General features: G+C 31.9%; 1 protein-coding gene and 1 long non-coding RNA gene across 2 annotated transcripts; one reads left to right on the forward strand and one right to left on the reverse strand.

Moving 5' to 3' along the window:
- Positions 1 to 22902: 22902 nt before the first annotated feature.
- LOC143063807 (uncharacterized) lies at positions 22903 to 115864 on the forward strand. The gene is made up of 11 exons (XM_076236185.1): positions 22903 to 23123; positions 24838 to 25116; positions 33009 to 33266; positions 34360 to 34602; positions 43425 to 43676; positions 49988 to 50197; positions 51751 to 51875; positions 67194 to 68423; positions 83348 to 83375; positions 86756 to 86774; positions 114221 to 115864. The coding sequence occupies exons 3-11, from the start codon at positions 33011 to 33013 to the stop codon at positions 115137 to 115139; spliced, it is 3282 nt and encodes a 1093-aa protein (XP_076092300.1). The 5' UTR covers positions 22903 to 23123; positions 24838 to 25116; positions 33009 to 33010; the 3' UTR covers positions 115140 to 115864.
- On the reverse strand, positions 107801 to 109046 carry LOC143062288 (uncharacterized). Its single transcript, XR_012974663.1, has 2 exons — positions 108942 to 109046; positions 107801 to 108165 (listed from the first exon to the last, which is right to left on the reverse strand). It is a non-coding gene; the product is annotated as an uncharacterized LOC143062288 (long non-coding RNA).
- Positions 115865 to 134805: the final 18941 nt, after the last annotated feature.

Genomic DNA, 134805 nt, shown 5'->3' on the forward strand with positions numbered 1-134805 from the left:
AATGATGGAAGGTTATTATGACTGAGGAACAATATCAGATATGATTTCTGACACACTTTTGTCTAAATGGCCAATCAGCTCATGATGGCGACCGTAAAATTTCTTGAGTGATGACCTTAATTTGATTGATTCATAGCCCTGTCTTAGCAACTTTGAGAAAGCAGTATTCCACGTTCAACAAAATCAACGTACTTTGAGCTACACATATACTCCATATGCTGGTGCCGCTTGGATGTTGCTACACAGAAATGGAAAGCTGACTATAGGAAAATTAAAATCCTTGCGTTTGTCATACATTTTGGTATTTAACCTACCATCGATCAGTAGTCATTTCGAGAAAAAGGTCTAAATATGAAGCAAATTTATCTGTGTTGGTAGTATCAATATTAATATTGACATTTCCTGGTCTTGTTGATCTGTTCATGCTTTTTAAGTATTTATCTGCATATCGAAATAAGAAGATCTGAATTGATTTCATTTGGGACTCAACTACTTTTTGTCGGCCTTATATTCGAAACAAATATGGTTGCACCACAACAAGTTTGTAGTATATTCCCTCCCCTTTCCTCTAATTAATTTTAACAGCCAATAATGTTCCACACATTGGTGACCAAATAATTGTAGGTTTGAGTAAAACTATATCTTAACAGTTCTGATTGTTGCAAATGTTCTGATCTGATTTTATGTTTTTGTACTTACAAAAGACACATTATTGAAGTTCAAAAATAGGTCAAATAATGCAAGTTTTGTTTACGATGGTTTTAATTTGTTTTTACTTAAACATGTTTAACCCGACATGCTGAAACTATTATGCAATCAACTAAAATAGTTAATTAAATTCAATATATTATGATATTATGTTATTGAGAAACCTTTGACTTTGATGACGAATTCATTATGTACACTCCTAGAACGATCTGGTTCCACGAACGTATTATATGTCTATACCGTTTTGATTTAGATAAACGCACTTAATCCAATGAAACTGTACACCATCGTTTTTAGTCAAATGGTGATTCTTACTCGTTTTATGTTCATGTCAAAATATGTTTACGCCAAAAAATTACATAAATAGACTATTAGAGCGTCTGTGTTTTATAATAACTTTACAATTTGCATTAAAATGGAAGTATTTGATGTCACAAGTAAATAAAGGCAACAGAAATATAACGCTTTTTGAAGTTCAATTCAATTCCTGACTCGGTACAGGACATTTTAAGAAAAAAATAATGGGTTGAACCTGATTTTTGATGCTAGCAAAACCTCCCGCTTTAATGGAAATGTTAAATATAACACTTAAATGACAAAATTACATGACAGGTGTACAATACATATAAATGCAGGACAGAACAAACACACAAATAAACAATTCAATAGAACATTACGACAATCTAATAGCTATTAAAGGTATGAGGCTTATAATTTAATACGTCAGGCGTATGTTTCGTCTACATAAGACTAAAAAGTGACGCTAAGGTCAAAGCCCAACAAAGATGAAAAGTATTAATGACTAAAACAAGAATGTGTCCAAAGTACACAAATGCCCGACTCGCATTATCATTTTCCATGTTCAATGTACCATGGAATTTGGTAAAAAATCTAATTTGGCCTTAAAAGTAAAAAGATCAACCAATGGGGAACATGTGTAAGTTTCCAGTTGATTGGACTTTAACTTCATCAAAAACTACCTGACCAAAATTTTTAACCTGAAACTCACACTTTTAATTTCTATGTTCAGTGGACCATGAAAATGTGATCAAAAATCTAATTTGGTGTTAAAATAAGAAAGATCATGTGATAAGGAACATGTGTACTAAGTTTCAAGTTAATTAGACTTCAGCTTCATCAAAAACTACCTTGACCAAAAACTTAAACATGAAACTCACAATTTTAATTTCTATGTTCATTGGACCATAAAAATAGGGCCAAGCGTCTAATTTTGTTTTAATATAAGAAAGATCATATCATAAGAAATATGTGTACTAAGTTCAATTTTCATCAAAAACTACCTTGACCAAAAACTTTAATCTGAAGTGGGACGAACGGACGGACAGACGAACGAACGAACGAACAAACAGACAGACGGACGAACGTACAGACGGACGAACAAACAGACGGAAGGACGCACAGACCAGAAAACATAATGCCCCTCTACTATCGTAGGTGGGGCATAAAAAGTAAAAGGACTTACTGTCAATCTGAAATTTGAACAAAATGTTTCGTGGTAGCATAGCCGATTGTATTATCAGGTTTTACTGTAAGTGAATTTTTAATTATCGAATATGCTTGTCGATTTTATGATTTTGTGTCTACAAAGGATCCTTTTTGACTAATATATACACATGGAAAAAAGTATTGCAACACCAAATTGAAATTGAAATTAAAAAGACACTTTTTTATTTTTTTGTGATATAATTTGGTAAAATAGAACTAATTAAACATTATTTAAGTATCACCTGAGTTTAATCAATAAATATCGACTCGATAAGTTTTTATCTGCACATGCAGCTACTGTACCCGTAAACAGCAAAACAGATGTTTTCATCCTCATTGTTTTCAACACTTTAAATAACCAAGTTTTTAAAGTTATGTGATTGACACCTTGTAATGGGTCCTCGACAACTCTAAACTGCAGCAAGATGGCAGATTATCAGCATGAGAGAAGCAGGGATGTCGCTGAAACAACTGCACGTATTTTTGGTCATCACCATTCCACTATAAGTCGTTTTGAGAATAAAAATAAGGCACTAAACAATGTTAAAGACCTTCCGAGATAAAGAAGACCCCCTATACCATTTGCTAGGGAAAATCAAGCATAATGAAGGTTGCTTAGAAGGAAACCCACTGCATACAATGCAATTCTAAAAAGAGAGTGGTGGGCATACAGGAGCGTTTTAACAAGAACTGTTCGAGATCGACTCATCGCTACTGGTTATCGTGTGATAAGACCATTTCGGATACATTTGCTGTCGAACAGACACGCAGTTTTCCGTATCCAATGTAGTGCAGAGCTCGCTAAAGTTGAAAATTAGCATCGTGGAGGAAGATCCATTGTTCCAATGGAATTGGGTTCATCTTCCTTGGACGGATCGTAGCCCGGATTTGAACCATATCGAGCATATATGGGACACTATTGGGCGGAACGTGCACGAAAGGACACCCCAGTTCAAACACATCATGAAATAAACAATGCCCTTCATCTGAAATGGTTGCTGCTACCTTAGCAACAAATAAGTCGATTTTTGGCAAGAATCAGGAGTCGTTTAGATGCGGTTATCCGTTTGAAAGGAGGCTGCGCACAAAGTACTAATTCTTTGGCGTATAACGATCAACCATGATGTGAACAGTCATCTGAAGATTAATTTTGAAATGTCTGACATTGTAAAGTTCGACTACAGTAAAAGTTGTACAAAAAACACTTCATTTTGTTATTAAAATTGTGGTTATACAAATCATTTTTTTTCAAACAATTTTTGTTCGTTTCAATACCAATGTTATCATAAACTATGTTTCAATAATATTATACAATTATTTTATTATATTTCATCCCAAAAAAGAGGCTGATTTTTTAAATTTTTAAAAATCAAGGTGTTGCAATACTTTTTTCCATGTGTATATTATGTTTTAAACTAATAATAAGCTTAAATTGTATCACAACTTGAATGACAAGTTATGTTTTAGAAGATAATCGCTATAGCAACCGAACTTATTTGATAATGTCAACAACATGTTAAATTATAAAGCCCACAATTACTTTAGCTCACAAAACGCTGATGAGGGGTAGGGAAATTCAGCCAATTTGTATTTCTAGTAAAGAAAAAGGCTATTGTGTCGTCCGATCTTAAGTGTTATGATGACCCCCTTTTTAATGGTCACCCCATGAAAACAATTAAATAAATTTCACTTGAGGAGATGATATATATCTTTCTGTTTTGCAGTTCTGGCCTGAATGGTAACATACAACACTTGGTACACTACAGAGTCTTTTCATACATCGTTTCTTGTATGCATTTCGAAATTCATGTACGTGTGAAGAACAAATGTTCTTAAACAATAAAAACCCAGTTCCTGGTGAAATACCACATGAAGTCAAAAAAATAGATTTATCCTCGGTATTGAAAGTGTCAATAGTAAACAGTTCAGATGAACATTCCAAATGGGGAAAATCTGGCAGGGAAGATTACAAGTTCTGCACTCATTCAACCCTGCCATCATACATGGCAAATCATACAAGGGCTGTTATAAGTTATACCACAGTTTTTAAATACTACATGATCATCATCATCAACAGTTTTCTCTGTAAAATTAAATTAACTGGATCTATCATCTGCTGGAACTTTGTTTATGTTTTCCCGCCTATTTGTACTTCCAACAGGAGAGTTCCAAAATTGTTAAAGGGAGACAACTGAAACATAATTTAGAGCAAATTTGACAGAAAACAGATTATTTTAAAACCAGTTTTCTCGAAATGTCTTGATGATCCCATTCTAATTTTTTTACAGAAATAAAACCATATTTTTAGAGAACAATTTCATATAACTGATATAGGCAAAAGCCCTCTGCTTTTTTAAATATACTTTCATATTTCAAGATGGCAACATGACCTATACTGATATAAATTATCTTTATTCCTTTCATGCAGACAAATCTTTTGAAAATCTTATTACTTTTTTCATTCAATATGCAAGGCAATTAAATAGGAAAAAAACATGTGCCTTAAATTTTTTCCTAAAAACAGAAAATATAAATTTTATTGTACCTGTACTTTTCAGGTACGCACATTTATAATGATTGGTAGCCATAGCAACAAAACATAACAAGAACCAAAAAATAAAAAAAAAGTGATTTAATGGTTCATGAATTATTCCTGCAAATTTTTACGCAGTTTGCTGTTATACCCTGGCATGGGTTTTTTGGTGGTTACAGATAACTGGTCTTAATCAGTTAAACAGAAATACGTAATTTTTTCTCTCTCCAAATTCTTGATATATTTTGCCAACTCTTTGTCACATAGAGAATATTTACATGATCAGATTTGATGTGATAGGAAAATAAATTGAACCATACTACGGTAAGCTGAAGTCCATTGATTTGTGATGAAAAATTCATTTTTATTCTGATCGAAAAGAAAATATGAGATCTTTAGACCAAGAACAGCACGACATAAAGGATTAAAAGAAAGTTTTGTCTAAATTTATGCTGTGGTTTAGAAACAAATTGGTCCGAACTGACGAACACATGTTCACAACATACCACCACAAATATAAACAAATATATGAATACTAGATGAATAATGACATTGTGTCATGGAAATATGCAAAAATGTCTACCATATAGCATCACAAGTCCATTTCTCTAGGTAATCTTTTTTAAAAACACTAAATCATTCAACTCAAGAAAGAAACTAAGTGGTGCATAAGGAAATTATTATGAAGACTCCGTGGCAGTTTGACTGAAATCGATTCACTAGATTCAATACAATTCCTCTTAAACTATAAAAATAAGGTTGAAAAGGACTGATACAAAATGTTTGGGTAATTGATGGGAAGCAATAGGACATTTGGTCCAACTCTAATTGGTGACAACTCATATGAGTTAGTGTCGTTAAATTAAATTGTAAATTTTAAATTTATTTGATTATCATTTCATACTGGAACATAATAAAGTCATGGGATCTTTTGAAAAATATTTGAAAAACATATGACCTAAAGAAATATTAATCGAAAGTGACCTTGAGCACTACGGAGAAGTCCAGGGAATAAAAACCAAATATATATATATACAATCGGCATACAGTAACATTACATTGACACAGAAGATGACCTTTCGTTAACAAGAAATCGCTAATTATCACATTTTCTAAAAGAAAAGGACCCATAAAGAACATATTTTTCAAATCTGTGTTACGTAATCTATCTTAAGGAACTGTAGGTTGCACTTTGTAAATACAGCTGTTTCTCAAACCACGCCTCTTTTGGGGAGATTTATAATATTCATAGAAAATTAATTTTCTTTACATACTGGTTCCCAGTTATGCTCTTTGTGTTCCATCTCATATAGACACAAGAGAATGTTACCAGTAAATATACATGTGCATATTGCTTACATTAAAATCTATGGTAACCCTTCATTCGAGGTAGGGGTAGTTAAGAAAATTAGTGTTAGTTTAAACTCTGAAAAGTTCAGGGCATATAAACTTTGAAAATATGCCGCACAGCACTATATTTTGACCCTTGAAAAAAATTGTGGTGCATATGAACTTTCAATTCTAGGATAAGATTTTTTTCAAAACTTCATAGTAAAAGTGGTACAGTTTTAGCCGTAAAAGGAGTTCCTATGGGAAATTGCATTGTCAAAATTTACAGAAATGCAACCTGTATGTGATCTCTGTAAACTGGAAGTGGCTGAATATTTCCCTTTTAACAAGTGAAAGAACACATGACCAAATATTTTGGAATCAGTGTCAAAATATATGATAAAAGACGAGACGTGACGTTTTCCAAACAGGAGGTAGCTATTTTTGTCCATTATTTGATACAAAAATATGGAATAACAATATATTTTTGAAATCATTGTAAAGTAAGCTATTGCATGACACCGGTAGTGATTTTCGGAACGCTCGTAACAGCAGATTAACTTCTTTTTTTCACAGAAAAGTTCCTAGCAACCATACATCTGGAAATAAATTCAAAATATCCTGCTAAATATGACATTAGAAATCTTAAAGCAAGAGTAGTAATTTATATCCCCATTAAATCGTATGATTTTCGAACTTATTGGCCATCTAATTTCTCACCTTCAGTTTTCATTAACCATTTTCACAATTTTTTTTTAATTCTTAGTCTAATATCATATCATGTTGACCGACCTTCAATTGTTCTATAAGCAATTGGTTTTGGAATTATGTCTTTCCACTCTTCCGTGGAAGATCTGTTTGATTTTGTTCTGATAGATATCAATAATTTATTTTCTTCAACCAGAATTTGTTCTTGCGTCAGAATTTTGTTACTCAATTTTCATTTACATATTCTTATACTATACCGTGAAGTATTAACCGTACTGCTACTTAAATTCCATTTTCGAATTACTTTCCTTTTGTATTTTGCATTGTCAATACTAAAAGTTTGTCCCTTTCTATCATTCTGCAGCATGTCAAGTACTCTGTTCTATATAACAGAACTGATAACACACATTAATCATGTTAATAGTATAGTCTAATGTTGGTGTTTCTAATGATGTTGCTAGACATCAAGGTGCTACGTAGATTTAAAAATGCAGTTCTTGGTTTTCCTATTCTTGCTTGACTGTCTTTGTCTTCTCCTCCTTCAGATGATACTATGCGGCTAAGGTCACTAAATGATGATGTGCTTTCCAGATGCGTCTCGATTAAATAAGCAACTTTGTAATCTGATAACATCACACGTTCTTTGTTCTGAGCAGCCTTTTTCAAGCCTCTATCGCCAGTTCTTGGTTCACCAAAAAATAAAATGTGTCAGGATCGAGGTAAACTACCAAATTTTTACCTTTGCTCCTGCATGCATCATATCTTCAAAAATATTAACTCCCTATATTAAATAAAGGCAACAGTAGTATACCCCTGTTCAAAACTCATAAATCCATGAACAAAAAACAAAATCGGCGTAAAAAACTAAAACTGAGGGAAACGCATTAAATATATTAAAGAGCTGGTGCTTGATGCCTCGGTTTTTGAGCCGATAAAATGGTACATTCAAGCTGAAGCCATCAGACGATAACTGAAACTAGTTTATGTCCTTGAAATGTTAAACTTTTATCTTTTGCATAAGGATGGGGTAACACATGACCGTAGAAAATATTAACAAGAAAAGACCCTTTGATGTTTAAGAATCAGTGTAAATTAAGCTATCATATGAGGACAGAAGCGACATTTTCTAAACAGTATAAAGAACATAATGATTTGACACCAACAGTAACTTTAAGTTAAACGGATGTAGCTTATTATCAATTATTTAGTGTTATGTGAAATGCCTTCAATTGTTCCATGAACATTGTGTTTTTAAAATATAATAATTGATCATTATTGACACAAAGGTACAATCCTGCAGTTGTATACGATGCTGTAAACACTTTCCAGTTTTAGACTCTGATATATTTGACAATAAAACAGCGGTCAGTCTCCGTCATTTTCCAGTCAATCATTACTTTAGATGAAACCGAAAATAGCGAAGGAAAAATAATAGGTTTGTGTTTACCTTAACTTTGCAACATAATGACACATTTGATTTTTTGTTTTTTTTTAGTTTTTTTTTTACCCTAAAAAAACAGATATTAAAAATATATCCAAATATATAACAATGTTTTACATCGATATATTACAGAGATAGCAGTAGAAGAAGTCAAAATACTAAAGCTGATAATACTGTGGAAAACAATATCTCTATTCTTGGTGTGTAATGTATAATTGTTTTTCGTTCTGTATCTATAGTTCATCGATATACACAAATCTAGACCTACTTATAAATTTATACAAGAAATAGCCTCGAATATTCTATCATACTGAGCTTACCATTGAAGTATGATTTGCGGAGTGATTGTTTATGAGATAACCATCTCCAAAAGTTCAACTATAGTAGACATAATCAAGTGTAGGCAACCATGCATACGGGCTTCAACAATGAGAAAAAAATCTATTTTTTTTTTAAATCGGCTATTAAACGATTTACAAGAAACAAGTATGACAGATGTTAGCCACTGAACTACAGGATCCTCACTTGGGACAGTCACATAAAGACTTAAAATGTTTGTGGGCGCTCGAATTCCCTAACCTTCAAAAAAGTTATCAAAAGTACCAGGATTATAATTTAGTACACCAGACGCGTGTTTTGTCTACATAAGACTCATCAGTGACGCTCATATCAAAATATTATTAAGCCAAACATGTACAAAGTTGAAGAGCATTGAGGATCTAAAATTCTAATAAGTTGTACTAAATACGGCTATGGGTATCCATGCCTGGGATTAGAAAATCCTTAGTTTTTCGAAAAATTCAAATTTTTGTAAACGGGAAATTTATAAAAATGACCAAATAATTGATATTCATGTCAACACCGAAGATCTGACTACTGGGCTGGTGATACCCTCAGGGACGAAACGTCCACCAGCATTGGCATCGACCCAGTTGTGTAAAAAGTTATCAAAGGTACCAGGATTATAATTTAGTACGCCAGACGCGCGTTTCGTCTACATAAGACTCATCAATGACGCTCATATCAAAATATTATTAAGCCAAGCAAGTACAAAGTTGAAGAGCATTGAGGATCTAAAATTCTAATAAGTTGTACTTAATACGGCTAAGGTTATCCATGCCTGGGATTAGAAAATCCTTAGTTTTTCGAAAAATTCAAAGTTTTGTAAACGGGAAATTTATAAAAATGACCAAATAATTGATATTCATGTCAACACCGAAGTGCTGACTACTGGGCATGTGATGCCCTCGGGGACGAAACGTCCACCAGTAGTGGCATCGACCAAATGGTGTAAAAAGTTATCAAAGGTACCAGGATTATAATTTAGTACACCAGACGCGTGTTTCGTCTACATAAGACTCATCAGTGACGCTCATATCAAAATATTATTAAGCCAAACAAGTACAAAGTTGAAGAGCATTGAGGATCTAAATTCCAATAAGTTGTGCCAAATACGGCTAAGGTTATCCATGCCTGGGATTAGAAAATCCTTAGTTTTTCGAAAAACTCAAAGTTTTGTAAACGGGAAATTTATAAAAATGACCAAATTATTGATATTAATGTCAACACCGAAGTGCTGACTACTGGGCATGTGATGCCCTCGGGGACGAAACGTCCACCAGCAGTGGCATCGACCAAATGGTGTAAAAAGTTATCAAAGGTACCAGGATTATAATTTAGTACACCAGACGCGCGATTCGTCTACATAAGACTCATCAGTGACGCTCATATCAAAATATTATTAAGCCAAACAAGTACAAAGTTGAAGAGCATTGAGGATCTAAAATTCCAATAAGTTGTACTTAATACGGCTAAGGTTATCCATGCCTGGGATAAGAAAATCCTTAGTTTTTCGAAAAATTCAAAGTTTTGTAAACGGGAAATTTATAAAAATGACCAAATAATTGATATTCATGTCAACACCGAAGTGCTGACTACTGGGCATGTGATGCCCTCGGGGACGAAACGTCCACCAGTAGTGGCATCGACCAAATGGTGTAAAAAGTTATCAAAGGTACCAGGATTATGATTTAGTACACCAGACGCGTGTTTCGTCTACATAAGACTCATCAGTGACGCTCATATCAAAATATTATTAAGCCAAACAAGTACAAAGTTGAAGAGCATTGAGGATCTAAAATTCCAATAAGTTGTACTAAATACGGCTAAGGTTATCCATGCCTGGGATTAGAAAATCCTTAGTTTTTCGAAAAATTCAAAGTTTTGTAAACGGGAAATTTATAAAAATGACCAAATAATTGATATTCATGTCAACACCGAAGTGCTGACTACTGCGCATGTGATGCCCTCGGGGTCGAAACGTCCACCAGCAGTGGCATCGACACAATGGTGTAAAAAGTTATCAAAGGTACCAGGATTATAATTTAGTACACCAGACGCGTGTTTTGTCTACAAAAGACTCATCAGTGACGCTCATATCAAAATATTATTAAGCCAAGCAAGTACAAGTTGAAGAGCATTGAGGATCCAAAATTCTAATAAGTTGTGCCAAATACGGCTAGGGTTATCCATGCCTGGGATTAGAAAATCCTTAGTTTTTCGAAAAATTCAAAGTTTTGTAAACGGGAAATTTATAAAAATGACCAAATTATTGATATTGATGTCAACACCGAAATGCTGACTACTGGGCATGTGATGCCCTCGGGGACGAAACGTCCACCAGCAGTGGCATCGACCAAATGGTGTAAAAAGTTATCAAGGTACCAGGATTATAATTTAGTACACCAGACGCGCGTTTCGTCTATAGTCGCCGTCAGTTGAAATTCGTAGCGGTTATCGGTAAAAATAATCTAAACTTTCAATCGCGTTCACTCGAGATATAGTTTTTCACATTCCATTCATAAATCGCATAAAGAAAAACCACTACTGACCTACTTTTAAGTGATCACACTGTAATAATCCTGACCTTCACTTTTTCATAGACGATTTTGAATGGTGGAATCAGCCATTGTTTTTACCGGAAGTGTTTCCGTGGAGTTCAATTTCATAAAATTTGCATAAAGCGCGGGAAACCTTATCACATCAATGAAAGGAACATTTCAGGAATATGCGTACAGTGACGAATGTCATATGTAAACAAATGATCCTCATAGAAACGAAGATGGCGGAATTACAATGGAAAATATTCTGGAAAATGTGAAGGTCAGGATTATTACAGTGTGATCACTTAAAAGGTAGGTCAGTAGTGGTTTTTCTTTATACGATTTTGATGGAATATGAAAAACTATATCTTGAGTGAACGCGATTGATAGTTTAGATTATTTTTACCGATAACCGCTACGAATTTCAGCTGACGGCGACTATACATAAGACTCATCAGTGACGCTCATATCAAAATATTATTAAGCCAAACAAGTACAAAGTTGAAGAGCATTGAGGATCTAAAATTCTAATAAGTTGTACTAAATACGGCTAAGGTTATCCATGCCTGGGATTAGAAAATCCTTAATTTTTTCGAAAAATTCAAAGTTTTGTAAACGGGAAATTTATAAAAATGACCAAATAATTGATATTCATGTCAACACCGAAGTGCTGACTACTGGGCATGTGATGCCCTCGGGGACGAAACGTCCACCAGTAGTGGCATCGACCAAATGGTGTAAAAAGTTATCAAAGGTACCAGGATTATAATTTAGTACACCAGACGCGTGTTTCGTCTACATAAGACTCATCAGTGACGCTCATATCAAAATATTATAAAGCCAAACAGGTACAAAGTTGAAGTACATTGAGGATCTAAAATTCTAATAAGTTGTACTAAATACGGCTAAGGTTATCCATGCCTGGGATTAGAAAATCCTTAGTTTTTCGAAAAATTCAAAGTTTTGTAAACGGGAAATTTATAAAAATGACCAAATAATTGATATTCATGTCAACACCGAAGTGCTGACTACTGGGCATGTGATGCCCCCGGGGACGAAACGTCCACCAGCAGTGGCATCGACCAAATGGTGTAAAAAGTTATCAAAGGTACCAGGATTATAATTTAGTACACCAGACGCGTGTTTCGTCTACATAAGACTCATCAGTGACGCTCATATCAAAATATTATTTAGCCAAACAAGTACAAAGTTGAAGAGCATTGAGGATCTAAAATTCTAATAAGTTGTACTAAATACGGCTAAGGTTATCCATGCCTGGGATTAGAAAATCCTTAGTTTTTCGAAAAATTCAAAGTTTTGTAAACGGGAAATTTATAAAAATGACCAAATAATTGATATTCATGTCAACACCGAAGTGCTGACTACTGGGCATGTGATGCCCCCGGGGACGAAACGTCCACCAGCAGTGGCATCGACCAAATGGTGTAAAAAGTTATCAAAGGTACCAGGATTATAATTTAGTACACCAGACGCGTGTTTCGTCTACATAAGACTCATCAGTGACGCTCATATCAAAATATTATTTAGCCAAACAAGTACAAAGTTGAAGAGCATTGAGGATCTAAAATTCTAATAAGTTGTACTAAATACGGCTAAGGTTATCCATGCCTGGGATTAGAAAATCCTTAGTTTTTCGAAAAATTCAAAGTTTTGTAAACGGGAAATTTATAAAAATGACCAAATAATTGATATTCATGTCAACACCGAAGTGCTGACTACTGGGCATGTGATGCCCCCGGGGACGAAACGTCCACCAGCAGTGGCATCGACCAAATGGTGTAAAAAGTTATCAAAGGTACCAGGATTATAATTTAGTACACCAGACGCGTGTTTCGTCTACATAAGACTCATCAGTGACGCTCATATCAAAATATTATTTAGCCAAACAAGTACAAAGTTGAAGAGCATTGAGGATCTAAAATTCTAATAAGTTGTACTAAATACGGCTAAGGTTATCCATGCCTGGGATTAGAAAATCCTTAGTTTTTCGAAAAATTCAAAGTTTTGTAAACGGGAAATTTATAAAAATGACCAAATAATTGATATTCATGTCAACACCGAAGTGCTGACTACTGGGCATGTGATGCCCCCGGGGACGAAACGTCCACCAGCAGTGGCATCGACCAAATGGTGTAAAAAGTTATCAAAGGTACCAGGATTATAATTTAGTACACCAGACGCGTGTTTCGTCTACATAAGACTCATCAGTGACGCTCATATCAAAATATTATTTAGCCAAACAAGTACAAAGTTGAAGAGCATTGAGGATCTAAAATTCTAATAAGTTGTACTAAATACGGCTAAGGTTATCCATGCCTGGGATTAGAAAATCCTTAGTTTTTCGAAAAATTCAAAGTTTTGTAAACGGGAAATTTATAAAAATGACCAAATAATTGATATTCATGTCAACACCGAAGAGCTGACTACTGGGCTGGTGATACCCTCGGGGACGAAACGTCCACCAGCATTGGCATTGAACCAGTGGTGTAAAAAGTTATCAAAGGTACCAGGATTATAATTTAGTACGCCAGACGCGCGTTTCGTCTACATAAGACTCACCAGTGACGCTCATATTAAAATATTATTTAGCCAAACAAGTACAAAGTTGAAGAGCATTGAGGATCTAAAATTCCAATAAGTTGTGCCCAATACGGCTAAGGTTATCCATAAATAAAGGCAACAGTAGTATACCGCTGTTCAAAACTCATAAATCCATGGACAAAAAACAAAATTGGGGTAACATTCTTAAACTGAGGGAAACGCATTAAATATAAGAGGAGAACAACGACTAAACATTAAAATTTAACACACACAGAAACGGACTAAGCATTAGACAAAATCCTATGAGAATAACAAATATAACATCAAAACCAAATACGTGAACTTGGGATAGATAAGTACTGTGACACGTCTTAAAGTAATGTGAATTCACACTCATAAATTAGAGAAAACAAACGACACAACGGAAACACAACGTTAAAATGTAACACACACAGAAACGAAATATAATATAACAATGGCCATATTCCTGACTTGGTACAGGACATTTTTAAAGGAATAAATGGTGGGTGGAACCTGGTTTTTTGGCATGCCAAACCTCCCTCTTTTATGCAATGTGAAATATAACATTAAAATGACAACACAACATTACAGGACTACAATATAAATAAATAGGAGAACACAATTGACAAAGAAACACACGAATAATAGCTAACAAAAAGCAACAAGTTTAAAATTTTAATACGCCAGAAGTGAATTTTGTCCACACAAAACTTACTAGTGACGCCCAGCTACAAACGTTTGAAAGCCGAAACAAGTACAAAGTTTGAACAGCATCGAGGACCAAAAGTTAAAAAAAGTTGTGCCAAAAACGGTCAGGGTTTTCTGTTAGGTACCAGAACATCCCTATTATTTAGAATAATTTATACTTTTGCAAACAGTTAATTTTATAAAATGACTATACAAAAGATATGCATGATAAAATTGAAGTATTAACTAATTACAGGAAACAATCGAAATACATTACATAGCCCGACAAAATGCAACACAAAAATAGACACATTCGAATAAGTCAAAACCTCAACGCCAAGTGACGTCATATTTGAAATTGTAAAAATTACAAAAAAATGATGTCACATTTGAATTTATAAAACAGATCATCAAAAAATGAAAAATGACGTCACATTTGAATGAATAAGATAGAATTAGGATTGATTTAAGATTATATTTGAACTAAATACTGATATTACATTTAATAACAATGCACATTTTAATACTTATTAATAGCAAACTAAGGTAGCAATTAACTATATTATATAGCAATGTCCGGTTTGTTTTGAATCTAACTTCAAACGTAAAACATCGTACAGTTACGTTGAACAAAATCAAATCTAATAAATGAAGGCGTTGATTAATTTTCTTTACCATAACACATGAATATAATAGAAAAGACGTCAACACATTTGACAAAATCCGATGAGAATTACAAATATAACATTAAACATTTAAACTAAATACATGAATTCGGGATAGATAAGTATCGTAACACGTCTTATAGTAACGCGAATTCACACTCAGGAAAACAGTCACAATCGGGAATAAGTCACGTTTGGTAATTAAAAGATTAGACGACGTAATGACAAACCACAACCTACCATGTGGTAAAAATATCATTAGCTAGTTTGGTCAAAGACACATCGTATGGATCAACCAATTCGTTATGGTGTCCATAACATTTACGGAGTGTCAATTTTAATCTGTCCTCCTCGTAACTTTGTTGGAGCAGTTTCTGCGTAGGGAGCACACTCCTGTATATGAAGTCCGTATAGTATGAACAAGCACGAGAATAACGTACCAATTGTGATATATAAACACCATACGAAGGGGCAGAGGGTATGTTTCTGCTGAGAAATGGGAAATTGATAATAGGAAAGTGGAAATGCCCATGCCTGGGATCAGAAAATCCTAAGTTTTTCGAAAAATTCTAAGTTTTGTAAACGGGAAATTTAAAAAAATGACCATATAATTGATATTCAGGTCAACACCGAAGTGCTGACTACTGTGCTTGTGATACCCTCGGGGACGAAACGTTCACAAGCAGTGGCATCGACCCAGTTGTGTAAAAAGTTATCAAAGGTACCAGGATTATAATTAAGTATGCCAGACGCGCGTTTCGTCGACATAAGACTCATATCAAAATATTATTTAGCCAACTAAGTACAAAGTTGAAGAGCATTGAGGATCTAAAATTCCAAAAAATTGTGCCAAATACGGCTAAGGTTATCCATGTCTGGGATAAGAAAAATTCTTAGTTTTTCGAAAAATTCAAAGTTTTGTAAACGGGAAATTTATAAAAATGACCACATAATTGATATTCATGTCAACACCGAAGTGCTGACTACTGGGCTGGGCTGCTAGGCAGTGGTGTTACAGCTCAACATAAAAAACCTATACAAATCAGAAGAAAATGGCTTAACTAATTAGATCGATACAAAGAAGAAAAACATCAAGCATGAACAAAGACTTAACGTGGCAAGGTACTTCTACCTCCATAACAACAACATCAAATTAAACACAATGTACAGACCTGAGAGTACCATCAGTTACAACAAATAAACAATAAAACGTAGCTTAGACTAAAATATTAATCAGTACACATTGAAAATCCAATGGCTTAAGCATTAAAGACCAACATCAAAATGATTTTTTTTAAGTTTACAGTAGGTCTTACAGATATCTCGACAAAAAAATCTTTTGTTATAAATGAGGTTTTTTTCTTGATGTATTTTTAGCCCATTGGAACAAACATGCAGCAACCATTGTAACACTGTTTCTACTGTTCATATCTGGTATGTAATTCAAAAGTCTTCATACTGTCAGCAAACTGGTATGTCAATTATAGTGGTCTACTGATATTTTTTGCTTGGTAATCTCTTGTGACGATTTACCAAAATTTGATCTGAGAAGTGTCTTTTGTACGCTCTTTTAACGTAATAGATTAATAGATATCGTAATGGTTTGTCAATCAAACTATAGTAATTAGCTATTGATCATAGAAAAAAATATTCAGCACAAAGGGCCAACCCGTGGTAAAATTAACAGCAATTCAATCTACCATTTTTTCGATAGCAAGGAGCAACTAGATACAAGTATATATTTCTTTGAGACACGTAAACTATACATATATATATATATATAAAGATCACTATAATAAATGTTCTTGTGTATAGAAATATATATAGATTACTAAGTGTAATACGATTTATCTCCCTTTATATACTCAACGACAACTATGACGTTACATACCTACCGTTACATAGTTACGTTAATCATGTATAGTTTCACCTGAAGATTGTTATTTAAACATGAAAGTACTAGTGAATTAAAACTATTCATACCGGAAATGTTGAATTTTTAGTAATCTATATATATATATATATATATATATATATATATATAAACGAGTCTAAATTGAAAACTACGTTCAAACCTTTGATTGCGTTGGACAAAAACCGCAATTTTTATACGTGTGCATGTAAAACAAATTTCGTTGTAGAAGGGTCTAAAAACAGCACAAACAACATTTTCCAAAAGACCAAAAAAGTGAAAAAGTATACTTAAACTAAACGCAGTTGACTAACAGGTCGAACAACTGATGTTCTTTAACCCTGCTGACTGCCATTGGCGATTGCCAAATAAAATTGATCACAAGATGTGACAAAACGGATCTTTATATAAATTTAATACTAAACAGAAAAAAAAATAACTTGTGGCCACGATGTTATGCCACAAACATACGGTGTTAATATTGTTTTAGTACACCAGATCCGGATTTCGACAATAAATGTCTCTTCAGTGATGTTAGGGATCGAAACGGTATTTGGAAGGCCATATAAAAAGTACCCTCATTTTTAGATAGACTATGGATCGAAACGGTATTTGGAAGTCCATACAAAAAGTACCCTCATTTTTAGATAGACTCTATATACGAGTCTAAATTGAAAACTACGTTCAAACCTATGATTGCGTTGGATAAAAACCGCAATGTTTATACGTATGCATGTAAAACAAATTTCGTTGTAGAAGGGTCTAAAAACAGCACAAACAACATTTTCCAAAAGACCAAAAAAGTGAAAAAGTATATTTAAACAAAACGCATTTGACTAATAGGTCGAACAACTGATGTTCTTTAACCCTGCTGACTGCCATGATATATATATATACAACTCGTCTAAACATCTACCCAACAATGTTAGATCTGTAAATTTGCTTTCGCCAATTATTTGTTCTTCCCTCGCCGGGATTCGAACCCATGCTATTGTGATATCGTCACACCAAATCGCCTGCACTGCAGCCGTCCCGCTAGACCACTTGACCACCTGGGCTCTAAAATAAAGCTTTCAATGGCCGTGTGTTACCTTTCCTCGTCAGTTTTAATCCAGCGGCGTACTACAGTACATGATATATAAGGCATGGAGATGTTATCGTTACAGATCAGCTCAATTATCTATAGTAAAGGATCCTACAAATGAATGTAAGATATAGCCACAGAAAATAATTATATTTATAAGTACGTCTGAGTCAGTGACAACCCTACAACAGATGTATCCATCGGATCGCCATCAATGATGGTGATACATGGCTGTGTACATAATGTATATACAACTCATCTAAACATCAACCCAACAATGTTAGATCTGTAAATTTGCTTTCGCAAATTTTTGGTTCTTCCCTCACCGGGATTCGAACCCATGCTACTGTGATATCGTGACACCAAATCGCCTGCACTGCAGCCGTCCCGCTAGACCACACGACCACCTGGGCTCTTAAAAATAGAGCTTTCGCTGGCCGTGTGTTACCTTTCCACGTCAGTTTTAATCTAGCGGCGTACTGCAGTACACGATATATAAGGCATGAAGATGTTATTGTTACAGATCAGCTAAATTATCTATAGTAAAGGATCCTACAAATTAATGTAAGATACAGTCACAGAAAATAATCATATTTATAAGTACGTCTGAGTCAGTGACAACCCTACAACAGATGTATCCATCGGATCGCCATCAATGATGGTGATACATGGCTGTGTACATAATGTATATACAACTCGTCTAAACATCAAACCAACAATGTTAGATCTGTAAATTTGCTTTCGCAAATTTTTGGTTCTTCCCTTACCGGGATTTGTATATACAACTCGTCTTAAACATCAACCCAATATATATATATATATATATATATAATTCGTCTAAACATCAGCCCAACAATGTTAGATCTGTAAATTTGATTTCGCAAATTTTTAGTTCTTCCCTCTCCGGGATTCGAACTCATGCTATTGAGATATTGCCGTTCACAGTATCTGACACTTCTGACCACTCGGCCACCTGGGTTTCACGATAATAAAGCTTTCGGTGGCTGGGTGTTACCTTTCCTCGACAGTTTTAATCTAGCGTCGTAATACATGGTGGTTTAGTGGTTAACGGCGCTGGACACGGCGAATGCAGTGTAAGCAGTGGTTATTTTCCTTTAGACATTGTTGGATTTGCAAGCAAAACAAACCAGGTACTTATGGGCTATTCTCAACCAATGTATCCAAACTTTAATTTTATAATAAGTTACTTCGTTTTAACAAGTTCTTTTTAGGTTTCTTGAATCGTATTTTCAACAATATAAAATTTTAACTGCCTATTTGTTTTCATTGTTGTGTAATTGTAATGCTTGAAATAAGAATTGATGAATGTCTTTTGAACAGGGTATACTACTGTTGCCTTTATTTACATCCAGAAAAACCATATCTTTTTTGTTTGTTTTTGATATTGTTCTGTACAGAGTTAACAGATGATAATTGAAATCATGTGTGGATTTATCTGATCTTCTCAAAGATGAGAGTAATATTACACATCCAGACATGTTTTAAACGCAAAAAAATTAGTGCCCTATATGGCAACACCTTATTTCAATAAATGATAACGAGCAATGTATTTTTAGCTCACCTGGCCCGAAGGTTCAAGTGAGCTTTTACCATAACTTTGCGTCCGGCGTCCGTCGGCGTCGTCGTCCGTCGGCGTCGTCGTCCATCGTCGTCCGTCGTCGTTAACTTTTACAAAAATCTTCTCCTCTGAAACTGCTGGGCCAAATTAAACCAGACTTGGCCACAATCATCATTGGGGTATCTAGTTTAAAAAATGTGTGGCGTGACCCTGCCTACCAACCAAGATGGCCGCCATGGCTAAAAATAGAACATAGGGGTAAAATGCAGTTTTTGGCTTATAACTCAAAAACCAAAACATTTAGAGCAAATCTGACATGGACTAAAATTGTTTATCAGGTCAAGATCTATCTACCCTGAAATTTTCAGATGAATCAGACAACCCATTGTTTGGTTGCTGCCCCTTAATATGTAATTTTAAGGAAATTTTGCTGTTTTTGGTTATTATCTTGAATATTATTATAGATAAAGATAAACTGTAAACAGCAATAATGTTCAGCAAAGTAAGATTCACAAATAAGTCAACATGACCGAAATGGTCAGTTGACCCCTTTAGGAGTTATTGCCCTTTATAGTCAATGTTTAACCATTTTTCGTAAATCTTAGTAATCTATTACAAAAATCTTCTCCTCTGAAACTACTGGGCCAAATTAATCCAAACTTGGCCCCAATCATCTTTGGGGTATTTAGTTTAAAAACGTGTGGCGTGATCCGGCCAACCAACCAAGATGGCCGCCATGGCTAAAAATAGAACATATGGGTGAAATGTAGATTTTGGCTTATAACTCTGAAACCAAAGCATTTAGAGCAAATCTGACATGGGGTAAAATTGTTCATCCAGTGAAAATCTATCAGCCCTGAAATTTTCAAATGAATAGGACAACTGGTTATTGGGTTGCTGCCCCGAAATAAGTAATTTAAAGGAAATTTTGCAGATTTTGGTTATTATCTTGAATATTATTATAGAAAGAGATAAACTGTAAACAGCAATAATGTTGATCAAAGTAAGATCTACAAATAAGTCAACATGACCAAAATTATCAGTTGACCCCTAAAGGAGTTATTGCCCTTTATAGTCCATTTTGACCAATTTTTCGTAAATTTTTGTAATCTTTTACAAAAATCTTCTCCACTGAAACTCCTGGGCCAAATTTAACCAAACTTGACCACAATCATTATTGGGGTATTTAGTTTAAAAATTGTGTGGCGTGACCCGTCCAACCAATGGCTGCCATGGCTAAAAAAAGAACATAGAGGGGAAATGTAGATTTTGGCTTATATCTCTGACAACAAAGCATTTAGAGCAAATCTGACTAGGTTAAATTGTTTATCAGATCAAGATCTATCTGCCCTGAAATTTTCAGATGAATCGTACAACCCATTGTTGATTTGCTGCCCCTGAATCAGCAATTTTAAGGAAATTTTGCTGTTTTTGGTTATTATCTTGAATATTATTATAGACAGAGATAAACTGCAAACAGCAATAATGTTCAGCAAAGTAAGATTTTCAAATAAGTCATATGACCGAAATGGTCAATTGACCCCCTAAGGAGTTATTGTCCTTTAAAGTTAATTTTTAACAATTTTCATAAAATTTGTAAATTTTTATTAACATTTTCCAAAGAAACTACTGGGCCAAGTTAATTATAGATAGAGATAATTGTAAGCAGCAAGACTGTTTAGTAAAGTAAGATGTACAAACACATCACCATCACCAAAACACAATTTTGTCATGAATCCATCTGCTTCCTTTGTTTAATATTCACATAGACCAAGGTGAGCGACACAGGCTCTTTAGAGCCTCTAGTTGTATTTAGTTGTACTGTTTGTATTTAGTTATCATTATGCACTGTTTGTATTTAGTTATCATTATGTACTGTTTGTATTCATGAATCAATAAATAAGAGGATGATATTACGTTACGTACCATTTAAGAGGAAACATGTACACAAACTGCTGTTATTTTGATTAGAGTATGAATAATTTTCTATCTTATATTTATAGCGACACTAAGTTCAATACCATTGTCAAAGGAACGGAAATGGTTAACTGTATGTCATTTTATTTCTTTTTCTTTTGTTCAGGTATATTGCTGGTCTTGTTCGTTTCATTTAGAACTACAATCGAAAGATTCTTATGTAGCCACTGCTGTAAAGGTAGGTTCACATCTTAGCATTTAAAAATTGAATGATGCAGTTATTCAAAGACAAATGGTTATAGAGGGGTACATTATACTAGGGGTTTTGGACCTTGCTAAGTACAACAAAGAGTTCGTTATATTTTATTTTTAAAATATCTGAAACTAAATATTATGTATTTAATTTATTGCAGTTTTGTTTTTATATATTATTATTTTTCAAACGTTAAATTGAATTCAACGATTTTTGTTTGATAACCTCCTTGAGACAATAATACATGTACAAAGTGAATAATTAGAGTTAACTGCACGGCCTTCAACTAATACGAAACTAAGTCGCTTGTTGGCAAAAACAAAAAAAAGCAACCCTTAATTCCGTCGTCTCTATAACTTTCACACACCGCGATGGTCCATGATTAAAGATTTTTCATGTTTTCTTGTTGAAAATTTTCATTTAATCTTAGAAAAAAAACATCGATAAATTCTTCAAAAATTACTGTTATTAGAAAATAGCACGATCTTTAATACCGCTGATTCATTGGCCAGGTTCCGTTTAACTTTTTTCCGTATCGGTTATATCAGATCTTTCAAAGATTTAATTTAGATTGATATTTTGGGTTTTCAAATAGTTTGTCTCGAGCATCACTAATTTGCAATTGATTATCGTATCTGGTTCAGTACAATCGAGCCGTTAATCGTAGTTTAGAATGGGTGTGAGCATAATTTAACACATATACTCTAAATGCCATCTATAAGAGAAGAATTGTTGTGCTATGAATATACATTGATCAATTATGTAAAATTTGAAAGATCCGTATGATTGCTTTTGAGATACAAACATTGGGTAATAAATGGTTACACATGTTGAATGAATGTAATGCTTAAACGTTAAACATTTAGTAAAACGAACAAAATATTAAAAACTTTATTGGAGGTATATATCTGATGTATGATTATAAAATTGTATAAAAAGCTTGGTAAAAAAAATAATTGCATGGCTATGCAAAACAGACTGGTTTGTGACATAAAAATACCAGAAAAGAAATAGTGTAAGCTCAGTGAGATTGAGATGAAAATACCTTATTCAATTGATGACAAACGCTATAATGCAGTAATCCTAAAAATTATCTTTTTTACAGTGCACTTTACTAATGAAAACGCAGAGACAATTACATTATTCGAAGGAGGCCCATTCGCGTTAAACTATGAAACATCTCATCAACTATCTGGTGTTAAAATCTACAAAGATGGCACTCTTATCAAATCTGCTAAAACGTTCCTTATTTTAAATGTAAAACCTGAGAATGAAGGAGTATATTATGCAGAGTGCCATTGTGTTAGAAGTGAATATACTTCATTGACCATTCTACGTAAGTATGTTATGCATATATGCCTTTCTCAATCATCGAAAATATTACCACATCTCCTTGTTTGAAACTAACAATGTAAAATTTCGACTGTTTTTAAGCCGGTAATGAATTTAAATTTAAATTTGATTTGTTCCACGGTGCAAATATGTTTCTGAATTTAAAGAAATTAGAAAAAAAGTTTTTGGGAAAACTCTTTATAGTTATTTTTACAATTCCCATCTTCTGATTTGAGTAAACCTGAAGCATGCATACTATAATTTTGCCATTTCGCCTAAAATATCCTCAGTTGACAGTTTGTACATGTATGTCAGCTCTTTTATATTTAATGGGCACTCGCTTCAAGATACATAAAAAGATAAAATTATGATTTTTTTTTATCATTAATGAAAGTTTAATAATACGCCATTAGCAGCCAGTATGGTCCATCTTTTGTCGAAATAAGATAGGAAACATCGATGATGAATTATTTCCTTTTTTTACCTTACAATTGAAATCAAACAGACATAGATAAATCCATTTGAACGTTGTCCATATATCTATATATATTTTATTTTTATGTTGATATCGTGTTATGTGACCGTTGGTTGTTTTCGATGTCATCTCGATAGTTAATTATATGGCTTTAGACTTACATACATACATATCATCGAGCCAATGCCCTGTAAATTGTTTATTTTAGACTTTTTCTTATTTGGATAAATAGTTTACATTGTTATTAATCTAATATGAGAATTAGAGTCGAATCGGTGAACATGAATTTTACCGTTAGTGCCCCTTTAAGGCATTACTGCATAACGAGTATTTGTTTATTTACTCTTACAGCGTTAGTATTCGAAGCTCTATAAAGCTATTCAAATTCTACCAGTAACTCTCAACTCTCTTACTTAACACATATCACGTTTACATTCTAACGTCATACATGCGATTCTACACCAGAGTTGATATGAACTTAGCCCTTTAGTCACATTTCAATACTTTAAGGGGTTGATTTAAATACAAAGATAAGTAAACAATGAACGTGGTTGTTAATTTTGATATATGCTTTTTTTTAAATCTTTGTTGGTTTTTGTTCTGATTGAGATGGTGACACGGTGATGACTACTGTGACCCTATTTTGGCAATTTCATCTTTTATGTCTGTTTTGTTCAAGCATCGTTGTAAATATTATGGAATTTGATGCGACTGTCTTATAAGTGAGAGGTTTAGCGCAATAAAACCAGGTTCAATCCACCATTTTTCTACATTTGAAAATGCCTGTACCAAGTCAGGAATATTGCAGTTATTGTCCATTCGTTTCATGTGTTTTATCATTTGATTTTGCCATTTGATAAGGGACTTTTCGTTTTAAATTTTCCTCGGAATTCAGTATTTTTGTGAGTTTATACTAATTGTAAGTTTGTCTAGGACTTAATTCAACTGAAGACTCTGTCTGTATTTTAGTTGAGTTGGAGTAGTTTGACATACTTTATGTTGCTACTTTTTCAACTGGTAAAATTATACGTTCTCTTCATTGTTTTTTTGTGACTGACGTTTACAGCAATATTGTCAATTTATTGTTTTATTGTTGTGTTTTTAAAGTGAGGTAAACGATAAAAAAGCAACTTTGTATATGACCATTACTTTTGTTGATTGAAACAATATCCCTAAAAAAGCATTCACCTTAAGTCTACACGAGTAAACATTCGATAAAAAAAGTGTTGGTTTTCTATTGCAGCTGTAACATGTATAGGTCCACCTGAAGAAATCATAGCAGTCGAGGGAGAACAAGTCGTGTTAGTATATAGGCTCCCAGCAGATGGAATTCTTTATCGTATAGAAAAACTAAATTTTTACAAAAATGAAAGTATTGTTGAAAAACCAGAAAACATAGTCCGACACAATGATGGTGTGTCATTTTCGTTAACAATCCATAGCGTTAAACAGGACGACGAGGGAAATTATTTCGCACAAGTAAACACCTTCAAAACCAATACAACCAAGTTGTTTGTACAAGGTAAGTTCCTATTCCTACTATATTGCACAAAACACTGAACTACAAAGTGTATAATGTAGAAGATAAGCGTTTTATGATATCATTTTTAATATAAACTTATCTTTTATTGTAAGCATGAAGGTTATTAGATAATAATGCTAGAGTCATTGCACTCAACGATAAACAAGTATAGATGTTTTCCTTTTCAGTTACTGTATAATGTCAATCTGTCTTTATTAAAAAAATATTGGAACAATCTAGAACATATCTAATAGTTTTCACAAAACAATCATTACACAAATTAGACACCAATTGAACTATTTGCAAAAAAGGATATACCGAGTGCTTGCAACTGAGACAAACAATCAATCAGGTAACACATGTCGTACATTATCGTATGTTTATGTGTTACATATTTGTTTTTCGTTCATTTTTTTTTTATGTAAATAAGACCGTTAGTTTTCTCGTTTGAATTGTTTTACATTGTCATTTCGGGGCCGTTTATAGCTGACTATGCGGTATGGACTTTGCTCATTGTTGAAGTCCGTACAGTAACCTTAAGTTGTTAATTTTTGTCATTTTGGTCTCTTGTGGAGAGATGTCTCATTGGCAATCATACCACTTCTTCTTTTTAATATGTATGTTAACTCCATGTTTCTATGTTTATTAGTGAACACTCTCTTAAATGAAATTCTGCTGTCTACTAATGTAAGAAAATACAACCAATCAATCATTTTTCTTTATTCTAAAGCATTCATAGCTATTTTGCTATAATTCTAGTAAAGTGGCCATTATTTTATGACTACATTAAAATAATCCTTACTAAAAAAAATCTAAAAAATTAACGAAGTCTTAAATTTCATATTAGAATGGATTGGTGATTGGAAGTTTCGTAATAAAAAAAACAGGACTAGTACGTTTGTTCTTCGCAAAATAGCAAATATTTCCTATCAGTCTTGTTTCATAAAATTAGTACTATACAACTAAAGTTTTAACAATAGATAAACTTCCAACAGGGGTTTCTACAGTGTTACGAATTCTGTGAGCTTCCAGCTGATACCAATATTACTTAAATGTTCAAATTTTTGACAAAGTTAAAGCCAGGCATGGGAAACTATCTTGTTTAAAGTATTATTGATTGTTTGCAAGTTTTTTGATAGTTTTAACAAAGACGATTTTTTTATTTTTTTATTTATCTAAACAGTACAATAAGAAAAAATACCGAACTCTGAGAAAAATCAAAGCGGAAATTCCAAAATTAAATGCAAAATCAAAAGCTCCAACACATCAAACGAATCGATAACAACTGTCATATTCCTCAGTTGGTACCGGCATTTACTTATGTAGGTTAACATAGTGTTCGCTAGTCTGAAGAAGTCGTTACTAAGTTGTAAAACTTGACGTGTCTAATCCATTTGTCATTTTTAACAATAAAAATTGTTTAAACTAAACTAGTCTGAAGTAAACGATAATTTACAACACACATGTATGTCATATTTAACTGATGTCTTTTCTTTTCTATTCATATCCAGAAATCAACGCCACTTTGCTTATTTGAATATTATACTAAAGAAATCGGATACGGGTCACGGAAATTACATTAAAATGATAGGGAATTTTGAAAAAATATCTGTTTTAAATTTAATTTAAGTGATAGACAGGTTGCCGGGGCAGAAAATGAATATACACAACAATATACACCATTTAAAAGAAACATAATGACTGTTGTTGCAAAAATACAGGTTCCTGAGATATTTTAAAAATCGAAGCGAGAGGCCTTTAACATTGCAGTGTAAAATACAGGCTAAAATGGCTGAAACGTCAAATTTGCAAACTTCGTGTTGAAAATTGGCTTACTATGTCTTTACAAAAACAGGTTGCCGGGGTGAAATTTGAAACTTGAATTTCCAAAGAATAAGTAAGTCCAAACCTTGTATGTGTAGTCGTTGAACTTTAGGTTCCCACGTAAAATTAAAATGTCACTATTTCAAGAAGAATAAACTCACGAAAGCACGGAAAATTCACTAAATTCGCGTTCAATGTTTTGATTTTGACCGCCTGACAACTTTACGGAAATATCAAAGTGATTGTAAATAAGGACTCTGTGACGGGCAACTTATAATATCCGTGTTTTAAAGATTTTAATGATATCAAGCCCATCAAGCCAGTCCAGTTCAAACTACTATCACGTGGTACAATTCTCATTTACATATTATGAATATTAATTAGCAAAACCACTACTAATTTCTAGCTATTTGATTTGTTTTTCCAAGGTGACCCTCTCAATTATATTGTACTTAGTTTTCAGAATCCTGGCTGATTTATTTCTCTCAAAGATTTGCCCCTATTAACGAGGCATGAGCTACGAAAATAAAACAAAATAGAAAAGAAATGTATTTATTCAATCCTTAACGAAAGTTTCCCCGTTTGAATGGATTTACAGTGATTTACGGGGGCCCTTTATATGTTGTACTTGTGTAAAACCAGTAATGCAATTTTCCATAGGAACTGCTTAAATTGCATATGCAGTCACTCTTCATTCAGGAAGTTTTGAGGAGAATATTATATTTAACTTTGCATCCATGGCAACAACTATGTAAACAGTAGCAGTATTTAATACGAATTCAATTTCTCCCCAAAAGAGGCGTGACTTGCAAATCACACGTGATTTACAAAGTGCAACCTATAGCTTGCTGTTCGGTGTGAGCCAAGAATCCTCGTTTAAGGCCTATCTTGACCTATAATTGTTTATTTTTATAAAGTGTTAATGAACTTGGATGGAGAGTTGTCTCATTTGCACTCATACCACATCTTCCTATATCTTATGTCATAATCAACTTTTTAGCAGCCAATTTGGTTCAATTTGGTCAACATAAGCTAAGAAACATCCCTAATGAAATATTTACATCCGATTCCTGTGACCACGCATTTAACCCCTAATGGCTGGAGATTCGTTACGTATGAACTAGTCGTGTTCAGGTAGGGATACAAGGGTAAAACATTTGCTTGACTGATTCGACTAATTCATTCATATACAGGTGAAAAGAATAATTTACATATTCTTTAACCTATAATATGAAATTAAACAGACATAGAGAAATCCAATATAAGTGTTCACTAAATATTTATGTCTGTACTTATGTTTAAAATCTAGTGCTTTACCGTCGGCTGTTTTTTAGAGGTTAACTAGATGGTTTATTAGATGATTAAATACACACAAATTGCCGATACAAAATATCAAGTACATACATTGTGAATTGTTTTGTTTTTGTTTTTACTTTTTATAGTATAGATAACGTCTCAGTGTGTCATAAATCAAATATGAGAATTTACGTCAAATCGTTGAACATGAAGTATTTAAGTTGATAGCTTATGCCTCTATAAAATCAGTCATGAGATTTGTATAATATGGAACGACTTTTAAGTTTCAATTGCTGAACCTAGCTTTTAAGTGTCAATACTATTCTCTGTAGAAATAAAATATAGTCTCTGATAGAGCGATGTGTTTTTTGTTTTGCTGAAAAATTTCAACGCTGTTATTTTATAACGGGGTCGTCTCCAAAATGACAAAATAAAACAATTACAATATTGCAAAATGTATAACACTGAAAATATAGATTGCAGTAGAAAGGTAAATTTGAAAGACCGTATTTTTAACAGTAACAGACGAACCAATTCATATAGGGACGGAAATAGAACGTTAATTTATTAAACAATTAATCTGCTGCTTAACGCCAATTGCAAGTACTACATACAGGACGACACACCGTATTCGAACCTCCTCAACAACGTTCAAAATAAACACATCGTACTTTTGACAAATCATGAAAGGTGGAAGAAAGCATCAGACACTAGAATCATTTCAAGTCAGCAAGTTCTTCTCATAAATATGTGAAAATTAGCATATAAATTTGATTTTAAACATTCTTCTGGGGATATACAAAATATCGAAGATGTGAAAATCTAATGAAGGAAGGAAAAATACAACTTACGCGTACAAAATACAGTTATAATTTGTGTATCTGTAAACCTGAAATCAATGATTACCGAGTTCGAGCATTACGAGGGCTGTAATGGACAATGGAAATTCTCGAAAAAAAAACCCAACCCGAAACAACCCACTATACAATAGAAAATCACATTAAAAAGTGACAAGTTAGTTGCACTGTCTAATTATTCACAACCGACTTTCCCCTTTGTGCAGTAAAGGAATATTACAAAGACTAAAATAACAAAAAGCAAATACAAAATTATGCAAGACAAACTTTAAATGAGTGACAAATGATGCACCGCCTAACCATAGGAAATTATAAACATAACACTATATGTATGATGATGTAACTGTGGAAGGAGATAGCCTGACAAATCATGATCTCTTTATGCAGCTAGTACCAAAAAAAAAATCTAAGTTTTACTGCTTGTCAATTCTAGAATATTTGAAGAAACAAGGACAATAACAATCAAAACCAAGGAGTAAACAAAGACTCACAAAACCAAAGGACATTTATAAATCAACAATTATAAATAAGAAACAACACGAACTCCACTGAAAACCGGGAGTAAAATAAGGTGCTCCGGAAGGGTAAGCATTTCCTGCACCGTATACGGCACCCGTCGTGTTATTTCTTTGTTCAGTTCGGTAATGATGGAAGGTTATTATGACTGAGGAAGAATATCAGATATAATATCTGACACACTTTTGTCATAATGGCCAATCAGGTCATGATGGCGACCATAAAATTTCTTGAGTGATGACCTTAATTTGATTGATTCATAGCCCTGTCTTAGCAACTTCATAATCCTGAGACTATGCACACTTCTATTATGTGTGTTAACATCCCACAAAATATGAAAGCTGTATCTTTAAAATGCCGGTGAACGCTATCCTACAAATACAAACACCGATATAAAGGCAAAGCTGTCAGGAATATAAGAAAGCTTAGGTGCAAAAGTACAAAAAAAAAAATCTACAGATTGTAGGATCAAGACACAAAAATCAACGAAATAATTGAAAAATGTATAGTCAGTCTGACTTGTATATATGTCTGGTCTGGTCAAGCTGACATATCCATAGGTCTGGTCTTATCTAGCGTTCAATTTAAAAAAAACATATCCTTTCGTATCAGATACTTTGACGTATAGTCCAGTCAATCTAGCATAAATTTGACCCTAGCATTGCAGTAATTGCAACAGAAGATTTTTAAGTTTTAATCGTTAGCATTATACCCCAAACATACACTAAAAAGTCCCATAAAATCTTACTTCAGGACGACTAAAAAAATTGCCATTTAAAATTACTATGGAGATTTGCATTAAAAAGAGAGAAATATTAATAAAAATTGATACAAATTATAACTTTACCTCTTCTATTCATCAGAATGTATTGGTTCTTGATATGTAAGCCGCCTTTAGGTTGCATCACTGTAAATATTGACAATGCAATTTCCCATAGGAACTCCTTTTACGGCTAAAACTGTACCACTTTTACTATGAAGTTTTGAAAAAAATCTTATCCTAGAATTGAAAGTTCATATGCACCACATTTTTTTTCAAAGGTCAAAATATAGGGCTGTGCGGCATATTTTCAACGTTTATATGCCCTGAACTTCTCAGAGTTTAAACTTACACTAATTTTCTTAACTTCCCCTACCTCGAATGAAAGGTTACCACAGATTTCAATGTTAACAATATGCACGTGTTTATTTACTGGTAACATTCCCAAGTTCTGTCTCTGCGATATGGAACACAGAGAGCATAACTGGGAACCAGTATGTAAACAAAATCAATTGTCTATGAATATTCAATTACTCCCCAAAAGAGGCGTGTTTTGAGAAACAGCTGTATTTACAAAGTGCAACCTATACAGGCGTTTATTCAAATAGAAAACTCTCTAAAATCAGTTTTTCTCACATTAATACTCATTTATCAGAATTAAAGTCTTAAAGAAATCACTGTGTATACTCTAAATTTTTCTTTACTATACATTTTATACCCCCTCCCCTGTTTCAATTTTTTAAAGAATTTGAAATCAAAACTTTAATTATTGCCAGCTTACCCTATTTGCATATTTTCTGATTAAAAATGCCTAGAACCTGTTAAAAACTGTTTTGATAACATATTGAAAGCATATCAGAATATCATAAATGTAATGTTTAGCAGTCAATCATTACAACATTCAAGATTATATAAAGTATCCAATCCAGCCTCTATCTCCAGTCCACATCTTACTGTATGCCTATTTGTCAATTGAAGGACACATTTTCTGCCTCAAATGGTCAATTTAGAATTCTTGTCACAACAGTATCATCTGTAACCATATATCTGACACAATTTAGCTACTATATATACTAGAAGTGTTCAAACAAAGCCATATTTGCAATAGTTGTATGTATGCAGATACCAGTCTGAGATATAAATTCACTTAAAATGTTGTAGAGATGACTGCTAACATCTGATTTTTGCATAACTTCCAAGCATAGTTATTGTTTTCTATATCAAGAACTTTAAAATCATAAAATCATAGCATTTACAAGTTAAATTATTTGTTTTATGACACAGGGGGTAGGCAATTTTCTATGTTTTTTGCCCCTGGGGCCTCAAATTTTCTAAATCATTCTGCTGTTTCTAGCAATTTGGAATATTTAGTACATATTCAGGATAGAACACACTATTGTTAGTTTTCTTGAGATATTTTTGTTTTTCTAGCTTGTATTTATTATGCCGTGGTGACAAAAAAGCAGATTTAGGTGTTGCGGCTTACTTTTGGGTTATCGAAAGGACACAAATACCCAATAAATAATATTCAGGAAGGATCTATGAGTTTCAATGACTGCGAAGAGTAAATATAAGCACTTCTTAACAATTTAACTTACAAATATGCAAATATTATGATTTAATTTTGTATCCAGGACTTTGAGTAAACTTTGCATACTGTAAACTGTGAATTTATGCTGAGTCATCATATTTAAGGCCCAGGATTCTATCAATCTTCATTAAATATTTATAAAACTTCTTATTTGAGTTAATTTCTTTAAAATCTGTGAAATAAAGCAAATTTGGTTAAATTCTGAATTGTTCCCCTTTTTCACCCTATATAGGTTGCATTTCTGTAAATATTGACAACGCAATTTCCCATAGGAACTCCTTTTACGGCTAAAACTGTACCACTTTTACTATGAAGTTTTGAAAAAAATCTTATCCTAGAATTGAAAGTTCATATGCACCACATTTTTTTTCAAAGTTCAAAATATAGGGCTGTGCGGCATATTTTCAACGTTTATATGCCCTGAACTTCTCAGAGTTTAAACTTACACTAATTTTCTTAACTAACCCTACCTCGAATGAAAGGTTACCACAGATTTCAATGTAAACAATATGCACGTGTTTATTTACTGGTAACATTCCCAAGTTCTGTCTCTGCGATATGGAACACAGAGAGCATAACTGGGAACCAGTATGTAAACAAAATCAATTTTCTATGAATATCCAATTACTCCCCAAAAGAGGCGTGTTTTGAGAAACAGCTGTATTTACAAAGTGCAACCTTTAGAGTATAACAAACATCTCTAAAGGTGTTTTCATATATTTTATCAAGCTGCAATCTGGATTTCGTAATTCATTAATTTACTATTTATTCAATTTTACAACATGTCAAGGTAAATAATCTCAAATTTAACTAGAATTGCCATTGCGAGCAATAGCGGATGGCACCCTGGTCCGCCAATTGCCACCAAGTGGCAACAATTTTGATTTTTTAACATTGAATTAACATATTTACTATTTACTATAAAAGAAATTTCAATTGTAGGACAGTTGCCAATGTTTGATAAAATCCTTTTAATGTTCTTTTGTGAAATTGTGATATCCATTTATTATTCATAATTACGATAAAGTGAAGTGGTTTTCTGTTTCAGCAATGTTTACGTCTGAATTTAATCTGGATAGTGTAATTGAAGGGGAGATGTTTGAGCTGAAATGTTCAGTGTATTCAGAAGACGTTGACGTAAAATGGTTGAAAAATGATATAGAAATCAAGCAAAATGGTAATATATCAATTGAACATTCTGGTAGATATCACCATTTGACAGTTCATAGTTCAAAATTGAATGATTCTGGTCAATACACTATTGTGGCTGGAAATGCGAAAAAGGAAATCACAGTACATGTAAAAGGTAACTCACTTAATTATCTATTGGATATTTATATTATAGCTGTATTTGCTTACGGAAATAAAGTATATTTATAATTGTATGGAATGTTTAAAGCAATTAGACCATGCAAAACTTTCAATGTAAAGTGATGAATCAATATAAATTAGCTACATGTCAGTTAACTGCTAGTAGTCTGTTGTTATTTATGTATTATTGTCATTTTGTTTATTTTCTTTGGTTACATCTTCTGACATCAGACTCGGACTTCTCTTGAACTGAATTTTAATGTGCGTATTGGTATGCGTTTACTTTTCTACATTGGCTAGAGGTATAGGGGAGGGTTGAATTCTCACAAACATGTTTAACCCCGCAGCTTTTTTGCGCCTGTCCCAAGTCAGGAGCCTCTGGCCTTTGTTAGTCTTTTATTATTTTAATTTTAGTTTCTTGTGTACAATTTGGAAATTAGTATGGCGTTCATTATCACTGAACTAGTATATATTTGTTTAGGGGCCAGCTGAAGGACGCCTCCGGGTGCGGGAATTTCTCGCTACATTGAAGACCTGTTAGTGACCTTCTGCTGTTGTTTTTTTCTATGGTCGCGATGTTGTCTCTGTGGCACATTCCCCATTTCCATTCTCAATTTTATTACCCTGAATATTGTGTACAACGTATGACAGATGTCAAGAAATAGTTAGAATTCTGTCATAAAGTATTACAATTACTGTTTTTATATCTACATGCAATGTTTCGTGATGGAGGTGCCTGTAAAATTTCCTAAAAATATGTCGGAGGCACAATAACCTTAGAGGATACCTTAAATAGTACATTTTCGACAATTGAATATTTGTGTGTTTGTTTGCTGTTTCTTTTTTTTTTTGGTTACGTATGATATATCATTAACTATAAAGCGTTATTTTGTAACGATATACTATAGAAATTAATGACAACATATATTTTATGAATTAACGACGAATTTCTTTCAAGGGTGTGTTGATGACGTTTTCGTCTTGATTGTGTGATCAATTGCAAAGATACGTTAGAATACGTACAAGTGAGCATTTGGGAAGAGGCATGTGACAATATAAATACGTTTCTATGTTGTTGTTTTTTAAAGATTTGTTCAAACTTCCAATAAAGGATGAAACGATAATGGAAGGCCTAGATATTAGTTTTGAATGTGAAACAGAAAAGACGTATCCTGCAGTATGGTATAAGGATGGTATTAAGGTGATACATTCGCCAAGAATTAAAATAGATAAATTAAAACTAACCATTTATAAGACGACACTTGCAGATAAAGGAAGATATGAGATCAGAATGAATAGTATATATAGTGGTGCAGTTCTTTACGTTAAAGGTAATATAACTTGTTTTCACTTGTAATTTGTATGAAACAAAAGCTACAAGATTACTGTATCAAATATGCATTAATACATACATAAAGAATTAAAATAACTCGTTACAAATTGTATACGAAATGGGTACCTTCATCAGGAACGCTGAATGCTGATGTTTGAAAGGCAAGAATGTTGTAGACCCAACACAGACGAATGGCTGTATGACTAAGAAGGACCTGCAATTATTCACCCAATCCATCAATGGTCAACTTTGCCTGATTGTGGGGGGGGGGGGTGTTCTTTATTTTCAGTTTTTAAAAGACAAATATAAAACAATATATTTTATAAACTATGTCATTACTAAAGCACTACTACTGAGCTGATGACACATATAAAGAATATTATGTCAAATAAACAATAAATTATATGCAATTTTAAAAACACTGTGACATTCATATTAATGGTCCGGATACATAACATGCATAAGTTATTTTTAAATATCAAAATGTAGTTTGATTGTATTGATTTCATTCATAAGCAAACAATCAGGTTTCTAGATGTTTTTATTCATGTCTGTATGTAATAATTTGATTTTAATAACGTTAGTATTATAATAGGATAAAAGTAAAATCACAAAAATAATGAACTCAGAGGAAAATTCAATCGGAAAGTCCATATAATGTATTTGTCGCAATTTAGGGACTGTTTGTCTCGAATTGCAATATTTTATGAAATTGTACTTTTTTTACCTTTACTTTATTAGTATGACTGAAGATATGAAGTTCATTTAGGAACACATGCATAATGATGTAGACCAAGTATGCTTGACTTTTCTTGATTATATAGTTTCGTGTTTTTTGGAAATTTTGATATAAATATGGTGATTTCCTAAAAGGTGTTTTTTTTTTTTTAAATGATGAGACTATGTAACGGAGACACAACAAAAAGCGTTGTTCAGTTATAAAGATTACTAAAGTACCAACATACATAGCTATTCATTATGTCATCTTTGTTTGAAGTGTGTGACGTCAGATTAGATTTAACTTTTGTTTGAATTTTAAGTCAGTTGTGTTGTATGTGTGCGATGTTACAATTTTTCTTTTAATTTAGTTTCATGAACCAGCTTTCTAAGTTTTGTTTTGGCTAACTTATGCGGATGGGTTCAGAGAGGCGATGTATACGCATGATGCTTTATCAGCCCTTGGTCATGATATCATCCCGAGAGAGAACCGGCTCGAGGGATGACCTTGACCATGGGCTGATAAGGGGTCTGATATTAAAAAAAGATGACATGCTAAGTTCTATTTATCATATACTTAAGGTAGCACAATACAAAGATTTTTCATCCCTAGTCAGACATCTTTAAACTGATGTAATTCCATTCTTCCTTCTTTAAATTTTATAAATGAGGTACCAAAAGAAAGAAGAATGATTAATCTTTCAAATTGTGATAATCTCATTATGACATAATTATTACATAATTAATTGTTATGTTATTAGTTGCTATATTGTGATGTCCACACTTGAATGAATTAAACTTCTTTGTTATTCATAGCATCTCAAAATATTTTATAGATTCTTACACAACACAGTTTGACCTCCACAACTGTGTCTCAGATTTTTCCTATTGTATTTCATTCTCTAATAAATCTTCAAAGAAGTTTGCAACATCATTTCATAAGAGATCACTAAATTCAATTTGGTATAAAATGTGTTCTATTGATGTTTTAGGAGGTCAAGCTGTGTTGTACAAGAATCTATAAAATATTTTGGGATTCTATGAAGAACAAAGACGCTAAATTCATTCAAGTGTGGACATCATAATATAGCAACTAATTACATAACTATTAATTATGTAATAATAATATGTCATAATGAAATTATCACAATTTGAAAGATTAATCATTCTTCTTTCTTTTCGTACCTCATTCATAAAACATAAAGAAGAATGAAACGAATTACATCAGTTTAAAGTTGTCTGATTGGGAGTGAAAAAATCTTTGTATTGTGTTACCTTAAACAGAAGACGTGCAGAGAAGAACTATTTTTTAAACTTTAAAAAAAATGCTGTTGTAATATTTGTTTTCCATTTCTTAATGATTTTTATGATCCCGCCAATGTAACACGGTTACAACAACGATATACGTGTACAGAGAGGCATACAGGAGCTTGTTCGCTCTAACTAAAACCCAACACAATTGTATGTCGAAAATGAGCATTTAATATAAAATGCCAATATCAAGCAAGAGAACACATTTACAAAATGATATCAAAAACAAATTTAATAAAATATAAAAATAAAAAAATTATTCATGTAACCAATATGGTTAAACCATGTAGATGACTAGACTGTAAATAGTGATTGGTTCATCTGATATATTTAGAGCGAAGGTGGGGCATAAAAATCACCCACAAACATAGAAATAAAAATAGCTATACTATCAACTACTGATTAATTCATATGATTACAAACGAGACAAAAAATCAACATAACACAAATTTGCACTTTAAATAAAAAGATTTGGTTTCAAAGGAGGGTGGTCGGAGAGGAAAGCGAAAAATCTACGAATTAAAATTTTTCGTGTGAATTTAGTTTCTTTGTCTCTCTAAACGAAGGTGTTGTCGAAAAGGAGACTTTCCATTGGTTGATCGGTCTAAACAAGAAACCTGCTAAGACAGTAGCAACAATCCCGGCAGTATTGGGGGACCATTAATTTATTTGTGCTTTACATAAATACCTTTAATAATATATTTTGCTTCCGGTTCATATCAACTGTTTCCGTTTCATATCAACTGCTTCTGGTTATAATCGCATACTTTGCTGTAACGTTATCGGATGACATTTCGATGTTATTCTGCAAATTCCGGAAAAATATACCTCACTTGTACGTTTCTTTGTGTAAACAAACATAATATAAGGAATCAGGAAAATATCTTATCAAAAATTGTAAAATATTACAGAAGCATTTTTTCAAAGTTTTAAAAATAGTTTTTGTCTGCATGTCTTCTGTTGAAGTAAATGATAAAAAGAACATAACATGTCATTTACCATATAAGCCCAGGATCAAAATCATTCCACGAACCTGTCGGCTCTGTGGCTGATATCATGACCTAGGGCTGGTATGAAAAATGCCATGTTAAAATCTTTATTTATTCCACTTTGTTATGTTTTATACAAAAACACGTACAATTGAGCTACATTTTAACGTCGAAATGTCATGCCATAACGTTACAGCAAACAAAGCATGCGATAATAACCGGAAGCAGTTAAAATGAAACGGAAGTCATATCACACGGCTCAGAAATTTCTTCAAATTTAATAAATAAATATATGAACAAATAAGTATTATCATGGGGTACAATTATACCATTATTTTCTATAAGTATATGATAAATATAATTACAACCGCATATTGGAATACTGTTCATTGTTATAAAACACATGTCACTATAATAATCTATTTGGTATTGGTATTGGTTTTGGTTTAAATTTAAAAGCATTTCCCTCCATCTTTATCATAGCAAATGCTCATCTATCAAGTTAAAAATTCGAAATGTTGCGAAAACCTAGATAACCGGGACAATACCATATACTTGGGTGTTTACTTGTAATTAGCAGGCAAAGTTTACCTTTGATGTTTTTGATTATTTTCGGGTATTTACGTTATTTACATTGCTCCTTATGGATTTATACGTAATATGATTTTTATTTACGTTCATTGATATCATTTAAAGTGCTTCGAATGCACTAAATCAATAAAAACAAGGTTTTTTTTTCTCATTTTTGATAATCAGTTAGTAGACTAAGTACAATATCTACAAACACTTTCAAAAGATATCCTAAAAACTAGCTGAGAAACATAAAAATTCCTATCTAGAAGGATAATAAAATAATCATGTTACAAAAAATACTCATAATGTTTTATAATTCAGAAATTGAATGCTGGCAGTGGACAGTCCGTGTCCTAAACTGTCAGTATTTATTAATGCCAATTGACATTGTCTTCTTTGATGTTTTCATTGTATAATTCATTTAACATTGTCCTTAAAAGTTTGAAAAAGTTGTGTTTTACTACCAATTGAATTTACAACTCAAAAATTCTTATATGATTTGCATATGAGAAAAAAAAGTTAATATGATTGATCGAGAGGACTTCCAGTAGTTGTTCTTAACGTTGTTTATTTTTCGACAGACGACGTTGACCGAACTTCTTTCCGTAACCAATGTAAACAAGATGGCGTCGATCATAAAACAATACCGTGTTCGACGTTATTTTTCACTTTAAATTAGATAATAAACATTTGTTTGAATGATAATAACAGTTTTTGTAGTTTATATATTATCAGAAATCAAATTTCATAGAGTACATATTTTTTGCGTTTACCAACAAACATATTCATGCGTCAGGTCTATTCGACGAGTCAAATAAATATTTTATGTGTGATAAAGTTACGTTTGTGGAAATATAAATTCCTTATCTCCAATTTTAAATAATTATAAGGATTAAACGCCTTTTTAAAGGAATTTATTGGTGTATAAACTGGACCAAGTCACTCATAAACATATCATATGTTTGTGGGTGAATTGGACGAGTTTATACACCAATAAATTCCTTTAAAAAGGCGTTTAATCCTATAACATTTGCAATGATATACTTCATAACAGAAACAAATGCAATGTTTTCAATCTGTACTTTCTGTCTTAGGATTTGTGTTTGTTATTTGTTGTGCTTTTTGTTGTGCTGATGTGCTGGACACTTTTCAACTGATGTAACTATTTTATTATGTTACACAGTTAAATTATAGACTCAGATAATTCCAAAACACCTTCCTCATTTAAAGATCATCTATACCTATAATTACTTACATCTGTACCATACTTACACGTTCACTTACAAACACGTAACATCTCAGTCTCCTGATTGCAACTAAGCTTGTTTCTTTTTCATATTAAAATCCGACTTTCCGTGTTAATACTGGTAACAACCTTAACATCGTCAAAAACACCTTTCCCTGAAATGCCTAAAATATCGTTAGCCTCAATCCATTATTTGTAAACTGATCCTCAAAATTCTGATAGATTAAGTCAGAGATTAAGCCAGACAAAAAATTGAACGCGAAAAAGAAGACGTTGATACTCTATTAGAATAGACTGAATATAAAAAAGGGAGATTGCTTGCCAATGAAATATTAACAATTATATGTCGTCGTAAGGCCTTCAATAATGAGCAAAGACCATACCACATAGTCAGATATAAAAGGATACTATATCGTTGATACAAATTAAAATTTAAAAAATTGGTTTATCAATGAATATCAATACAACATCAATTTCTAAGGATTAATTTTTTTTTTCAAAACACCTGTCTTATGTTTATCACACATATGTTGTTGTCCCCGCTGATAATGTCCCAAAAATTGTTTTTGTATGTAAATCACATTACATGAACTGATTAATAAACTAATCAAGTATTAACACTAGGAAAGTCAACATATACCGTTATGACACAAGGACAAAATCCAGGATCCTCTGGACTGATCTTTGTTTATTTTGAACTCATGACAAAGATGAAAATCTCCATTCACTGTACTGGAGACCTTCTACATAAGTATTACATTACTAAATATAACGTTATAATGCTGGTTCTTCCGAATTCCCCACGAAACCCTTTTCTTAATTTCATCATCAATTTTATCAGTTATCGAAGATATTTAGAGTATATGTGTTAGCGTCAATAAGTGAAATAAGGCATAAAGCTTTAAGTCTATTAGCTAAATGATGTTAGGCATTAGTCTTAAATCCTAGAATTTAAGATGAAATCCTGACAACTGTGTGCAGGCATTCAGAATAATGCCTAAACTATAAATGCGAGTAAATAAAACACATTTATTCATTTGAATAAAATTATATTTGTTTCATAATAACATTATGAGAACTGGGGCCTGTTTATCGAAACTGGCCTAAGATCGGTCCTATAAGATATTCTTATGACAGAAATTATGATAAAGTGAGAACCAAACTAAGACATGTCTCAACATGCACATCAAGCTATCTGAGGATTATCTTAACTTGGATGTCCTATCCGCTGTCCTAAATATTGGCGTAAAAGAAAATAGCAGATGCAAACATTGAAATATTGTTTCAAATTTAACCAATAACTATAATTTAAAAACCGATTAATTATAAGAAAATAATTATTAGTTTTAAATTAAAGGGTATAAATAATTAGGATATTATAATTGTATATTTAAACTCTTTTACACAAAACATAAGTCAAAAAATATAATTGCGTTTTATATTAGAATTGAACAAACTAATTGTAAATAATTAAAGTTAAATATATAATCGGTAAAATAATGTTATGCTTTGAGAACGCTGATTCGAAGTGTCACAATTTCATACTTAAAAGTTTGAAGGCAAATCTCGTGTATCTTTCATATAAATACTGAGTAATTCAACTATTTCATTTTATTACTGCAATTAACATACGTTTGAATATGAGCTAAAGTAAAAATCTAGATTTACCGATGCAGAACTACAGACCTCAGTTTCATCCTAAATATAAAAGAAGATGTGGTATAATTGCCAATGAGACAACTGTCCACAAGCGACAAGAAATCAAATCACTTATTAAATATGTCATATGCATCAAACAATAACTTAAAAATATGAAAATGCGATAGAAATTTGGGTTAAAATAATTTTGTTATCACAAGTTGTGGGACTGTTAACAAAGAAATTTAACTTATCCAATAAGAAAAATTGGAAAATGGGGTGAGCAAAAAAATATTTAATTTCGTCTTCTTTTGACCAGTTCAAACCAGCTCGACTAGTAAAGTGTACAAATTTTCAGATAAATATTTTAATTATTCTATAGAATCTCCCCCTTTTTAATTGGATGCAATCACTTTTTTCAAATCTTTTTAATATTTTGTAATACCATAAAAACATTAAAAAAGTATGAGGTAATTGTTATTTTTTAGCTGCTAAAATTACTGAATAAACTTACTTAATTTGAAGATCTGTCAAATGAATGTATATTTATATATGTAATATTAGAAATATAATTAAGAAACGACTTTATAGCAAGAATAAAGCACCAAATATACATAAGTTCGAGTTACTTATTACCTAAAATTATGTTCGGCAATAGGATGAATAATCATCATCCGATTTCAGGAAATAAGCTTAATGCCTGAAAATTCCAGGCAATAACTTAACGCCTAGGCGTTATCTTATTGTCTAGGATTTAAGCTTAATGCCCAATTTCACTTATTGCCGCTAACATATATACAATCTAAGACTATCAGTTTACACAAGTATTACACATTCACAACTACAAAGAAAATTGAAAGAGTTCATCATGCTTTGGTTCATAAATATAAATTGACAACGTGGTGACAAGCATCTGTGTTTGGGAGTGATAAATATACTTCGTGAAAACCACTCTAATTCAAACGAAAAAAATCTCTGCAACTGAAATTATCACATTGCTTTATTTCTTGATTGACAATAAAATTGTAACGTTTTGAGGACCTTTTTTTTAACAAACAATCGTCATTTCAATGGTGAAAAAATGTGCTACTCTTTTACATTTAAATTTTGTAAGGCTAACATTAAACAGAAATGTCGTAAGAAGAAAACAGTTACTTTACTAACCTATCCACGAATCTTACTTTCCGCTATATATACACCTCGCCAAAAGTTAAGCAACACGTGATCGTTTAACAGAATCGTGTTTCACTGAATTCATAACTAATCGAAATATCTGTATAATGAACTGAATTTGTGTTTTATAAGATAACATATAGAATGTTAATTGAAAAGTGAAATCTTGGATTGTTTCATAATTGAATTTTTGACTATTTCATTTTAGGCCAATGGTTGTAAAATGGTAAAATAAAAAACAAGATAAAGTTTTAACTTATACTAAAGTTTTTGAAAAATGTGCTCTGCATTTACACTTATTAAAATTCTTTTCAAAACTCGAGAGTGACAATTTGTGAATACTAGTACATTTAAGAACAATTTAGGTCAGCTGCTAGGTTATCCTCCACGCGTCGTGAAAAGTTCATCCAGACTTATGCTTTGAATTAATATTCTAACAGGAATTCTTTGCCATGCTTCAATCAAGGCTGCTCCTTATTCTTCCAAATTCTGACAAACATGAACCATGTCGATGATTGTTCGACCAATATAATCCCATACATGATCATTGGGATTCATATCCGATGACATGGTCGGCCAAGGAGAAGTTTCGATTGCCTCCTAGTGTAAATAATCTGAAACAATACGTGTTCTGTGTGGCCTCACATTATCGTCCATGAATATTGGTCCAGTTGCAAATTGTGATTGTCAAAATGTGGCACACCGATGTCCCGAATGATTTTATTGCGATATTTTTGACTCGTCATGGTCCCAGCCAGAATATAAAGGTCAATATTGCAGTAAAAAAAATTCCCCAAACTGTCAAACCCCCACCACCAAACGCTGTAGTTCCAAGAATGTGTTGTTTTCTGTATGCTGTATTAGGAGGACGTCATATGTGCATGCGCCCATCAATATGATGTAGGAGGAATTTTCATTTGTGAGACCACTGTCTCAACGTCCAATTGTTATGACCACGTGACCATTGATGTTGAGCTTGACGATGCCTACGAGTCAGCACTGGTCTATTTATTGGTCTACGGTCCGTAAATTGGCACAATTTAGTCTGCGGTTAACGAAATTTGCATGTAGCTGTAGAAAACCTGTTTTTAAGGTACCCAGAAATAAAATGTATACTCACGATGTTTTCACATTATCAAGAATGCTAAGGTATAATTACATTTTTTTTTACAGAAATGCCAACTGTAATAAAGGAAATGTCTGTTCATGACAGAGATATGTTTTTGAAAGCAGCCAGTACCGGTACCGCCGTACGGTATTACGTAAGAGTTATGATTGTCGGTGAAAGTGGGGTCGGAAAAACTTGTTTATTAAGGCGATTGATGAAAAAAGATATAAACGGTGTAAACAGTACGAATGGAATTAATATTGAAGTAAGAAAATGCAAAATAGATTTACAGAAAAAGGAATGGATTTCCGATTCAGGTAATTTCCATTTTTTACAAGTTCAACATCAAATATAATGTATGCCTTGTGATTGAAAAAGAGGTATGGTATGAATATCAAATCCGAACAAGAAAAGAATATAAACAAATAAAAGGTTAGCTTTGGTCATTAACATCAAGTAACAATCATACCCTTAACACTACACACTGCTCAGAGTCTATAAAGACCATATTTTGTGCTCGACCTAATACTACAGCTTTTACTTGATAAGACTCGACATTAACTGTACTTAACTGACTTTGGTTTCGACTTTACTTAATAAGTCTGATTTAGTGTTTGATAATCTTGGTGTAGTCTGAAATGGTCTCGACAAAGGATCGACCAATCTGGACATGTCCCGACCAGTCTTGACCTTCAAATTTAGTCTTGACTTGTCTAAATCTCCCCATTTAACTCAATTATAATTATATTGATCTTACAAAATTCCATGTTACTTGGTAGCTTGGTTCATGCTGTCAAGTAAAAGGGTTTAGTTGATAGGTAAAAAGGTCGGTGACTTATAGTCAGAGATGGGTCCGATTACTTTCAATGGAATTGATTAAATTACAATTACTTTGTCATTTGTACGATTAAATTAAATTAATGATTACATCATTTCTGAAAGTATCTGATTAAATTAATGATTACATTGGCAAAGTAATCATGATTACATCTGATTACAATGAATTTAAAAAAAAAACATTTTGAATGATGTGAATGAATAAACGTTTAATATAACTACATGTATATCATTTTTGTTGATATATATTATAAAATGATAACTTCAAACTTCGTCTATTTAATAAACCACAAAAGTTTACTACATACATACATGAACATTGTGTCAATGGTTATGACCCATTACACTTTATCATCATTGATCTGTGAATTATTTTGACTTCAATTGAATATAGCTTTATAAAAAGTTTGCTGTATGTCTTCTTACCTCTTCCAGACTTTATATGTATTTCAAGATGCAGTTTATGGAAGTTAAAATATGGATGAAATAAAGTTACCAGTTAAAACTATGTAAAATTTTAATAGAATTGTTTAATCAAGTTGTAAACAATATACAAGTACTAAAAATCATGCATATTAGATGTCCTGTCAAAACACAAAGAAAAATTTGCTTATTTTTAACAAGATATTTGTCCAATTTTTAATTTAGTTTGTGCTAATTAGATAAACTTTCACATGTCTGATTAATCTTTTATCAAATATAATGTCCAACAACTATACTCAATTGGTAATTGCAATAAAAACAAACCTTGATTGGTTTTCTACCTGTCAATTCAAAGTTGACTAAAATCACAATATTAACAAAAGATTATTATTCAGGGATAAAGAAAAGTGTTACTTAAATTTAACAGTTATTATCAAAATATATATGTACATCTTTAAATTGTGAATATATGTTTAATATCTTTTACTAAGGCCAGAAACATATACTTGTACTATATGTCTATTCTTAGGCTGACAGTGACTTTTCAATACTGTAAGACTTTATTTCTAACTGAAGCATACAAATCAATTAACATGCTAATATAAAGTAAACCAAACCATCTCAACGTGTTGAATATTTATTTAATAAGAATAACACAAAGATTCATTTATTGACCATATCACAGTTTAAGATTTTTTCATTGTAATCAGAATGTAATCAAAAAGTAATCATGATTACAGGGTATTTTGAAAAGTAATTGATTAAATTAAATTACATGTAAGCAGATTTTTGGCTGATTAATGATTACAATGATTACTTGAAAAATTTTAATCAATTACAGCTGATTAACGATTACAATTACAATTACCCCAAGTCTGCTTATAGTTTTTGTGACTTTATTTGAAAGCACTATCTTTCTTGAAATTCCTTTGAAGAAATCACTGGTAGATATTTTTCATACCGGAAATTTTTTCATTCTTTAATTAGTTCTATAACTTTTTCTAATCAACTTAGATTTCATAAAATCATACAGCTACCTCAGTCATATAGTTTGCTTATTAATTGAATTCCAGATTGATATGTAGTTTGGTGTATTGTTGTCAACTTTAAGGATTTGATCAATCTAGGTTAAAAAATAGAATTTTAAACTAAATTTAAATAGTAATCCTTAGAATTTTTGTAAATTTTTCAACTCAACTTGGATTTTCATCAAACTAGACAGCTATCTCAGTCATATATTGATCTTAGAGAATGTTGCTTTGTTTGGTACTTTGCTCAATTGCTGTAAAATAAAAGGAATTTAATTGATAGTTATTGTTTTAGTTCGGACTGAATTTTGATATTCACCTTTTAATTTGTTTATTTCTTTTTCTAATAAACTTGGATTTTCTTCAAACTTTACAGCTATCTCAGTTGTATATTGATATTACTGAATCACAGGCTGTTATGTTGTTTAGCATATTTCTGACAAATTTCAGCATTTAATCATTTAAGGTAAAAAGAAAGCTAGGATTTTGAGTTCGGACTAATTTCAGATGGTCATCTTCAAATTTTAAATAAGAAATGCCAACGTATCGAAATTTGTTTTCAATCTCTCCAATCATTGTAGCATCATAAATTAAAGTGATTATATTCCAATATCGATTCCTAAAAATGATTGCTTTATACATAAGATAAAGAATTAATTTAGTAAGATACACTGCGAGAGCACGTGAAATCTTGACTTTAGATACTTTAGATACTTTATTCTCTAAAAACTAGATACAAGTTTACAGAGAAACATACAATATAAATACAGACAAAATGTGTTCCCTTGTCATCGTTAATGGCATAATACACTGCATCTTTTTTTTTTTTTTTTTTTTTTTTAAAGATTTTGGCAATTAAGCTGTATATATAAAATTGAACTTCATTACAAGGTCGTTAAATGTTTTACAGGAATAAGTTGTTTTAAAAGTTTAAATTAGTGCCCGTAAATCGAAACTACAAGTAAGAACTAGTTTTGTTAGTAGCTCAACTGTTCATATCATGAAAGTTCAAATTCGAAGCGTTAGTCTTCTGCGTTAACTTTTGTTTGATTTATGGCGGCTGTTTCTCAATTTTGTTTACTTTATGTATTTTCACGCTTACTTCATAATTGAAATCCGTGGGATACGCACAAAAAACGAAGTTCTTTCTTATCTGCCGCTTGTTGCCGAGCTTGATACAACGTGATGGAGCTTTCATGTCACAATCAAGGTGAGAAAGCTAATGCGCATAAACAATAAGTTGTTTGGTCTTTAAGTACTGTCGAGTCTTATCAAGTAAAATATGGGCTCTACCTGACTGGTCGAGCACAAAACATGGTCTTTTAAGACTGAGCAGTTTGACGTGGAAGTAATTTTATTATTATAAACTTTAATATATTTTGAAGAGAAGACAATGAACACATTTATCAAAAATACTTATTCCAAATTAGATTCGTTGCATGTAATTATATGCAAATTGAAAAGTTACCGCTATAGACAGAGTATTTGGGACAGAAATTAATAGAAAAACTAAAGAAGCCTTTTGGATAAAAAAAAAACAAAAACTTAACAACCTGAAGGACTCAACACAATGTACGAACGATAATAAAATATTTATATTAAAAAAGCGAAAAACGCGGCAAATGAACGTCATAGAAGTTATTATAACGTAATGTATCCAAGCGATGTAATTGTTGTTTCAATGTTGTAATTTATTCCAATGAAGAAGGCCGTAATGGCCGAAACGTATGGGAATTTGTGTTATAGCTTTTATTTTATATATGGGTTCGAATCCCGGCGAGGGAAGAACAAAAAATTTGCGAAAGCAAATTTACAGATCTAACATTGTTGGGTTAATGTTTAGACGAGTTATATATATATATATATTTTAACACCCTTATAATTTGCCCTTGTTTTTTGTTGGTTTTTCATCGATTTCAGTAAAAAAATCTCACATTTACCCTGTTTGCAGGCTCATATAAATACATTTAATATTTAAGACACTACTCTACGTATTTTGTCTTAATATCAACATAATACATAATCAAACAGGCACCTACAATTGTACACCGACAATGTTTTTTTTTGTTTTTTTTTTTGTTGTTTTTTGGTTTTTTTTTAAGAAGTTATCATTCTTTAGTTTGACATTTGTTAGTGGATACATCGAATACCGGTCCATTATCCCGGCCTCGTTAACCGTTAATAGCATATAATTATTTTGATTAGTACCTGTCGGTTTATTTAACTGTAATATATACCTTTATAAATTATAGTATATCCAACTAATACATTATCAATATAGAATGATCCATAAATATGAATAGATAAACAAAGGAATAAATAAATAAAACTCACAGAAATTTGGAATTTTGGAAAAAGCGAAAATAAAAAAAAAATAATAAATATATTTTACCTACAGCATTCACCATACAGCTTGCAGGATTTATTTATTCAAACATTTGCGTACAGGCAATAACTCAGAGGAACATACATGTAGTTGTAAACATAGACAAAACATCAAGCATATATATAATATAAACCAACATATAACAGTATCAAATCATAACATAGGTGGTGATGTGTAGTAGATCTTTTGGTTTCATGTCATAGAATAAATATATTTATAAATCATTGTTTTACCCATATACGAATGATATTTGTGGATCGGATCAGTCAATTTCATTGTTATTCCTAATGGCCCTTTTGTTTCCCTTTTCAATGTTGATATTTTTATTTTAATAAAATAATAAATATAAACTTGATTGCTACATGCTTCACATGAGCAACATGAAGTATTCCATATGCGGAGCGGGGTCTTATTACCCTAGCAAAGCACCATCGTTTATAAAGGGGTTCGTGTTGCTCAGTCGTTGGTTTTTTATCTTTTGTTCTGCATCGATATAAAAAATCTCTGTAATATATATATTATATTGTATTGGTGACACTACAATACAAAATTTTCATTCTTCTGTAATATTTCAGTTAGTCCATTTTTGTTGGCGGGTTTCGTTTTATATTAAGTGGGCTGGATAATGTTTGATTAATTGTTGTTTCTCTTATATATTCATGTTTGTTTTTGGCTTTTGTTGTCATTTTGTTTGCATTGACATAATTCTTGTGTTTGCTCTTGTTTTATTTGAAGGAACAGCGGAACTGAAGACAGGGAAATTTTATTTGTTCATGATGATATAACCATTCTTATTCTGTATCAACTGAACATGTCTTGCCATAATTGTTTGTATTTTTCATAACAAGCATTTATGTATGCACATACAAAATGTCAAAAAAGTATCACAATAATTGAATAACAATTAGGTAATCTGCAACCGACTACGGTTATTGGACCACGGGCTTCTACTTAAGTACAGACTAATTCAGAATATGGGAGGTTTTGATCAATATTGGGAGCGTTGAAATACTGCTTCATCATTCATGTTAAGAATAGTTGAATAGTTATCAAAAGTACCAGGATTATAATTAAGTACGCCAGACGCGCGTTTCGTCTACATAAGACTCATCAGTGACGATCAAATCGAAATATTTATAAAGCCAAACAAGTACAAAGTTGAAGAGCATTGAGGATCCAAAATTCAAAAAAAGTTGTGCCAAAAGAGACTTACTTGTCATATTAGTTCTTATAACAAAATGACAAAATATGAATTGTTATATTTTGAAGACAAACAGATTAAGTGTGTTATTCAAAGAAACACAACTACGTCATTATGTTGTTTAACTTTTGTCTGTTTTCTCGTTTAGGAACTCCGTTTGCTCATTTTGAACTTATAGGGAGTTATAATTTTAAAAACCTGGAGGCTTTTGAATTGATTTATTTTAAAAGAGTTAATATGTAGTATCGGTATTACATGTGGTAATTAAGGCGGACGATAAGGATACATTTTTCTCTATTTTCAACATATTCAGCATCGGATCAGTAAGAAGTCCCATGAATGATACTTAAAAAAAAACAGTTATGACATTAAGCATAGCTATATATGCTTCGAGTTCTTTACATAAAATGCAAATACGATCAAGCAGCAAACATTTTGATTTCAAATGTTTTTGTTTGACATGATATTTTTAAGTGTAGTTTTGTGTTTGACATGATAAGAGTCATTTTCTCTAACAAATATAACTCACACAAACATAAAAGATGACATAAATTAATCAACCGACACTAAGAAGTACCCATACATGTACTTTTTACATATTTAAAACGGGTATCACTAAGGTAGTTCTCTTACAAAAGAAATTTTACAAAGCAACAAGGAAAAGATATCTAAACGTCTAATAAATAAATACTGATGAAGTTATGAAGCGTTTGATAACCATTGCTTATATTTTTATCATTTTTAATTGAATAGACGACGAATTTTCATCGATCAGTCCTTATCAAACTCAGCAGTATGCAGACTGTGGATTTTGGGATTTTGCAGGACAGAAAGATTTTTATGCAACCCATCAGACTTTTCTAAGTACAAATGCTATTTATTTGCTGGTAGCAGACATTTCAAAAGACTTGACAGATAAAACATTCAAAGATATGCTAGAAAACGAGTTTGATACATCAGGAGGTATGTGAAGAAAACTTTATTAGATAAAACATTTCAGTTACACAGAAAATTTGAAATTGAATAAATGGTAGTTGGTTATTCCCAGACCTTGATCGACAGTCGAGTAACACAACGCATCCTAATCAAATGATCTTCTTAATTTAAGGGAGTTTTGAAGGGCGTTTAGGGTTAGAAGTGACAATTGCACATAACTTTGCAAATGTTTTGATGATTCTGTGCGATAAACAATTAAATTAGTATGCAAATCAGGTGTCATTAATGTATCGTTGTTTTATTTGGTTCATGACATTGTTCAAGCTACTGTTTAAATTAACTTTAAAGCAATATTGTTTTCCCCTTGTTATTCATTAACAATTATCAATCAATAAGAGCATAAAATCTCCAAATTTAAACCGTTTTTTTGTATCCAATTTCAAATTTTATAACTAAGTTGACGCGAAAAAATTTAATTCACGTTCAGCCTGAACTTCTAGTCCGAATTTCATATCACTCTCCGAATTTCGTATCGCTCTCAACCTTCAAAATCAAGATGAACGATTGAATGTGAATGTCAATGAACTCTCCACTTACATTGCGGGGGGAGGGGACCAAGTATAGCATAAAGTAAGTATACGTTAACGCAGCATGCACATATTTTATTAGTCAACTCCAATTTTTCGCATTTACCAGTAACGAGTTTGTTCATAGTTTTGTGTTTTATGTTCAGCAGTTTTAATTATAATACTTAAGACTTCTAGTATCTGTATAATATATTTCATACAGTGAATTTTATTTGATTAAGAACTTTAGTATATGAAATGTTTACTTTGCACTATCTTGTGATCATTCAACAAAGACGGTAATGTACCCGTTTTTCCGGATTTATTGAACGTGTTACTGAACTACTAAACCATTAATGAAACCTTTGGATGGAAGAAGCTTTGAAAACGCATCGATTGCTATAAACGTGGAAAAAACCAATTAACGAGATCGTTAATTAAATACAAAAGCACACTCTGTTTTGCAATAATAGTTATCAAAAGTACCAGGATTATAATTTTATACGCCAGACGCGGGTTTCGTCTACATAAGACTAATCAATAACTTATTTACCTTCACTTGAATAATGCGGCAGGGTGCACACATAAAAGAAGATGTGCCAATGCTACGATTCTCCATCCAAGTCACAATGTTTAAAAGTAAACCATTACGGGTCACAGTATGTTCTCTAACACGGAGCCTCGGCTCATACCGAGCGGCAAGCTATAAAGGGCCCGAAAAATGACTTGTGTTAATCCATTCAAACGAGAAAATCAACGATCTGATCTTTATAAAAAAAAACGAGAAACAAGAAACACTTATGAACCACATAAACAAATATCGAACATCAGATTCCTGACTAAGAACAGATGCAAACAAATGCTGCGGGTTTAAACGTTTAAATATGTAACAACCCCAACCATTATCTTTATAACTTTCGTCTCTCTCCCTCCCTTTATCTCATTATGTCGTTTGGTTAATCCCTATGTAAATTGATTTTTGTATAACGACATCTAAACTGATTATTTTCACAGAGTATATTGATTTTTGGTTGGATAACATTCACAGTTATGCTGTAAATGATGAAAATATAGCCTCAGAAACCGATACGTGGAATCCACCTGTTATAATAATTGGTACTAAAGTTGACAAATTACAGGTATTATATTTTGCTTGATTTCTCTCATAAGTATAATTTACAAAACGATTAGCTAATTTGTGTTTTTCAGTTCGATATGAGTGGATGTATCTACCGCTAAAAAATAATTGTAATTTGTTGTCTGAAATATCACCTGACATTCCGAAAGATTTGTAGTTTTATCAATTTTTATCAATATTGTCTGAAAGTCTCTCAGTTTATAGTGAAATGCAGTCAAGTTTAGCGTTTGGTAGTTCATTGATAACATTCTGGCGTATCACAAACAAACAACTTGTAACGTCTCATTTCATTGGCCGAAAGATTCAAATACAACATATAAACGTGAATTGACACAGGTGACCGACAATGGAATGTACTATGTTACTACGGACGTAAATAGCTTACTAATCTTTGGTCAAAAGAATTAAACAAATGCAATAGACGGGTCGAAATGTTATATTTTTATCAAATATCTTTTACCGCATTATGAAAAATATTAAGATAAAATAAAATACCTGTGCCGCTTTTATACGGATGAATATATGAACCAATATTGATTTCTTCCATACTGACGTTATGTTATTATCCTGACAATGTCGTAGTTACTTATAATAAGTATTTCATAATACTAATCCCTTACAATAATTTATGATGGGTTGCACATTTCTCTTTTATTTTTCATGCTATAAAACAAACACACAGTAGCTAAGCATTTAGTCATTTAGAAATCCCAAAGGTAGAAACAAAACAACAATAATCGTATCATTTGTGCACATGATTGAATTCAGCGAAGGCATGTTGGTGTAAAAAAATTTGAAATGTTACATCAGCAAAGATTATTTCGTTTGCATGTTTGAAACTATATAATAAATAAATACGTGTGAGAAATGTCGTAGTTTAAAAAGAACAATATAAATGTACTGTTTTCGATTTTAATTGGATGAACAGTTATCTTTTACATAGAACTTTCACTGTCGATTCCGGTAATTTATTCCAGGCTATTACTGTTCTTGGAAAGAATGAGAATTTGTAGTAGTCATGTCTTGGGCTGAAGATGGTGTATACCATGGTATTGTAGTGTCTAGATTTTCTATTTAATGGAAACAGGTAGATTTTGAAAAAAAATCCCGAAATTCTAGTAAATTCAGAACATTTAACTATGCTTTTTTTTTTTTAGAAAATGTACTTTATAAACTGTAGCAATATACTTCATGAAATTATACTTAACTGTTTTGCTATTCTCGGTTGAAAATCGAAACGAAAATTTTATACTGTAAATATTTAAATAGAAACATAGAAAACAGTCAGTTTTAAAAAGCGTGTTTCGTACTATTGAAGCTTTCAAGACAATGGTGATTTTTAACCTGCACCACTGTACAGCATGCACCGTATTTTCTTTTTGATCGTTGATCTTTTACTGTAAATCGACATTACCAACACCTACTAACGCACAAGTATTGAGTACTCATTATTGAGTTCAATTTAATATTAATACTTAAGAAGAAAAAGAAGTAAACTGAATCAGAAAAAAAAATCACACTATCCTATGTCGAAAACCTAAAACTTGCGAAATAATATGAATAGTGAACATGAAAGTTTATAACACCGACCCATTTACTAAAAAGAATCAAGCAACTTCTGAATGATATTAATCAGACCGTACGCGTATATATGTATACAAGCTAGAAATTAAATTGAAGAATCAAGAACACAATCATGTACGCGAATACGATGATGGAAGCTTTTAACGACCTTGACCAGCTATGTGAATAATGATCTGTCCATTTAACGTTATAGTACGTGTGTTCTGTTTTCGCAGGTGTGAGGCCGAAGGTTTGAATTGACCAATGAAAACAATCGTTCCTTAAAGAGTTAAATCTTAAAAGTTTGTTTGACTGATTATGTCGCACGACCTTTCGCTAAGCTTGATCGCAGATAGATGTATATCAATCTGTATCACCTATAAATCTTCCATCACAGAAAAAAAGCAAACATATAAAAGCTAATAAACCACAACATATAAAAGCTAATAAACCAACACATATAAAAGCTAATAAACCACAACATCTAAAAGTCCATTCGTAATTTGATACAACTTCTAACTAATGAAACAAATATTCCTAAAAAAACGAATGATGTATGATACAAATGTATCAATATGAAGTATTGGACAATGCAAGAAGTACTACACGATTTCTAGATAAATGTTCGAGCATGACGGCACTTTTTAAACTTTCCAATTTTTCTGCTTAAGAGTCATTACAATAAAAAAATTGATTGAGTTTTTGCTCTTTGCTGCTAGAAACAAAATATCACACGTTAAGTAAGGATTTGTTAATTGTCAAGGAGAGAAATGGGAAATAATTTTAACAGTCACTAAATTAAAGAGCTTTGGGGTGAATCGGAATACTGAACGTTTTATTGTTTTTCTTCAAACAGTTGTACACAAGTAAATTTAATAACTATATAAACCACAAAAAATGTAGTTAAAAGCTGAAAATATATATAATTGATAAAGATAATCACACAAAACATTCAATTCATAGTCAAATAAGGTAATATGATACCAAATGGCACATCTCCCGATGATTTTCATACTTTAAGACACAGTTGAACTTTGAATCAAATTACATCAGAATATGTAATCAAAGTGGGGGTCTTCGTTTTTATTTTCATGTAATTGTCATAGAAAAACGTCATTTGTGGCGACAGGTAAAAATGCTTTTTCTTCAGCTTAACTTTTTAGATTTTCCAATTGGAACTAGGATCTTAAATAAGGAGAAAAAAAAGTAACATAATATCCAGGATTGTTTACCATCCCTGTGTTTGAGATAAATGGCATCAAAGTTGTGCGATACGCTTAGAATTTAACAGAAAACAGGTTTCGTAGTTTCCTAAGTATTCAATATAATATTGTATTGATATAACTTTATTTTTTCTTGCACAAATAAATTTCACTCACATGAATTAAGATTCATATCAATTTTGTCTGATTTTTAGCTCAAACGAGTACAGATGGTTGCGGTCCTAACCTGTACACAAGTTAACGTAAAGTAGTCCCTACGACTGCTCTATAGGTCGACGTGGGAACATTTTAGCAGACCTGTAATTTAACTTTATCCCTAACAGTCCAGACCTCATATCTGCTTTTTTATGACTGCTGCAGAACAGACCCGAGGACGAGTTTGTTAGAGCAGACCTGTTCCCAGGACAGGTCAGCTAGACCAGACTGGTCATGCGGACAGGTCAGCTATAGTAGACAAATCCTGCGTACAGGTCAGATTGACCAGACAAGACCTGTGAACAGGTCTGCTTGTAAACCAGAGGGAAAATATGATACAAGCCCAAACGAAAATATATAAATAAATCTAAATTGAAAACTAAGTTCAAACCAATGATTTCGTTCGTTGGATAAAAACCGCAATTTTTATACGTGTGCATGTAAAACAAATTTCGTTGCAGAAGGGTCTAAATACATCACAAACAACATTTTCCAAAAGACAAAAAAAGTGAACAAAATGTATTTTAACAAAACGCATTTGACAAACAGGTTGAACAACTCAGCTGACTGCATTGACGATTGCCAAATAAATTGATCACAAGATGTAACAAAATGGATCTTAATATAAATTTAATACTAAACAGAAAATAATAAACTTGCGGCAAAGCTGTTATACCACAAACATGAGGTTCAAAAGATTTGTACACCAGATCCGGATTTCGACAATCAATGTCTTTTCAGTGATGTTAACGATCTAAACAGTATTTGGCAGGCCATATGATTTACCTCTTTTAAGGATAGGCTCTTGAATTTAAAGAGTCAAAATAGGATAAACGGATCATATAAACTGGAGGGGAAATATGATACAAGCCCAAACGAAAATATATAAACAAATCTAAATTGAATAGTACGTTCAAACCTATGATTGCGTTGGATAAAAACCGCAATTTGCATACATGTGCATGTAAAACAAACGTTGTAGAAGGGTCTAAATACAGCACAAACTAAATTTTCCAAAGTTAAACATTTTGAGATTCGTGAAAAATTATACACAAAACAAATTTAGATCATATATACATCCTCTGTATAAGTTAATAACACTGTGTAATATAAAAGTTCCAGCTTGAAATTGTGCATGTTAGAGACGTAAGCCCGATTTTGTACTCTGCGTGCATTTATATATACACACAATGCAAAATCCAGCATCCTGTCACGAACCCAAAAAAGTAGAAGAAAATCCGAAAGATATGTGCACTTTTAGTAAACATGTAACACTAAATATCAATCAAGAAAAAATAAAAAAATCATTGAAAAATATAATATATTAAATTGTGCAAAATTTTCCATTGAATGTGTTGCCTTCGAAACAAGCAGTCTATTTGCAAAAATACTGCTGAAATGCTAATTTTTGAAAATTCGCTTTATTTAACTTATTAATATATTTAGCAATGAATGTATACAATTTTGTTTTCATTATGCAGGTTTTCTTGTATTAGAGAAATATTAATAATATTCCAGGCATTGTCAGGGATAGTGTTGCCATAGAAACAACAAATTTTATTAGCACTTATCAGTATTTTTGCAAATGGACTACTTTTTTCCAAGGCAACACATGCAATGGAATCCTACTCATATGCACATTTAAAAAACTAATGATCGAGTAGTTGTGTTTTGTTTTATGTCCAGTGTCAAACATCTCATGCATATTTCAAAAGAGAACAAAATCAATCAATTTAATAGAAACATTGTAGGTCCTGCTATACTGACCAAAAATCAATTCAAGGTAATAATTTGATACAATTCAACACAACAAAAAATAGTAGAAAAAATAAAAAGAGTCAGACTTGATCCTCTAAATAAATGATAATTGACCATCTCGCCTTTCATTCTATAAAGGAAAACAGTACCTTTATTATGAGCTGTTTTTCTCATTCATTCTTAAACTTTATGTTGAAATGACAAAGCATGTATAGCTATACCTTTTGAGTAATATTGAATGATCAGTATCTACATGAAGATTATTTTTGAGGTGAAGTTGGAAAACAAGACAATTTCAAAAAAGGTCCTGTAATAGGAGTAGGCTGGGATTTGGGCAGACAATTTGAAATATCACTGGAAATCGGGATCAATTTGACAAGGACAGAGATTCCAACTAGTCAACTAGGGAGCCCCTAAAAGAATTAACACAAGGGTTCTTTAGCAAACAAAAAACCAGCAAGGACGGGTACGTTCGGTCGTCGACCCGATGGTCCCTACCATCCATCTAACACTCTGTCACATTTCTGCACGTTTTGGCCGGCGAGGAATATTTCGAGATTTTTCAAAAAAGTTCCATTTCCACACGAGGACCGGCGGTTGGAAAATATACCATCCAGACAATGTTCATATAAGGGGTCCCACTGACTGCCTTCAGAGATGACCCGATACGTTCATGCTTCAGTGATTCCATATGTTTCCGATGAAAGGAGAAGGCGGGACCTCAGGGCCCCTGGATCCGCCTATGGTTAGCATTAGTAATAGGCATTGAATTATTGAAATTTTAAAAAATAACAATTATTTATAGTATATGGGGTTTTAGCAGCAAATTAAAAAAAATGTTGACAACATGATAACTCTTTACATAGGGTAACTTTAAAGGAATTATATACATGTTCATATTATTTGATTTCACTGAAAGCCCATAACAGAAAGTTGTTTCTCAAAATTAGTAAAAAAAAAGAAAGGTTTTACTTTGAAAATCTTTTTAACTACCAAGATAGCATGCATGCAGGGGCTCGGCATTCCTCAAGTAGTCCGCGAAATGTTCATTTTTTTAATAAAAAATATAACTACCAAGATATCCTGCACGAGGATCGGGAATGCCTTAAGTAGTTCGCTAACATGATTATTAACTGTAATGAAAATATTAAAAACAAACTATATTGGATTTATCAGCTTGCATGTGTTTATGGCCTACTTCACACCACTTGTGTGTTACTTTATATTTGTGATCAAAGAAGTCAAATTATAACCGGTAATAAATTACATAATTTACTAGACAGTTAAATAAAATATACTACTCAATACCATTAAAAGTTTAAATACTTCGGTTCTTGTCATAGTACCCTAAACTGTTTTTCCCAGATTTTTTTTTATTATTTGATAAAGACTTTACCATTCAAACTTAATGTTGTTTTTTATAAATTTTAATCATTAGGTAGTACAACGATCAGGACACAGTCAACGTTGGTCAGGTCAAGTTTTTCACCGAAAAACATATATTTTTTAATTTTTTTCTTAATAATATGAAATAAAACAGAAATTTTCATCGATTAGGTCATTGTTGTTGTTGGCCAGGCCATTGTCAACGTTAGAAAGGTAACGTTTTCGGATTTTTAAATATTTTTTTCTATATTTTTTCATATATTTATATATTAAATCATCAAATTTTATTATATTTCAAATTTATGAAATAAAAAAAGAAATTTTGTATTTGGTCCTGTCATTGTCAGCGTTGGCATGGTTGGTGAGGTCACGTTTTATGAAGATTTAAAAAAAAATCTATTTTTTTTTTATATCTTTGTTTAAATGGTCTAAATTTATAACAATTCAAATTTGACATAAATCCTTTGAGAAATAAAAAAGCCTATTAGCATTTTCGTTTACTTCCCCCATCTTGGATTTTAAAATACTAGAAAACAAGGTCTAGATCGTAGATGAAATGTGCAAATTTTTATAGTAGTAGGTAATTTATGTGTAAGAATTTTCATTATGATATAGAAAATGTCATGTTTGACCATATTTATGATTGTATTTTACAAAAATAAGAATTCTTTTGTTTGATTCATTTTTTTCCAACTTTCTCAAATAAGGGGAGGCAACTCAAATACAAGGGAAGATAATTCAGATAGTGTTACTTTTACAATAGAATATGTTAGGAATTTTTCCATTTTACATGTAGCGAGTCCGATGATCCCATTTTTTTTCTTATATGAAAGCATAATATTGGAGCTATCTTCTCATATTTTATCTCAAAATTATATGGTGTGGGGAAAAATGGGTTTTCCATGCATAATCTATACAAAATCTTGACAATTTTGCACAACCTGTAATGTGAAATAAGTCCGGTGACCCATTCTTTTTAATAATGTTTTTAAACAAGCAGGATATGGACTACATTTTGGCAAATTATTAAAAGATTGTATGGATTATAATTTAGACACCCCATCTACCTTAAGTCCAGTTGTAAGTGAGACCCACCAACGGGAGATAACTCGTATTATGAGTAATATTGCACAATGATAATTTTTTAGAAATTAATTTCACATGTTTCTTGGAAGATTCCCCATATTTTTTTTTTTAGATTTTTAATAAAAACAAGACTTGATTTTGTGTTTCTTTTTAATAGATGTAGCCGCATTATTTCACAACACTAAACCAAATGTTGTATTGTTCTAAAAAATCCAAATTTTCGCAGCTGTTACCATGGTAACCAACCAATATATCTATTGCTTGGCATTATTTTACTGACCAGGCTGACAGGATCTACATATTAGCCAATTTTCAGAAAGATCGGTGACTATGTGTGTCGAAAAAGTTTAAGTGGTTACAGAGATTGAGTATTAAATGATGGTTTGAATTTTCTCCAGAAATACAAGAAGTTTTAAGACCTAAACGTACTAGGAGACTGTTGGATGTTACTGTGATAACCAAACTAAATATACTTTCTAATTCAGGGACCAACGCATACAAAAACTACAAATTGGAAGTAAAAAAATACTCGTTCATTATGCATTAGTCACCAAGACGTTCTTGATGTCTATGTTTTTATGTCGTTAATTGGCCGGATGATTCCACGTATCCTGTTACCCCACTTTTCTGTTTAGCAAGCAGTATATGTGGATATTTCTTTTTGCATAACTGTTCATTTTTGTTGGGTCCTCTTCGTAGTCCGCATTTTAAACTTTGTCGATTTCTTAATTTTGTTTTAGAGGCAATGATTTGGATTTTAAAGGGGCACTAGCTTTCTAATAAATGTTCATGGATTTGACGTAAATTTTCATAGTGAATCTATAACAACATAAAAAGTGTAAAATAAACAATATACTGGACATGGGTTCGAAAATATGTAAGAGACATTAACAATCAAAACCAAGGAGTAAACAAAGACTCAAAAAACCAAAGGACATTTACATCAACAGTTATAAATAATAAATAAGAAACAACACGAACTCCACTAAAAACCGGGATTGAAATCAGGTGCTCCGGAAGGGTAAGCATTTCCTGCACCGTATACGGCACCCGTCGTGTTATTTCTTTGTTCAGTTCGGTAATGATGGTTATTATGACTGAGGAAGAATATCAGATATGATTTCTGACACACTTTTGTCATAGTGGCCAATTAGCTCATGATGGCGATCGTCAAATTTCTTGAGTGATGACCTTAATTTGATTGATTCATAGCCCTGTCTTGGTAACTGTTTAGAAAGCATTATTCCTCGTTCAACAAAATCAACGTACTTTGAGCTAGCTCTAGAGTAACGTATCAATTGAGACGCATATACTCCATATGCTGGTGCCACTGGGATGTTGCTACACAGAAATGAAAAGTTGATTATAGGAAAATTAAAATCATCGCGTTTGTCATAAATTTTGGTATTCGTTTCGTGTGTATTTTAGTCTAGACGCCATTTATACTAACCTGTCAAGATGACATCCGAATACCTCTGATTACATTATAAAGGATATAAACATAAATATAGATAAAAATAGATATAAGACGCGTGCATTTGGATTTTTCTAAGTCTGCTTATTTTCATGTTACAGATTAAAGTTATATATTAAAATAATTGAACATGCATAAGCTTGAGCTATTTAAGAAAGTATTAAAGACGCGTTTATTCAAGAATGCACTGTTGGATCGATTATAGGATATACCTGGTATCGTGATTGATTGTCTTTGATTGTTGATTTGCTACAGTAATCTTTTGTACATTTGAGTTTATTTGTCGGGTGTCTGTATATTTTGATATAGCATTTTATTATAAGCCGATGTCTTTTATGTACATATTTTAAAATAACAAAATAGCATTCAGCAATTTTATAAAGTTAAAAAATGTAGATCAGATAACAAGCAAATGCATTGAATTTTTTACTTATTCATTAATGATTCTATTTAACCTTGTAGTTTCGTGCATATACGATTTTGAGTACATATACACATAGAAAAAGTATTGCAACACCTGGATTTTTTAAAACTTGAAAAATCAGCCTCTTATTTTGGATGGAATATGATAAAATATTTGTAAAATAACATTGAAACGTAGTTAATGATAACATTGGTATTAAAACAAACAAAAATGTATTAAAAAAATGTTTTATCAAAACAAAATTTTTATAACAAAATGAAGTGTTTTTTGTACAAAAAAAATGCATTTTACAACTTTTAATGTAGTCAAACTTTACAATGTCAGACATTTCAAAATTAATCTTTAGATGATTGTTCACATCATGGTTTATCGTTATACGCCAAATAATTAGTACTTTGTGCGCAGCCTCCATTCAAACGGATAACCGCATCTTAACGTCTTTTGCTTCCTGCCATAAGTCGACCAATTTGTTGCTAAGGTAGCATTAACCATTCCTGACGAAAGATATTGTTTATTTCATGACGTGTTTGAACTGGTTTGTCCGTTTGTGAACTTGACGCCCAACAGCGTCCCATGTATACTCGATATGGTTCAAATTCGGGCTGCGATCGGGCTAATGAAGATAAACAGAATTCCATTCGAACAATGAATCTTCCTCCACGATGCTAATTTCCAACTTTGGCGAGCTCTGCACTATATTGAAAACGGGCAACTGTGTGTCTGTTCGTAGACAAAGGTCCCCAAAATAGTCTTTTCGCATGATAACCAGAAGTGATGAGCCGATCTCGAACAGTTCTTGTTTAAAGGCTCCTGTACGGTCATCACTCTCTTTTTAGGATTGTATTGTTTGCAATGGGTTTCCTTCTGACCAACCTTCATTATGCTTGATTTTCCCTAGCAGATGATAAAGGGGGTCTTCTTGATCTTGGAAGGTCTTTAACATCGTTTGTTAACTGTTTTTATTCTTAAAACGACTTATAGTGGAATGGTAATGACCAACAATACGTGCAATTGTCACAGCGACATACCTGCTTCTCTCATGCTGATAATCTGCCATCTTGCTGCGGTTAAGAGTTGTGGAGGACCCATTACAAGGTGTCAATCACATAACTTTATAAACTTGGTTATTTAAAGTGTTGAAAACAATGATGATACAAACATCTGTTTTATTGTTTACAAGTACAGTAGCTGCATGTGCAGATAATAACTTATCGATTCGATATTTATTGATTAAACACAGGTGATATTTAAATAATGTTTAACGAGTTATATTTCAACAAATTATATCCAAAAAAATTAAAGAGATTTTTTTAATTTGAATTTGAATTTCAATTTCAAATACATTTTTTTTTACATGTGTATATTTTAATATGTAAAGCGCTAGAGTAATTGTAGTGTGACATAATGCTCTTTACAAATGACTTGTGATAATAATTATAATAATACTTGTTATAACAGAACCTGCTGTATTGACTGATATATATGAACGTTGTTCTATAACGTCAAAACGATAAATCGTGGGGTGACGTCATTCGGTATTGTTTAACCTTGTGTCATTGTGGTATTGAAAATATTTTGTTGTTTTTATTTCAATCTAATTTGACAAAAATAAACGCTGAGAGTTTAATATTTCCTTTTTGTTGTATAATTTTTTATCATGTTTATAAATCACTGTTATGTCAGTTCACGTTTTTCTCATAAGTGCCTTTCAAAGATCTTCAAACTATATTTTTGTAAAGTGTTTAGTATTTAATAATTATGTTCATCAAAAAAAATCATTAAAAATAAACAATTGTGTCACTTCCAGGCTTGGGGTTATGCAAATTAGTAATTGTAATGCATGGTAACTTAAAGGTATTACATTTTTCTAAGTATTTGAATTTAATGTGTAATGCAGCAGCTTTTGCATTACATATAATTGTAATTTAAAACATTACTTTTTTAACATACTAAATATTTTTCACAGATTGTTGGAGATTTAGCTAAAGCAGAATTCATGATTTCTGGATTAGTTAAGAACTTATCATTAGGATGTTATTTTTCTTTTAAATAATTACTGTAAAAAGTGTTTGAATGTTTTCAAAACATCAATGAATACCTTGGCATGATTAAATAACAAAAATTTACCATTGTCACCAATACAGTCAAAAAGACGCGGTGACCGAGACGGTAGCTAATTAATAATGTTGGATGTAATTAATAGTTATCCCACAAGGACGCTGTGTGTCAGTGTAGGGAAAACGGTACTATTTATTCTGTCATAGGTGACAATATTAACATTTTTTTTATATTTACCACTTTTTAAGATAAAAACCTGGATAAAACAGTTATATGTTGTGTTAGTACTTTTTTATTCTGTTTAAAAAAATCAAGCCAAATAGTAGCATGACCAACTTCCCACGGTGCTTGTTAATGTTATGCATGCCCACCGTCATTTTGCATCAAATTTATCAAATTTGCAATTCTTTTCAAATAAATCTCTAGAAAATATTTCAATAGGTTTAAAAATTTATATTGTAAATATAAACACTGCAGTTATTCATAGATAAATAAAAAATATATTGTACCCTAACATCCAATCACAGCGCTCCTAATTTGACTTCAACAAGGCCAACCTAATGCTGGGAAAATTTAATACTACTGTTTTCCCTATACTGTGACATAAAGATATAAAGAATTCTTATGACATTATTAATGCAGTACTGGGCTATTGTGAAAACCTGGGCTGTAATAAATATTTGTATGTCCCCATTAAATAAAGAAACATAGATCATTTTATGTCCCCACCACTACATACTGGTTTAACTCATTCTCTACTTCTTTCAGAAAAGCCTTGATAAACAATCTGTATCCAATCATATCTTATCTTATTTAAAAATAATGATAAATAGTTCCATTTAAACAGATAAAAAGGACAGTTCCATTCAATGTGTATTCATTTTATTAAAAATTTACAACAAATGCACAAATTCAAGATTTTTCATACTAATCTCCATTCCTTGCTTTAGTATATGCCATATTGTGGTTAAAAATTTCAGAGCTTGTTATAAAATCTATTATTCTGTCTTGAAATGATGAAAACAAAGATTTTAGACACTTTATACATTAAATATGCAAAATACTCAGCTGTAAAGTTGCCTTTGTTGCCTGTATTAATCAATGAAAAAGCTGAATTATGTCCCTTGGGAGTATTAATTTCCAACAAAAGTCCTTTCAAACAGTAGGAAATGAAAAATTATTTCTGTCTGATACAATGACAAAAGAACTACAAAATGAAGCACTTTTGAAAAATTTACAGCATGAATTATCTAGAATTTGAACTATTCTTTATACAGGAGAGTATAAATTCTATGTAAATTTAGCCTCAAGTGGGGCCCCTTTTTTTCTTAGATGAACAATTCTAACACTGAAAATGCTTCCAATGTAACCAAATGTTGCCTAATTCCATAAACAGTACAAATTAAACCAGACAATTTCCCATTTAATAGATTATGTGTACAGAAAGACCCAAGTGATACATTTAGGGAGTTAAGCAGCAAAAAAGGCAAACATTTCAGTAAAAAATATTTGTCGCGACTTGAATTCTAGTGCTTCCAATTGAAAAAATCATTGCGAAAGGTGAAATCAAATACAAAGGAACTATAATATGGTGCATTTTATACAATATAGTTAATATTGACATCCTAAAATAAAGTTTTATATCATTACCAATCAATTTGACTTATCATGATGACTCAGCAATTTTCTCAACACCGTATTGTTCTCAGTGAAAAATTTCTATTCTTTGGGATAAAAATCAAATGTACTAATCAAAAGCATCAAAATAGTATAAAAGAATTGAAGTCTGATGGACTTTCGTTTCCTTTGCTGTTTTCAGTATAGGGAAAACGGTAATATTTATTCTGCCATAGGCGACAATTAATGTTAACATTTTCTAAATTTACCACTTTTTAAGATAAAAACCTGGATAAAACAGTTATATGTTGTGTTAGTACTTTATTATTCTGTTTTAAAAATTAAAGCCAAATAATATTATGACCAACTTCCAACGGAGCTTGTTTATGTTATCCATGCCCACCATCATTTTGCACAAAATTTATGAAATTTTGGAAGTCTTTTCGAATAATTCTCTAGAACATATTTCAATAGGTTTCAAAATTTATATTGTAAATATACACACTGCAGTTATTCATAGATAAATAGAAAATATATTGTACCCTTACATCCAATCACAGCGCTCCTAATTTGACTTCCTTCATCTGCCTTGGGTACACAAAAGGCCAACCTAATGCTGGGAAAATGTAATACTACCGTTTTCCCTGTACAGTGATAGAACTGAACGGAGTCAGGATTAAACAAAAAACGTCCCATACTGTAATTCTGGAATTATATGAATTTTGTAACAGATTGATGTGTCCTATTCAAATTAAAAATTTCTTGTAAATCGAATAAGAAATGTTGCAAACGAAAGTTGATTTGTATAAAGTAAATATCGAAGTGTATATTTATATTTATGCAAAATAAACACAAATGAAGCGTTTTAGTATGATCCTTTTATTAACGGAAACCGGTGAAATTCGTGTTAACCACAACTACTGAAGTAAAACGGTTTTTAAAATGTTGAAGCTAAATATTTTAAAAACCAATTATTGACTATTTTTATCGTCAGTAATATATTCTTACATATTATATTAAAAAATAGCCGTAATATTGTGATTCGTAATAATAATTAACATTTTAGTGTATCAGTGAATTTATTTTTATACACTACAGAACGCTCTAAAAAGCCATTTTTACGGAAATTCGACCATACGATTTTCTTACGGCATGTTTTAAATATAAGTTAAACATGTATTCTTTCATTTAAAAAAAAAATCCAGGTGTGTGTTCTTTTGTGCATTAAACTCCTTAACTAAGCGTCTTTTCAGATTTTGCCGCTGCACTATTATGGCTGCAGGCAAGAAAAGTTTAATAAAATTGCCATTATACATCGTTTATTGTAATGTCGATCAATTTAATCCTTTTCAAATTTAGTAACCATGATCAAATAACGACAAGCATTGTGATTTGGTTTTATGCTGTCTGTTTTTTTGTCTTCCAAGTTTTTCAAATATTGCCAGAAAAATGTATATTGATGATTTCCAGAAATTATTCACATCATTAATTGGAATAGTTAAGGCGTGTAAAGATATAAAATATGTAGTAAACTCTCCCGTTTATAACTAACTAAACGGACTGAAAATAGACAAAATAGTTACTCGAGTTGACATTAGAAATCTTCATTTTGACAGCATTAACTCAATTGTAGTAAACACGAACTTTTGGTTTAACCAAGGAAATGTGTACACGCAGCGTCAACGTGTGGTTACTTAAAGTAAAGTTTGATCTACACCAAACTGTATGCAAATTAAAAAACAAATACTTTGTTGACCGTAGTAAAATATACGTGTTTCTTTTTCTCATCTATGTTTAAACAAACGTTTATATTTTATGTCATTATGAAATATTTCTATTGTGAATTACAAAATACGTTGAACCATAAACGTCAAAATCATTCAATCGCGTAGTGGAGTTAACTATTTATGGATTCTTATAAATTCTATATTATAACTTTTGGGCTATTTTCAATCTCTGTCTATTTCTGAAATTTATTCTTACATACTTTTGATTTTTAACCCTATATGCAAACATTGCCTATGTAAATTTTAAAATTGTTTGTATGCACATTGAATGACAAATCTATGTGACGTATAAAATTTTCTGACGTGAGACACACAAATCAATGAATGTGTTTGAAGATAGATGTTTTTGTGTTCTGTTAAATTGTTCCTTTTAAAATTGTTATACGATGATACTGATGTACCAATATTTTGACTGTTTTATTTATTGTGTCTGTTAACGCATCAATGTAAATATAACGGAATTTGATGAGACTGTCATCAAAGTGAGAGGGTTAGCGCTATAAAACCAGGTTTAATCCATCCTTTTCTACATTTGAAAATGCCTGTACCAAGTCAGGAATATGAAAGTTCTTGTCCATTCGTTTTTTGATGCGTTTTGTTATTTGTTATTTGATATTGTGATTATGTGATTATGGACTTTTTAAATTGATTTTCCTCTAAGTTCAGTATTTTTGTGATTTTACTTTTTAATGAGTCTACCAAAAAGTCAATCGACCTTATCTAATACTGATCCATTATTTTTTTATAGAATGAAGAGCAGAAATTAGAAAAAATGAAAGGTATCGTTAAGTTATTACAACAGAATACAAATTTTAACCATATCCGAGGATCCCCATATTTCTTATCAAATAAAGAAGCCTGGAATTACGATTCAAAATTGAAAGAACTACGAGAAAAAATTTTGGAAGTGGCAATGAATATACCGAAATGGGAAGACAATCTACCCACTCGATGGATAGTTCTAGAGAGAGAAATCGGAAACCAAATTGCGAAGGAAATATATATCATTTCGTATGAGGAAGCTCAGAAATTGGCCGAGAATTGTTCGTTTCCATTCAGCAAAACTGACTCAAAACTGTCTGCAAACAGCAAAACTGATTCCGAATTAGACTCCTTTCTTAAGTATGAGCATGAAATCGGTAATTTGATATTTTTTGAATCAATTAAACGTTACATTATATTAGAGCCTAAGTGGCTAGTGACTGTTTTTAAGTGTTTCGTATCAGCTTCTGAATTTCAGTCAGATTATGTTGATATGAAGGAATGGTCACAATTAGAGTCAACGGGTATTTTATCCGATAGTTTGATCACAAAATTGTTCGAAAAAGAAGTAAAGCTACATTCACCTGAACAAAGAAAATTTGCTCTACAAGTAATGGAGACATTTAATATTATAGTAAAACATACTAATAAAGATGGCAAGGAAAACTACTATATGCCTTGCATGATAAAGGCGTCAAGCTATAATGACATCATTAGCAAATTTAACATAAACAGTAGTACTTGTACTAGAAGTCCATGGTTTCGACTCGTCTTTAAATTCTTACCGCCAGCATTTTTTAATCATATTCTAATGACTTTCATAAAAAAATATGTCGTGTCCCACACTAAAGATGACAAACCTTCATTTTATAGAGGAATTGGTATTTTCACTTTGGACAAAAATGATTGTCAAAAGCTTATAGTTTGTTTATCGAAAAATTGTGTCGCAATGCAAGTGTGGGAATTTCACAATGAAGAGCAGCAGATATGCAGTGGTAACTATAGGTATATCAGGCAAGACCTAGAAGACAATGTAGATTTAATTCAAAAAAAATATAAGATGAATATTGAATATACGTCTCATTTAAAATGTCCAAAAGGAATGTATGACAAAGAGGCTGAACAAATTGCTTGCTATGGTATTCAGAAGAAAATAAGCTGCTCTGAACACGGTGCCGCACATACTCTTGAGGAACTACGTACGACCTGGTTTGAAGTAGGTTTGTTTATATGTATAGAGAAAAAATGAAGGAAAAGTAAATAAAATAAGACTGGTACCAAGAGTAAGCAAATTGGTATCATCTATGTATTCATTTGATATGTAGCTATTAGTTGTTAGATCTATAAAAGTTGCATTCCTTATATCTTACTGCGGTCAAGCTTAGAGAAAGGCAGTGACATACTCGATCATACAAACTTTATTAGATCAACACGCTATGGAACGATCGTTGACATTTAGATACGTGATTTATTCATTTAGACGAGATTAGTGCATCATGGGATCTGTTTATTGATCTTTATTATGTATTATATTGATAGGAACTCAAACGCGAAATTAACACATTTATATCCCTACTGAGTTCTTAAAGAAATAAAAGATACCGGTTCAGTTTGTCAAAAATATGATAACACGCTCGAAGGGAATATATCTGCGTTGCCACCATTGGATACGTATTTATCTATATTCCTTCGACTTCGTACTTTATTTGGCCTTTTTAACTTTTTTTTGGATTCGAGCGTCACTGATGAGTCTTTAGTAGACGAATCGCGCGTCTAGTGCAAGTAAAAGATTTAATCCTGGTATCTATAATGAGTCTATTTTCTACCAGACTGAATCGCTAATGAATTATGTTTTAAGGTAGATGCATGGTATACCGCCATCTTGGATTGCACAATCACTGTACAAAATCGGTCTAGTTATTTGCCCAAATTAGCAAATTTGGAAACAGATTTGCAATTTAATGGTTAGACTGTTTATTTATATAAAGAAAACTTATTAATGTATTGTATGATACAACATGTTTTAACAAATATCAACCTTTTTGGTTTTTAAAATCATTTTTTTTTTCAAATGAGCCATTTAAGGGGAGATAACTCTTTTAGTACAAAATTTATACTGGGCTAATAGGGATTTTTTTAAATTTTACTTGTGGCAAGAAAACAAGTTCGGTGACACCATGTTTTCTTTTTATTTTCTTAAAACATATTATGAAAACTATCTTCTCACACTTTATTTCAAAATTCTATCTCATAGAATTTTTTTTATGCAGTCTTATTTGTTTTTTCATGAACAAACTAACAAAATTTAGGCAATTTTCAACGACATATAGCTTGAAAAATAGCACGGTGACCCATACTTTTTATTATATTTTTGAAAAAAACATAGTAAAATCTTCATTTTGGCAAATTATAAGAAAATTCTGTCTCAAAAAACATTTACTTATGATCTACCTTAAATACTTCGACGGTAACATTGTGACTTTACATTTTTGACCACGGCAAATCCGCAACAAAAAGTACAAATAACTACCCAGAGACATTAACAGAAAATGTGTATTTTTCTTTAAATGATTCAATCTAATTCGATAATCAATTGTGTATCTTTTGCACTAAACAACACAGACTCAATTTTTTTTTATTAAAAGCTCTATGAATCCGATAGGTTCATCTTAGTATGAAATCATAAAGACAAATTTACATTCAATTAAAATCAAGACAGTACATGTATACTGTTCCTTATAAACTATGACATTTCTCACAAGTATTTATCTTTTTTTTAGTTCCTCACATGCAGAAAACATAATCCCTTCCAGTGTTTCATTTCAACCCTTTTGTACACAGACATGCATTTAATTCATTTTATTTTCGTAGTTATCATGATAATACATTCCATTGTCCGTTTAATGTGTTCATTCACTTGCCCAATACGAGTATTGCTGTTTTGTTTCCATCTTTCGGTGAATGAATGGAATAATTTGTTTCGTTTGTGATACATCATTTCGAATGTCCAAAGGCTTAGGAAACGCTAAGCTAGAGTATATAACAACAAGGAGATGAGGTATGGTACACCTTTTCACTCTCCTACCAATCTTCAGTAAATTGACCAATAACATGTGGTAAATCTAACACATGAATAAAAATTTGATAGCAACACGTGTTGTAAGCCATAACCTTGGTCGAACATTCTTCTCTAAACAGTTAACTTGATCTACTCTTTCTGTTAATTCTTATAATTTAATCGTCCAGCATTTAATTTAGGAGAAAGCAACCAAAGTAAGATTGAGGTACAGGGCATTGTTGACAACTTCAAACAACCACAAAAAAAAGTTATTTTCACTGAATGGCAGTTATAAATAAATCAAATTAAAGGGAATATGATGAAAATGCTAATAGTTTTTAAAATATTGTTTCACATGCTATTTTTAAAAAACACTAATTTCTGAAATAATAGTTTTTATTTGGTGTACAAATTGAGTTAAAATTGATTTTTATTTAGTCCAAACAATTTATACTGTAAAACTATGCATACTAACTATGGTGGTTGAAAAATGCACTTCTTTCCAGTATGTTCTTTTTTAACAGGGCCCGATTATGTGTTGTTATGTCAGACAAAGCATATTTATAAAAATCATTTTTTAGAGTATTTCGCTTATCCTGTTAATCGGAGCCGTCTTTAACTTGCAGTGAGGTGAGAGTTTTTATAACTCCGTATTATTGGCCGCAATGGGATTTCGAGTTTTAGAACGATAATAAAAGCGCTATGCCTTTGCTTCTTTTTTTTTTCTTTTTTTTTTTGGGTGTTTTTTGTTGTTGCTGTGCATCTATTGATTTTGTGTTATGGATCAATACCCCATATCCTTTGTTTTTTTCAATCCAGTTACCATGCAGAATTTCTGGAAAATTACATTTATTATCATATGGTAAAGATTCACCAACAAACACTCTGACACCTTTCCCACTTCATTATAAAAAAAATGATCTATAACTTATACAAATGTTAAAATATTTGTACTTGGAAGCAGTTTAAATTGAAAACTTCAGGATACCATCTGTTGGTTGAATTGGACAAATGATTACAATGTAGGTTCGGTAAGGCCATAAAATGGCTCCCTTTTTTAGCTTAAATTCCAAATAAGGATTTATTGACCAATATCACAATGAATCACAATGAATACAGTGAATAGATAGAAATATATATTAAAGGTACTAGGCTTATAATTTGATACATCAGACGCGCGTTTCGTCTACCTAAGACTCATCAGTAACGCACTGATCAAAATAGTCAGGCAGCCAAAACAAGTATAAATTTGAATAGCATTGAGGATCCAAATTTCAAAAAAGTTGTGCCAAATACAGCTAAGGTTATATATGCCTGGGATAAGAAAATATTTAGTATTTTGAAAAGTTCATACTCTTGCAAACAGTAAATTTACAAAAATGACAGATAATTGATATTTATATCAACACCGAAGTGCTGACTACTGGGCTTGTGATACCCTCGTGACGAAACGTCCGTGAGCAGTGGCATCGAACCAGTGGTGTAAATAGTTATCAAAGGGACCAGGCTTATAATTTGACACACAAGACGCTCGTTTCGTCTACATAAGACTAATCAGTGACGCTAATATCAAAATAGTTAGCCAGCCAAAACTAGTACAAAGTTGAAGAGCATTGAGGATCCAAAATTCCAAAACGTTGTACTAAATATGGCTAAGGTTATCTATGCCTGGGATAAGAAAATCCTTAGTAAATTAGCCTTTTTGTTGAAAATTAATGTTCCTGCTCGTTTATAATGACGTCACAAATAAAAAAAAAATTCCACAAACAAAATCAATGAAAATGAGTAAATTACCATCGATTATTGGCCATAACATAGAGCGCATACGTAAATAACAAATATCGTTTAAAATAATGTTCGTAAAGATACTTTATATGTCTTACTTCAATATTTGATTTGTCATGTTCCCTGGTCCTAAATGACCAATTTTGTCAAGTTTTAGCAAAATCTGTTTTTTTTTTACCTGTTTGGGATTTATAAATCAACGCTTTAGAATAAAACTTTGACAGGAATAGTTCTAACACTTCGCTGTTGACATGAATATCAATAATGTGGTCATTTTTTTTTTTTTATAAATTTCCTGTTTACAAAACTTTGAATTATTCGTAAAACTAAGGATTTTCCTATCCCAGGCATAGATTACCTTAGCCGTATTTGGCACAACTTTTTGGAATTTTGGATCCTCAATGCTCTTCAACTTTGTACTTGTTTGGCTTTATAAATATTTTGATATGAGCGTCACTGATGAGTCTTATGTAGTCGAAACGCGCGTCTGGCGTACTAAATTATAATCCTGGTACTTTTGATAACTATTTACATCACTGGGTCGATGCCACTGCTGGTGGACGTTTCGTCCCCGAGGGTATCACCAGCCCAGTAGTCAACACTTCGGTGTTGACATGAATATCAATAATGTGTTCATTTTTTTTCCATAAATTTCCTGTTTACAAAACTTTGAATTATTCGTAAAACTAAGGATTTTCTTATCCCAGGCATAGATTACCTTAGCCGTATTTGGCACAACTTTTTGGAATTTTGGATCCTCAATGCTCTTCACGTTTGTACTTGTTTGGCTTTATAAATATTTTGACATGAGCGTCAGTGATGAGTCTTATGTAGACGAAACGCGCGTCTGGCGTACTTAATTATAATCCTGGTACTTTTGATAACTATTTACATCACTGGGTCGATGCCACTGCTGGTGGACGTTTCGTCCCCGAGGGTATCACTAGCCCAGTAGTCAACACTTCGGTGTTGACATGAATATCAATAATGTGGTCATTTTTTTTTTAATAAATTTCCTGTTTACAAAACTTTGAATTATACGTAAAACTAAGGATTTTCTTATCTCAGGCATAGATTACCTTAGCCGTATTTGGCACAACTTTTTGGAATTTTGGATCCTCAATGCTCTTTAACTTTGTACTTGTTTGGCTTTATAAATATTTTGATATGAGCGTCACTGATGAGTCTTATGTAGACGAAACGCGCGTCTGGCGTACTAAATTATAATCCTGGTACTTTTGATAACTATTTACATCACTGGGTCGATGCCACTGCTGGTGGACGTTTCGTCCCCGAGGGTATCACAAGCCCAGTAGTCAACACTTCGGTGTTGACATGAATATCAATAATGTGGTCATTTTTTTTTTATAAATTTCCTGTTTACAAAACTTTGAATTATTCGTAAAACTAAGGATTTTTTTATCCGAGGCATAGATTACCTTAGCTGTATTTGGCACAACTTTTTTGGAATTTTGAATCCTCAATCCTCTTCAACTTTGTACTTGTTTGGCTTTATAAATATTTTGATATGAGCGTTAGTGATGAGTCTTATGTAGACGAAACGCGCGTCTGGCGTACTAAATTATAATCCTGGTACTTTTGATAACTATCTATTTAACTTTCTCAAATGTCTTTAAGTCAACATAAAACATTTTTTATACTGTCTTGTAACATTGAACTTTATAATCGGGGCCATATTCGGCCCTTACCAAACATACTCCTTTATGCAATAGTTCCCTTTTTAATTATAATATTTGAACAAGCTCATTCTATGTTGTTTGGCAATCAAATTATTTTAGATGCAGTGTAAGTTTTCCTATCTTTTAATCAATCTGGAAAAAAAACTTCATAGGAATGAGATGGAAATTAAAATTACTGACCTGAAAGTCTGCATGGAATGAAATGATGTAATGAAATATATATTTATAGACGTTTTGCTTACACAATAGATGCATGATTGTTTTGTATTACTTGTTAGTGGCTTTGGATTAGTCGTAAATAACAGCGAGTACTCTCAGATCTGTACTTTTCTTGATGGGATAAAGAAGTTCCCGGCCACGTCCACTCTGTGTAGTATTTCTATTTGTATTCTTCTGATCAGTTAAGCCTTATTTATCTAATTTTTATAGTTTGATTTTATATTGTATTGTTTCACCACTGTCCCAGGTTTGTGATAGGGTTAGGATCGCACTAAGATGTTTAACTTCGTCATATTCTGTATATACATGTATGTGCCTGCCCAAGTCAGGAGCCTGTAATTCAGTAGTTGTGGTTTGTTGTTACATATTTATTTTTCGTTCAGTTTTAGTACATAAATTAGACCGTTAGTTTTGTCGTTTGAATTATTTTACATTATCACTTCGGGGTCTTTACTAGCTTACTGTGCGGTATGGGCTTTGTTCATTGTTGAAGGCCGTACGTTGACCTATAATTGTTATTTCTGTGTCATGTTGGTCTCCTTATGAAGAGTTGTCACATTGGCAATCATAGCACATCTTTACTTTTATATAAAAGTAATTATGATTATTCTTTCCTAATCTCTAACATTTTGCTGAAAGACAATCAAATAATAATACTAATAAAGTATGTTTCAAAGATATTTCATTAATAGTACGATAATGTTAAATTTTGATATGACTTTTGTTTACTATTGAAATATTGGCTTCATTTGTACTTAACTTTATTGTAATTTATACATTAATTAACAAAAAGGAAAAGAAGTGTAAATTTTCTTAATTAAAAAAAAGGCAGTTCAATGAGCAAAGATATCTGTTGTATTCAACTTTAAAACAAAGACAAAGTACATTGACTAAATATTCCTATAATCATATTCTTATTTAATTTACTTTTATTAGGTCTTTTCATTTTTCTGGGGAAATTGAATTTTGGTTTAAAGGGTACGCTAACATTAGATTGGAGTTTTCTCCGCTCTTCTATCAAAAATAAGGCATATAGTGATATAACTCATTAACCATATATAATTAAGACTTATGGTCTTTTGATTTGAAGCCCTTGTTATGACCTTGAAATTGAACTCAAGGTCATAGGTAAAATTGACCTTTGCTTTTACCTCATAAGTATACATGATAAAGCCATGGGACTTTTTGCATTACGTTGCAAGACACTTGACCATAGAAAATGCAACGGGAAGTGACCTACTGTAAACCGGAAGTAGCTATTGTTTGTACTTATTTAATGTAAAAGTATATTAAACAATATATTTTTGGAATCAGTATCAAGAAAACTATCAAATAAAACAGGAAGTGACATATTTCAAACCGGAAGTAACAATTTATCTCCCTCATTTAGAAAAAACTGTATAGAAACCATATATTATTGGAATCAGTGTACAATGCAACAAGCTATCATTTGACGCTGGATATGATATTTCAAACTGAATTTTCATAGTTCTATATCAAAATTGATCTTTTTGGAGGAAAGACCTTCTTTATATTTTACTTAGTGATATAGTGACGATAATTATTATTAAGTTCACGCGTAATAATATTTCTCCGTGCAAATGTAATGCGCGTCATTTTAAAATCTGCGCAAATGTGGGTCGTCCCTCTAGTAGTATATAAACAGAAAATTTGTTAAAAAGAAGTCTGAAAAATGATCAGTAGGTTTTTTGTTTTACAAGTTTACAAGTGTGTGTCTGTCAAGATTCAGTATACATGCTTCATTAAACCTGTAATTTATTATCATAATTAATCATATAAATTAAGCAATATAAAATTCTATATCTTATTACATTAAATTTCTGGGGAATGGATATAATTTAGTAGTTTCAAATTTATAATCTATTAATTGTTTCCTATAAATCAGTATAAATGAACTTAATTTCTTCAAAATATCACAAATCATCTCTCAACCTTGCAATAGTAAATATCTTTTTAAAACATATTTTTGTGTAGGGGCCAGCTGAAGCCAACCTCCGGGTGCGGGATAATCGCGTTGTGTCGAAGACCGGCTATTTTCTGCTCTTTGGTCGGGTAGTTGTCTCTTTGACATATTCCCTATTTCCATTCTCAACTTTATTTTTTTACAGACTTTTTCTATAGTGCCGTGGTGAGACAGTAGATATCCGCAAAACCTTAGGCTTTATGCTCTTGTAATATACAATATAATGGAGTGTGTGTCCAAACGAGAACTTCTCTTTGATCATTACTTTGAGAACATTTATATAAAACTCATATTACACGGTTCAGTCCCATTCTTCTATAATTATTAATCCAGACGGCAGGTGTTACCCTGAAATTGTCTTTTATTTTGTACCTTGGTTTTGTAATTGACGTATTTAGTCGGGGACTTGATGACGGGTAGTGTGTGGCGTCCACAACTGAATTTAAATCGATTTGAAACCGAACATGATCAGAGAGAAAAGGCTACAAACAACATTTATATAAACACTATGGCTAATTTAAATATTTGTTGTAATTATGTAACTTATCGATAATATTTAAAGTATCAAATTAGATGAAGACTATAATATGATTCGAATGTTTTCTTCATAAACCTCTTGATATTTAGTCTCTTAAACGTTTGTCTAATACTATGTCATTCATGATAGAGGTCATTGAACTTTTAAAATTAATTCGTATATGCCCTTAATGTCGATGTATGTTTTATGGATCATTATCGAAAGTTTTTCTATGATATTTAGCTACAACTTGGTATATTTTTTATGTAGATATGTTACCTATTCATAACAAACGATATTGTGTGTACTCGATTATGCTTTCAAAAAACCGTTGCAAGTAACCGTTGCAACGAACGGGTTGTAATTAAGATTTATTTCCCCTAAAATTACACCGGCAAAAAGAAGCTAAACAAATAGCACATTCATAATTCATCTTAATATGTTTGCCTTTTATAATGGTATAATAGTATACAATGGAAAAGTTGACATTTTTGGGGATTAGACTTTTAGAAAACATAATAGAATAAGAGTTAATTCAACATACAAAATTGATCTCATTGAAAATGTATAATGTTTAAGGTAAATGCAAAATATGTTTAATCTCTGTGGTGGCTTATAGATATAATACTCTAAGTAACGTATGCATGATATTGCTCACTTTAATAATATAAACATCACTGAGCATGTCTTCATGTATACTGTTTAATAACAACATTCAATACCATAGATCAATTATCTTGCCATGGTTTTAATAAATAATCCGGACGGTTCCTGTTCATTCTATGAAATAATTTAATAGTGTTGCAGTGGATTATTTTAGTTGTTCAAATTCAGTATCTAGAATACCTTTCTTATATTTTTATGCAATTTTGCAAAATCATCATTCAGGTATTTTTACCAAAAGTTAAAAGTACGAATAAAGGGTAAAAGATACACTAATAAACTATTCATTGAACACAAGTATCAGTACAATGGGCTCTATGGGCGCAGGACTTTTTAGCGAATTTTTTTAAACTGCTAAGGGACATGTTAGCGCCGACATCAAAGCCCTTTTTAGCGCAGGATTAATCAGTTCACTTGTGTTGTGGATAGCCCATTTTAGTGAAAACTTACCTGGTTGAATATACTCGCCTCACTAAAACCATGAATAGTAATTTATACTGGTTTAGTGTTTAAGTTGTTTATAAGTTCATCATGGAAATACAATAAGAGATGTGTCGTATTCGCTGATTTTCTGACCGTATACTATGTATCTGAAGATTTTATGCTCCCACTTAAGCTTTGGGCAGAAGTTCCGTGTAATTCAAAGTGAACAATCAATGGTCAATGCAGAGTCGTTCCATGCCAATTATAATGAGCAATGTTAATAGTTGTCATTCATCTATTTAATACGTTTTTCTTGATACTATTATCAAATTGCAAACAACAACATATATAAAAATACGAAGTATAGACGAATGTGCACCACAATCTTGACAAGATAAAGAGAAAGAACAGTTCCTAATGCAATTCCATGAACAGTATTGGATGTATAGGGGGTATATCCAGAGGCCATTACGTACGTTCTCTAGGATATAAATTCCAGGCTAAAACGGACTTTTAACATTCGATTTAACCTTTCGGACTTTTAATGCTGTATTTTATCTGGGATATAAATTCCAGACTAGAACGGACTTTTAACATTTAATTTAATCTTTTAGACTTTTAGTGCTGTATTTAAATGGACATATTATGATATGTTTTATATTTTGCTGTCTTGAGTCTATTAAAGTTGTATTTTTATTATACATTATTTATAAGAATGGGTTGAAAATATTTCGCTAAAACGGGCATTGACCATTTTAATTTTCGCTAAAATGGGTTAAAAATCTGGCGCTAAAATTGGTTCTACTTTGGTGCTGAAACGTCCGATTGTTTCGCTTAAATGTCCTATGGATGCGCTAAAATGTCATCATCCGCAGTACAATTGCATTTTAGTATGTTTATATGACAATTATTCTAGTCAATTAAATTAAATGATTCAAGAAATGTGGGTTTTTTTCATTGTCAACCGAATAGTAAATACTGATTTTTTTTTTTTTTTATTCAATTTTCTTTCTAGAATTCATTTCTAGAAAGAAAATAAATCGAAAAATTCCCTTTTCTTACTCAATATGAAAACTCAACTCCCTCATCTTCTTCTGCTGCAATGATCGTAATAGATTACTTGAATGATAAAAACCAATTTCAAAATCATTCAAGACTAATTATAATTGAAAACTACGCAATTTTGACACGTTAACAAATATAACCAACACCAGATTCATGTGTTTTAAAAAGACGTTTATATTCATTATTTTAATTATTCATATTAAGCCTGTATGAAAACAATGTTTTTTTCTATAAATAAACGAAACAAAAACAATACCTATAACAAACCGAAACGCAAATCTATATTTAGAATCTGAAGACCGTATCAATTTCAACTGAGTTCGTTTAAGATCTGTTTGTTTCATGCACTTATGCATAATCAAGTTATCCCATAGAGAATCATAAACAAGGTGTTCTAGAAACGTTGAAATCGTTATCAAATAAATCGTTAAGCAAGTTTTTGTATGATACGCATATCAATTCTTTTAATTTCATCATGACGAATAAAATAGTTTCATGCATTAAATGATACCTTCAAAAGAGCACCAACGATTGCGTTACGTACCAACCGTAACTGATACGTAGCAAATCGGGAAACCTCTACTGTAGGTAAAGACAATTGTTGAAAAGGTCTACTAGAGGTTGGTACGGTAAAATGGAAAACAAATATTATTGATCAAATATGATTAAACTATTTTGATTGGCGATGAGACAAAGGGTTGTTGTCTCTTTGACACATTCCCCATTTCCATTCTCAATTTTATGATGTGTATTTAAGAAATTGTTGTGTTCCGTGCCTTAATTTGTTTATTATTTTAAGATTAAACTTATTTATGAATTGACTATGCAAAAAAGGAAGGACTTATAATTTACTATTTTATTTTATTTTAGAAGTACATAAAAGTATTATCGTAGTAAAATTTCACTGACGACGAAATATTAGTTCTTGCAAAGGGATTAAAATTTATTCCCAGTCCTGATGTAACATACATTAAACAAAAACTCTTACGAGATTTAGACGAACTTGGTGGAAAAATGCGCTGCAAATATCACTTCAATGATGAATCTAATGCGGACAGCAATCATCCTTTTAAAATTAAATCAGGATTCAAACCCGCTTCAGCAAACAACACAATAGAAAAGTATCCCTTTGTCAAAAAGATGTAAATATGCAGACTAAAAATAAACAAAGTTAGAAATAACCTTTCTAAACATGAAATAGCGGCCCTCAAAACCTTACGTTCAAATAATAATATTATTAAGAAAGCTGACAAAAATTCATCTACCGTTGTTCTGGATAAAAGTCTATACATTAAACAAACACTGAACTTCCTGAACAACAGTATTTGTTATGAACAAATCCGTGAATTTAATACGAACGAAATATCTGACACTATACAAAAAATGATAAAACAACTACACAAGAAAGAGTGAATCGACGATAACACATAGATATACCTAGCCAATAATGTCAATGTACATGTGGGACGACTCTATATGTTGCCAAAAATTTAGGAAATTAATCATGAAGATAGAGAAAAAAATCAAAACTAACAAAGCTTTCCTAAAAACAATAGATATTCCTGGAAGACCAGTTGTAGCATTATGCAATAGTCTGATAGAACAAAAATTTGGTCAATTTATGGACTACTTTCTTAAACAAGTACATTGTGTAGTTATCCAATTATGGACCTATACACAGGACACAACCTCATTTATTAACAAAATAGAACAAATAAGGGCACCGGATGATATATATTTGTGTAATTATATGCACTTTTGATATCACTGAAATAATGCAAGCAGTTGACAGAGCATGGTACAGAATAGAATGAAATTCAAAACAGTGTGGCTGTGGCCATTGATTGACACATTAAATTCATCCATTGACTGGAACAATTTAGGTGAACGTTTGTATATAACGACCACTGCTCACTGTGTACTTTTTAAAGACACTTAAACTATGGGGTCACCAAGGGTTCTCAAAACCTTAATAAAGTAATTCGAAAAATATTCAGAAATAACACGATGTTTTGATTTATATCAATTATATAAATCAAAACATAAAGGTTATTCCTGATTAATTTTTCGAATTATTTTATAATTAAAGGCGTTAAGAAACCTTTGGTGACCCCACAGTTTAAATGTCTATCGTAGGTACGTCGTGAACAGTGGTCGTTACAGACAAACGTTCACGTAAATTGTCCCAGTCACTGGATGAATTTAATGTGTCAATCAATGGCCACAGCCACACTGTTTTGGATTTCATTCTATGTCGTAATACACATGAAGTATATTTACCACCAAAAAAGGACTTCTTAAGAATACGTCAATACATTCTGTGCAATAATGAATCAGAATTTAATAACTTGATATTTTTGACAGACATGTGGAATCCCAATGGCGGCGGGATCTCAAGTGAGCTCATCCCTAGCTGATCATGATTTAAGAATGTTTGAAATCATAACGAATATTCTTGATATATTTCCTTTTAAAGAAAACCTATCACTGTTATCTATATACAGAGATGATGGATTCATTCTTTTTAATTCTAGTCGAGATAATTTTGCTGAATTATTTAACATTACAAATAATATACACCTGTTAATAAAAGTCAAGCTTGAAATCACACACTAGCGTTCAATATCTTGACGTCACAATTTTTTAAGGATTCCTTAATCATAATATATTAGACGTCAAACTATTATACCGTAAACCTTACTAGGTTGAAGCTAGCGAACAATAACTAGCGAGAAATATGCCAGCGAACAAATAAGGCGATATATCTAAAAACCGAAAAAAAGCAGACAGCAACGGCCGTTAAATGATAAATATTCTAAAAGGCAGAAATTCCGTCCAAATATTGCAATTTAAGCTGTATCATGAAATGATATTAATCCATTGATAAAACTAGTCAAATCTCTTAGTTTAGGCTAAATTTAGTACCACAGTAAATATGCAGCTGTCAACGAATTATTGGTAGTTGTAAGACCACCAATGCACCCACTTCAATTTAGAACGTTAAAGTAGTCCGTCACTGTAAAATATAGCACCTTTGGTATCATTGTTTAATTGAACTAAGATACACATTTACAGAAATGGTGGTTGGCCTATTCCATGGCTTCTAGAGAAAAATAATGAGGAGTGTCACGGGGTATTCTATATAGGTCATGTAGAGGAGAAACAGGCGCATCTTTTGCACAAGGTATCGAAGGGCGCTATGTTCAAAAATCTGAAACTAGAGCTCAAAATTTGAAAAAAATAGTTAAAAACAGTGGAGTTGACCTATTCCATGGCTTCTAGAGAAAAATAATGAGCGGTGTCACGGGTATGACTATATAGGTCTTGTAGAGGAGAAACAGGCGCATCTTTTGCGCAAGGTATCGAAGGGCGCTATGTTAAAAAATCGGAAACTAGAGCTCAAAATTTGAAAAAAAATATGTTAAAAACAGGGGGGTAGACCTATTCCATGGCTTCTAGAGAAAAATCATGAGGGGTGTTACGGGGTATGACTATATAGGTATTGCAGAGGAGAAACAGGCGCATCCTTTGCGCAAGGTATTGAAGGGCGCTATGTTAAAAAATCTGACACTAGAGCTCAAAATTGGATTTTTTTTTGGTTAAAAACAGGGGGGTTGACCTATTCAATGGCTTTTAGAGAAAAATAATGAGGGTGTTAGGGATATGACTATATAGGTCTTGTAGAGTAGAAACAGGCGCAGCTTTTGTGCATGGTATCGAAGGGCGCTTTGTTCAAAAATCTGAAACTAGAGCTTAAAATTTGAAAAAAAATTGTTAAAAACAGAGGGGTTTACCTATTCCATGGCTTCTAGAGAAAAATAATAAGGGTTGTTAGGAGTATGACTATATTGGTATTTTAGAGGAGACACAGGCGCATCTTTTGCGCAAAATATCGAAGGGCGCTATGTTAAAAAATGTGCAACTAGAGCTCAAAATTTGAAAAACAAATCTTAAAAAGTTGAAAAATAACGCGAATATAAATCATCACGCAAATTGAAATTCGCGAAAAGAGCTTGTAAGGGCTAAATGCAAAATAAAGTATTCGCGAAAACAAGTTGGTTTACAGTTTGAAATCATTGATAGAAAAAAATCAGGTATATTTTGTTTCCTTATATAACAAATTTGCGTTATTTGATAGCTGTATTATAACATAAAAAATAATTTTAATATTTTAAAAGTATTGTGATCTGTAAGGTTGTCATCAATCGGTGAGTTCATTTAACATAATGTCACAAGGTAATTTGCGAAGCAAAATAAAACAAGACAATTCTTACAAAAAAGTTTTTTTTTTTCCTTATCCGTGACCTGTTTTTTATTTGCTCATTCTTTGAAGCTATAGTTCAGCTTTTTATATTACAGTTTTGGACCAAGTGTCATAGAACGTTTTTTTGATATTCCGATAAAAATATGTCAACACCTCTATTTTCCCTATCATTTCATTGAAAAATGGTCCCTTTTACATACCTGTTTAAAAGTAAAATTTTTAGCTTAAATGGTCCGTGACCCCCTATTTTTTTGACCAATTTGATTCACTTTCTGTAAAGAATGAAATAACAAAAAATACGGCACTTCTGATAGAAACTTCGAATAGGCCCGAGCCACCTTAAATACAATCGTAACAATTTATTATTTGTGACTGTTACTTAGTTATTATTAAACGCCCCTGTATTTATTGTTATTTTGCTTTTCTTTATTCATACGCGAATAATTATTTTATCTTTTGCAGGATGAAAAAGAGTTTAGTCTTATCCAAGGTAAGTTTTATGGATTTTAATAAGAAAATCATGTCCTGTTTTCTTTGAATCAACGAGTATGCAATTCTTCCTTTTCACGTGAAATTGCAATTATCAACATAAAACCCAGTCAATTTGAGTTCAGTCATGTATATATAGGTGTCGACACCTGCACTTGATATTCAACACTGAAATGCATGAAAAGTTGATTGATACGTTTCTGACTTTAGACAAGAAAAGTTTCTGAATAAATTTTAGGAGGGGGAATAAAAAGGTAAAACCCCATTTATAGTCCTGCAAGTAGGGAAACCGCAACGAGTACTGTATGGATTGTTATTGACAATCCATACGGTACTCGTTGCGACTCATTCCAAATTATGTTTATGAATATACACTGCACTATGTTCTTTCATGTCGCCTGTTACTTTCGTATCGATTTCATCCATAATTCTAACGATATTACCTTCCTATTCATGTATTTTTAATTCATTGGTACTTTTTCTAAATGTCAATAACTTCCATATCAAATTATTCCTTGTCATTTTTGCTCCCTTTTATATATCTGTACCACCATAGTTATACATACCATTATAGAACATTGTAATACATTAATACATTCAATATCAATACAACTTATAAAATATACGTTTGATGATAGAGGGAGAGAATTAGCAAGAATTTTAAACTCGAGTACACTATTAATCACGCACCAAGTCAGGAATATAAACTAGAGGCTCTAAAGAGCCTGTGTCGCTCACCTTGGTCTATGTGCATATTAAACAAAGGACACAGATGGATTCATGACAAAATTGTGTTTTGCTGATAGTGATGTGTTTGTAGATCTTACTTTACTGAACATTCTTGGTATTTAGAATTTTCTCTATCTATAATAAACTTGGACCTTTAGATACAGTGAAAAATATTTTGTAAAAATTTACAAAAATTTACCAAATTAGTGAAAATTGTTAAAAATTGAATAAAATGGGCAACAACTCCTTAAGGGGTCAACTGACGATTTTGGTCATGTTGACTTATTTCTAGATCTTATTTAGCTGAACATTATTGCTGTTTACAAGTTATCTCTATCTATAACAATATTCAAGATAATAACCAAAAACAGCAAAATTTCCTTAAAATTACTAATTCAGGGGCAGCAACCCAACAACAGGTTATCCGATTTATCTGAAAATTTCAAGGCAGATAGATCTTGACCTGTTACACAATTTTACCCCTTGTCAGATTTGCTCTAAATGCTTTGGTTTTTGAGTTATAAGCCCAAAACTGCATTTTACCCCTATGTTCTATTTTTAGCCATGGCGGCCATCTTGGATGGTTGGCCGGGTCACCGGACACATTCTTTAAACAAGATACCCCAATGATGATTTTGGCCAAGTTTGGTGAATTTGGCCAAGTAGTTTCAGAGGAGAAGATGTAAAAGATTACTAAGATTTACGAAAAATGGTTAAAAATTGACTATTAAGGGCAATAACTCCTAAAAGGGTCAACTGACCATTTCGGTCATGTTGACTTATTTGTAGATCTTACTTTGCTGAACATTATTGCTGTTTACAGTTCATCTCTATCTATAATAATATTCAAGATAATAACCAAAAACAGCAAAATTTCATTAAAATTACTTATTCTGGGGCAGCAACCCAAAACCGGGTTGTCCAATTCATCTGAAAATTTCAGGGCAGGTAGATCTTGACCTGATAAACAAATTTACCTCATGTCAGATTTACTCTAAATGCTTTGGTTTTTGAGTTATAAGCCAAAAACTGCATTTTACCCAAGGTTCTATTTTAAGCCATGGCGGCCATCTTGATTGGATGGCTGGGTCACTGGACACATTTTTCAAACTACATACCCCAAAGATGGTTGTGGCCAAGTTTGGATTGATTTGGCCAAGTAGTTTCAGAGGAGAAGATTTTTGTAAAAGATTACTAAGATTTACGAAAAATGGTTAAAAATTGACTATAAAGGGCAATAACTCCTAAAGGGGTCAACTGACCATTTCGGTCATGTTGACGTATTTGTAAATATTACTTTGCTGAACATTATTGCTGTTTACAGTTTATCTCTATCTATAATAATATTCAAGATAATAACCAAAAACAGCAAAATTTCCTTAAAATTACTAATTCAGGGGCAGCAACCCAACAACAGGTTATCCGATTTATCTGAAAATTTCAGGGCAGATATATCTTGACCTGTTACACAAGTTTACCCCTTGTCAGATTTGCTCTAAATGCTTTGGTTTTTGAGTTATAAGCCAAAAACTGCATTTTACCCCTATGTTCTATTTTTAGCCATGGCGGCCATCTTGGATGGTTGGCCGGGTCACCGGACACATTTTTTAAACTAGATACCCCAATGATGATTTTGGCCAAGTTTGGTGTAATTTGGCCCAGTAGTTTCAGAGGAGAAGATTTTTGTAAAAGTTAACGACGCCAGACGACGACGGACGACAGACGACGGACGACGGACGACGGACGCCAAGTGATGGGAAAAGCTCACTTGGCCCTTTGGGCCAGGTGAGCTAAAAATAGGTTTAGCTATGTTATCTCTATGTTTACACTCCAATACAATTGAGAATGAAATGGGGAATATGTCAAAGAGACAACAACCCAACTAAATAGCAGAAAAAAACCGAACACCACCACTTTAGTACAGCACGAAAATCCTCCAACCGGGGGAATGCTTCAGAGATCTTCAGAGATCTTCAGATTGCCCCAAAACAAACATATGTACTAGTTCACTGATAATAGATGTCATACTAGCTCCGAATTATATATTAAATGAACTAAAATTAAAAATCACAAAAAGACTGTAATTCACATGTTGTTATGTTGTGGTCTTTTATAGCCATCTATAAAGTTTTTTCTCAATTTTGAAGTCATTACTATGTTCAGGCTCAGTGTTGAAGGCCTTACGATGTTCTTAGATCCCAAACTTGGTGACTCTTTGAAATAGTTAAGTAATTGTCAGTCATACCACATATCCTATATTTTAGATAGGAAAGAAACAGTACGATTTAAAGCCTGGTGTCGTAAGACAACATGCAACATTTAAGTTCGATGTAGATTGTCAGATTGATGAAATGTATTATAGTAGTAGAAATGGATTACACATGTTTTGACTGTAACTTAATATTGCGCTAGGTCCAAGTCCATTAGGCATTGACAATATTATTAACAAATGGAGAGAACCAAAACAACCGTGCCATTAAGCAAATCTTACTCCCCCCAAAAAAAATCAAAAAGAAAAAGAAAAATATCAGAAGTAGAATTGAGGTTTGAATACTAGTATATATGTTTTTATGTAGCTGTATATAACTTTAAGTTCAACTATGTTAAGTGATTCGTCTTTTAATAACCATGCCAATACTCAATTTACTTCAGATGGCGACCTTCAAGTAAAGTAAGTTGCATATTATAATGTATTTTTCCATCAGTTTGCTTGTTTATTTACTCACTGCTGTCATTCGGTATATCGTATGTATGTACTGGTAAATGCCTCCGATATCCGAAGAACCCCTCGAAAACTGCGAGGGTACAGTGGCATCCATGTACATTCCCTAACGGGATTAATGGAGATGTGTCACTAACGTATGTTTATACGACAATTATTTTTACAAGGACAATCAATCCCCACCCAACACAAAGGGAGTGCTAGGACACCGGGCAGTCTGTTATTATGGTGGAGGAAGCCGAAGTACTCGGAGAGAACCACCGGGCCACTCGGTGGAAACAGACAAACCAGAGAGATATCAGAAGATTGATCTCCAGGTCAAAGTTAGGGACAACTTTGACCAACCGAGGCCCCCAAAGTACCCACTCTAGTTTAAACTCCGGTCTGGGTACCAGAGATGTGTGTGAGAGGGTGAAAATTACCCTTCTGATGTGCCGATATTTTTAGCACCCCGAGTGAGAATCGAACTCGGGACCTTCAGCACTGTAGCCATCGGTCTTAACCACTAGACTACGAACTCACATAAATCATATCGATAAAATGATCGTGATAGAATTTAAAAAAACAGGGTTATGACCTGTTCCATGGCTTTTAGAGAAAAATAATGAGGGTGTCATGGAGAATGTATATATAAGTCTTGTAAAAAATAAACAGATGCATCGTTTGCGCAATGATTCAAGTGGCGCTATGTTCAAAATTCTGAAACTTGAGCTCTAAATTTGAAAAATATGAAGAAAAAAACAGAGAGGGCAATTGGTTTATAACATGGATTCTACAGAAAAATAATTAGGGTTTTCACGAGGTATAGCTATATATGTCTTGAAGTTGAGAAACAGGTGCATCGTTGGAGCAAGATTTCGAGTGGTGTTAATATGTCCATAAATAAAACCAGGGCTCGAAATATGGAATAAACATTTGGTTTGCTATCAATGGCTTCTACAGAAAAATAATGAGTGGTGTCACGGGGTAGAGCCATAAAGGTCTTGTAAAGAAGATACATTGTAGATCATTGTAGTCTGGTCAATTTAGTCGTAATAGTGAACAACCTGCAACTAATTGCAACAGACAGTTTTTCTCTAAAAAAAAACAAGTATGTTACTATCTATGAACAACATACTAAAAATATACAAAAATATATTTTGCGGAAAGTGGTGTAATTAATGAAACTTTTTGTTAGTAAAAGTAAGGTTTTATGAGTTGCTTCCCCTTATTTGCCAAAGTTGAAAAAAATAAAATCATACGAAAAGTGTTTTATTGGTTTTTTTTTAATCAAAATGAATCACCTTCCTCTCTAAAAGTTTGCATATTTAAATAAAGACATAGACCGAGATTGTGTTATGCTATTTTACAATTCAAGAACCGAATTATCCAAATCACGGGAGGTATATAACTTTAAATGGAACAATGTACTAGATGCGATTGACCACCTTAGTCACCATCTTACTTGGTATTTGAAAGAATACTACCCTATGTTATAGGGACCGACAGTCATTTTGTTTTATAGGAGAGGGCTTCTCGAAACCCATGTTTTGTCCTTATAAAAAATATTATTGCAAGACATAGTGTTTGAAATTTAAGGTCTTTAATTGGGTATTTTTCCTCCACAACTTTTTAAAGGAAACAATTTTATTTTTTCATTTCGTTTCTGGAACAATTAAATCGAGAATGGGAATAGGGAATGTGTCAAAGAGACAACAACCCGTCCAAAGAGCATAAAAAGCCGTAGGCCACATGTGGTCTTCAATACAGCGAGAAAATCCTGCAATCGGAGGCGTGCTCCAGCAGGCCCCTAAACAAAAATGTGATAATGGACGTCAACTAAACTCCGAAATATATAAAAGAAACTAAAATTAAAATCATACAAGACTTACAAAGGCCAGATGCTCTTGACTTGGGACAGGCACAAACATGTGGAGGGGTTAAACATGTTTTTTGAGGTCTCAACCCCGCCCCCTATACATCTAGCCAAAAAAAAAACAACACACACACAGCAATGCGCACAGTAAAACTCTCAGGGTGCATTATTTTCTAACACAAGCGATGTAAACGGCTAAGCGCGTACATGTTTTGATCATTTGTTTCTAACATACGTTTGCAAAGTTTACATAAACTTTGACAAACTATGCACTCACTCAAGATGCGTCTACAGTTTGTCGTTCATCGTTTGTTAGTACAAACGCTACATTTTTTTCTAACTTCAACCTTGATCTGCACGTGTTTTTCCCCGCGGTTATTACAAAGATGGATTCTGTCAACAGAAAAGGAGGTATGTATATTATTATTGATTTTTCACTAACATGAGGTTTCTGTGAACATATAAACAACACACACAAGTGATTTAAAAGAAGATTAGTGCCATTTTTGGCAAAATAACAATACATAATTTCTATATTTACAGAGCATCAGTCTTCAGAGAGTCAAGAAGGAATGAAGTTGCAAATGTACTTCTGTCTTTATCGTTAGTTTTACTGATTGTGTACCAATGTGTTGAAATTTTATAGAAAATCCACAGCCTTTCCCCTTGTTCTCAGATATTGGCAATTCGGTGCTTGATAGATAGAGGATTTTCCATGCAGTGCTAGCAATTATTTCCTTAAAACCAGTTTATAAATTAAGATATTGGTTAAAAAATATAAATATGGAGCAATTCAAGTACACCTTTCAGGGCGCGCTCGACTTTAATGATTCCTCATGAAGTTTTTGGTATTGTAAAGATTATCGTGAAAATAAAAAAAAACAAAAAACACTAGCACATCGTGCAACTTTTATTAAAGAAACGCACAATTTTATACACGGTGCGCTTAAATGTGTGTTTTTTATATATCTATGCTCATTCTTACATATCTGTTGTTTACTTTGAAATATTTGTTTTTTTTATAGAATCTGAGGGAAATCACAGTTATCAATACTATGATTCATCTCTCATATTCCAGTCCAGCACCTGTTCATCATATGCAGGATCTTTCATGAGAGGGGACTACATCGATATGAATTAGAACCAAAGACCTGTGAAAACAAACAACAGAAGAAATTTACCAGCGAGTAATGGTTTAGAAAGCCAGATGAATAGGAGGAATACCGGTACACGTGTGCAAACACAAAAATCTACCAATCCTTCATGTAACTTTTACCCAAACATCAACATATTCTTCAAAAAGTCAGATTACAATTCCTGATGACAAGGAGTAAGCGGGGAAAGGATAGACACCACATGCTGGCAAGGCATTGATACATACTTACGACAGCAGGAAAGACAAATTTGTTGGAAGCAGTAAAAAACGGAAAAATGCGGGGATAGACATAACAGACCAACTTTAAGAAATAAGCTTATTTTTTTAGCGACAACAAAACTTCAGGAGGCAGTAGAAAGAAATGGGAATTATTTGAGGAGATGAATGACCTCATGTGTGTCCCCTGAATTTATCAGAGACAGCAATTTCTGATGATAACGATGATAAAGAAGAAAATTCGGCTGCAGATGACACAATTGAACTAGGAGATGATGGACCAGAACCAGACAAGGAGCCTGAGAAAAAAAAACACAAGTAGGCAACAGCTTCTGATAAATTGGCAAGTCTGTTTGACGATTATTGGAGAAGAAAACAAACAGCAGAGGAAGCAAAAACAAAAGCACGGGAAGAAATAGAACAGAAAAAAGAAGAAATGAAAGATAAAATATATAAAGAAAAGGTTGACCTGCTTAGAGCAATGGTAGAAGCTTTACAAAACAAAAATTGAATTTTAATATGATACTACTAGTAATTAATTAACATACATTTAATTATAAAAATATCAATATTTTGTCATTGTATTTATAAATTTTGAACAAGATTATTATTATTTATTATCATTTCTTCATCTGTTAAAAGTTTCCCTTTGGGTTGGAAATGTTATGTAAAATGCACTAGAAAGTAACAGGATCTGTTGATTTTGGTAGTGTACAATCCAACATTTTCAATTTCCCAAATCTTTCCTTTGGTTGACAAATGGATCTTTCTACTGCCATTCGGGTAGACCTTTGAACAAAATTGTACAGTTGCTGTTGTCTGGTTAAGGTACCAAAGTCTTTAAATGGTGTCAACAGATTTTGAGAAAGAGGGTATGCTGCATCCCCAAATAATATGAAACTCGTCAGGCAAGGTTGTTTTATTTATAATCCGCTTCCCTATTTTAGAATTTCGGAAAACACGGGCATCATAAACGGATCCCGGCCACCCAGTATTAATAGACATAAACTTCATCTCATGGTCGCATACAACTTGGGCAACAATACTATGGAATCCTTATCTATTAATGTAATTTTCATGATGTTAATTTGGACCAGGTATTGCAATATTGGTTCCGTCTTTGCACCAACCACACCTGGCATACCTGAGAACAAAAAATATTAATCAACATATATAATATGCAGTCTTGCTTTAAAATGTATTTTTCAATTTGAGATCAAAGAGTCTGATTAAAAAGGGAATCTTACCTTGGTATTAATCGGACATGTATGGATTGAAACAAGTACCCAGTTGTTTGAATACGTAGTCCATTCAAAAGTTCGCAAAAGTGAGGGGTTACATAAATCACCAATGACCAAGTACATATATACAGACCACTAAGAATCAAAAGAATGTGTTTGTATATAACCATTGAATTTTTGTGCATAATTTCGCAATAATTTTATTTCATTTACAGTGGCGTAGCCAGGGTTGAAATGATGTGGATGCCTTTGCCGAGCGGAGCGAGGCGAAGTTTTTTTAAGACTATTTTATGCAGAATTTTTTCTTTTTCAGACATTGTTCCTGTAAGCACATGTACTCCCCTAGAATCCGACACTGGTTAGATTTTTGTTTAATTTCAAAATACCTACCAATTCATATAATTATATTTCAAACAAAATTTTAATGTTTTCTCAAAATTCTCAAAATTGAATGTAATTCATAATTTATTTATTTGATGTAAAAGTTTCCCACCAATCTTAATTTGACATTTCATAAACGGCCCCATCACATCGGCACTTCTGTATAATGGAACTGAAGTATCCCCTTTTCTAGCATTTCTCAAAAAACGGCCCCATCACAGCGGCACTTCGGAATACAGGAACTGAAGTGATTCCATTAACGCGTCGCAGGGAACATCATTGAAATTCCTGGTGTCCGTCAATCCGGTCTTGTTTGCACTCTCATGTGTACAATTCTCGTCAGATTTTTATATCATCGGCAGTGACAATTTCGAAAATAAGTCCTAAGCTTTGACCTTTTGAAATATAAATTATAACGGAAATCCCATTGCATTTTCTCTGAAGCTTTTATTTCTCAATTAAAAATAAGAGGAAGAGGAAAAACATTATTTTTTATTAGTTATTGCCCTTGTTCCTTGGTTACATATAATATGTGCAATACATGGGACATAGGAACTTTGTTCTTTTATTGAAAATAAAATTAATATGTGGACCTAGATAGAAACTGGAATTTACTGATAAGCATAGGAATGATCACACTCTATTATAGATGAGTCTTTTTTTCACGTCGTCTTTCATGTCACAGGAAACGATATCAGGATTTGGTGGTTTAGTTGTCAGTTATGTTGTTAGTCAGTTGTAGAAGCCATCGCTCCGCTAGGCTCAATTTCAGATGAAACATGTCCGAGGAGCTGTGCATCGTCCTCTGCACTTGCCGTAGCCGACGACGTAATCTTTTTACGAAAAAAATTCGAGAACATTTTTCTGCGATTTATCCATCTTGTTTTATTACATGAACTAAATTATCCTTAATAAAAGACCAAGCACACTTCATCGGAAATAATTGGATGTTATCCTCATATCCTAACCCTTGTTACATACGGATACCGCCGAGTTTAACTGCTGCGAACATATCTTTATTTATAATTTGTTCCTGTCAAAATAATGTAGATGCTTGAGCATCTGAGCATACATGCAAGCTACGCCACTGATTTACATATTAAGTATACTGTTGTTATTTGCGGCGAATATACATTGAAATGCTCTGAAGCCATTTCATTTCTGCGTAACTGCTCTCCTTTTGGCCAACGTACATTCCTGTCAACCTGTGACGATGAAAATGTAGGTCATGACCTGCATTGAAGACTGAAATCTCAAGTCATAACGCGTACGACCTTTTTCGAACTGAATTTCAGTATTTATGGTACATTTTTCTTATAATGTAAATCAAAGTTACCAAAACATCAATACATGTTCACTTGGTTAAGTAATTTAAAATCTTATTAATTATTATTTCATTGCACTTTTGAAAGATTTTTATAAATTTGTGTAACACAGTCTTATGTTCTTTACTTATTGTGATGATGTAATTCAACCTCAAACATCAAACACAAGGATATATTTTTCAAAAGTAATTTTAAAATGTTTGAATCCGTCTATTCAACCTTCAACAAATGGAAGTTTTTAACGACCTTGACTGGCTAAACAGCCCTTGCACGGTCGGCCCTGGCTTGCGCCTTTTTGGGCATTAAATAATTTAATTTTTACCATGTGGTATTTGACATAATTAAGAATGATAAATAAAGTTTTAAAAAAATTTAAAGGAGCAAAAATTTGAATAAATAAATAAATTAAAAAAAATATGAATAAGTAAATAAGTAAATAAATAAATAAATAAATAGAATAAAAGAATATAAAAATAAATATAATAAAATAATATAGAAATAATGTTGTTTAAATAAAAAATAAAAATAAATAATAAATAATTAATTAACACAGTGCCACCAGAAGTAGGAACAGGAGGAAAACTTGGCCAAGCAAACAGTAGTGAACGGCAGCAACGTTGTCCTGGTACACCATCAGCCAAGTAAAGAGCGAATAATTTTGATATGCCAAATTGTGTATGTGAATTTATATGCCGAATATTTTGTATAAACCGAAATAAGCCTAAATTTGTGTATGTGAGTTTTGCAAAAATAATTTGTGAGATATATTGTATGTACTAAAAAAAAGAGAGGTAAAATAAAATAAAATAAAGTAAAGTAAAGTAAAGTAAATAAGAAACCATAGGGTGTATGTAAATTTTGACTGCTTTGTGCTAGCCTACCGTAGTTGCAGGACTTTATAGTGCTAGTACACTGGAACGCTATCCGCAGGAAGACAGCGCCCCACGCTATTTAAAACTGGTTTAGCGCAAACCTGCATTCAACCTCATGACTTATCATCAAACTATAATATAAAAATATATTAATACAGATAAAGGGAGTCTAGATGAATAAAATAATTTTCAACTTTTTTTTTTAAATTGTATAAAGGTATAAAAATAATAAAAAAAGTTATATTTCAATATGTATTTGATTTTTATTTTTTTAAGATTTAATATTTTTCACCAAAAAAATCGAAAATATAAGGATGAATTTTGAATGGTGCAAAAAAGGGGAAGTAACTCTAGTTGAAATATGTTTGTAAAACAACAGTGCACTTTATTTACGACCTAAAGCTAAGGTAATTGGTGTTAATTAACAGTGTGTTTGACACAAAAGCTGTGTGAAGCCATGCACTTAATGGGTCACTCAATTTGACAGTTTACAATACAATACAATACAATACAATACAATACAATACAATATTTTTATTGTCAATTAAGGACGCCCTAAAAGTCATTAGAGCAGTATAATTACAAGCAATTTGTTACAATGATTATTATTAATTCTTAATGATATGCAAATGAAAAAATATAGAATAAAGAAAATGAGCCCAAAAGTAAAATTAAAACAGTTTACACAGCTAGATGAACTTCCTGTTCATGGAAGAATTACAAATTTTTCGGTATTTCAAAGGAATATTACTTATATGAAATCAATCTCAAGGCTAAGAAATACGGGTGAAAACGGGTCATTTTCGGAATTCCCGGGTTATTCAATGACCCGGCGGGTGTCCCGGTTGATTCTCCAGAATTGTGAAAATCTCGGGTCACACCCGCAGAATACGGAATATGGGTCAGTTGACAGGTATGAACGTATGAGATATAAAAAAGAAGATGTGGTATGATTGCAAATGAGACAACTATCCACAAAAGACCAAAATGACACAGACATTAACAACTATAGGTCACCGTACGGCCTTCAACAATGAACAAAGCCCATACCGCATAGTCAGCTATAAAAAGGCCAAGATAAGACAATGTAAAACAATTCAAACAAGAAAATTAACGGCCTTATTTATGTAAAAAAAATTGAACGAAAATCAAATATGTAACACATAAACAAACGTAGACCTGCCAACTTTTGAAAATCTCCATTTATGAAAAACTGTGTTAACTCTTATGTATAGACGGCGTGCACAAAGCTGAGTCCACAAACGTCTTCAAATTACTAAAATCGTTAACGACGTCGGCATTTCCCCCCAGAAAATAAAAGCGTAACAAAATCACTGGACACTTAGTTTATAACATAATTTTAAACATTAACGTTCAACATATTTCGTTTTTTTCGAACAACACAAATGCACATTCTGAAAATCTAAAAAAATATATGCTAAGAGCAGTGTAATGGAAAATTCCGAAATAATAAGTGACTATGCCATGGACCCTATTCAGAAAATAGCGTTAAAGCGTCATTTCTTTAAGCTGTAACATAATAGGTGAACATTAAAAAAATTCAGGTCTTCAACCTGGACTATCGAATCATTCATATTTTGCTAATTTTTTAAACCTCTTGTTAGATCTTGTTATGCACATTTGAAATATCAAGTCAGTTCGAAATAAGAAAATAGCATGTCTTTTATCGATTCTTCCATTTCCTAATATCAATCCTTCCAAATTACTACATGTACTTCCTACTCATAACGAACTATATTCCAAACTCATCCACCATGGCCGATTTTCAGTTTTTTTTAGGTGAAGTTCGTATGACAGTACAGTCCGAATCCGAAATAAAATTTTGTTCGAAAATGCAGGAAAATACGTTGAATTTGTACAAATTACAGGTCAAAAACCCTATTTTATGCTTATTTAACGTTGCAAGTTTCACATATTTTTGCCGTTTTCTCCTTGTTCGTTTCATACTCTATAGATTTAATTTTGATAACCTTTTTAATAATGTGGATTTTAATGGCTGGTTTTAATCATTTTGTAATAAAAAAAACTTCCCATTTAAAATATATATTTAATAGGGTTGTTTAAAGCTACTTTTAAAAGCGCATTTTTCAGTGGCCGTCAACTTTGTGCACGCCGTCTTAGTGATCCTATTTCTTATTCTCTGATCTTCCTGAAACGTGGCCGGAACAACGAAATGTGTAGGTTCTTTGTGGATATGAAGCCGTTATTTTGCCAAATTTCATTTGACTTGGTGGCTGCTTATTAAGCTGGAATAAGAAAAATGTTTGGACATACGTTACGCACGCTGTTCCTACAACCCCTAGGATTTAAAACAGAATCTTCGAAATTTCCTCCGCAAAAACAAAATTAAAATGTTAGCAAACACGAACCACTATTAAAATAAATTCACTATATGTTATTAATTATGTTTTTTTAGCTCTTGGTCATACACTAAGTAATATCTAGTATATTTGAGGATTAAAATAACAAAGCTATGTGAAAAAAACGGATGTCCAACTTTACATTTATGAAAAACTGTTTTAACTCTTATGGATAGTGATCCTATTTCTTATTCTCTGATCTTCTTGAAACTTGGCAGGAACAACAACATGTGTCGGTTTTTTGCGGCGTTAAAGCCGTTATTTTTCCAAATTTCAAATGACTCGGTGGCTGCATATTAAGCTGCAATAAGAAAAATGTCCAACGGCGTTTTTCGTTAAATAAACGACTGAAAGTGAAATTTATAAGTAGATATAGCAGAAAATGACTAAAAAAGAGTAAGACATAATAACATCTACCAAAAGTACAAATATGTGCCTCATTGTTCTTGAGTTCAAGTATTGCAGATTCTATAAATTCTTCTCTACACAGTCGTTTTAAAACGGTAACCATTTTGTCCAAGTTGATATTTCATTTTTCACGTTAACACGTATTTTTTTAACTGATATTTCAATAAGTTATTTAAAATTGATCAAAACAAAACTTAGATACACGAAGAGTACAAAATGCCAAGATTATTTTCTTATTGACTACATATTTGGGTCTTAAAGGATTAAAATGCTTCCACACATTACACAACGGTAGCCAATTTGTACAAACGTCTGAAGAGCCAGTCTGTGATAAAACCATGCAAAATGGTCCAAATCCAAAATATTCTAATCAGGCTGATATTTTGTATTTTAGATACCTTATATGTAATAACCATTTGTGCAAAATATTTTGAAAAATAATCAGCCATTATTTGTGTATGCCGAACATTCGAAAATTGTCCATTTCTGTACTGACAAATGGCCATTTTAAGCCTATTTTAGGGTATTTTGACCTGATTTGTTTTTGTTTTATAGAAAAAAATTAGCTTAATGATAACATATGTCTTTACAAATAACTTGAAATGAAAGGATATTATGATAATTCAAAAAGTTGTGAGATTTCTCAATACCCCTACTGACAGGTTGAAATTGCATGGTTTTGAAAAATCGCCGATTCAGCAAAATTTGTATATTTGTAAAGGCTTGAATTTTGTAAGATCATGTTTTATTTTCAATAAAATGTAATATTTCATGAAGCTTATATATTCATCTACAAAATTCTAGAAAATGGTGCTCGGCAAATGATACCTTATTACGATAAAATAACAATTAAAGATAGGCGTGATGGCCATTTTGCCGATTTTTTGATTTTTTTTATCAGTTTCAATAGAAACTATTCAAAAGTATGTGATAGTCAAAATATAAGAAAAATAATGACTGAACTAATGTTAACTGGTTATATTAATTGAATAAACCAAGTTCAACTAAGTTTAAATTAGAAAATATACTAAAGGAGTAAACCTGGGGAGACCGCTTTTTTGCATTTTTTGCCCCTAAACTGAGCATTTTTACAATATGTTTAAAATATTAACCTATTCCAAAGAAAATAACTTTAGTAACTTAAAAATGGGCTGTTTTATTTACAATACTATGCACACTCATCAGGTAATATCACCATGAGTTCTTCACAAATTTAGCATTTTATATTAGTCTAGTTTTTAGACGCTTTTTGTCTAAATTCAAAGTGGCCACAATTGAGTTCAGTCTTAAATTTTTAAAACATGTTGTATTTGATAATGATTCATAAATGTGAAAGCCTTGTACATTCATGTAATCTATTTCCAGAAAAGAGGAAGCTTTAATAGTTTTGTGAATTTCATAGAATTATGCCTCTTACCGAGAAAGGGCTATATTTTCTATATTATGATACAGCTTTTGGTCAAATATAAAGAGACTACTCCTAGAAGTTCCTGATAAAACTGCAACTGAAATTTTGTGACGCTGACATGAACCAGTTAGTCATCCTTATGTCAATTTTGGGAGAACAGTGATATAGCTCTGAATTTGGATTGGGATTAAATAGTTGACACAACACAATGAGTGTGGTCTAAGAACTTACACTTAAAAAAAAAAAAAATAATTTAACATTTACCTATTATGGTCCAATATCCAAAATCTAAATGCATGGTTATATTCAGGATATCATAGAACCCCAAGAATTCAAATCTTTGATGTCAGAAATCAAATAATTTTCAATTTTAGACCCTTAAGACCTCAATTTGGACCAATTTGATAACCGGTCCCAAATATTAAAAAACGAAATACATGGTTAGATTCAGCATATTGAAGAACCCCATATATTCAATTTTGCATCTTCGCTAGCCAAAGGTTACGATCCACTCCCGCTCTCTTCACCCTTGGCGGATTGAGCCAACATTTGTGATAACAATGTTGCGCCATCTATCGGAAGATAAAAATCACGCCCATTCCGAATATATTATTCTTGACCAATGTAAGCACTTGAACTCTTTAATTTGGAGGTAAAAACACGGTAGCGTCTAGATTCTACACACTTGGTAAAGCCGGAAATGAAAATATACGTCAACATTCATGCATTTGTGCATGAAACGTACACAGGAATTTCTGTTGGTTGATTAAAAACATTCAAGTTGTTACTTAAAATAGTCGTATGTTTAGGGATGTAAAGACTTGTTGCACAATAAACACGTGGTAATTGTTTACAAATACTTTCTACATTTACACATGATCATGTTATAGGCGCTTTTTGATTGGATGCAGCGAGGTTTGACTGCAACCAATAAAAATCCTTACCTTGTGTCTCCGAAATTTTATCTCAATCCGCCAAGGGTGAAGAGAGCGGGAGTGGATCGTAACCCTTGGCTAGCGAAGATGTCAATTTTGTTGAAATCAAACAAAATTTAATTTTGAACCCCGATTAGGACCAACTTGAAAACTGGGCCCATAATAAAAAATCTTAGTACATTTTTAAATTCAGCATATCAAAGAACCCCAAGAACTAAATTTTTGTTAAAATCAAACTAAGTTTAATTTTGGACCCTTTGGACCTTGATGTAAACCAATTTGAAAACAGGACCAAAAATTAAGAATCTAAATTCACTGTTAGATTTGGCATATCAAAGAAACCCAATAATTCATTTTTTTTATGAAAGCAAACAATTTAATTTTGGACCTTTTTGGCCCCCAATTTCTTAACTGTTGGGACCAAAACTCCCAAAATCAATCCAAACCTTTCTTTTATGGTTATAAACCTTGTATTTAAATTTCATTGATTTCTATTATACTAAAGTTATAGAGCAAAAAAAAAAGTGGATGACGACGACGATGACAACGACAACGTCATACCAATATAGGACAATTTTTTTTATAATTTTTGCGGTTGTATAAAAACAAATATACACAGATAAATGGTTAAACTGTTGAGCAGACAAACAATTACCTTACCACGTCCACTTGTATTTTTGTCCATCGGATGAGTTAAGCCATTTTCAACTGATTTTTATAGTTCGTTCTTATGATTAACTGTAATACCACTGTCCCTGGTTTAGGGGGGGGGGGGGGTTGGATCCCGCTTTCATGTTTAAACCCGCCACATTATTTCTGTATGTGCCTGTCCCAGGTCAGGAGCCTGTAATTCAGTGGAAGTCGTTTGTTTATGTGTAACATATTTGTTTTTCGTTCATTTTTTATATACTTAAGGCCGTTAGTTTTCTCATTTGAATTGTTTTACATTGTCTTATCGGGGCCTTTTATAGCTGACTATGCGGTATGGGCTTTCCTCATTGTGGAAGGCCGTACAGTAACCTATAGTTGTTAATGTCTGTGTCATTTTGGTCTCTTAATTGAAGACAGTTGTTTAATTTTTATATTGTCATTAAAATGGTTAGATTTTACTGTTCATATACATGTAATATTATTGTGGTCAACCGTAAAGAAAAACGTGCAAAATGGTCTAAATACAAGTTTTTAGTCATGAATGAACATGATGAATGTAGTAGTAAAAAAGTGTAAAAGTATGATAGATCAAAAAAAAGTTTCACATAATAAAGTCATCAATATCTATTTTAACTAAATATTAAACATTTTTTTCAGAGTTGAAAATTTTTTGATAAAAACAAGCATTCTGCGAGTAATACATGGCAATACATAGTCCCCAACCCGTTACAAATTCATTGTAATAGAACAAAAATTTGATCTATAATTTGTCATAATGTAAACTACATTAAAATATCGAGACAAAATCTTCCAGCAAAACATGAAAACTTGTTGAATTCTGACTATCTAAGTGAATTTCCTATGTCCAAAGACCAAAACTCTGCACACAAATATCAAACTGGAACAAAATTGAATCACTAAATACCAAAGAAAAGAAAAAACATTCAAAATGTCATTTTGTCTTTAAAAAAATGAGTTATTTCCGTTTGAACAGAAGTCTTCTAATGAATCAGTATTTCATCAAAAATTTAATTCTAGAGAAAGGGCTTCAACTGAACAAAGAGAAAAGCTTAAAGCGTGAATAATGAATTTGACATGTAACTTGTCATGATAAATCAAATCAAAATCTACAAGCACAAAAAAGTCTGATTTGCCGAACTGACAGATATACAGACTGACAGACAGGCAGTGCAAACCTAAGTCCACTTAGCCGTTAGCCGTTAGGGGACTAAAAATCAAAATCTCAAAGTATCAACAAACACGAAAGAGATGCTCTTTGGAGAGGAAGCATTTAAGATAATTTTTGAAAAGCTTTCGATTTTTGAAGACGTAGGGTTACCTCAAATGTCTTTTATCTTGATTTAATCTGAGATATAAATCAAAAACTTTTATATGGCACATTGCAAACATAATTTTTTTTCGTAGATAAAAAAAAATGGCCACATTTTTTTTACATACGCTCTAATAGACACAACTTTCTAATCAAGACACCCAATGAGTGATTGGCCCTATAATTGGTTGCATTCCAATCAAAAGTTTCAAAGAGAAAGATGTTTTTAAGTACAAGTATGTTCATAACTCTGTTTCATATATCAAGCTTTTTAAAAGACTGTCATCAATTGAAAGTATGTGAAAACCAGGTGCTCCGCAAGGCGCAGCTTTATACAACCGCAGTGGTTGGACTCTGAACAGTTGGGCAAATTAAATATGGTCACAATGTTCAAGCTTGATGCTGTCTGAATTTGGATTGTGATTGAATTTTTGGCAAAAAAAAGGTTTTTGTTACAAAATAAATGTGGTCAAAGATCAACAAATCTATTGCACAATACTGTGCAATTGAAGATTTCTTCTTGAAAATTTTGAAAATTTGAAATTTGAAAAATAATAAAAAAAAAAAAAAAAGAAGAAGAAATCCCTTATTTTTTTTTAACAATTCCCCCCCCCCCCCCAAAACTTATTGAAACACCCCTTTCAGCAATAACCCTTAAAATAATCCCATCCTTTCCTTTTTAGTAAAGAATCTTGTAGTACAATTACAGAAACTAGAAATAAGCTTCTTTTCGGACCTTTTTTGGCCCCTTATTCCTACATATTTTGGGCATTTAATCCAAAACTAAATCCCAGCCCCCACCTTTGTTATATGGAGCATTGTGGTACAGTTTGAAAGAGATCCATACAATTACACACAAGTTATCGTCTTGAAATAAGAAAAATTCCATGTGTTGGGCCCCTTTTTGGCCCTTTATTTCTAACTTTGACTCCATGACCCATTTACAGGAATCCAAACCTTCTACTTGTAGTTTTTAACATTATAATACAATAGCAGAGCAATTGAAATACTTATACACAAGTTATTATCCTTAAACTATAAAATGCTTGTTTGGGCCCCTTTTGGGCCCTTAATTCCTAAACGGTAGGGACCATCATCCCCAAAATCATTCCAAAGCTTTCTTTTGTAGTATTGAACCTTCTGAAAAAAAATCATAAAGATCTATACACTTAAACTAAAGTTATTGTCCGAAATATAAGTCTACTTTGATCAGTTTTAGTTAAAATGTTAAGGTCCAAAAACTATTACAATAGTGCATTTTATAGATATTTTGGGGCATTTTTTACTAACTTCCCGTTATTTGCCAGGCTAAAATTGTTTACTTGTCTTAGAACTGGTATGCACCTTTAAAAAAATCCTAAAAGTTTAAAAAAATAAATATGATCTTGAGAGAAAACACCTACTGAGTACATGTACTACATGCAAGTTATCTAATACATCTGTTGCACGACTCTCTCTGACAACCTGCCAAAAGGTAAAAAGTATGTCAAAATGCATTTTTTCTTTTTTTTTTTATAATGTTCTTTTCAAAATATAACAAGATAATGCTATATTTAAGAGATATATCAAGTATTCAGACCTTTAAAAAGTACCTAAATTTTGGTGATTTTTTGGCATTATTTTTTTATAATTCACAAATATGCAAATAAGGCTGTTAAATAGAAAATCGTGGGAATTAACCAAAAATTTGTTTTTTATCTTAACTTCTTAATACCCAAAGATTTTGGAAATATATATAATGTTGCAAAGTTATTACTACCAATTTGGACGAAATTTGAGATTTTGCATGGTTTTATGGCAGACTGGCTCTGAAAACGTCGAAAAATTAAATAAAAAAAACCGCTAATTTCCAACGTTACATGTGCTAAAGTTTAAATTAAATGTTCATGATAATTAAAACAAAGCATGTGGTGAAATTTGGAAAAAAGATGTTGATGGCTTTCGAAAAAAAATAGTGCATGTTGCTATAGACCCCGCCCGAGGATATAGAGTCGACACAGGTTTATTTTGCAATTTTTATTAATCGGTTATAGCTTTAAACAATTTATTTAAAACAATGATGAAATGGAAAATAAAAACTCATTACATGAACTTCGTTCAACTTTTGCAAAGAAAAATTGGAGACACCAATACAGTCCTCTAAATGTAAAATGTGAATTTTTATTTATGTTGCAGGAGTACTCCGAAATAGATCATTTAAAGTCGTCACTTCAGTAAGGTTCATTCACCAATATTAGAAGACTTTAACCCATGACATGGGTAAAATCTCTTTGTTCTATCTGTGCTATAACTACCTCAGATATACTGCACAGTTCAAATCTATTTTTACCTTAAGGGGTGGTTCCTGGATTTTGAAAGGGTCGTAATTCGTTAAAATTTTTAAAAAAATATCACCGATTGTAGCGAGACTAAAAGCAATATTGACGATTTTATGCTTAAACACAATACTTTGTCAAACACAAGGGGGAACGACTTATTCGCCCCAACCCCAAATTCACCATCTGCCTTAAAATTACGACAAAGTTGAACTTTGTACAAACATCGTAGTTTCAAAATAGAAAATAAGAAAGGTTCCTTATTCTATTTTTTTTTATTTCAGCTGGGACATAAAATATTTCATAATATTTTTATGTACAACGTTAATCCTAAATTAGTGTTTAAAAGTCAGGAAGATAGTTAAAACAATTTTTTGGTAATTTCTGCCAAAAAAAGATGTATCTAAGAATATCCGAATGACTATTTTTGGATCAAATTTAATGAGGATCATGTTTAAGTTTGTTTCAAAAAAAGCGGGCTTAGTTGGAGATCAATCAGACTTCATTTAGATGGACGTGTCTTAAAAATTAATACAGTAGGTAAAAAGAAATGTGTGGGGTTGGGGGAGTAAAATATTGGGAAGAAAAACGTATTTTCTATTTATTTAACATTTTAAATTTGGGTAATTTAACATCTTCCTCGGTTCGTCTTTCTCTAAGCATATCATTGAGGGAAAGAAATTCAAAAGCAATTAACCCAAACTCAATAACCCTTTCGGTTATGATTTTTTTCATACACCGATTTGAAAGTACACAATTTGTCCAAGTCTTAATCGTCACTAATTTAATAAAAATTGGAAATAAATTTAACAGAAACGATAAAAACAAATCTACCATTAAATCGCAATTTTAGAATAAGTCTAATAAAATATCAAAAAAAAAGTTATTAATTTAAAACTTACCAAAGTCGTATTTCCCCCTTTCTTTACCCTACAAGAAACTTTCCTAGGATCCATGGATTGCGGAATATCGTCAAAATTTCTAAAACGTTCACGTAAATTGACTGCGTCATGTGTTAAAACAGTTATTGGCCAATCAAATAGGTATATACGATTTAATCTGCACGCTCTGGATGACCCTTAAACCCGAACTCCTACGTCGTTGGGTTAATTAGGGTCACCAGCGACGTGCAAATTAAATCGTATATACCGACTTGGTCAATAACTATAACTTAAAATACAAGTTCACGGAATGTTTTACTTCGCGATTTGTGCATGAAATGGGGGTTATTGAAAGACTAATCCCAAACAGTGACGAAAACCGTTTCATTGAATTAATAAAACACGGGATTGTATTAGCCGTTTTTACGGACGATCCATGAGTAGATTACTATATTTTAAATTGTATATCAGAAGTTAAACTATTTAAGCAAGCAACTTAAAATGACTTGGGAAATAATCTTAAGCCAATGTTCAAGTAATAGAAGGGGTGTATTTCGACAAATTATGTGCTAGGGAAAATACAATTCTATTCAAATTAACCAAGGGTAAAAATGTTTCGATTTACTTGCAGAGTGTCAGATATATTTGTATTGGGTTTGAATTAAGATATAGAAATTTTACAATGACAGATGATATGCACCATGAAAGTCAAACATCCTATAATAAAAGTTTTGTACATCTAAAAAAAAAAACATTATTTATGGAAAACCGTATGTATACTTCCGTCCAATTTTTCCTTCCTATATTACTTGCGACAGTACTGCATATTTAGGTAAAATAACGTAAAGGGTAAACATTATTAAATCGATTTCCACATCTATCCCATCGAATTGGAGATAAAGGATACTACAGATACAGTTAAGTCGGCTTCATATCTTGACTTACATCTAGAAATTGACAATGAGGGTCGGTTGAAGACAAAACTTTACGACAAAAGAGATGATTTCAGCTTTCCAATTGTGAACTTTCCATTTCTAAGTAGCAACATTCCAGCAGCACCTAAATACGGGGTATATATCCCCCAATTGATACGATATTCCCGTGCTTGCATTTCCTATCATGATTTTCTTGATAGAGGGTTACTGCTCACAAGGAAGCTTTTAAACCAAGAGTTCCAAATGGTGAAGTTGAAATCATCCCTTCGTAAATTTTACGGACGCCATCATGAGTTGGTTGACCGTTATGGAATAACCGTTTCACAAATGATATCGGATATGTTCGTTACGTCGTAACAACAATCCCCTTCCCTTTCATGAATTTGACCTACCGAATTAGACTATTTACCGGATTTGTAATCATATAAGCAACACGACGGGTGCCGCATGTGGAGCAGGATCTGCTTACCCTTCCGGAGCACCTGAAATCACCCCTAGTTTTTGGTGGGTTCGTGTTGTTTATTCTTAAGTTTTCTATGTTGTGTCATGTGTACTATTGTTTTTCTGTTTGTCTTTTTCATTTTTAGCCATGGCGTTGTCAGTTTGTTTTAGATTTATGAGTTTGACTTTCCCTTTGATATCTTTCGTCCCTCTTTTAAGGTAACTTATGATAAAATGACTTCACAAAAAAACCCAGAACCAGAATCAACCAACAACATATAAAAAAACCGAATAAAACTAAAGTTTATAGTCGACTATACGGTATGGATTTTTCTCATTGATGAAGGCCAAACGGTTGCCTATCATCGCTTAATCCACTTCATATCTTATTGGCAATCATACCATATCTCCTTATATGTTTTTGCCTCATCCAAGATAATTGAAAGAGGGCATAGTTCCCGATAATTGAAATTATACTGCCGAGCGGAGCGATGCAACAAAAATCTGGACGATTTTATACTAACAATGTGTATAGTTTACGTCGAAAACGTGATATTTTCAAAATTATTTGGCAAACGAAAGGGGGAGTACGCCTCTTCCCCTATATCCGCGAATGTACGTTTAGGTATACATGGACAAAAACCTCGTCCCATGCATTATTATAGTTAAAGACGAAAAAGTACAATTTGATAAATGTATCAATGATATGAATTTCTGCACACGTCAAACTATCTTGAATCAAACTATAGAAAAATATTTTTTTTTAAAAAGGGTTAGTCGAGTACACCTTTTACATTCGGGTGTGTTGGAATCTACTTTTTAAACCTTCAAACTTATGAAAACAAAAAAAAAGTGATGACCTTCTTTCTTCGGATTTCATTATTTTAATATTTTCATGCTAAATATATACTTGGTTGCTTTTAAATTCATATTTAAAGAAGTACTGAAATATGGGTCAATAAAATGACAAGAAATCATGGGTGTATTTGAAGCTAGCTCAGTGGGATTTCCAGTGACACTAGGACAATAGAAAAGTCACTCTTCTTATGAAAGAAACAGAAAAGGTCTAAAAACAGGAGGGGCAATTTACGCATAAAACCCGATATGCATGGCCCCGGATGAATATCTCTTAAAACACAAAACCATTACATAACTTTTATACAACCACTATAAATAAAGTATATGTTAAAGCTAAATTTGTTAATATATGATTTTTTAATTGCCAAACATGCTGTTAATTGAACAACCTATTGTTCAACATAGGGGTGTGTAAAAAACTGCCAGATTTGACTGCATATTTTTCTTTTTTTTTGGAAAAAATATATATCCAACCTTAATAATGTAGCTTTCTGGGTATCCAATTTTTAACGTGTTCCGAAATGTAGTTTGGTCACAAGAATTTTTCAAAGTTGTGTCATTTTGTCTTTATGAATGTCGTTAAATTCGTATGATCGAGAACACCGACAAGTATATCGGTGGGACAACTCGATAGAATGTAATCAATATACGTGAAAGATTACCTAATGTGAAGTTTATCAAAATCATCATATTAACATTATTGATCAACACATTATGTTTGAACAACATGAGTCCTACAATGTAAGATTTTAAAGGTGCATATCATTTACATTCAACGTTTTTATTGGATTTTTTTTTACTACAATGTAACCTCGAGGTTCAACGTTGATAGTAAAAAAAAATCCCAGAAAATTTTTGAATGATATTGTAAATGATATGAACCTTCGAATTCTTATAAAATATGTGATCCGAATTAACCATGCACGTGTGTTATAGAAGATTATGAACTTTTATGATATACAGGGGGTAAGGGTTTTTCTTAAACAATATTATGAGCCCAAATTTAATGAATTTTGTTGGCAATACTTTTATATAAACACCACATATAGCAAAGTATATATTAAATCTCAATGTATTATTATTAGGAAAAATGTTTGACTCGGTAAAAAAAATCTTCCCCCTCCCCCGTATTGCATGTAATGGTTTAAACCTAAAGGATTGGCACTAACTGCCTAAAAGGGGTCCGCTCCAGTCTTGAATCAGTGATTTTGTTTATCATAAACAAAATATTGTCTCATACTGAAAGGGGCAGCCGGGCAACCTGCACAGCCCAGCTTGTCAAAACAACTAAGATTTGCAAAACATTACAAACAAAAACCATCAGTTGGGCAATCTTACTGGAATCTGATTATCTCTACTGATAAGTAATGCAGCACTAATGACACATTTAAGTTTTGAAATGATTTTATTCACAAAGAATGTTTCTCATTGGTATACATTTCTATGCTCTTGTCTTTTCGGAGTTTATATTGGAAATTAAGAATTGCTGCATAAAAGACACTAGCTCCACATTCCTATGCATATGATTGTCATATGTACGAGAATCATTTCATAAGAAATCCGTTTGATATCCTTTCAATGCATGACACTGTTTAGTGTTTTTTTCTGCCACAATTACAAGGAAAACCTGGCTAAACTTGTGCTAAATCAAACACTTGAATCTTACATCGCTATTGATGTTATGCAATTATCTAAAGGGCCATCCGGAACTGTTGGGTTTTATGACAGTCTTCCTTCCATACAGACCATCGCTGCAAGATAATTTGAACATTCAATTAGATGATTATAATATTATTTGGCAATCCAAGAGAACCTGAAAATATCAGACCACAATTAACAGAGACCCCAAAAAAGCCAATTTTACTTAACAATGAAATTGAAAAAGTAGTTAGTTGCATGTCAAATCATCTTTTGGCAGTCGACAACAAATAAATAAAATCTAAATTTCGTTGCATTCCCCCCCCCTTTTTTTTTTACTGAATTTGTTCAAGGTATGGTGGTTTTACCCCTTTTAAGATTTCAGTATGTCATGTTGTATATCTTTTATAAATTAGATGAATATCTAGCAAGTTTCTACGATATTCTTTATCATTTGACAAAATACATCTGAATTAAATTGTTTACTATTTGAAAAAGCGCGCCTTCTTTTACTTTAATTTACTTCCCTTTATTTCACATAGCAACAGATATTAAAAACTGCCAGATTTGACTGCATATCAATTTTTTTTCCCAAAAAAAAATATATGTCAAGCAGCATAATTAACTTTACAAATCAAGATGTTCCGACTATAGGTTAGTATTAAAAAAAATAATGAAAGGATGTCATGATAACAGGTTTGAACCCTGACGACACTTAAAATCGAAAATTCACTTATTTACCACAGGCACTTGTCTCAGAAAAAAAAAATCCTATAAACCTTATTAAAATAAGGTATATAGGAATTTTTTTTCTGAGACAAGTGCCTGTGTTATTTACTCATCATATGAAGATACGATGATGTGATAAACTTAACAATTAATAATTTACCTGGTGCATTATCATATTCACATTACGTTGACACGTCTTAGTTCGTCTGTGTTAGCTTATTTCAAGCTCGTAAACAATGTACACCATTTTCCGCTGTTCTTTACCGATTACCTCTAGTCAAAAGAGCGCACTGTTTACAGGGGAGGTAATATTTTGTCACCGGTTCACGCACTGAGCTTACTTATTCCATTAACATATTTTTGTGAATAAAATCACTCAAAATTTAATAACAAAATATTTAAGAATTAAAAAAGTAGTTGGGGTTGATTTCTACATTCATATTATATCAGACAAAAATGCGTATTCAAAGAGCAAACAATGCATGCAGTGTATGCTCCCCTACGTCATGCTTCAATGCAATAGGACGAAAAACGTTGAGTTAGGTCGTTTATGTCGAGTAAAAAAAAAGTCATTTTATTGGAAATCTCTAATGGGCTGTGTTTAGAGAGTGACACGATATCTGCACGAAGGATTTTGCCATTTTGGCTATACACTAATGGTGCTCTCGAAAAACAAGGACAATGTAAAACGCTGAATTTTATATAAGAATTTACATACGGAACGCTGAAAATTTTCGAATATTTGAAAGTCAAGTAAATATAAGAACCGAAACAATTGAAAAGGTGTTTGGCAAAAAGGAAAGTTAAATATCAAAGTAGATATAAAATGCATGTTGTTGTATGAGTGCCAATGAGACAACTCTCCATCCAAGTCAGAATTTGTAAAAGTAAGCTATTATAATAGGTCAAAGTATGGTCTTCAACGAGAAGCCTTCAAGTTGGCTCACAACGAACAGGTCTACTTTGCCCGAGGGTGTTGTCACCTAAGTTTCTTTGTAAAACGACGTATTTTAAATGATTGATTGTTGGTTGCCAGTGGCAAATATTTCATGCATGTTTAAGACGATAACTAATTAACAATATATACAACAGGTAGGCCACGTAAGAGTCAGTTCATGATGATGATCGGTATATTTATATGCCACTGGAAAATGAGGGTATATTGAATAGGGACAGAAATCTTTCCTTGCAACAAACCAACGAGTTACTGTATGGGTTCTAAACGTGTAGAATGTTTGGCTTCATTGTGACTAGACTTCGCTGCGTTCTTTTACTTCGGTGAAAGATAATTGTCGTGCAATAATTACAAAATGCACAGTTACCCTTAATACAAAAATAATTCTGGTTCCTTTTATTGGCTATCTTAAAACAGTGCATTAACTCATGAACCGTTCAACCAAAGCTTTTAAAATTTTAATATGTTGTTACTGACAACTAAATGAAGGTCAAGTTCAATAGTGGCGATTTTGACTTTTACCGTTCAGGAGTTATGGTTCTTGAAAGATTGAAAAATGGCGTTTCCAGTCGTGTCCATGAATTTACGCATGAACTGTTCTACCGGAGCTTCCCAGGTTTTAATATGTTGTTACTGGTGACAAAATGGAGGTCAATTTCAATAATTACAATTTTGACTTTTACCGTTCAGTAGTTATGGTTCTTGAAAGATCGTAAAATGGCGTTTCCAGTCGTGTCCGTGCATTTACGCATGAACTGTTCTACCAAAGCTTCCCAAATTTTAATATGTTGTTACTGATGGCTAAATGGAGTTCAAGTTCAATAATGACGATTTTGATTTTTACCGTTCAAGAGTAATGGTTCTTGAAAGATTGAAAAATGGTGTTTCCAGTCGTGTCCGTGCATTTTCTCATAAACCATTCAACCAAAGCTTTTCAAATTTTAATATGTTGTTACTGATGACAAAATAGAGGTCAACTTCAATAATGACGATTTTGACTTTTACCGTTCAGGAGTTATGGTTCTTGAAAGATCGTAAAATGGTGTTTCCATTCATGTTGTTGTAATAACGCACGAACCATTCAATCTTAGCTTTTCAAATTTTAATAGGTTGATACTGATGACAAAATAGAGGTCAAATTTGATATTGACGATTTTCACCTTCACCAATTATCAGTAATGGTTCTTGTGACATTGCCAGGACACAAGTAAATGTTAATAAATCCGGTTTGCTGTCGTTGTGTCAGCCTCTTGTTGTTCATCGAATTGGGGATATACCCCCCCCCCCCCTTTCCTTTTTTTAAGTTAATGGTCCTTCTTTGACAAGCTCCAACCTTTTCAAAATTAGTTATCAGCACCTGAAAAATGTACCATCATTGAAGCCCCTCATGGAAGTATCCAAGTCAAATATAGTGTCACCTTAGTGTAAATATTTATATTTCCGGTTCCCAAATAGATTACCATTTATCGTTGAAATAAACTTTTAAAATTTCAATATTCAAAATGCCAACACCTGCAAATAAATAGATTGGCGCTTAATGTACAGCGGCAACTATTACATAAATATACAGGCTGAAAATAATGTTTATGGTATACATTTATATGAAATGAATGTATTGAGCTTTTACAAAACCAGAACGATGAGTTTGATCGACCAAAATGTACATTGAATTTCAATGATTTCATCTGCCGACATGAAAGCAGGTAGTAAGAAGTCGTAAAGCAAAACAAATAAATTTGAAATCAAGAATAGAACCATTTTCTTGGTTAAAGTTCAGTAGAAAATATGTATACATACTCAACCCTACCATAATTTTCGACCTAATGCTAGTTGTTCAGTTTTCACCATTTCTCCTACATTGAATGATGGGCGCTGGGAAACCGAATAGTTCTGAATTATTTATCTGACATGCTTATAGAGATTTTTTAAAACGTAAATAAACTTGTTCTATGCAGGTTTAAATAGGTTACAACTGCCTGCCTCTGGTCTTATTTATACATCAGCTGTGAAGTAACAGTTACTGTTCATTTCATTTTGTTTCGTTTCGTTCCGATTTTATTCCGTTTCACAGTTTACAGGTACGTCTGTTTTCGCCCCCTTTCTAATTTTGATATCTTCATCAAAAACTTAAAAAATCAAAATTTTAAAAAGCGAAATAATCAAAACTGCACGGTATGTTTAGTACTTTAAAAGTTTTATGAAATACCTAAACTATCAAATTAAAAACGATATTTAGAGTTTCAAAATTTTAATTATTTGTTAAAATTTCAAAACTTTAAAAAAAAAATTGGAATTTTGAAACTTTGATCAAAATTCCTAATATCTAGAATTTGGTAACTTTTTAAAATTTTGAATTGGTAAGTGTTACACGGACCCTGTATGATATTTTTTTGGCAATATGCTAAAAATTTGAAAGCCAGCAAAAACTATGAATAAAAAAATTCTAATAAGTGTATAGATGTTCAATACTTCGACCCGATTCTATTGGGTGCTTCTAAATTAGAAAAGACATACTAACTAACAGAATACAATGGATGGGGAGGACAGGGGAAAGTCTTCTTTCTCTCTTTCTTCCTTTTTATCAAGTCAAGTGAACTTTTTTTTTATCACTTAGCGTCCATCTTCATCGTTGTAAAAAGTATAAAAAAATTCTAAACTCCAAGGTAAATTAAAAAAAGGGGAAGTCCATACACATTGACAAAATCAAACCATTACCATCCACCTGAACGAGTGAAATATAACTGTCATATTCATGACTTAATTCAGCTTTCAACAAATATGGCTACACATAAAACATAAAGATCTTATATCTCCATTGCTGTAATTTAGCCGAGATTACCACGAAGCTCGGATTCTTCTTGCAGAAACTGTTTGAAGGCATGTTTCCAAGAGGAACATATGTATATAATTGTTAAAAAATTTCTGCTCACAAAAGGTAGAAAATTCTAAAATTTGTCTCAGCATTGGCCAACAAAAAATATTCTGTTTTTTTTTTAATGTTTTTAAAGAAAAAAATAAACCAAAAAGTTGCTTGAAATACAAAATGTACTCCAACCATATTCCAAGAAGTGCTTCGACAATTATATCTACAATTTTGACATATTATCAGATTTGCTTTATATAAACTTAAAAAATATTTTCTTTCTGCGATTAATCATCAAAATGGAAAGAAACAATCAAAGCATTGTTTTTATTAATTTAGTTTTGTTTAATTCATCATTTTGCCTCATAAAGTAAGTCAAGTGATTCAATGTCCTTCCTTTTTCTGCTTCCACAATTATGTGTGAGTCCAGTTTTTGATTTTTTATTTGGTATTTCTGATTGGTGGATTGTTAATAAATATGTCATGCATGTTCAGTGTGAGTACAAATTAACAATGAATACAGTAAGCAGGTCCTGCAATAAAGCCGTCAAGAAAATTTGAACTGGCACTGGAAAATGAGGGTATAGTGGATAGGGACAGAAATATTACCTTGCAACAGGCCACTTTCGGACCCCGAAATAGTTTTTGCAAAGGTTCTGAATTTGCAGACATTGGATTTCACGTCCCCGTTCCGACCAGACGTGACTGCGTATTTGTACATCCCGCAGAGACAAACAGTCGCTCCACTTCAGCAAGGCTGGAAGAAGACCATACGTTTTATTTCACAGTCACCCTCGTCTTTCTGTGGAATATGACTCTCTTATGAATGATTTCCCGTTTTTGATCGTGTATAAATTCTTACAGCGTAACAGTTTGAATTTTGTAATTTGATTCCATTCGGCATAATTTCGATTTTAAGGACTGTATTTTATGAGAAGTTGTACTGCAGATTATTTATTTCATAAAAAGGTGCAGAATTTTCTATTTTTCATAGAATTTACATGAGATGGAACGGATTCCATATTCTTGCCAGATCAAGAGACTCCAAATTTATTTAAAAAGGATAGGTAGATGTTAAATTATCAAGTGTACAATGTTTTGCAACCTAAATACACTATAATAACTTACACTGGACATACAATGTAACAGTAAACGACAGGAGAGAAAATAGGAAAAAGGAAAAACGAACAATTCAGTATAGCAAATGATGACAAAAAGAAAAAAACTATGAGCCAAAACTTAAGTGAGACTCATCAAAGACAAGCCAATGGTCTAGTAAATCCCCCCCCCCCCCCCCCCCCCCCCCCAAAAAAGGAGAGTTATATGGCAGCAATCCAACAAAAGAAATTCCAAGAATAATTATATTGTCAAAAAGGTAAACCTTCTGATGAAATGAATCTTGGCAAAGCTAAAATTCTGCTCCCCGGAACAATTGATTTTCAGAAAATCGGACTAATCTATTTGTAACTTACTGTACGTTCTCGAAATAAACCTACATTTGTTTTTCCAAAGTTTAAAATAGAGAAAAATTGCGTGTCTCGGAAAATTTTGATATCTTGCGATCGATCACTGTGCCGTAGTGTGAACATTGATTTCAATAACTTTTATCTATACATTTCAGATGTCATTATTGTGAGAAAATTCCTGTGTACAGATGTTATGAATGCAGTAACGTTTTATGTAATGAATGTTGTATTAACCATGACAAATTAACTGATACAGAAAACCACACATTTCAATCGACCAACGATAAAATGCTACTGAATAATAAATTCGAGGTTTCTAATAAGATAAGTGATATGAAAGCACTACCTGGAGGATTATTAGTTATTGCTTTGTTTAACCGTGACAAGCTACTCACATATTCAGTCAGTGATAAACAACGAAATGAAATAAGCGTAGGTGGATTGACTTGGGGTATTGCAATATTAGATAGAAATATTGTAGTTGTTATGTTAACACATGATTATGATGTTGTTCACTCAATAGCAATAGTTGATATAAGACAAAAACAAGTTATTCAACATGTAGACGTGAGACTTGATCTTCCATCCTACTCATACATTCCAATGTTTTACACTGATGATCAACTTTATATCAGAAGTCGTTCAGGAATAACAGTGACGGATATGTCGGGGACAATAGACAGGGAAATAGATTTAGGATTTAGACCGAAAGATATGTGCTATGATACTAAGGCAGCACGTATTTACTGTATTGACTATTTAGAGAACAAACTTACTTGTATTGATAGAGATGGTAACACAATATTTACATTTACCGATACTGATCTAACAAATCCAAAACGTCTTACCATAGACAATGAAGGATATGTACTTATTTTGTGTTATGATCTTTCTGATGTACAAAATTTCAAAGTTTACAGAATGAGTCCCAATGGAAAGTCTGGCCTGGAAATTATTACAGGAAAACGAAATAACACTTCAACACGAGGTTTTTCAAATATTTGTTTTCAGGAAGAGTCAGATGAAGTGGTCATTGGAATAGATAAAACAGTATACACTTACAAGAAAAAATGAGAGAATTAAGACAGGTTAATTTTAATGTTTGGTTCAGTTTACACTTTCTACACTTTCCATTCTTTAACGTGTTTAATTAACAGAACTGGTTGAAGATGTACATGTAAATGCACATGTATTTTTTTTATCAGTTTACATATTTATAGTTTAAATTTTAATTTAGGGCTAAGTTTATGTGAAGGCTATTTTTTAAAATACTTAGTAATTTACAGACTTAGTTTCCAAAGTTTTAATGTGTTAGTCTTTTTTTAATAATAATCATTGAATGAAATGTCTTTCTAAATTTTAATTCTTGAGAAGAACCTGACGCTTTAATATAAAAAGTTTGGAAAATATTGTACAATTGAGTATTCCCTTCGTCATGTTTATGTAAATACATTCGTATGTTGTTGTTTTTATGCCCCATCTACGATAGTAGAGGGGCATTACGTTTTCTGGTCTGTGTGTCCGTTCGTTCGTCCTTCCGTCCGTTCGTCCCGCTTCAGGTTAAAGTTTTTGGTCAAGTTAGTTTTTGATGAAGTTGAAGTCCAATTCACTTGAAACTCAGTACACATGTGCCCTATGATATGATCTTTCTAATTGTAATGCCAAATTAGTGTTTTGACCCCAATATCACTGTTGTCTGAACATAGTAAATGATAGTGCAAATTTCAGGTTAAAGTTTTTGGTCAAGGTAGTTTTTTTTTATGAAGTTGAAGTCCAATCAACTTGAAACTTAGTATACATGTTTCCTGTGATATGATCTTTCTAATTTAAATGCAAAATTAGAGTTTTTTACCCCAATTTCACGGTCCACTAAACATAGAAAATGATAACTATGCGAGTGGGGCATCCCTGTACTATGGACACATTCTTGTTTTAAATATTTTATATTTTGTTGTGTTTTTGTGTGTTGTATTTCCCATTTATATTAATGATGTATATGTTGTGTAAACAGTTTTTAAATCAAATATTTTCTTTTCTTATTGAAATATCATATTATGACATATACGAAAGCCCTGGAGTGCCATGCAAAAATAAAATTACAACTTGGTACTAACCTGTGCGCAAGAGATACACAATTTGGTGTGCACGAGTAACTAACTTAAATTGTACGCTCGAATTATACGTATCGCACATTTTGCTTATAAGTCTTATAAATTCCTGCTTAGACAGCGCGCTGAAATAATAATTCAAAATTGAATAATGAATAGTAGAGTATTGAATAACTAAATCGTTTATATTTTAATAATCTAGTTGAAAAGTGAACAGTGAACTAAATCATTTATTATTAGACTGTGGTTCTATTCTGTATTTCGGAATTCGCCGGTTTGTTTTATGTCGATCTACATATTTTCAAATTTATTAAAAAAAAACCAACATACATTGTATTTACAAACAATTTGAACTTCATTTGTCGTAACATCACTACTGATGATCCATTAACATAAGAAATACAGTATTCTATTGAAGATCTTAATACACAGGCAAGACAGGAAATAAAACAGAATTAAAAGTTCTAAATATTTCATTCTTTTCTATATCGTGTAAACAGGGAAGATTAACAGAAAAATAAACCGAGCTGCCTAAAATTAACAATTAAAAGTTGCTGATCAGTAATATAGTATTCGATGATAAAGGAGGCGAAGGGGGAAAAAGCTGAGTATAATTGATCTTCAAACAGGGCATGACAGATCCATAATCTTCTGAAAGGAACTAAATCGAAGATGATTGTCGTCCAGTGGGAAATATTACACGCATTATCAGGAAGCTGTTATAGGTATCATTTCAAGCTTCAAAATTGTGACTTGGATGGAGAGTTGTCTCATTGGAAACTCATACCACATCTGCCTATATCTATTCGATATATTTAATAGGTCAGATAAATTTTACTAAATTTATTATTATATGATTTGGGTTAAAAAGCCTGATTATCTGAACTAACTAGGTGTCAGTATTTTTTTAGTATGCAATAAAAACCAATAGTGCAGGACTAACTAATGAATGTTCGCTACACATCCATACCACGAAGTTAAAAGCTTGTTAAATATAATATTAAAGTAAAGTTTACTTCATTATAAATCTCATTATTGAAGGATGAATACAATCATTAACATATCAAATACACCGGCAAATTCAAACAATCGGTTATGCAGTTATAGATACTGCATATAATGCATATTCTAAGTTTTCTTGTCGTATAACACATTGAGGGTTGTCCGGTTTGATCAAAGGGAAAGCCGACCGTATGGAGGTCTTTTTTTTAGGGAATCCTAATACCCAAAAGTGTGTTATACTACAAAACAAACTCTTATATATGCATTATCTGATTCATATACCGTCAAAAAATAATATTTCATACGAATTATTGAGAACAATTGTTTTTCTCTCTTTACCCTGGCAATAATATTTCTGGATAAAATATATTACAAAGGTATATATTGTAAAAATCAGTAAATGGCACAAACAGCACAAAATCGTAATGCACATGTATTACAGAAAAAGGTCATAGAACGATTTCCAATATGGTTTAATTGATCGATTTTCGGAAGAACACCTAAGTGACCATATTTCGATACTCCAGTCACCATTTGGGGTTCAATGCGGCGTGAAACAACAAGAATTTAAACCTCTTTTTTATGATTCGACACTTGTTGAATAAATGTACTGAACAGTTTATCATTATAAATTTCATCTCTATTTATAACGTCAATTTTTTGTAGCGATGAATAAACAAACCTTCAGGCTAATGTGAAAATTAATCTCTGCATAATATTTGTTTTTTTTATTTCAGTCTTATAGACGGATGAATGTATTGTTAATGTTATAAAGGAATTATATATTTCAACAAACTAGTTTGCATTATAATCAGGGGAAAAATTACATTTACATTGCACATGGTCATGTTTTTCTCTGACTGCTAATGACGTCTGTACATTAAATCCATTGGATGTTGAATGTGTACTGATTGATACTGTAGTATATATAGTAATCATGATTTTTGTATTAGTTGTTAGTGGCTTTGCACTGGTTGTCAGTACTTGCGAGTTCTCTCAGATTTCTGCTTAGTGTCTTTTTTGTTTTAGGGATAAATAAATACCTTGCCACGTCCGGTCTTTGTTTTAGTAACTTTTTTTTTTGCCTTGTATCGATCTAATGAATCAAGCCATTTTCAACTGATTTTAATAGTTTGTTCTTGTGTTGCAATGTCACACGACTGTCCCAGGTTAGTGGAGGGTTAGTCGCCCGCTTACATGTTTAACCCCGCTACCTTGTGTGTGAACATGTCCCAAGTCAGGAGCCTGTAATTCATTTGTTGTCGTTTGTTGCTGTATGTCATGTTTGTATTTTTTTTTACATGAATCAGGCCGTTAGTTTTCTCGTATGAATTGTTTTACGTTTGTAAGTTTTGGGCCTTTAAAAGCTGACTATGTGGTATGGACGTTGCTCATTGTTGAAGGTCATACGGTGACCAATACTTGTTAACTTCTATGTCATTTCGTTCCTGATGGAGAGTTGTCTCATTGGCAATTATACCGCATCTTCTAATTTTTATATTTACTTAATTCATTATTTTACGCCTTGAATCACATTTCATTGAAACATGGTATCGTCCAAGTTTAATTTTCCAATGAATGACCTATCGTTCTGAAAGGAAATTAAATATATATATATATTATACTTTGAAGTAAATAGAAACAAATCGTAATAAAACAGTATTTTCCCATCTATTCGTTTGTTTTAAAATGCTCTTGAAAGCTGTTTACACAAATTTGATATAAAAAGTGTTTTTTTTTAATAAAGTTTAACCATTTCTAAAGATAAATCAGGGTCCATTATGACGTAGATACATATTAAAAAGCCATTTCGCAGAGAGAAAATGTTGTTCTTGGTTTTAATTACATTGATCTTGTGAGTTATGTTTGCGGTTCTTAATCATACAACATCTTCTTTTGTTATATCCAAGAGTGTTTCTCGTTTCTTCTGCATTATTCATTATCAAATTTTGATAAAAATCAATAAAAGACGTACTTTGGCGTGGTTTCTAATAAGACACTCAATAGTTGTGCATGTCTATTGGAACTCGTGTAATTCGTGCGCAAATGTTAGTAACTCGTGCTTAAGAGTTGTAATTTTTGTAAATGGAACTCAAGGGTTGCCGTATTAATGTGTTTCTGTATCTTTCGAGTCATTGTTAATTTGTTTGCATCATGCTCAACGTACATTGTGTACCTCCCGTCATTTGAAACGACACGATTTCAACTAAACTGGTGAACTGTACCAATATTACGCATTTCGAGGTAAAACAATAAGTCAAAGATTATAATTTAAAGTTGATATTGCTGTTTTTATTTTTTTTTTAAACAAAAAATTACTCGAAGTGAAAGAAAAAAATGCTCAGTTAAAACAAAGAACAATAAAAATAAGTCGCGGCTATGTGCCCGCTAAACCATCGCCTCTCTCTTCGCTTCTTTTTTCATATCTCTTTTTTTTATAAGTCCCCTGTATATCAAGTATACGCAGACAAATTAGTCACATTGCATTGAGTGAACTTAAGTGTCATTAAGGTTTTAGATTATTTGCATAGATTATTTTTCAGTTTGAATATTTACAAATAAGTTCTTTTAAAATCTAGCTTTAGCATTTTCCCCCATCATTCGATTAAAATGGAACATAGTTTGTGGTATTCCTAACTTGGTTCATATAAGGTACAACGCCTATGTTACCCCGGCTTCTAAAAGCATAATTTTGTAGATTTGAAAAATTATCTCACGATTAAAAAACAAAGAGTTCAGAAAGGAATTGCACCATTTTTTTTTTACCTTAATGTAAATAGTTTTTTTTTTATTTGATATTTTACACTTTATGCTAGTAAAATTTTTGCCTGTCTGAATGGTCCGAGACCACAATTATTTCGTAGTGCATTTCTTTTAGAACATAAATGAAAAAAAAAATCCCACCTGCGCTTTCTCAAAGAAACTTTTACTGTGTGTTGTACTACTTTTGGAACAAATTATAGAAAAATTATAGAAAACTTCATCGTCTCTAACTCAAAATATGGACAATTTTATGTTTAGGGCGTCTTGAAATCTTTTGACAGCTTCCGAAGTGCTAATTTTAAACCTTTTTCAGCTGGACCAAATCACTACTTTCCTTATAAAATTCTGGACCCAAATTTTTTTACAGTGTAATTTCACCCCCTACTTGCAATTTGAGGCAGTAAACATTGAGAAATAAATTTGGAAGGGATATAATAATTAATAGCAATTAAGTAACCCACTGTCAACACTAGGGACTATATTTGTGGGACGACATTGGTAGTCTCGGACCTAATAGGTCAAGTTTTTATATTTGTATATGTTATTATTTAACAGAGTTTCCAATGTTGATGTTTTAAGGTGTTTGTTCAATTGTAAATATTAATCACTGGTATTTTTTGTATTTAATTTGTTTTGACAAGTTACCTGACGCTCTATAGGAACGATTTTATGTAAATATTGACACCACTAAGTTCAGTCCCTCTATGTAAATACGTTTACTTGAATAATTGATTATAATTAACTATTTCTGTTTTTATTGTATTATCTTTGCCACTTATAATTACGCTTTATATTCTATATAAACAAGTTTTTTTAATGATTTATATAGGCATTATATTCGTGATTATTTTTGCCCGTCTGATAGTGAAAGCTAAAATAATGCAAATATAATGCCTACCCATGTTAAAACTACAACAAAGTATTATAGCTTGCATCAATTATTTCGATTCTGATTAGGACAATTAAGGTAATTTGTATGTCCGATGTGAAAAGGTATAGAACGTTTGTGTAGGCTCTTCCATGAACCTCCCTTTTTTTGTTTGTAAACTAGCAAACGACTAGCAATGCGATTTTTCATAGGGAGGAGTTTTGAACAACTAGCATGAAAGGTTGTCGTATCTAGGTCAAATATGTCAATTTCAAATTGCAACACGTTATAGTCATAATAAATTAATTTGAATCAATACGTGCATCATTTAAGAGTTTGGAAGTGTTATAAAGTTAAGGAAATATATTAAATGCATGCCAGTTTGATAAAATTCATTACTCTGTAGTAGTCAATATACGCATGTGCAAACAAATTTTATTGGATTTAGAGCATGGGTTTATTCTGAAAGCGAATGAAGCACGTCATATATATTAGAATGTAAAATGTCATATTACTAAAAAAATATGTATTTGTATCTTTTGTGTCTCTGGTTAGATCAGTGCCAACGTACCTCCGATGATTTGAAACCCCATATTTACGATTAAAATACAAATGTTGAAATATACCAATATTACGCAATTCTAGGTAAAAAAAACATTTTTTTTCTTTCAACCTTTTAAATTAAATGATAACTAAAGGAAAGAACAAAAAAAGTACTGAGATAAAATTAGCCATATGAAATGGACTTATTATTAAAATCTAATATGTGATATCAAGGTAAACGATTATTTAAATAGCACTTTTCTTTAGTTTGAATATTTATAAATTATTGTTCATTTTATATTCAATGCTTTATGCCTGTGCTGTCTTTGTCAATCTGAATGTCTAAGTTTTTTATATGCGTATATGCTATTATTTTACAGACTTAGTTTGCTAGGTGATTTTGTCATGTCTAGTTTGTTTTAATAGCTATTATTGAATGTCTTTCCAACTTCAAATATGTTTGAGAAGCTACCTGGCGCTTTAAAGAAACGAGTTCGGACAATATTGCACAATTAAGTTTAGTGTCTTCATGTAAATACGCTTATTCTATTATTTGATTTTTTACTACATTTGTACATGTATGTTTTTGTTTGTTATTGCATTGTCTTTGAAACTTATAATTACGCTTTGTATTCTATGTAAATAGCTTTTTAATCAAATGTTTAATCTATAATGAAATGTCATATTTCTATGTCTTTGTTACTTTTGTTAGATCATGGTCAACGTTCCTCTAATGATTTTTATAAGACATGGTTACGATAAAAGAAAATCCGAACTGTACAAATATTACGCATTTTGATATAAAACAATGAGCCAACGATAATCATTTTAAAAGAGGGACGAAAGATACCAAAGGGACAGTCAAACTCATAAATCTAAAAAACAAACTGACAACGCCATGGTTTAAGTTGATATGTCATAATTGTCATAAGGTATCGCTTTAAGTATTTAAATTCTCTTTTTTGTTATCAAAATTTTAAAAATAAATGTTAACTCAAAGGAAAGAAAAAGGAAATTAGGTGAACATTACATGATATCAAATAATTATAAATTATGGTCCTCGACTCTTTGTTTGTTTGTCTAATGATTAAACTGTTCATTAGCTGGTAGTAAAAAACGGCAAAAATATAGGTTTAACATCATGCATCGCGATGATGTTACTATCATTTCGACATTTTGTGTGTGTGTTTTTTTGGTTTTTTTTTACATTAAATACCACTTTGAATGGTATGTACCGTTAAAAAGATGTCGGTGCGTCAACATTATTACATCATAAAAAATGTAAATGTTTGTATCAACAACATATAGATTTTTAAAATCAATGTAGTAGAAATCTGAAATTTTGTGATTTTAAGACGAACCAGAGTTGTATGTTAAATTTTACCAACATTTTTCTGAAACTTGACCTTAAGTGTCATCAGGATTAGAGATAATTTGAATAGAATTCTTTTATGAAAAATATTAACAAATTTATTTTATCAAAATTTGATGTGAGCAAGTTATCTCCAATTACTCGATCGATTATAATAGAAAAAAACTTGGTGTGTTCAAACATCTTAGTTCTTTTAATGTTCAACATATATGATCTTTCAAAATATTTTTAGTAATGAAAACGTATCTAACGCTTAAAAAACAAAGAGTTCAGACGAGAATTGCAAAAATAAGTTTTGTTCCTTTTTTGTAAGTACGACAGGTGTCTAGATTTGAAAAAAGTATCTGACGATTAAAAAAGAAAGAGTTCAGCAAGGAATTGCACCGTTTTAAAGTTTGTGTCCCTCTATGTAAATAGTTATGTTTATTTGATATTTTACACTTTTTGTTTGTACAATCTTTGCCAATCTGTAGGGCTAAGTTTTTTTTAAATTGAATATATTAGTATTTTACAGACTTAGTTTCCAAAGTTGATGTTTTCATGTACAAGTTTTTTTGTAAATAATGATCTTTGAAATGTATTTCCAATTTTCAATAGTTTTTAGAAATTTCCCGATGCTTGAAAAGGAACGAGTTCGATAAATTATTGCATACTCGAGGTGTGTCCCTTCGTGTAAAAACTTGTTCATTTGACATTTAAACTTTATTTTTGTATTTTCTTTGTCACTTATAGCAACGCTTTATATTCTATATTACCATTACTTTTTTAATGAAACTTTTATTTTATGGTATCGTACATGTCGCACATTCCTGTAGACTTTTATCTTTTGAGTCTTTGGTTTGATCATGGGCAACGTATTTCAACACATTTGAAATCTGCATCTGGTGCAGGAAAATTGGTACTGTTAATGTTATTGAAACAACATTTTTAATATAAAAACAGCAAATGCTGATCTGTACAAATATTACGATGTCAAGCTAAAACGATGGGTCAACAATTACTTTGCGACGTTGATGTGTCAAGACGAATTGAATGTAGCATATGTTTTTTCCCTTAAATTTTCAAATTAAATGATAACTTTTAGTGAAAGAACAAAACAGGTCTCACATAAAATTAGCAATATGCACGTGACATTGATTTATTTTAAGCGTCATGCAAGTTTGAAGATAACTAAATAGTATGTTTCTGATAGAAAATACTTATCATTTCTTTGAAGAAAATAAAATAACGTGATTTAGGTTTCTTTTATTATATGATTTAATTAATTATCTAATAAGTTACCATTATTATGTTTATCAAATGTTTTTGTTATTGTATCATAGCAAATTACTATGTATTTTTCTCTATTGGGTCTTTGGTTAGATTATGGTCAACGTACCTTTCATCATTTGAGAATGCATGTTTAAGATAACCACTGAACCATGTAAATATTGGGCATTTCCAGGTAAAACAACGAGCCAACGATTATTGTTTGAAATTGATATGTCAAGAAAAAATGCATATAATTTTACATGTAAAGGCGTTTTTTTTTCTTTTTTAAAAGACTAAAATTAAAATTACTCAAAGTTAAAGAAATAGTTAATTCTCAGATAAAATTAAACATATTGCAACGATTTAACATAATTATCATCAAGTTTATCATCAATTTTTTGAATATCAATTGTCTTGCAGTTTGAATATTTTCAAAATATTTTCTTGTGTTAGTCTTTTTGCAAGTTGTAATCATTGAAATGTCCAATTAAGTTTATATTGTTTTGAGGAGTTACTTGACACTTTATAGAGGAGATTTTGGAAAATTAGTTCATAACTAGATCTTGTCCCTTGATGTAAATAGGTTTATTTGTTTCTTTGAAAATGTACACACAGTTTTAATTTGTGTTTTCGTTGCTCCTAAAATTAACGCGTTATATTATTTGTGTATTTGTAGCTTGAGTGTTTTGATTGATCATGCTCCACGCATTTCCGATCATTTGAAATTGCCTTTTTAAGATTAAAAAAAGTGCAAATTATATGCAATTTGAGGTAACAATGAGTCATCGTTTAGTTTGTTTTTTTTTTTGTTTTTTTTATTAAATGGCAAATCGCATGCATAATAAGTTTGTGATTTTCAAATTATTGTCTTGATAATTAGTCTCAATATAAGAAGAACGAAAGGTTTAGATAAATTTTTGCCATGTGATATGTATTTTAACAGTCATCAATTTAAAAGCTTAAATTTCTATTTCCTATATTCTGATTGTTTACAAACTATTCATTTATACAAATTGCCAATAGCTAGCTTTCTCTCCATCTTTCGACAATGTTTTGGACGTTCAATGTCTTGTTTTATCATAAACTTTCCAAGTGTAAATAATTTTTTAAAGCTGCATGTCGGTGAGATGAGAGGGTTTTTTTTTTTGTTCCTTGTTGAAGGCCTCACTGTGACTTTTAAATGAAGATCAGCAATAAAAGGGCCTTTCTGTTGCTTTTGTATATTCCTTTTTATTTTGTTGCTGTGCATGTACTTTTTTCCATATTCTTTGTGTTTTTATTATGTGTTAATTTGAAAGTTAACTCTTTTGTTTTGTATTGTGTTTGCTATAATTATTTACGCTTTAAATTCTAATTTTGCATATTTTTTTTATAAAATATTTATTGTATTGTATTATAGCTCTTATCCTGTGAATTTTTGGTTTTAGTATTAGTTTTAAATAATTATTTGCGCCGCAAAAACATAATGTATTCGAGCACTAAAAGAAAGAAAAAATAGAGAGTTTATCTGAAATTATTTTTAGCACATTTTACCTAAAGATCTTATTTTTCCATAGATAAAACAAATGGACATTTTTTGTGATATCTATATTCTACTCGTATCACATTAAAGTGGAGTATTTTATGATCAAGTGATAAAACAACTGTTGAAAAGCAGAGTACGGTTTGACACCAATTCTATGCGGCACATTGTATTTGAGTTATGTTTTACATATGCAGTACTAGTATATCATTTGCGTAAAAAATAAATGCTGTGTTTATGCTGATTAACATGCTGATAGAACATGTAGAATGTAATGAAAACGTTCTAAAAAGTCAATATTGAAATGAAGCAAAACTAGACCTAAATAATGTTTATAACATCTGTGCACTAAATCTGCTGCATTGTGTAATTATTGATACTTATTCATATTAATAAGACCATATATTCTATCATCCATTTAAAGAGAAATGTTGAAATTTAAACTTTTACTCTGTGAAAACTTGCTGATTTCATTTAAATTACGTTTGTGTTTAAAAGCAAAGTGACACATTTTAAAATAATCTCTTGTTAACATGTTAAAAAAATAAAATCAAGAGTACAAATTGTTTTTAATCATAATTCTGGGATAAAGTTTTTTTTCAAAATTGTAAACATGCATTGCAAATTTTAACTGTTTAAAAATACAAAAGAATTGATGCTATTTTTCTTGAAATTCAGCTTGTATCACGTGGTATAATTTTAAACTAACATTATGCATTTACCTCGACGATTGGATATGGCAATAATAATTTTCAAGAAAAACTTTTGACAAAAGAGTTGGTGCAAAATTTTGAGATTTTTAATAAAATATTAGGTAACTCAGATTCGTAAGACCATATACATTTTTCTTTAATAATGTTATTCTAATGGGTTTTTTTCTTGCACTTATAACTGTAGCTTACATAGTATTTAGAAACTAAATAAAAACTCATTAAAATATCAGAGTTATATTTTGTTTTATACCAGACACGCGTTCTGTCTGTATATGACTCATTGATGGCGTTCGAATCAGAACAGATAGACGGCCATATATCAAATACGAAGTTGTTATGGATTAATACTGAAAATATCGAATAATTTGTACAATAGAAGATTGTTACAAAAACGTTGAACAAAAATATCGGACTTTTAGTCAAAGCAAATTAAAAAAAAAGGAAGTCCATTAAAAAACTAAAAAAATCAAAAACGGTTAATCAATGGAACAAGTGAAACACAACATGCCATATTTCTGACTTGGTACATGTATTTTCAAAGGAAAATGTTGTGTTTAACCTTTTTTTGTACCTAGCTAAACCTCTCATGTGTCTATGACAGCTACTTGTAGTTTAGGTTTATTTACAAAAGTAGCTGAGCACAATAAATACGAATAAAACAAAAATCGGCAAAAAGTTATGCCTGTTGGCAGAAACAAAACTTACTGGTTCTCAAATTATAGGAGCAGATAGTGTTTAACCCCAAAAAAATACCGTATCATTAATATTGCATGTAAATACTCATGTGCTGACTACTGACTTGGTACAAAACTAGCATCGGCTTTTATCCAGTAACTGTAAAATCTCCATGCACAGGGGTTTTTTTTGGAATTGATATTTTAAAGATATTAAAATTTATACTGCAACTAGTTGTGTTTATTTCCTAAAAACTAGTAGCATAGCTATATTTTGTATAATATTGATTTCATCATGGAACACTTTCTTCGGAACAGTTGGTAGGCGAATGACCCAGCTCAAATTACAATATTATTTCCCTAAAATGAACTATAATATGTGACAGAAGGGCCAGGTAGTTAAAATAAGAAACAAATATCTTTCAGCTATCAGACTAAACATCAGATTTTTTTTCTTTCCATAACGTAGATTTTACAGACTTAGTCATATCATACATCGCAGATTTTATCTACAGGAACAATGCATCGAAACATAAAACAGCAGATACTAACATAACAAATTAATAAATAAGACACAATATTTCAAACAATATTTTAGACAAAAAGTAACAAAGTAGCAAACAATGATAATGTCATGTATCAAGTCAGGAATATGGCAGTTGTTATCTAATAGTTCGATTCTATATATGTTGCATTGTCGTTTGTTTTTGTTGCACTTCAGTGTTTCTGTTGTATCGTTGTTTTCCTCTTATAGTTGACGTGTTTCCCTCGGTTTTAGTTCGTAACGCGGATTTGTTTTCTCTCAATCAATTTATGACTTTTTGAACAGCGGTATACTACTGTTGCCTTTATCATCTCCCATCATATTAAAATAAGAAGAAGTGGAAAGAAGGCGAAATTACATACAGATAAACAAAACAATAAAGCAGACACAAAAAACACGAAATCTACCAAATAATGTGGTTGATCTCAAGTTGTCCGAAAGGCTAAGCAAATAGTGGCCTCATTTTGCTCATAGTAAGCACTATATATATATATCTATGATAAGACTCATTTGGTAATGTAACAATCCAAGAAAAGACGACAGGATTGTAATAACAATAATTGGAAATATCCGTTTTCATCGGTGAAACATATAATATGATATATTCCATATCATTTAACCAGCTGGTGATTGCGTCCATACAACTTGACCTATTAAAAATCTTGGTTTAAAAGCTTCCTGTTTACGAATAATTCTCTACGAATGAAATCATGATCAGATTCGCATGTTCCATCAATTGGAATCAACTTGAAGATACATGATCCAAGTGCAGGCGCTTTTGGAGTGTGCTAGTAATATACCAATTAGTAATTCATTAGTTATTTAATAGGTTATATATACATTTTGTACTACATAATATTAAATGAGCCATTAAAACTTCTTATTGGTGACAAAACACGACACATAAAGAGTAAAAGGATAAACCAACACCGGGAGGATAACCAACATTAACTTTCATGATTATTATGGTGAACTATGTTCTTCCGCAAACTTAGATTGTAAAATAGCAAAACTCATATTCATTTTAAAGACTTTTTATCTACATAAGACATCATGTGTTTCTCATAAAAATCAAATTGGGTTGACCCATCCTTTTTATTATATTTTATTGTAAAGCATGTTTAACACTACATTTTAGAAAATTATTATTCTATCCATTTGAATTAAAACCCTCATCTACACAAAAAAAAATGCAATTGAACTTAGTAATTTGTGTGTTTATATTTTACAATTTCACACAAATAACATAAGTAAACATAATTTTTTTCTTTTATCTATCTATTCATCATTAACGAATAAATAGCTAACGGGTAAGACAGGTAAGCTTTTATTTATTTAAAGAAAAAAATATTATTTTGCAAGGTATACTTCCTTTTCCCTGGTAACATGGCATGGTTTGCAACGTTAATTGAACATATCTATACTTATATCATAATGAAAGAGTGTATACACAATCCCATGTACACGTGCAAACATATCGTATGCATATACACACTTGTATTTGTTCATGTTGTTGTCACGTTCAGCACATTCAACACAATTTCATTTGAGTTATCCTCCTTTTTAAAAAGGTTATTGTATTTGAATATTATTTTTAAAACAAATAGATCCATACATCTTGTACAATTTACTGATCTTTTACTAGTTTTTCAGGCATAAATAGTTACATAATAACACATCACTTAAGGAAAATATTAACCCTTTCCTGTTCCTGCTTTTTTAGTGCAATTTTCTTTATAAAAAAGTGTACTAAATGTTTTGTTCGATACTCCCTTATATGTATAGACATCAACTAAATGTTGGTATTGTTAGAAAGAGAAAACTCAGGGCTTCAAAATCAACCATTGAGATAATGGTTACCATGACAACAGGTCACGTGACCACAGTTCAAATATTAAAAAATCGATAATTTATTTCCTTGTTTTACCGTAATAGTCGTCAATCCATTGATACTACTCGAAAACCAGGTACAAATAGATATTGTTTTTTTCAGCAGAAGTAGCCTTGTATACTACCTTTTTGATTGATGCAATTTTTTTTTATAAATTATCTCTAAAAATACATTTTTTCTGTTGCTTAGCAACAACTGTATTTTATGAGAAATACTTAAATTTTGCTTTAAATTGACAATGATACGCTTAAGAGTTATATTTTCTATGAGCAAAACGTTTTTTCTACCTCCACAAGTAACAACAGCAATTAAGGCATACTCCTTTCCAAAGTGCATCATATGGTTTCCATGGTAACGACTTTTGGAAATTTTGAAAATTATGAAAAAAGTAATAATGCATGGGCCAATTGCATTTTAAGTCAGCGAATTAGTTATGGAAATTTTTTAAGAAATATTGTTGCACTTTCTTCTTATCAAAATAATCTGAAAAGGTTATGAAACTTCTTTTAGCGTCAAATTATATATTGCATAAGTCATTTCATGAATGACTAAGTCTCCATAGTAAGACAATTTCTGACAGTTGAAGGTCAGTTCAGAATTGTGCAAAGGATGGTGCGAAATCAGTGTATTCTGAATTGTCAATATACCTAAAGCATTGACAGTTATATGTAAATTGCATGCATTTGATGTATTAAATTATAAGCATGGTACCTTGCTATAGAAAACTATTAATGTACTCAACATCCAGATATGAGAGAAACTTATTTTAATGTGAAAATTCTAATTTCAGATACAGAATTAATATTAACTCAATTCTCAATACAGACTTTTCAAAATTCATTTAAATAATGAATTGACCTTAAGATATGTCTTCAATCTTTCTCTTCTTTAATCTTTCATTTGTTGACACATACTCTTTTACTGTAGTATCAGAATGCCATACATAAAAACAATTACGGCCTACTGAACAGCACAATGGCACCTTACAAACTGAACAATATGACATAACTTTACGACTTGGTAGTTTCTTCTTATTCATGTGAGCCTCTGCATTACAATAAAGACATTCTGCACGTTTAGATAAAAATAAAGGAAGATGGAGCATAGGCTCAGGCTTACAATTAAATGATTTGACTTTCATAAAAGAAATAGCAAGATTTTCTCTGAATTCCAATTGTCCGAGAGATGAAGAAAACTCAGAATCACCAAACAGCTCAGGAGATTTAGAGACGAAATCTGTAAATAATATGTAAGCATTTACAATCATGATATCTAAACAATGAAAAAATAAGACCTTCCACCAATGATTTTGTGTTCGTATATACGAGGTGTACTTATTTAGATATTGGTTTGATTTGTCGACACCACCCATGTATGCATTGTAATCACTAGTTATTAATGGCTGCTTCGTAATCGATTTCTTCCAAGTTTTACGTGACTGTATTGTTCTATAGCAGGTTGTTACATCTGATCCTTTATGAAGAGGTGAAATAAGAGTTACACATTTACAGTCCTTCCATTGCACATAAACAAAGCTTCCATTTCTGTGCCACCTAAAATCACCTCTACCTACAACTTTTTCCCAATCTTTGCTCTGCTTAAAAACAGATGGCATTGCTGAACTATTGCTACGAACTGCTCCTATTATATATATCTTATCCCGGAGTAGATCTTCTGCTAAATGTTGTGTTGTATAAAGCGAGTCAACAAATAACTTGTAGCCTTGCCCTTGTATAGACCGACACAATAACATTACAACACTATAAGCTAAGCCTTTCTTTTTATCTAAGATCTCAGTTCTTTTCTTACCCAAGTAAACAAAAAAATCAAAGGTATAACCAGTAATAGAACAAGCAAGAACCCAAAGTTTGATTCCAAATCTAATTGGTTTTTCCTTAATGAATTGTCTAATTCCTGAAAATTTGTGCTTTGACGCCACCATTCTTTCATCAGCAGAAATTTCTCTATGTGGATGAAAAAACTCCTTAGACTTTTGCTTAACATGTTCCAGTAGATACCTTATTCTTGTGAGTTTGTCATCTAAAAGGAAAGATAATAAACACAATTTAATTTAAAAATATTTATTTTTAAACATAAAAGCTCTGGTATATTAACCAAAAATTAATTTATTTAAATTCAAACTTTCAATTAAATTAAGTTTGAACAATTTCCTTTATCGAGTCACATTATCATCACTTATTGTAAAGCAATCTGATGCAATCTATAGTTAATTCCTGTTGGTAAAATAGTCATCCATCAAACCAGTAATGGGTGACCTTTGATGCTGAAAAAAACCAAAAAAACACAACAGAACCAACATGTCAAGCATAAAGCATAAAAGATTTATTTAAAGTCGGTTATACATATAACAATACAACATAAGCTCTGTAGAGCTTTTATCCGACATACATATAAGACAAGCACAATACATAAAACACATAAAACATGCAAAATAAATAATGTTATCAAGCACAACAATTAATTAGCACAATTAAAGCATATAAGCAAACACAAAATGCAGATAAACTAACATTCATGCAATAGCAATTATAAAGCACTAAAAGTAATCCAAGCATTAAGAACACAAATAAAAAAAAATTATGCCAAATAATTTAAAAGCCAGAGTATACATGATCAATAAATAAACTGATCTACAGCTCATTGAGATCTGCAGGAGGAACACTGACACGAACTGCCCTCCCAATTACCAACCAAACCTTTGAACTGACTCAACAACAACAACAAGCAATTTAAATTATTCAAATAAATTCAATATAATGTGTGTGTGTGTGTGCTATTTAAAATGCAGTGTCAATAACATATATACTAGATAAATTTAAACAATTTTTTATCAACAAATCCAAACAACTATATTTCCTTACTTCATATTGAAATCATTATATGGTCTTGTAATATGTTAAGATATATAACTAAGGTTTTAACTATATTTCTTTTTATTGTATGTGATATTTAATTAATCATTACTGATTCACAATAAATTTGTAATTGCTTGTTTCTATTCATTATTTACTTAATGTTAATTTTCCATGTTTTAAATATTGAAGTATTTCCAAAATTAGAAGCTTTTCAACAAATATCACATAAAGAAAGACAACTCTTGAAAAGGCAGACAACTCTTTCAATTATAACAATTTTATTTTACTTAAATTCTAAGCAATCCTGACCTTTATCAATATCTCCAGGTGAAGTGACTTGTATGAAGCATAAGATGGCCTGAAATCTTTTTTTAGTCATCACATCATTCACTGGGCAATGATCATATAACACATTGGTTGACCAATATTTCTCTAGTGCACTTAATTTGACAACCGACATATAAATTATAATTCCAAAGAACCTACAAAAAACATAATGTTTAATAAGTTTGTACATATTTTACAAGTATCTATCATTGAAAACACATTGCTAATAAGGTCGTTGAGTCACATATACTGTAATTTTTTTCCTTCTCTATGAATTCATTTTAACTGAATAGCATTGTATAGCTACTGCACACATTTATACATGCAGTTCATAAAAACAACTGATTCCTTGTAGACATACAAATACCAACAAATTTCAGAATTTAATTATTACATATCTTTGATATTTTGAAGCTGATTATGCAGTATGGGGTTTTCTCATTGCTGAAGGCTGTACAATTGCCCATACATTCTTATTTCACTTCATTTGAACATTGGTGGGTAGTAATTTAAAAGGCAATCATACCACATCTCCTTTTTTATTTAGCTTGTGATTAATGCAAATTAATAGAGTTGTACTTTTTTTTTTAAATATTAAACATAGAGTGGTACTTTATCCACTTCAATGTAGCTTACACAATAAAATTAATCTTTACATTGAGGTCATTTTGAAAAACATGTTTAAATACCTCAAAAGCTCATCAGTTGTAACAGCTTCCCAAACTCCATTGTCTGTATAGGATGAATATTTTCCAGTGTTTATAAGATAGTTTGCTTGATGGTTTGTAGCAATGCATAAAGTTGTTAAAAATTCTACTGTCATGAAAAGGTTCAAGAAGTGTAATGGTGTTTTTAAATGTTGAAGCTGCCTTCTGCAATAGAGAAAGGAGGAAATGAAATAATATAAATAAAACAGATGCTAAGACCAAGGACAACTGTTCATATATAAATTGTCTTTAATCTTTTATCAAATATTGAACTGACAAATAATTAACAATACAATCCAAAATGTGATTTTCATAAAACAATAAAAATATTAATGAAACTAATTTTACACTATCGTCCAAGCATTCTAAAATAAATGTCGAAGTAAGGTGTCAAAGTTAAAAAATATAATTGCATTTCAAGACGTCATAATTATTTGGACTAATCCATTTAAAGCAAAATGATACCAAGGAATAATAATATCTGTCGACAAAATAGTATTATTATTTTACATATTTTATTAGATCATATGTACATGTAACTATAAACACTTTCTTTCTAAAAATTATTCATTCATTAAACTGTAATTATACCTAGTGAAGTTTGTTGTCTGAAACCCAGGTTGACGCTTTGGTTTAAATGGAGTTGTTCGCAAGTCTACATTTCCATTATCCTCTGTATTATCATCCTTCCAATAAATGTGCCTTTCTAAGGGATCTGATATGGACTGAGATGACTGGGAACTACATGTATCTTGAGATGATCTATAAAAAGTAATTGTATTTTTCAATCTGAAAATTATTTCACTTGCAATTTGAAATTTCTTTTACATTTTTGCATCAAATTTCATTGTTATTAGTATCGCACTACCAGGTTGGATAAAAGTGTACTTATTCAAGTTATACACTACTACAGATCCATCATAACCATAATGGACTATTGGACAATATTTGTACATTATAAACATTTTATTTATCAAATAGATTAGCAAAAAAGAAATTCTAATACAAATCACATGTTTATTATCACATGTATCAATACAATATATATTACACAATAATATGGAGCATATATATATAATGCCCAGGACAGCAATCTAACAACACTATGGACATGATAGAGAGTAAAACATGACATCTACTGGTACACTTAAAATCCCATTCGGGTTTACTTGTCTGGAGAGATTTCTTGTTTGGCCACAAACTGAACTTCTGAATGATATGAATTATGAGTAGGCGGCCAAATCAAATAAACACTTTTGACAATAACCAGACAGCGTTACAGAAGTTACAGAACGACAATTGCAAGGAATGCGACAAAGATTATTTCTTTTCCGGATTTTAATAATATACTATCGATTTATCAACTTACAGGGTATCTACATTTGGCGGAGAGTATAGTTCGGCATCATCATCTTCTCCAAATTCCTCTCCTAACAGGAAATCTAACTGGTCCTCCTCATCTGAGGAAATACAATCGTTCTCGTCTTCCATCTTCAGATCTTGTCGGTCAAATTTAAGGTCACATTACTAAAATATATTATTTCCGGAAACAAGCATGAGGGCTATCCGGTTTAAAATA

This window comes from Mytilus galloprovincialis, chromosome 2, assembly GCF_965363235.1.
Source record: "Mytilus galloprovincialis chromosome 2, xbMytGall1.hap1.1, whole genome shotgun sequence".
Lineage (NCBI taxonomy): Eukaryota > Metazoa > Mollusca > Bivalvia > Mytilida > Mytilidae > Mytilus > Mytilus galloprovincialis.

Coding starts and splice junctions, on each gene's coding strand:
- LOC143063807 (XM_076236185.1), top strand. CDS start 33,011: ATGTTTACGTCTGAATTTAATCTGGATAGTGTAATTGAAGGGGAGATG. Junction 34,603..43,424: donor TGCAGTTCTTTACGTTAAAG/GTAATATAACTT, acceptor TTTTTTTTACAG/AAATGCCAACTGTAATAAAG. Junction 43,677..49,987: donor GGAATGGATTTCCGATTCAG/GTAATTTCCATT, acceptor TTAATTGAATAG/ACGACGAATTTTCATCGATC.